The sequence below is a fragment of the Cetorhinus maximus genome, chromosome 20 (assembly GCF_964194155.1).
Source record: "Cetorhinus maximus chromosome 20, sCetMax3.hap1.1, whole genome shotgun sequence".
Lineage (NCBI taxonomy): Eukaryota > Metazoa > Chordata > Chondrichthyes > Lamniformes > Cetorhinidae > Cetorhinus > Cetorhinus maximus.
This window is the reverse complement of record NC_135898.1, coordinates 13,692,606-13,836,784: the sequence shown is the minus strand read 5'-3', so window position 1 is coordinate 13,836,784 and position 144,179 is coordinate 13,692,606. Positions and strand designations below refer to the sequence as shown.

At 43.6% G+C, this 144,179-nt stretch overlaps 3 protein-coding genes across 6 annotated transcripts; 1 reads left to right on the top strand and 2 right to left on the bottom strand.

Annotated features, from left to right (window-relative positions):
- The first annotated feature begins 41,536 nt into the window (after window positions 1-41,536).
- Window positions 41,537-107,016, top strand: LOC144694871 (inactive carboxypeptidase-like protein X2). 2 transcript variants are annotated; one of them, XM_078565533.1, is made up of 21 exons: window positions 41,537-42,407; window positions 43,848-44,222; window positions 44,289-44,336; window positions 53,912-53,971; window positions 58,879-58,986; window positions 61,084-61,158; window positions 65,879-65,992; window positions 67,234-67,314; window positions 73,370-73,444; window positions 77,389-77,498; window positions 89,681-89,829; window positions 91,893-91,977; window positions 92,935-93,079; window positions 93,892-93,974; window positions 94,812-94,935; window positions 96,032-96,228; window positions 96,785-96,964; window positions 99,606-99,963; window positions 102,830-102,969; window positions 103,567-103,666; window positions 104,742-107,016. In XM_078565533.1, exons 1-21 carry the CDS (start codon window positions 42,164-42,166, stop codon window positions 105,041-105,043), a joined length of 3,153 nt encoding a protein of 1,050 aa, XP_078421659.1. In that variant the 5' UTR covers window positions 41,537-42,163; the 3' UTR covers window positions 105,044-107,016. The 2 variants fall into 2 exon arrangements, with proteins under 2 accessions (XP_078421659.1, XP_078421658.1); XM_078565532.1 differs by having other exon boundaries at window positions 43,848-44,336.
- A 5,990-nt stretch (window positions 107,017-113,006) lies between these two features.
- pold2 (polymerase (DNA directed), delta 2, regulatory subunit) lies at window positions 113,007-127,173 on the bottom strand. 2 transcript variants are annotated; one of them, XM_078565530.1, is made up of 10 exons: window positions 126,250-127,173; window positions 122,602-122,723; window positions 121,625-121,748; window positions 120,366-120,480; window positions 119,676-119,874; window positions 118,422-118,502; window positions 117,244-117,401; window positions 116,913-117,040; window positions 116,537-116,638; window positions 113,007-114,003 (listed from the first exon to the last, which is right to left on the bottom strand). In XM_078565530.1, the coding sequence occupies exons 1-10, from the start codon at window positions 126,473-126,475 to the stop codon at window positions 113,846-113,848; spliced, it is 1,413 nt and encodes a 470-aa protein (XP_078421656.1). In that variant the 5' UTR covers window positions 126,476-127,173; the 3' UTR covers window positions 113,007-113,845. The 2 variants fall into 2 exon arrangements, with proteins under 2 accessions (XP_078421656.1, XP_078421657.1); XM_078565531.1 differs by lacking the exon at window positions 116,537-116,638 and having other exon boundaries at window positions 126,250-126,584.
- A 1,939-nt stretch (window positions 127,174-129,112) lies between these two features.
- myl7 (myosin, light chain 7, regulatory) lies at window positions 129,113-141,442 on the bottom strand. Of its 2 annotated transcripts, none has more exons than XM_078565528.1 (7): window positions 141,360-141,442; window positions 138,334-138,441; window positions 134,799-134,874; window positions 134,393-134,497; window positions 133,633-133,711; window positions 131,323-131,371; window positions 129,113-129,914 (listed from the first exon to the last, which is right to left on the bottom strand). In XM_078565528.1, exons 1-7 carry the CDS (start codon window positions 141,405-141,407, stop codon window positions 129,810-129,812), a joined length of 570 nt encoding a protein of 189 aa, XP_078421654.1. In that variant the 5' UTR covers window positions 141,408-141,442; the 3' UTR covers window positions 129,113-129,809. The 2 variants fall into 2 exon arrangements, with proteins under 2 accessions (XP_078421654.1, XP_078421655.1); XM_078565529.1 differs by lacking the exon at window positions 141,360-141,442 and adding an exon at window positions 138,527-138,568.
- Between the last annotated feature and the right edge of the window lie 2,737 nt (window positions 141,443-144,179).

Below are 144,179 nucleotides of genomic sequence, written 5' to 3'. Positions count from 1 at the left end.
TCTGATGCTCTAGTTTCAAAACTGAACCATGAAGGCCCATTTAATTAATTCACTGTCATTCACTAAAGAATATGTTCAGTTGCAAATTGCACGCACATTACTCAACGGACCAGACACCTAACTTGCAGCAAGGTGATTTTGAAGAACTCCTGAGATTGCAAAGTCTCTGAAAGTATTCTGGTGTGTTTTTAGAGGTATTGCGAGCTCCTTGGCAGGCAGTGTTGCTGCATCCTCAGAGGGAGGGTAAAGGAGTAGGTGATCTATCCACACAAAGGCTGAAACAGGGATGGGGACTGCAGCTACAGTGCAGTCTGCAGAATGAGAAGGAAATGAAGCAGAGGCTGTGGAGAGGGCAAGCTCTGCACAATGCCCTCTGAATTGGAGCTAGACTCCTCAATACTCCTTGACAGTGACAGGAAACTGTCTGGCAGGCCAGTCAATACACACAGCATCTCAGTGTGAATGCCCATAGTCGTTCTCCTGTATGCAGTCCCATCTGAGTCTGAGTCCTTTGCAGCAGAACTCATCTGCGAGCTCATCCTCGGAGGAGCTGGCACACAAACCATCCTTCCACCCAAGCATGGCTGCAGTTCACTCATACAGATCTTAACTCTATACTGCCCAAAGTTAGCACCGGTAACTGAACTGCTGGCTGTGAGTATTAGATCAGTGACAGAGTATCTTCATCAGTACTGTGCTGTTGTTCTCTCCTTCCTCCTCCTAAGGCTGCTGTGGCTGGGCAGGCAGGTGGAGGGGGAGGTTGGGGTGAGGAAAGAGGGGTCGGATAGAAAGCAAAATGGTGATACCATCTGCAGCTGGCTCATCATAGCAGGATGAGGGTAAGCTGGGAGTTCGGAAGGGACATAAGGCAGGAACAAACCGTTATCCTCCACGTTCTCATCAACAACAAATACTAGAGGCCCTGTTGCAGCCAGCCTCATAATGCGGATAGCTGTCTCCTCTATAGGGTGTATGCTGTGCAATGGCATGAATGATACTGGCCATTCACTGTCAACAACTGGCAGGGATGGGTTTACAGGGCAAGCAGAGTGATCTAAACTAAGGTCTAGAAATGGGCAAAGCAAACATCATATGGATGCAGGACAGGAACGGTAAACTGGCACTGACCTAAGTTATAAACAGTGCATCACGGCAGTGTAAGTTCAGAGGGGTAGCAAGATATGTCACGGGTATGAAGAACAAAAGCTGGCATGTGGCAGTATGACTGATAGTGGAAAACAAAAACAGAATTACCTGGAAAAACTCAGCAGGTCTGGCAGCATCAGCGGAGAAGAAAAGAGTTGACGTTTCGAATCCTCATGACCCTTCAGCAGAACTGAGTAAAGTTAGGAGAGGGGTGAAATATAAGCTGGTTTGGTGGGGGGGGGGAGAGAAGTAGGGGGGTGGGGGGGTGGCTGTAGGGACAAGCAAGCAGTGATAGGAGCAGATAATCAAAATATGTCACAGACAAAAGGAACAAGGTGGATAGTGGACTGATAGGTTGACGTGGGGAAAGCAGTGAAACCACAGTGTCCATAAATTCACTCGCCATCAGTAAATTACTGAAGTTTTCACCATTCTCCGGGTATTCTTTTCCCTCGTTCCTCTCATATTTCTCTGATTTGTTGACAATTCCTATTATTACAGACAAACTACCTGCTAAGCAATGAATTCTACGTAAACAGGTTAGATGATCAAATTCCTCTTACTTCATAAACTATTTTCAATCCAGTTAGTAATCTATTCATTGATAATACAAAGTCACCGTATAGTCATGTTTACACTCAGAAGGCTCACTCAGTGCTTGAAGATTTCCTCAGCTGCAAACAGCACTCGCTCAGCTCTGGCATCACAAAGTCTAGGGGCTGCACTTCTTTCCCTCTGTATTTTGAGGGCTTCCTTTTTTTTTGGTTTTGGGGTGGGGGTGGTTCAATTTTCACAGTTTGCACGTTAGAGTCAAACTGTTCTGCCCTACAGTTTCAACAGAGGAATATTTGAAGGGAGCTGCATGTGTCTTGAGAGTCTAGCAGAAGAGTCCTCACAACAGCTTTAGTGATTTGTCTGCCCCATGAGGTGCTACAGCATTACAGGGGCTGACAAATTTCCATTTCCTGGACAGGAGGCTATATGCTGTGAGACATCCGATTAAGCCCCAGTTTGTGTGAGTGTTCTTGTTCAAGTTTGACTTGGCCTGGTTATTATAATCTCTCCCAGATGGTTACAGTTATCTCATCATAGCTAATGACCCAAAGGAATTTATTAAAATCTAATATTAACTGAACATAAAATACATGAAGGTGTGTGAAACAGTGTTACAGACAAGTGTTTTTGCACAGTAAAAAGGGTAAAGAATTGGAGCAATTCATTGAGAATTCACCACTGGTGCCTTTAGGGCCCACACAACTCTATCCAGTACAACGTTTTTCTTTGGAGTAGAACCGTGTATAATATCCAATGTTACTCTGAGAGTACAATCTCCATCTGTATCGCATCCAATGTTACCCTGGGACTACAATTCCCTCCTGTACTGTATCCAGTATTATCCTGGGAGGACAATCCCTTCGCATAGCGTCCAATAATACTCATGGCGTACAATTAATTACTTCACTGCATGCAGTGTTATGCTTGCGACATAACCTTCCTTTACACTTCAACATGACTTTGTAAATGTTTCTTCATAGATCTGCTGCTATCCAGTATTTTATTTGCCCAATCATAGTACAGCCATGTGTACAAATTGGACAGCTTGCTACATGAGACATTGGGCAGGATTTTGAGGTCGTCAGGCAGGTGCAATGGGCGGGCCCGGGAGCAGTAGGGAAACAGTCTGCCACCCGCGATTGGCCCTGGACCATGATTTCACGCTGGTGGGCCAAGGCCCACCCAGCATGAAACACAGCTCCGCACTGGTCGGGAAGGGCCAAGTGGGGCGGGGGCCTGCAGGCCGCCGGGTCCAAGGGTGACCCAGCAGCCGGTTTAAAAGCAGCCCACGCAGGCCCTGGAAGGCTGCCATGGAAGGACGTCTCCTCTGTGTTCTATGGAGTCAAGTGCGGCTGGGCATGGCAGGCGGGAGGGCAGGTTGGGCGGGCACTCGAGCCTCGCATTTCCGATGAGTGCCTTGCCGTCCTCCTGGAGGAGGTGGCGGCCAGGAGGGACACCCTTGTCCCCAGAGATGGGAGGAGGAGGCCACCGCACCTCACCAAGAGGACATGGGTGGCAGCAATGGTGAGCAGCCATGATGTGATGCGGCGCACATGGGAGCAATGCCAGAAGTGCTTCAATGACCTGCTGCGCTCAGGAAAGGTGAGTACCATGTTGGCATGGGTCAGTGTGCAGAAGTGTTAAGGTGTGGCTGACCCCCCATGGATCTCAGGGGTGCTAGAGTCTGACTGCCAAATATCAATGACGTGGGAGCTGGCCTAGGGGGTAAGCCCTGGCTGCTTGGACTGAGTGCCTTGCGGCTCGAGGGCTATGACTTGGATGTGCCCTGGGATCTGTTCCTCAGCTGGGGTTGGCCAGGCTGCACTGGTGCTGCAGGTAGAGAGTGGACTAATCAACGCTTCTCTGATCTTTAAGGAGAAGACAAGCGATAACCAGGCAGAGAGGGAATGTAGAGGCGGAGGCCAACCTCCTGTTGGTCAGCAGGTTTGAGCAAGATGTCCTGGAGCTCGAGAGCTGGCACACTCCCCATGCAACCGGGCAAGGAGAGGCAAGGGTGCCAGACAAAGGTAAGAGTGCAGTGCACGGAGATGAGAATTTCAGATTGTGCAACAATTCTAGTGTAGTGTCTTAATTGATGTGAGCCTCGAATCTGGAGCCCCTATTGATCATTGGAAGATGATGGCACCGTGATGCAGATCTCCATTGTCTCACCAGGGTACCTGGCATGCACAGTGACAGTGTGATAACTTTAATGAATGACATGTCCTTGTTCTCCCTTTTAGATTCGCCAGCAGGCGTTCAGTCTCCAGACCACAAAGTGCCACCCCTGACTCCAGAGGACCACCGAGCTTCTATTGCTCCTGCATCACACTCACTCTCTGAAGCAAGCACCAACGCAGATACCAGAACCTTGGTGGGCATTAGTTCAGCGGCTAGTATCTCAGTGCACATTGGTGACAGCACTTCACACACGCTTGAGGTGCAGGTGGAGGCAGAGAGTGGGTAGACTGCTGGCAGTCGGAGGACTGCTGGGGACCAGGACAATGCTCAGTCCAAGATGATAAGCCTCTGAAGTCATTCATTAGGCGACAGATGCTGGATGTCCAGGTGGATGTGCGGGAGGATCTGGCGGAGATCCAAGAGGGTATGCGTCCCATGGTCTCCGTTATGGAGGAATCCATGCAGAGCATTAGCACTGCGTTGACCCTCATGGCCGAGTGGTGACTCTCATGGAGAGGCAGCTCCAGGAACAGAATCAGGGGTTCCTGAGGTTGCGCTCAGACCTCGTCACATAGACACTGAGCTCACGTAGTCAGTCCCAGTGTGGGAGATGGATGAGGCACCCAGTATCCCAGCTAGGTGCCCGTCCATCAATGGCAAGCAGGGAGCTCCAGAGTGACCTCATGTTGGTGCACAAGCTGCCTGTCATCCCTGTGGGGTCCTCTCAGGGCGCTCTGGATGATGGCGGCAGCTCCTCCACCCCTCTGCTAGTGACCGTGGCATCTGATGAGGCTGTGGTGACTGGGGAGATACCAGCCATGCCACTGGCCGCTCCCTCCCAGGGGCCAGTATAGGCTCCACTGGCCAGAAAATGACCGCCAAGGTCAACAAGGCCAACAAGACAGCAGTCAGCAGACTGCCTCAAATGCCAGTGCCAGCGAGGGGGCACACCAAGATGTAGCACTCGCAAACATAAGTTAAAGGCACCATGAGCACAAGAGGGACAGGTCACGGGTGATTTTAGGTTCATTAATATTTACTTTATCTCTACTGGTCAGGAAATGAAGACCTGAGAAGTTTATGTAAATAATTTGGAATTGTCAAAATGAGGTAAATTTTGTTTTTGTCGTAATATCCTGAGTATGCTTCACCTTTTTATTTTATTAGTGTAGGGTATGCCAGTATGTAATGCTGGACGTAAGTCTAAGTATTGCACAGGCACTGAGTGTTCTTTGTGTTCAAATGAAAGGGTCCTTTCAGAGCTGCGGGATGGAGATGGCAGCCCTGGAATGTGGATGAATCTGATCTTTGGTAGCCTAGCTGAAGGAGCGTTGGATCAAGGCATCCCTGGTGTCCCTGCCTCCCTGGAGGTTACCGAGGTCTGCCTCCATGCCATCAGCGTTCTCCTCACCGTGCTCCTCTTCTGAATCACTACTGGAATCTTCATCTGTAGCCTGTGCAGCTGTGTCAAGATCCTCTTTCTTCAGTGGGTCCCCCCTTGCCAGTGCCAGATTGTAGAGAGTGCAGCATGCAACCACTTTCAGTGACACCCGCTCTGGGGGCTATTGTGGTCCACCCCCTGATCAGAAGTGCATCTTGAGAAGACCTATGGTCCTCTCCACCACTGCTCTTGTGGAGGCATGACTTGTATTGTAACGCTTCCCTGCCTCTGTTCTTGGGTGGCGGACAGGCGTCATGAGCCGCCTCTTCAATAGATAGCCCTCGTCACCCAGCAGCTTTCCATCCAGTCGGGCTGGAGCACTGAAGAGCCCTGGCACCTGGGAGTGTCTCAGGACATAAGAGTCATGGGAGCTGCCAGTATATCTTGCACAGACTTGCAGAATCTGTATCCTGTGGTCACACGCTATCTGCACGTTCATAGAGTGGAATCCCTTCCTGTTGACGAAGACACCCGGCTGCCCCACTGGCACCTTGATAGCCACATGTGTGCAATCAATGGCAACCTGGACGTGGGGAAATCCATCAATCACTGCAAAGCCTCTGGCTCGCTCAGCCTGGCTGGCCTCCTCCATATGGTAAAGGATAAAGGTCAGTACCCACCTGAATAGAGCTTTTGTCACCAGCTTGACGCAACTGTGGACAGCTGATTGGGACACTCCACATAGGCCCCCACTGAGCCCTGGAAAGAGCCAGAGGCATAGAAGTTGAGGGCCACTGTGTCCTTCGGAGTCACGAGTCTGGAGTGTCCACCCACACAGTCAGAGATGATCTCAGTCCAGTCATCTGACAAATGGAGGTCATGGTTTCCCTTGAGAGGCGGAGCCTCCTTCAGGATTGCACCTCAGACAGATTGAGGTAGCTGCACCGCTGCCAATAAACCCTGGCAGCAGGATAGTGGCATCTTCTGCAGCCTCTTCTGTTTTGGACTTCCTGCTGGCATCCCTGTGCCTGTGCCCCTTGTACCAATGCCTCTCATTCCACAGGTTGCTCCCCTGGAAGCTGCACTGGGACACCTGGCCTCCTCTCCCTCTCCCTCAGAGGAGGTGCCACCAGCGGAGACTACAATCCCCATTTCCAGGGTAACAGAAGGCTGACTAATACCTGGAAGGGTCCACACAGTCTGAATCCTCCAGGGCCTTGAAGATACCAAGGAGTCCTGAAGTGAAGCCGTAAAGCATTGAATGAAGCCCCAAATAGAGATGGATCTTATGAAGTACCAAGAAGTCACCAGCAGCAAACTATCTGCAAAACTCCTCACTACTCACACTGCCAATGCTGCTGACCCTTTTTATCCCACTCTTGGATGAGGTTTTTGAAAATATGGGCTGGCCGCCCGTTCTGCCTGTGCGACAAGTGCAAAATCACACAGGTAATGAAAAATAACCATCAATTTGACTGTTAATTAATGGCGGATGCAGCTGTGGCACCGGCACATGCTCACTGAGCGAAATATTGCGCAAGTGCACGACACTCACCCGATGTCATCGCTCGCTATTTTATGCCTGATCAGGTCTGGCGTGCGCCCGCTTGCGGGACGTAAAATTCTTCCCACTGTTTCATCTGAATAATGGGTTACACTGTGACCACAAGAACAGTTCAGAGGCTAGGAACTCTGCAGTGAGTAACTCACCTCCTGACTCCCCAAAGCCTGTCCACCATCTACAAGGCACAAGTCAGGAGTGTGATGGCATACTCCCCATTTGCCTGGATGCGTGCAACTCCAACAACACTCAAAAGGCTTGACACCTGGACAAAGCAGCCTGCTTGACTGGCACTCCATCCACCACCTTCAACATTCACTCCATCCACCACTGATACACAGATGCAGCAGTGCGTACCATCTACAAGGTGCTCTGCAGCAACTCACCAAGGCTCCTTCGATAGCACCTTCCAAGCCCGTGACCTTGACCACCTAGAAGAACAAGGGACAGAAGATGCATGGGAACACCACCACCACATTCAAGCTCCTCTCCAAGCCAAACACCATCCTGACTTGGAACTTTATCACCATTCCTTCACTGTTGCTGGATTAAAATCCTGGAACTTCCTTCTGAACAGCACTGTGGGTGTTCCTGCAACACATGGACTGCAGCAGTTCAAAAAGACGGTTCACCACCACCTTCTCAAGGGCAACTAGGGATGGGCAATAAATTATGGCTTAGCCAGTGATGGCTACAACCTGTGAATGAATAAATTTTTAAAAATCAACCATGGCAGCTAGTGGAATTTAAATTCAATTAATAATTCTGAAATTGAAAACCCGTCTCAGTAATGGTGACCATGACACTATCTTTGATTGCTGTAAAAACCCATCTAATTCAATAATGTCTTTTAGGGAAGGAAATCTGCCATCCTTACCTGGTCTGGCCTACATGTGACTCAGACCCACAGCAATGTGGTTGATTCTTAATTGCCCTCTGAATGGCTTATCAAGTCACTCAGTTCAAGGCAATTAGGGATCGCCTTGTGTGATGCCCATATCCCATGAACAAATAAATTTTTTAAATTGTAAGGATAAATGGGCAGCTATATTTTTTAATAACAATGTTCGAGAAGTAAATGTTGACCAAGACATCAGAACTTCCCTGTTGTTGGAACATCGTGGGCAGGATTTTTAGATTAATGTGCGGGCACAATCGGCGGGCTCAAGAGCAGCCCGGGAACAGATTGCTGCCCGAGATCAGCCCCACACTGTGATTTCATGCTGGCTGGCCAATTAACGGCCAGCCAGCATGAAGCGTGCGCTGACTTGCTCAGCGTTGCTAGGGTGGGGGCAGGAGGAGGGCGAGCACTGGAGGCAGCATAGGCATGGGGGAGCACAGAATAAAAGCTCCCTGAAGGCAGAGAGCTGCCTCAGGGAGCTGAAGAATTAAATGCAATAAAAACAATTTTAAAATCCATAAAAAGTGCCCACACATCAGAATCACTCCCTGAACATAAACAAGATGAAAATTCTGTCCATATATGCTTTTTTAAATTTAATAACAGAAACTTCATCCCACCCATGGGTGAGGTTTCCTGAAAAATGCAAAGGCTGCCTGGCTGATTCGCCCGCCTGCCAACCATAACGTTGGAAGAGCAGTGAAAAATCTCCGTTAATTACAACTTTAATGGTCTTAATAGGCCTCTTAATTGTCGGCGGGCGCATTTTCGACTCTTGTATGGGCCCACTGACCGAAATATCGCATGAGTGCGCAAAGACGTTGGGGCGCTCGCACAACGTCATCACGCGTTATTTCACGCTTGAGCGGGTGGGGCACGTGCCCCCACGCCGAGTGAAAATTTCTGTCCCTTATATCTAATTGAGAGGACATATGAGGCATGAGTTTACGTTGTATCTGAAAGAAGGAATCTCCAAAAGTGCACCACTCCCTGAGCAATGCACTGAAGTGTCAGTGCAGATTATGTGTTCAAGGTTCCTCAGTGAAGTCTCGACCTCCTGACTCAAAGGCAAGAGTGTTACTACTGGCTGTTGATACTTTACTTTTGATCTTGCCTCTGTGAAGTACTGAGAAACATTTTTCTACATTAAACTGCCATATAAATGCCAGGAGATGTTGACATTGCTTTATCATAGAATTTAGTTCGCAATGTGATGGCTTCAACTCCATGGGTTACTATCACTCTAGTCCTATTGTCATCTGCTGGGATGAGATTTATCAGTTCTTTGCTCACATCCCTGTATGGGGAGGTTTATTTACCCCAGGGAAGGAAAATGAGCAGTGACAAAATTCTCTCAGCTCTGCTGGTGGACAACACTGATTACAGGTTGATAAGGCTGCCAGAATACAAGAACTTCCCAATCTTGCTCATAGCAGTTAATCAGCTGTGGATTCTCAGAATGCCCAAGATAGTATTCCATCAGTGGCACTAGAGTTTGGATTCACAATCCCATCAATCTGCTGGAATCTGCAGTCAGGATCCTATTGGTCTTGCTGGAATTTTATTCCATCAGTCGTACTAGATTTCAGGTTTCTATTAATTCTGTTGGTGAGGGCCACTGAGTACAGGATTTAAAAACTGTGAAGTGGCAGGAATCTGAGTCTTATTGTTAAATGTAAATTGGTATGACAAGTTGGAGAGAACTCTCAAGATTTATAATCTGTTTTATGCCTAGAAGGTTAATTGAGAATTAACGACTAACTCTATCCCAATGTAAAGTCAATTTTAAGAAGTAATTTGCCAAATAGTGAAGAGATGAAAGTCTGTTAGACAAACTTGTTTTCTCAATGATTCTGAACTGCAGCCAAGGAAGGCTGTCACTTTCAAAATAACAAGAGACAGATGGATGGGGGCCATCTGCAAGGCACTTCACTCTGATGCTATCATTGCTCAGGATCTTAACGGACTCTAGGGAATCGTTATGGAAGTTTTCTTAAACACTATCACCCACATAATTATGACTGTTCTTATTATACAGATATCAACAATTATCATATTGCTTAACCCTGTCAACCCAGAAGTATGTGGGACAGCTTTTAAAATTGACACAAAATTGATAACAACAATTCCATGGGGTGTTTCCAAAGTAATGCGGTGGAAGTGAAGAATGTAGTCCTAGAACCCTCAAAAAATGCAAACTCACGCCGACAAACACACCCCCCACCCCCCCCGTCTTCATCCATCCACTGATTCCCAGTTACCCCCCCCCCCCACCCCACCGTCTTCATCCATCCACTGATTCCCAGTTGCTACTGTTGCCATTAGAGCCAAACTTTGGAGTGCTAACCAAGACGGCAGTGCCAGCGAATCTACAGTTATTTTCACAAAATAACAATGGTCGAACAGGTCAACATTTCTGAAAGCCTTCAAAACATTCTAAATTCAAAGATTACTACATGTTTAATTATCATTTCCAATTTGAATTCAATTCTTCTTCCCTCTGTAAAGAATGATCCTTTATTGCTGTTTGTGCCTTTTTGCCCCTCTGTAACAGGGATTCATGTTGTTGATGCACTTCTAACAGAAATTTGTTCAGTTTAGTTAAACTGCCTGGCCTGTTTCCCAATAGCATCCTGTGGTTAACTGCTTGACCTGTCACTCAGTTTCATCCCACTGTAGGTGACTGATGGCCCAGTCCCTCATTGTCCACCTTGTACAACTGCCTGGCTTGTCCCTCAGTAGCCACTCTTGGCCTGTCCCTTCCTTGTTAACTAATTCAGAAGCCAGATGGTGAAGTAGGAAACCAGACACCAATCTGTTTACTTAACATTAGATTTATTTACAGAATGCAACATTACATGTCTGCCCCCTCCCTAACCAACACTGTGTCCCAGAAGTCTCTCTTTATATGTGCTCAAGATACTTAATCAATCAATACACTCCACCTGTATAGCCTTAATAATACAATGAACATGCCATTAACATCAGTGCTTGCCATGAATAACTGTCTAGCCTGTCCCTCAGCGCTCCTGTCAGTAACTGCCTGGTCTGCAGAAAGAAATCTACATATTGTTATGGTTCCTTCGCACGCACGTCTGGTTTAAAGTCACCACAACCTATTCTTGGGATACTGTCATGCATCTTTCTCTTTTTTATGTCTTTTCTTTGCACATTATCAACCTCAACTGATATCTAAAAATAAATTAGGCTTTTTCCTATAATACGCAGCAGTCCCTCAGGTTAGGCTGGGAACACTATGTGACTTTGTTACCTATCTGATGTCATATATAAGGGTCCCCTTGAGCCTGCTGGGATGGTGCCTGATTCAACCAGATCTGTGAGGAAGTTTCATGCCTTTTCTTTACTAATCCTTTGAAGATTGCAAATAGATGTACACATGGATTGTGTATCTCAAGCCGGCCCAAAAGATAATTTCCTTTCCTTTGGCATAATATCACAAAGTCCAAATCTTAAAAACATGGAGCTGGATTTTCAGGTCGTCGGGCAGGCTGGGAAATGGCCCACCCCCAGTGATCGGCCCCCAACCGCGATTTCACGCTGGCTGGCCAATTAAAAGCCAGCCAGCCGTGAAACGCGTGCTGAAATGCTCAGCGCTGCTGGGATGGGGTGCGGGAGGAGTGTGAGCGCAAAAGTCTGCGCATGCAAAGGGAGTGCGCACTGAAAGCTCTCTGAAGGCAGGGAACTGCCTCAGGAAGCTGAAGGTTTTTAAACCACTGAATAAAATTTTTTAAAATCCGGAAAAAATGTACACACAGTGGACTCTCACCTTAACATGTATAATTGAAAAATTCTGCCCAAAATTTTTTATTTTTTTAAAATTTAATTACGGAAACCTCATCCCACCCGTGGATGAAGTTTCCTAAAAAATCCAAAGGCCACCTGGCTGATTCGCTTGCCCGCCAACCATAAGGTTGGACAGGCAGCAAAAAATTGCTTTAAACTAATTGATTAATGACCTTAAGAGGCCTCTTAATTGTTGGTGGGCGCGCTGCCGACTCTCGCATGCAGCCGCCGACCGACATATTGTGAGCGCGCGATGTGTCAGGACGCTCACCTGATGTCATCGTGCGCTATTTACACCTGATTGAGTCACGCACTCACCCACCCGCAGGACGTAAAATCCTGCCCATGAGGAAGCCACAGCAGATTTCTCGATTCGCAACATTGTATGAATGAAAAAGAAAATCATTGCTCTTTGTACAATCTGCACTCAAACACTGAAAAATGCTTCCATATTTTCAAAGAAGCAACTTTACATGCTCTAGCTTTTCAGGGTACTGTCATAAGCCTTTTTTTCAAGGTTAGACACTAGAGCAGGAATACTGCTGGTGTTCCTTTGATATTTAGTCAGGGTCCAAGATATTGTTCCCATTTCAAAAGGATTCCTGAATTTTATTTGAAATTTGAAATACAGGAAGAGGTTTCTTAAAAAGGTCCTACATGATTCTAGCCTGATATACATGTCCTTCAAATTGTCAGTTGTGCCGCTCGATTAGTAGCCTCTCGTCTCTGAGTCAGAAGATGGTCAGTTCAAGTCGCACTCCAAGACTTGAGTACAAAAATCAAGTCTGACACTCTAGTGGAATACTGAGAGATTCTAACTATTGGAGGTGCTGTCTTTCAGATGAGACGTTACCAGATGATCCCATCTGCCCTCTCAGGTGAATGGAAAAGATCTCATGGTACTATTTGAAAGAGGAGCTCTCTCTGGTGTCCAGGCCAATAATTACCGTAGATGTCAGCATATAAGTCAACCTTTTAAGCCTCAAAAAAAGATCCCTCCAAAAATTACCACATAAAAATGAATGGCGGCAAGTGTGTCAGTCGTTGCTATTTTGAAATGTCATCAGCATCCAACATCTTTGCAGCAGCCCATATTGTTTGCTCGAACCCTTGCGGCCAGTTATGAGGTGTCGGTAAAGAAAACGTGCATTTGAGGGGTGAAAGATTGAGGCTGATTATTAATGTGAGGACAGCATGTCATGGCTGAAAAGGGGGGACTGACTTATACACTGAGTATTTTCAAAAACATGATATTTGGGGCTGGAAAAATGGAATTGTCTTATTCGCCGGGTCGACTTATATGCCCCAATTAATGGTATTCCTCAATCAGCATCACAAAAACAGATTACCTGGTCATTAACTCATTGCTATTTGTGGGAGCTTGCTGTGCACAAATTGGCCCACTGTTTCCTACATAACAATAATGCTACAGATGGAATTTTTCATTTTTGAGAGTAACTGCAGTTCCCTGCACTCAAAGGGTTACACTGCTCAGGGATCTCATGGTCAGCTTTCGTGATGCGTTTTCCACTGGACGGAGTGGTGGGAATTCATACTAGATTTCGCGCCAGAAGCTGATTAATTATGCATCGGTGAGTAGCTGTCCGAATTACATGGCGGAGTGACCTCACCTTTACCTAATGGGGTCAAAGGTCCAGGTGCCATAGTTAAACGCCACCTGAATACACGCATTCACTTTCTCAGCTGTGTGGAGGAAACGTCTCGATATGGCTGCATCCAGGAAAAAAGCTGCACCAATGTTCAGCAATGGCTCCCTTGAGGCTCTCATCCATGGAGTCTGCCAGCAACGGAATGTGTTGTATCCAAGGAATGGCTCCAAGAGGCCCGTCAGCATACCTCACTGGCCTGGGAGGCAATTGTAAGAGAAGTCAGCTCGTCGGGCACCTGCCCGAGAAACACGATCCAGTGTAGGAAGAGGATGAATGATCTCATCCACTCCTCCAGGCTAAGTAAACCTTCAATTCACTCCAATCTCACACTCTCGAAATGGTATCATGCACTCAAAGGGTTACACTGCTCGGGGATCTCACACAATATTAGCGGAGGACACATCAGCACTGATTGTTTCACGGATACTTAAACATCACCATCATCTCATCTATCATGCTGCACAAACTCCATCCTCAGTGCTTATTGGGGAGGGCTCTGCACACACAGCAGGTATGATTGCTTCCCAATCTCTGCTCCAACCCTTCTCATTAAATTCCATCCATTTGTCTTTATGCATGCCAATATTGCCCATAACAAGAGGGAGAGATCCCAGACTGGAGGAAGGACAGCTGACATATAGGAGCTCTCCAAATTCAAGGAGGATGCCACTGAGTTGGCAGGGGAGGACAAAGGTCACCCCTGTGTGGAAGGTGAAACCAGCCTCTCCCAGCAAACCAGTATGGATGAGACTTCCGTGAGTTGATCACATCCTGACATTCTCAGTGAGTGACATGCAATGTTGTATTCAGCCTGTTCATGAAATAAATCTATCTCCTCTCTCTTACAGCCAGCAGCAGGTCCAGACAGACCAGCATAGCCCCAACCCCCAGCCAGCCTCAGAGGAGGATGATGAGGATCCATTTGAAGAACACCCTTCACTGTGTTCACCTGCACCTTCCACCAGCAAATAGGCACGTAGCCCGATGGATCATGATTCTGGATTAGGTCCGGGGTCACTTTCTGGAGAACACCTCACTGACACGTCTCCACAGCAGTCGGAGGCAGTGACAGCCCAGGTCTCCGGCACTCAGAAGACATCTAGAGTTCAGGCACCCGCTGAGTCTGAGTCAGATAATGAGCACCTGGAAACAGCCATGCCACAAATGCTGGAAATGCAATGACAGGCCTCGGTCCTCTAGAGATCCCCTGCCAAAATCATCAAGGGCAACAGTGCGTCAGCAAGCTGCCTCCACCTCTACTACGAATAACGGGGGTGCACCATGACGTAGTGGTAGGGTTGGAAAAATTAAGAAACTTTGGCATCATTTCTGGGTCATGGGTGTTAAATCACTGTTTATATCATGCACCTTTGTAAATACATTTTCTGTTCATGAGAATGGTCTCACAATTTGAAAGTGTCGTGCATGTTCATCTATGTGTCCTCTTATTGCAAGGATGTGCCATGCTCCCACTGAGTAATTGCCTCCCTTTGTGAGCCTCACATTCATCTGATATGCAGCTGACTCATGGTAGTTACTCTACCCTAGTGTTATGTCAGGGAGATGTGTCAAACTCTTCACTGGAAGTCAGACCTGGCACAAAGGAAGATGGTTGTGGTGGTTGGAGGTCAATCATCTCAATTCCAGGACATCACTGCAGGACTTCCTCAGGGTAGTGTCCTAGGCCCAACCATCTTCAGCTGCTTCATCAATGATATTTCTTCCATTATGAGGTCAGAAGTGGGGATATTTGCTGATGATTGCACAATGTTCAGCACCATTCATGACTCCTCAGATACTGAAGCAGTCCATGTCCAAATGCAGCGTGACCTGGACAATATCCAGGCTTGGGCTGACAAGTGGAAAGTAACATTCTTGCCACACATGTGCCAGGCAATGACCATATCCAACAAGAGAAAATTTAACCATCACCCCTTGACATTTAATGGCATTACCATTACTGAATCCCCCACTATCAACATCCTGGGGTTAACATTGACCAGAAACTGAACTGGACTAGCCACATAAATACTGTGGCTACAAGAGAGGTCAGAGACTAGGAATCCTGAGGCGAGTAACTGACCTCCTGGCTCACCAAAGCCTGTCCACCGTCCACAAGGCACAAGTCAGGAGTGTGATGGAACACTCTCTACTTGCCTGGAAGAGTGCAGCTGCAACAACGCTCAAGAAGCTTGACACCATCCAGGACAAAGCAGCCTGCTTGGTTCGTAACCATTCCACAAACATTCACTCCCTCCACCGCTGGCAGCAGTGTGTACCATCTACAAGATGCACTGAAGAAACTAAGCAGAAACTCACCAAGGCTCCTTAGGCAGCATCTTCCAAAACCGAAGGACAAGGGCAGCAGATACATGGGAGCACCAACAACTAGAGGTTCCCCTCCAAGCTAATCACCATCCTGACTTGGAAATATAAAGTCGTTCCTTCACTGTCGTTGGGTCAAAATCCATGAACTCCCTCCCTAAAAGCATTGTAGGTGTGCCTACATCACAGGGACTACAGCGGTTCAAGAAGTTAGCTCACCAAAAACTTCTCAAGGGCAATTGGGATGGGCAATAAATGCTGGCCTAGTCAGTGACATCCACACCCCCATGAATGAATTTTTTAAAAATTGCGTCTTCTCAAGGAAATTTCCTCTTTTCTCTCAGCTCTGACTCTATTTCAATATTGAGGCTCTAAGCAGTTTGATGGTGCCCCCTGAAAGAGTCCCTTAGTCCAGCCATGGCCTCATCCCACACCGCCTCAGACCCTTGCTGTGCAGACACTTTTCCAGTTTCAATTTCAAACTGCACAACAACTTTGGGAATTCAAGATGGTGGTGCTCCATTTTTATTTTGAGACCAGCTTCACCCTCCCCTTGTCAGTGTTCAGGTCTCTCTAATCTTCCTGGAACCTCACAATGTTCAGGGAGAGCTCCCTCTGGTTATTCTCCAGCCTCCCCAAGTAATCCTGGATCCCATTGCAATTGTGCTGGACATTCCAGCCCTCTGACCTGAACCCATCACTGTTGACGTCCCCATGCCCCATGTGGGCCTCACCTCTCCCCACCTCAGGGAGCCTTCGAGGCTGTGTGCACTGTCACATACAGAGGAGAACCCGCCCCACCCCCCGACCCTTTGGGAGAGTGTCAAATACCTCCTCTTTATTATGTTTTCCTCATTTTATCAAGCCAGGCAACCCCATTCCCACTGACTGTAAGACAATGACCATACCCTACACACCAAGCTGTGCCTTATCCTAATTGAGCAGACAGGCCTTGCCCCTCCTTGGAATGGGACTACGACATGCATGCCAGGCATAGCCCTGTAGTATGGCCTGCAAAACTCCGGGACTGCCTTTAATCTCTCACCCTGACTATGAGGTCCACAAAGCCCCAGGAATGCCTTTAATCTCTCACTCCGACCTCTTGCCCCCTGACCAGGGACTATGGCTGTCTTTCAATGTGCTCTCCCATTCCTCTTAACTGATGACAACACAATCTCTCTCCCTCCAACTTCTATGGGTCTCTGTGCAACCCGCACCCCCTCCCACAGCATCTTCCCCCCCCACACTCTCCAACCCCACTATATCCCATTGTTGCCCCATATCTCCATCCTCTTTCCCCCGCAACCTCTCCAAACCACCATAGCTCATTGTCCCTCATGTCACTGTCTTCCCTCCCACTCCCAACCCCATCATAGCCCACTGTCCCCCATGTCTCCGTCTTCCTTCCTCCTGTAGGTTAGGCCTATACTCATTAGAGTTTAGAAGAATGAGAGGCGACCTTATTGAAACATATAAGATTCTTAGGGGGCTTGACAGGGTAGATGCTGAGAGGTTGTTTCCCCTTGTGGGAGAGTCTAGGACCAGAGGGCATAATCTCAGAGTAAAGGAATGCCCATTTAAAACAGAGATGAGGAGGAATTTCTTCTTTCAGAGGATGGAAAATCTGTAGAATTCTTTGCAGCAGAGGGCTGTAGAGGCTGAGTCGTTGAGTATATTCAAGGCTGAGAGAGTCAGATTTTTAATCAGTAAGGGAATCAAGGGTTATGGGGAAAAGGCAGGAAAGTGGAGTTGAGGATTATCAGATCAGCCATGATCTCATTGAATGGCAGAGCAGACTTGATGGGCTGAATGGCCTTATGGTCTTATGGCATGGAGCATAAAAGTAGAGGGCATTGTTGAGACCACACCTGGAGTATTCTGTACAATTTTAGTCTCCTTACTTAAGAGGGATATAACTCCATTGGAAACAGTTCAGAGAAGGTTCACTAGGCTGATTCCTGGGATGAAGCAGTTGTCTTAGGAGGAAAGGTTGAGCAGGTACAACCTATACTCATTAAAATTTAGTAAGTGGAGTTGAGGATTATCAAATCAGTCATGATCTCATTGAGTGGCGGAGCAGACTCAATGGGCTGAATGGCTTACTTCTGCTCCTACGTCTTATGGTCTTATGATTCAGGCTGGTCTAATTTCCTGCTGACATTACACAAGATTGGGAAGGGGAACGTGATTCCAGCAAGTTATTTTAGTATTCATGATGTGGTAATGGATGGAAATAGCTTTCCCAACATGAGTCAGCGGGAAACCCAAACTGCCATCAGCCCGCCATGTAAGTGGTGAGGGGAAAATTCTGAACTCTGAATTCTGATTTCCCGCCAACGGTAATCCGATTTTTGGCCTCTCTCTGATTTGTCCGCTCCCGCCCACCACGAAACCCGCCACTGGCAAAACCGGAATATTCCACCCTACATTTCAAAAGTACTTCTTTGGCTGTGGCATATCCATGGTCATGAAAAAAGATATATAAATGCAAGTCTTTCTTTCTCCCACACAATTGTCTTGCCCTCCCTCCCCTATTCAATCTTTCTTCTTCTTATCCTGGGGAGGAGGAACTGACAAAGTATCTGTTTGCTGTTGTATCAGTCTTGGTTCAGTGTTCACAGTCTTATCTTTAAGTCAAAATGTTATAGGTTCAAGGCACTCTCCAAGACTTGACCATATAATGTAGTCTGAGCTTGCAATGTGGCATAAAGGGAGTGCTGCTTTGTTCTAAATGCTGTCTTTCAGATCAAAACCAAAACTTCACCTTCCATCTCAAATAGATGTAAAATAGCTCATTGCAAATTTTTGGGAAAGAATAGGAAAGTTCTCATGATGTTCAGGCCAATGTTTATCCCCCAACTAATACCACAAAAAAACAGATTTTGTTTATCTCAAATCGATTTGTGGGACCTTGTTGTGCACAAACTGGCTGTTTTGTTGATTTGTATTACAACAATGATAACACTTCTCTGTGAAGCACTCTGGGACGTTCTGAGGATGTGAAAAATGCTATATATTTGCAAATTTTTCTTTCTTTCATATCAAATCAGTCCCTCCCCTTTCCCTACCCTACCTTCATCTGCCTTCACATTCCCTCTTGGGGATTTCAGATTTTTGAATATTTAATATCCCCCCACAACACCCCACTCGCCCATCTAGATTAAAATTATCCTCATTGTTTGTAAACCACAACATAAGCTGGCAAAAGAGAATGTAAACTGACTAGAACACGTGAGAACCCTCACAAGTTCTGCCTTATGTTTTGCAGACTTTAATGAAAAGAGATGACAAAAATATTATACAAATGTTGGTCTCACCAAATTTAATGGAAAGCGTGTGTAGATATGTACGTTACACAACAACGTCAGCTTCAGAACCTGTGAAAGCCCATGACTAACACAATCTGAACTCATTATTACCCACAAAATACAACTCATACCAGAGGTTTGTGAGATATGGCCCACAAAAACTACAACAACCACTTGCATTCCTCCAAAATTCTTAATACACCAGAAGATGTTTCAAACTCCTGAATGTTACCAGAACAAAACAGTGGATGCCAAGAAAGAGAAAAATGGAAAGGATTCAGTTGAGCGGAACCAAAAGAACTTCAAGGAAAAGATTTGCTGAGGTTTATTTTTCTTTTTAAACAATGTTTTTCAATCATACAAAATGGAATGCCCTGATGACATATAGGATGTGGTTAGAATATGAAGTATTCTGCCTCAAAAATTTTCTGAAGAATAGTGACTAAGCTCTTTAAAAGGGAGTTAGCTAGTTTCTTGAAAAAGACAAATAATAACTGTGGGAGCAAGCAGGAGAGTGGGATTAGATGGTGACACAGGTTTGTAGGATGAATGGCAAGAACACAAGAACACGAGAGATAGGAGCAGGAGTAGACTGTACAGCCCATTGAGCCTGCTCCACTATTCAATACAATCATGGCTGCTTTTGGGCTTCAACTGCACTTTCCCTTCCACTCTCCATATCCCTTGATTCCATGAGACACCAAAAATCTGCCTATCCCAGCCTTAAATATAGTCAACGATTGAGCATTCACAACCCTCTGGGGTAGTGAATTCCAAAAGCTTGCAACTCTTTAAGTGAACAAATTCTCCTTATCTCAGTCCTAAATGATTGACCCCTTCACCTGAGAGTGTGCACCCCCATCCCAATCCTGTGCTCTAGATTCCGCAGCCAGTGTAGAACAACCTCTCAGCATCTACCCTGTCAAACCCCTTCAGAGTCTTGCAAGTTTCAGTGAGATCACCTCTCATTCTTCTCAACTCCAGAGAATATAAGCCCAATTTACTCCACCTCTCATCATAGGGCAACCTTCTCATCCCAGGGACCAAACAACTGAACATTCACTGTCCTGCCTCCAATGCAAGTATCTCTTTCCTTAAATATGGAGACAACACTATACACTGTACTCCAGATGTATTCTATATCTGCACTGTGACTTTTATAATTCTATGAGACACATAAAAATACTAGAAATATAGATAGTGGGCGGAATTATCTCAAATTTGCACTAAATGCGGTAGCGGATGGATAAAACGATATTTTACCTGCCAGCCACAATGGCGGGTTTTCACGCCTCAGCCAGTCAGGAGCCAGACATTCTCAGAGGTTATGTGAAGATTTATAGAGTGTCCTCACTAAATATTGTCATCATCCTCCTGCAATCGAGCAACTATTAGGGCCCCCACTGTGTCTCCATGGCAGGAGCATTCTCACAGAAGGTATTTGCACTGCCATAAGCCAGACTGGAGTCAAATGTTCACAAATGCAATGTGAGGAACTATGAGGTCACCTCACTGCATGTTGTCATCATCCTCCTCCACAAATATAGCAACAATGAGAGCCTCCTGAGTGCACCTGCATCATCTAGCCAATGTGAGGGCCTCATCGCCACCATCATCGCCTCCGAGGACCTCTTAAGCTTCAGCCCTGTTGGCGTCCTCATCGCTGGAGGAGACATGCAGCTCCTCCATCTCCTCCTCAGCCAGCTCGTCTCCCCATTGGAGCACCAGGTTGTAAAGCCAGCAGACGATGACGATGCATGACACCCTCTGCAGGCTGTATTGCAGGGCTCTACCAGCCCAGTCCAGGCACCAGAACCTCATCTTTAGCATCCCAATGGTCTAAACCACCAAGGTACGAGCTGCAGCATGAGCCTCATTGTACCGTCGCTCTGCTGCAGTCTGAGGCCGTCGCATGGGTGTCATGAGCCACAGCCTCTCCGGGTAGCCCTTGTCCATGAGGAGCCATCCCTGCAGCTTCTGTGGGCCCTGTAAGACTCCAGGGATCTGTGACTGAGTGAGGATGTAGGCATTGTGCACACTCCCTGGAAACCTTCCACACACCTGGAGGATGCGTTTCTGGTCGCACACCAGCTGTACATTCAGCGAACGTAAGCCCTTGTGGTTGATGTAGTCCACTGTGTGTTGCAATGGAGATCTGAGTGCCACATGAATGCAGTCCATCGCACCCTGCACCTATGGGAAACCCGAGAACTAGGAAAATCCAATTGCTCTTGTATCCTGGCTCTCCTGATCTCGGGCAAAATGCACAAAGTTGTGTGCCTTCACAAAGATGGCATCCGTGACCTCATGGATGCATTTGTGGGTGGAGGCTTGAGGGGTCCCACAGAGGTCGCCTGTGGAGCCCTGAAAGGAGCCACTGGCATAGAAATTGAACGCTGTGGTCACCTTCACAGCCACTGGCAGTGGGTGCCCTCCATGTTCCCGTGGCACCAAATCCTGCAATAACTGGCAGATGTGAGCGACCTGTTCGCTAGACATTTGCAGTCTTCAGTGACACTGGTTCTTGGTCATTTGCAGGAATGAAAGGCGGTGTCTATAGACCCTGGGTGTCGCTAGGCGCTGGCCTGTGATGGCTCGCTGTGGTTCTTGGGCAGCGTGTGCGGGAGCCCCAGCTGCCCCTTCTTCCTGAAGTTACTGCTCCTGCCTCTGTGCAGCCAGGACCCTCAGTTGCTCTCTCCTCTGTCTTCATGTTCTGTAGGCCATCAGACATGCAGCTAGTTCACCAGGGTCCATGATCCTGATGTATTCCTCCTGCCGGATGAAAGAGAGAGAGAGAGACACCTGGTTAGCATGGGTGTTCTAAAAACCTGCCCTGGTTAAGTGTGACGGCCCCTTAATGCTTCCCGGAGAGTGCTGGCTACTATTTGGATGGCCAGAGATCAGGGTGCTGTGTGGCTGTCCTGTTAGCTTGAACCATGGGGGACACTGGTCCAATATGGGATGCTGACATTGCAAGGGGCTGTGAATGCCTCCAGCAGTGACTGCTACATGGCCAGCTTTAGTGAGGAGATTGTACAATGTGTGCAGTCCAACTGCTCTGCATCTACTAAAGTGCTCATGAATTTGCAGTCTGTGCCAGTTGAGGAGGAGCTCTGGAGAACTTGGTGGCAATTTGATGTCTCTGCGTTGCTTGAGTGGGCAGATAAGCTAGGAGCCTGACTCTAATCATGTCAATGTGGATGTGCCTGAACTGTCTCAGTTGCAGAGGAATGGTCACTTTCTACAGGGTTTCCGAATGCATGACCACTTCCCTCATCCACCCTACCCCCACAATCCTGAATGCTTGTGCGCTATATTCAAAGGCAGGGCTACCTTTGCCCCCCACCCTGCCACCAATCGCCTCAGAGGCAGGCTGCATTTCCCCCCCCCCCCCCCCCCCACTTCTCCTCACCCTCACAGGTCGCCTCAAAGGCAAGGCAAGGCTGCACTTGGTCTCTGCTCCCCCTCACCCTCAAAAGTCGCCTCTGAGGTAAGGTGGAACTTAACCTTGACCCCCCCTCCCCCGGCACCCCTGAAGACTGCAAAGCAACAGGCGGCTCTGGTGAGCTCTGCAGAACATTGCTGTGCACTCACCTCAGTTTACCCAAAGTGTAGGCTGGCCTTTGTGCTGTTGTGAAACACGTCAGCATGCTTTCCTGTCAACATGGATGGACGATTGAGACGGGGTGCAAGAGCCTGGTGGGATGGCCTGATAATGATATGCTGATGTATTACAATGAGGTTCCCGATGACCAATGGTGGGAAACGCAGCCCACTGTTGGCGGGCTGAGCGGACAATCACGACCTGCCTTCTTGCCGTCATGAAACCGATCACGTCATATTGCCCCTCACACCACCTATCACGCCCTTCGTCAGCGAGCATGGAAAATTCCAACCAGTATCTTTAAAATAGAATAAAGTCAACAGGTTGGAATTATACAAGAACAATGTAAAACAGTCCATTTCCAATCAGAAAATAGTGAGAAGGAACACAATATTGTTTCCAACACCTTCAAGCCAATGTTTAATCATCAGGAGGATGCATCAACAAAGCTCCAAAGACCCCATCAACACAAATCTCAAGATCTTTTTCCCTCCCAAAAGATAAATAACTCCTGTTAATCCATATATCAATACAGTGGGTATTCCAGTTTACTATGGGGAGTTGGTGGTGTATTGGTAATGTCATTGGACTAGTAATCCAGAGGCCCAGGCTAATGGTCTGGGGACAGGGGTTCAAATGCCACCATGGCAGATGATCGAATTTAAATTCAATTAATAAAATCTGGAATCAAAAGCCAGCCTCAGTAATGGTGACCATGAAATCATCATCAGTTGTTGTCAAAACCTATTTGATTCACTTAATGTCCCTTAGGGAAGGAAATCTGCCATCCTTACCTCGTCTGGCCCACATGTGACTCCAGATCCATAGCAATGTGGTTGACTCTTAACTGCCCTCTCAGTTCCAGGGCAATTAGGGATGGGCAACAAATATTGGCCTTGCCAGTGAAGCCCACATCCCATGAACGAACAAAAATATTAAAAAAAAATCCTCCAGGATGGTGTGTTCTCATTGAATTATGGAAGAGAGTTCACTGATTCCCAAGCAAGAAACATTCATTAAACATGTTGCAACCAAGAGGAGAATAAAACCAGCCTTTGGGATTTCTTAAGGATGTAGCAGTATGCCCTCTTTTGAATGGTGGCTGCAGTTTTAACTGTTGAGATGGCTGGAACCTGGATCAGCAGTCTGAATGATGCAAGACTAAAAATTCTTCTGACACCTATATTATCGGGAAGGAATAAAATTAAATTGCTGTTGGTGTTATCTTCATGACAGCACTTAGTTTGGACACTGTGAAAAAAATGACAGTGGCCATCGCCCAAGCAGTATTGCTGCAACCATTAAGATCAAGACAAACAATGTGAGGAAAGAGCAGGAAGAATGGAATTCATAAAAATTACATTTCCATTGCAATCTTTTGATGCACAGCACTGTTCCAGACCGGTGGGACATGGATGCAAAAAAGAGCAAGATCATCCAAACGTTCCTTTTTTTAGAATTTGAGATGTGGATGTCTTTAAAATTGTTTTGTTACAGGATTAGTTCCTCTGAGTTGGGGGTAGAATCCATATTCCTTTTACTTCTGCAAATTGTGAACAGAGACGTTGATACTTTTGCATGCATTTTAAAGCAAACTTAAAACCTTTAGGTTTGGTTAATGAGCAAACCATTGCATCTTTTAGTATTTGTGCACCCAGAGAGGCACAGGTTAAGCAATATCTGCTGCAATGATTTTTCATTTGTGAGAATGGATGTTATTTTAAAAATATTTTGGGCAATATTGTGTTATTCTATGAAGAACGCTGAGTGTCTGTGTGTGTGTGATTTAATTGAGAGGTTGATATGAGTCAAGCTTCCTGGGTGTTTGGAAACATGAAAAGGTTAAAGGTGTTAAGTTTGAAGTACAAGTAAATAGGTTAGGTCTAACATTTGCATTTTTAGATAAGTTGGGAGGTTGTTGAATTTCAAAGGAGAGTCAGAGGTAACAAAGAAAATGTTTGCACCTTGCAAGAGTCCATAGGTAAATACTAGTGGGGATATTATATTTTTATTGGCCCAAAAACAAGATGGAAACTTGGGAAGGGTTTGAGAAGGGTGTGAGAACGATGGGATTGAGATGAAAGCGAAAAAGGTGTATCAGAGTTACATTGGATAGTTGTTGAGGTAGAGAGAGCTAGAGATAGCTATTGAGCTGGATAGCTGTCGAGCCATTAAGCTCGAGGCAGCTGGAGATGTTTCAGATGTTGAAAAGTCTTGGGCTACAGCAGGCAGTTTGATTCCAAAGTGAATTCCATAGCAAAGTGGAAGGGGGACAGGCCATGTGGTACACCTTTATTGAAGCTACAGCAGTCTGCCTTGTGTGATATTACTGGATTCCATATTTAAATATCTCTGCGGGAGTGTTGCCTGGAAAGTGTTTACTGTGGGCTTTACCAAATAGTTTTGGGGAGAATATTGTGTGAGGCTAACATTAATTGTGTAACTGTAATCTTGTGTGCTTAAGTTTTCTCTTTTTTTGTTAATAAAACTTTTACTTTTAATTTTTTTAAAAACCTGGAAGTGTTACAGGAACTCATACGACTGAGATTGATATGCCTTCTTCTCGTTATTAGAATACGAAAAATAGGTTGTGGTCTGTAAGCCAAGTTTCCCTCTGGGATTTGGTTTACGCAGCAATTAACACTGGCTGTGATCATAAAAAATTTGGGGGCTCTTCTAGGATTACTAAAATTCCTTGATTGGGTTGGAGTTTGTGAATCCAAGGGAAAAGAGTACAATGAGAATGCTGAACTCATGCGTTTTGTGTTGAGTGGTTGGACTGCAAGATGGCTTTAGCAATTGCTACGACTTTTCTGGGAGTGGAAAATGTATCTGGAATATTTGAAGTCTCTCACTAAAACTCATTTGAAACAATTAGCAGAGGAAGTGCAGGTGGAGATAAGAGCAGAATGTCATAAGGCTGATATGGTTAAAGTACTTGCCCAGCATTTAAAGTTGGAGGAAGGGATACCTGAGACTCATGTATCACAACTGGAGGTAGTGAGACTTCAGTTGCAAATACTAAGACTAAAAGTGGAAATCAGTACTTACTGACAATCATGGGTGTGTCCACCAGATTTCCAGAAGCAATACCTTTAAGAAAAATTACAGCAAAGATGATTGTAGAAGACGTAACTAAATTCTTCACAAGGAATGAATTACCAAAAGAAATACAGTCAGATCAGGGATCAAATTTCATGTCACAGCTGTTTAAGGAAGTAATGAAAAGCCGAGGAATAAAGCAGTTTAGGTCGTCAGCCTATCACCTTGAATCACAAGGTGCCTTCGAAAAGTGGCATCAGACTTTAAAGACCATGATTATAGTATATAGTCAAGACTATCCATATTATTGGGATCGAGGGATTCCATTCTCATTATTTGCTATTAGGGACGCTCCTACTGAGTCAACAGTGTTTAGTCCTTTCGAGTTAATTTATGGTCATGAAGTGAGGGGACCACTCAAATGGATTCAGAAGAAATTAATGAATCAGAGTTCTGGAACAAATCTCCTGATTATGTGACAGATTTCAGAGAGAGATTGAGTAAGGCGTGTGTATTAGCTAAAGAACAATTAAAGATATCTCAACAAGTGATGAAGGCAAAGGCAGACAATAAGGCAAAGGCTCATAATTTTGTGGCGGGAGAGAAAGTGTTAGTATTGTGGCCACTGTCAGGCTAACTGCTGAAGACAAGGTTTAGTAGACCTTACCAGTTTGATAAGAGATTGAGTGAAGTAAACTATGTAATAAGTTCCCCAGGTAGAATGAAGAGGCAGCGAGTGTGCCATGTAGATATACTAAAATAAATATTTCGACAGGGAGAATAGATAGGAGGAGGTATTGGTAGTTGTAAATAAAGAAACTGAGTTAGGAATTAAGGGTTATGAAATTGATCTTCCTCTTATTAAATTGGACAATGAAGGAATGCTTAAAAATCTAGATGGAAATTGGATTACCTTCCAGAAAAGTGTCAGAGTGACTTAAAAGAGCTTTTGCAGTCACACAAAGCAGTTTGAGTAAATAAACTGGGGAAAACAGATTCAGCTGCACATGATGTTGATGTGAGGAATTCAGGTTCAATAAGGCAACACCCATTTCAATTAAATCCAGTAAAATTAGCTCAAGTGCAAAAAGAAATTGAATTCATGCTTCAAAATGGCATCAAAGAACCCAGTCACAATAATTGGAGTTCACCTATTGTAATGGTGCCGAAACCAAATGGATCACAAAGACTATGGCCTGAAATTTACCATTTGCGGGTGTGCATGATTGGTGGGCCCAGGCCACCAACCGCGATTGGCCCTCGACCGCGATTTCACGCTGACTGGCCAGTTAAGGCCCACCCAGTATGAAATACGTGTTCCCATTGGTCAGGAAGGGCTGGATGGAGGTGGGGTCCTGTCCAGCACCAGGTCAGATGGTGACCCGGCAGGCGGTTTAAAAATGGCAGGGGAGCTCCTTGAAGGCTACCAGGGAGGAATCGTATATTTTACATTCTGAAGCTATGGCCTCACTATGGGTCACACCAGGCAGGAGGGCAGGTCAGGTGGACACTCGGCCCCTCGTATTTTGGATGGTGCTTTTGGAGGAGGTGGCTGCCAGGAGGGCCACGCTTGTTCCCAGATATGGAAGGAGGAGGTCACTGCACCAGACAAAAAAAGCTTAGGAGGAGGTGGCAGCCAAAGTCAGCAGCCATGACTTTGTGCAGCGCACATGGGTGCAATGTCGCAAAAGGTTCAACAATCTGCTTCTCTCGGGATGGGTGGGGTACCAAGTTGGCATGGATGAGTGTGTTGAAGTGTTAAGGGCTGGCCATCCCCCCATGGAGCTCAATGGTATTAGAGTCACCAAGTGTCAACTGTCAATGATGCCGGAGCTGACCAAGGGGGTGAGCCCCGGCTGCTTGGACTGGGTGCCTTGCAGCTCAGGGTCATGACTCAGATTTGCCCCACAAGGTGTTCCTCAGGTATGGGGTTCACCAGGCTGCAATGGTGCTGCAGGTAGAGTGGACTAATCAATGCTCCTCTCTACTTTCACGAGAAGACAAGCCACAACCACATTGAGAGGTCACGGACAGGCAGAGGCCCCCAAAACCTCCAAATATTGACCAGGTTTGAGCAGGACACCTTGGACAGGAGAGCTGCCACGCACCTCATTCAGCTAGCCATGGAGAGGCTGGGGTATCAGACAAAGGTAAGGGTGCAGTGCACAGAGGTGAGAGTTTCGGATGGTGCAAACATTCTTGTGTAGTCTCTTAATTGATGGGAGCCTCAAAACTGGAATCCCCCACTGATCATTGAAAGATGATGGCACCATGATGCAGATCTCCATTGTCTCACCAGGGTGCCTGGCATGCACAGTGGCAGTGTGATGACTTAAACTAATGACATGTCGTTGTTCTTCCTTAGATTCCCCAACAGGCACACATTCACAGAACCCTGAGGAGCCACTCCTGATGCCAGAGGACCGCCAGGATTCAGCTGCACACACCCGAATTCTGAACCAGGCACCAGCGCAGATACCAGCTCCTCAGTGGGCGTTAGATCTTCAGCTAGAATGTCGGTGCACAGCAGTGAGGGCACTTCACACTCACTTGAGGTGCAGACGGAGGCAGAGAGTGCCCAGGGCACCAGCAGTCAGAGGACTGCTGGTGACCAGGACGATGCTGATTCGAAGGCAGATGACGAGTCTCTGGAGTCATCCATTAGACAGCAGATGCTGGATGTCCAGCGGGATGTGCAGAAGGATCTAGTGGAGATCCATGAGCATATGCGTGCCATGGTCTCTGTTGTGGAGGAGTCCATGTGGAGCATAAGCACAACGTTGACTCTCATGGCCAAGCACACTGCCTCTTCCTTTGAGAGAGTGGCGACTCTCATGGAGAAGCAGCTCCAGGGACAGAATCAGGGGTTCCTGAGGTTGTGATCGGACCTGCAAGCCCTCACACAGGCAATGACCTCAGGTAGTCAGCCCCACTGTGGGTGATGGATGAGACACCCAGTATGCCAGCCCGGTGCCCATCCATCAATGGTGAGCAGGGAGGTCCAGAGCACCTCACGTTGGCACACAAGCTGCTTGTCGTCTCTGCAGGCCCCTCTCAGGGTGCTCTGGATGATGGCAGCAGCTCCTCCACCCCTCTGCCAGTGACCAAGGCATCTGATGAGGCTGCGATGGCTGGGGAGATGCCAGCCATGGCACTGACCACTTCATCCCAGGCGGGGCCAGCACAGGCCAAGGTCATCAAGGCCAACAAGACAGCAGAGTCAGCAGGCTGCATCCAATGCCGGTGCCAGCGACGGGGGGAGGCACCAAGACGCAGCATTCGTAAACATAACTTTAAGCCACCTTGAGCACAAGAGGGACTGGTCACAGGTGATCTTCTGCTCTGTATTGTTTTGTTTATGTTTGTTGGTGTGGAAATGAACACCAGAGATGGTAATGTTAATTTGTTTTGAGTGTGAAAATTACATAGGGCGGGATTTTCCCTTCGTTGGGCAGGCGTGGCGGGTAGGCCCGGGAACAGCCACGAAACTGACCTCCGCCTGCGATTGGTCTTCGACCACGATTTCATGCCAGCGGGCCAATTAGTGCTCACCCAGCATGAAACGCGGCTCCACACTGGCCGGGAAGGGCCGAGCAGGGGCGGGGGCCTGTAGGCTGCCGGGCCCAATGGCAACCCGGTCGGGTGGGCACTCAGCCTTCCGCTTTTCTGATGAGTGCTTTGCCGTCCTCCTGGAGGAGGTGGCTGCCAGGAGGGACACCCTTGTCCCCAGGGATGGGAGGAGGTGGCCACTGCACCTCACTAAGAGGGCATGGGAGGAGGTGGCAGCCATGATGTGCTGCAGTGCACGTGGGTGCAGTGCCGGAAGCACTTCAATGACCTGCTGCGCTCAGGAAGGGTGAGTACCATGTTGGCTTGGGTCAGTGGGAAGACGTATTATGGTCTGGCCGGCCTCTCATGGACCTCAGCGGTTCTAGAGTCTGAGTGCCAACTGTCAATCATGCCAGAGCTGGCCAAGAGCGTGAGCCCTGGCTGCTTGGACCGAGTGCTGTGCAGCTCGAGGGCCATGACTTGGAAGTGCTCTGCCAGGTGCTCCTTAGCTGGGGTTGGCCAGGCTCCAACGGCACTGTCAGGTACTCTGGCGAGACAATGGAGATCTGCATCATAGTGCCATTGTCTTCCAATGATCAATGGGGGCTCCAGGTTTGAGGCTCACGTCAATGAAGAGACTACACAAAATGGTTGCACAAGCTAAAAGAGAGTGGACTAATCAACGCTCCTCTGTTGTTTCAGGAGAAGAACAGCCCACAACAAAATAGAAAGGTCGCGGGCCTGCAGAGGCCTCATAAGCCTCCCAATCCTCTCAAGATACGAGCAAGATGCCCTGGAGGTCGAGAGCCAGCACACCCCACGCAACCGGGCATGGAGAGGTGGGGGTGTCAGTCGAAGGTAAGACTGCAGTGCACAGAGGTGAAACTTTCAGCTTGTGCAACCATTCTAGTGTAGTCTCTTCATTGATGTGAGCCTCGAACCTGGAGCCCCCATTGATCATTGGAAGACAATGGCACGGTGATGCAGATCTCCATTGTCTCACCAGGGTACCTGGCATGCATAGTGACAGTGCGATGACTTTAGCTAATGACATGTCCTTGTTCTCCCTTTTAGGTTCGCCAGTGGACGTTCGCTCTCCGGACCCTGAAGGGCTACCCCTGACAGCGGAGGACCACTGGGCATCATTGGCACCTGTGTCACACACGCTCTCTGAAGCAGGCACCAGCACAGATACCAGCACCTCGGTGGGCATAGAGCAGCAGTTAGTATCTCGGTGCACATTCGTGAGGGCACTTCACAATCGCTTGATGTACAGGCGGAGGCAGAGAGTGCCCAGGGCACCGGCAGCCAGAGGACTGCTGGGGACCAGGGTGATGCTCAGTCGAAGGCTGATGATGAGCCTCTGGAGTCATCCATTAGGCGGCAGATGCTGGATGTCCACTGGGATGTGAGCGAGGAATTGGCAGAGAACCATGAGGTGCCATGGTCTCTGTTGCGGAGGAGTCCATGCGGAGCATCAGCATTATATCGACCGTCATGGTCAAGCACAATGCCTCCTCCATCAAGAGATTGGTGACTCTCATGGAGAGGCTGCTCCAGGGACAGAATCAGGGGTTCCTGGGGTTGCACTCAGATGTGCAAGCCCTCACACAAGCACTGACCTCAGGTGGTCAGTGTCAGAGGGGGAGATGGATGAGGCACCCAGTATCCCAGCTAGATGCCCGTCCATCAATGGTGTGCAGAGAGGTCCACAGTGACCTCACGTTAGTGCACGAGCTTCCTGTCATCTCTGTCAGCTCCTCTCAGGGCGCTCTGGATGACAGTAGCAGCTCCTCTGCCCCTCCGCCAGTGACCGTGGCATCCAATGAGGCTGCAGCAACTGGGGAGATGCCAGCCATGCCACTGACCACTCCATCCCAGGCAGGGCCAGCACAGGCTCCACTGGCCACAGGGTGACTGCCAAGGTCATCAAGGCCAACAAGACAGCAGGGTTAGCAGGCTGTCTCCAATGCTGGTGCCAGTGAGGGGGAGCACCTGGATGTAGCACTCACAAACCTAAGTTAAAGGCACCATGAGCACAAGAGGGACAGGTCACGGGTGCTTTTATGTTCATTTTTGTTTATTTTATGTATGTAGGTCTGTTGTTGAATACCAGAACCATTTCTGTTAAGATTTTTGAACTGTCAGAATGACATAGATTGTGTTTTTGTCGTCATTGCCTGAGTATGCTTCACCTTTTCATTTTATTGTTTGCAAGGAACGTCAGTATGTGATGCTGGACGTAGGTGGCTCTGAACCTTATTGCACAGATGCTGAGTATTCTTTGTGTTTAAATGAAAGGGTCCTTTCAGACATGCAAGGTGAGGTGGTAGCCCTGGCATGTGGTTGAAGCTGATCTTTGATAACCTAGCTGAAGGAGCGTTGGATCAAGGTGTCCCAGCACCTGGGAGTGTCTCAGGATATAAGTGTCATGGGAGCTGCCAGGGTACCTTGCACAGACTTGCAGAATCTGCATCCTGTGGTCACACACTATCTGCACGTTCATAGAGTGGAATCCCTTCCTGTTGACGAAGGTACCCAGCTGACACATTGGTGCCTTGACGGCCATATGTGTGCAATCGATTGTACCCTGGAAGCAGGGGAACCCAGCAATCACTGCAAACTCTCTGGCTCGCTCAGCCTGGCTGGCTTCATCCGTACAGAAATGAATAAATATCATTACACACCTGAACAGAGCTTCCGTCACCAGCTTGATGCAAATGTGGACACTCCACAAAGATCCCCCACTGAGCCCTGAAAAGAGCTGGAGACATAGAAGTTGTGACCTTCAGAGCCACTAGCATGGGGTTTCCACCCACACAGTTGGAGGTGATCTCAGGCCCAATCATATCACAAATGGAGGACACAGTCTCCCTGAAGAGGCGGAACCTCCTTTCGCATTGCACCTCGGACATATTGAGGTAGCTGCATCGCTGCCTGTAAACCCTAGCAACAGGATAGTGGTGTCTTCTGCGGCCCCGGAAGGGTCCACACGGTCAAAATACTCCGGGGTCCTTAGAGACCAATGAGTCTTGAAATGAAGCCTGGAAATGCTAAGACTGACTCAAAACTGAGATGAAGCTGTCAAATTCAAATAAGCAACCAGCAGCAAACTATCTCTTGGACTCCTTACTGCTGACAATGGCAATGCTGCTGACCCTTTTTATCCCGCCCTTAGATGAGGATTTGCAAAGTGTGGGCTGCCCGCCTGTCCATTTAACCCATGCAATGAGCGCGAAATTGCGTGGGCAACATAAAATCTGGATCAATTGGGTTTTTAATGGCCTTAACTGGCCTTTTAATTGATGGCAGGCGTGGCTACAACACCCGCGTGCACCCACCAACCTGAAGATTGCGCGCCTGCGGGATGATGTCCAGACGCTCGCCCAATGTTTTCTCATGTGATTTTATGTCTGATCGAGTGGGGCATGCACTCACTTTCGGAGGTGTAAAATTCTGCCCTATGTATTGATTACCAAAAAGTGAATGCAGTAACAAAAGCTGATTCATATGTTATTCCACGACTGGAGGATTGTATTGGGAAAGTGGGACAGTCAACTTTTATCACAGAAATTGACTTGCTGCAAGGATATTGGCAAGTACCCTCATCGGAAAGGGTGAAAGTGATAGCGGCTTCTGTGATGCCAGATGGTCTATACCAATGCAAAGTAATGCCTTTTGGTATGATAAATGCTCCAGCAACATTTCAGAGACTAACAAACAAAGTGACCGAAGGACTGAGCAATTGTGCTTTTTATATTGATGACTTAATAGTATTCAGTCAAATGTGGTAGAAACATTGACAACATTTGAAGGAATTGTTTGATTGACTGCAGGAAGCCAGTTTGGTTGTGAATTTGGATAAAAGTGAATTTGCAAAAGCGCAAGTTATATATTTAGGCCACACTGTTGGACATGGTCAAGTGGCCCCACGAGATGCAAAAATAAAAGCTGTTGTGGGATTCCCAGTGCCTACAGCGAAATGGGAAGTTTTGAAATTTCTAGACATGAGTGGATTTTATCGGATGTTTGTGCCACACTTCAGCAGTGCAGTTGCTCTGCTGACTGAATTGTTAAAAGGAACAGAAAATTCCAATGTACACAGGAGTGATGGGATGCATTTGACAGCTTGAAAGCTGTACTCACAACTACACCTGTTCTATCAGCCCCTGTTTATACGAAGCAGTTTAAGTTGGTTATTGATGACAGTAATTTTGGTATTGGTGCTGTATGGCTACAAGAAGATGGACCAGGAACTGGGAAGCAAGTAGGATATTTCTCACAGAAGTTAAACGTACAGCATAAGATACTCAATGATGGAGAAAGAGACTTTAAGTTTGCTGTTAGCTTTGCAGAATTTTGAAGTGTATGTTACAAACAATTCTTCAGAGAGTTGTGTGAAGTTTCTGGACAAGTTTCAAAACAGAAACACAAGACTGTTTCAGTGGAATTTATTACTGCAACCATTCAATTTACGAATTATACATGAGGCTGGACAAGAAAATTTGATTGCAGATGCGTTGCCAAGAGTTTAAAATTCAAAAGAACCTGGATATTGGCAAATGGAGAATGGACTGGAATGAGCTCCATTTTCACAAAGGACCTGTGAAATATTTTCATGGTTAATGCATGTACACAAGAGTGTAATAGTTTTGTTTGCATAATTAAATGTAATAAAGAATAAGAAATGGGTTGAAAAATGAAACCATCTTTTTGGAATTATGATGGTTCATTTTTTTGCTAAGGAGGGAGATGTGAGAATGGATGTTTATTTTTAATATTTTGGGGAATATTATGTTATTCTGTAAAGAAGGCTGGGTGTCTGTGTGTGTGTGTATGATTTAATTAAGCTGGGCAAGAGGTTGACATGAGTCAAGCTGCCTGGATGTTCAGAAACATGAAAAGGTAAAAGGTGTTAAGTTTGAGGTATAAGTAAATAGGTTAGATCTAACATTTGCATTTTTAGATAAGTTGGGAGGATGTTGAATTTCAAAAGAGAGTCAGAGGTAAAAGGAAAAATGTTTATACCTTGCAGGAGTCCATAGGTAAATACTAGTGGGGATATTAAATTTTTATTGACCCAAAAGCAAAGACAAGATGGAACCATGAAAGACCTTATAATTGGAAGGGTTCGAGTTCCAAAGGGGTGTGAGAACAATGAGACTGAGATGAAAGGGAAAAAAGGTATATTAGAGATACTGTGGATAGCTGTTGAGGTAGAGAGAGCTAGAGATTACTATTGAGCTGGATAGCTGTCAAGCCATAAAGCTGGAAATGGTTGAGATAGCTGGAGATGTTTGAACTGTTGACAGGTCTTGTGCTGCAGCAAGCAGTTTGGTTCTGAAGTGAATTCCATAGCAAAGTGGAAGAGGGTACAGGCCATTTGGTATACCTTTATTAAAGCTACAGCAGTCTGCCTTGTGTGATATTACTGGATTCCATATTTAAATGGCTGCAGTTGTTGGAGGTCAGTCACCTCAGCTCCAGAACATCACTGCAGGAGTTCTTTATGGTAGTGTCCTCAGCCCAACCATCTTCAGCTGCTTCATCAATGACCTTCCTTCCAACGTAAGGTCACAAATGGGGATGTTTGCCGATGATTACATGATGTTCAACACCATTCGCGACTTCTCAGACACTGAAACGGTCCATGTCCAAATGCACAAGACCTGGACAATATCCAGGCTTGGGCTGACAAATGGCAAGTAACATTCACGCTGCACAGGACCATCTCCAACAAGAGAGAATCTAACCATCGCCCCTTGATGTTCAATGGCATTATCATCCCTGAATCCCCCATTATCAGCATTCTGGGGACGACATTGACCAGAAACTGAACTGGACTAGTCATATAAATACTGTGGCTACAAGAGCAGGTCAGAGACTAGGAATCCTGTGGGGAGCAACTCACCTCCTGTCTCTCCAAAGCCTGTCCACCATTTACAAGGCACAAGTCAGGAATGTGATGCAATACTCCCACTTACCTGGATTAATGCAGCTCCAACAACACTCAAGAAGCTTGTCACCATCCAGGACAAAGCAGCCCGCTTGATTGTCACCACATCCACAAATGTTCATTCCCTCAACCACTAACGCACAGTAGCAGCAGTATATACCATCTACAAGATGCACTGCAGTAATTCACCAAGGCTCCTTAGATTGCACCTTCCCAACCCATGACCATTACCATCTAGAAGGACAAGGGTAGCAGATGCATGGGAACACCACCACCTGCCAATTCCCCACTAAGCGACACATCCTCTTGACTTGAAAATATATCACCATTCCTTCACTGTCGCTGGGTCAAAATCCTGGAACTCCTTTCCTAACAGCGCTATGGGTATACCTACACCACATGGGCTGCAGCAGTTCAAGAAGGCAGCCCACCACCACCTTCACAAGGGCAACCAAGGATGGCAATAAATGCTGGCCCAGCCAGTGAAGCCCACATCCCATGAATGAATAAAAACATATATATACCTATACGGGAGTGTTGCCTGGAAAGCGTTTACTTGTGAGTTTGACCAAGTAGAGGGTTTTGGGGCAATCTTTTGTAAGACTAACCTTAATTGAGTAACTGTAATCTTGTGTGCTTAAGTTTTCTTTTTTTTGTTAATAAAGCATTAACTATTAATTTTTTAAAAAGCCAAAAGTGTTTCTGGACCTCTTGCTGCTGAGATTGGTATGTTTTCTTCTCATTATTAGAATAACAAAAAAAAGATTGTGGCCTGTAACCAAGTTTCCTTCTAGAATTTGGTTTGCACAGCAATTAACACCACTGTCGTCATAACACTTCACTGTTTGCTTTTTTCTTTTAATGAACCACAGCCCCAAAACATCCCAGCCATAATGCTGAAGGTCCATGACTTAGAACTAGCTGGGTTTCCAGCCAAGATTTTCCAGGACAACTACAACACTGGCATTTACCAGACAATGTGGAAAATTATCAAAAAATGCAGGACAAATCTAATCTGCTTAAGTCCCTGCTCTCAATCACCAGAATTATGATGGAAGGAGTCACCATCAGTGTTATAAATCGACACTTAGGCCCCAGAAACCTGCTCATTGATGCTCAGTTTGGGTTCCACTAGGACCATGGCTCCAGGTTTCATTACGGCCTTGATCCAAAAATTATCAGGAGAGTTGAATTCCAGAAGGGAAAGTGACTGCCCATCACAGCAGGGCAGCATTTGACCAAGTACGGAACCAAGGAATCCTAACAAAACTGAAGCCAGTGAGAATCAGAGAGTAAATTTTTCAGTGGGTGGAAACATTTCGAGCACAAAGAGGCCAATCATCTCGTTCTCATGATATTGTTACAGGAGGGTAGTGTCCTCAGTCCAACCATCTACAGGTGCTTCATCATGACCTTCCCTCCAATGTAAGATAATTAATGGGGATGTTCACTGATCATTTCACAATGTTCAATACCATTTATAGCTCCTCAGATACTTGAAGTGGTCTGTGCCTGCATACATCTGGATAACAACCATGCTTGGCTTGATAAGTAACAAGTAACATTCACACCACGAAAGGCAATGATCATCTCCAACAAGAGGTAATCCAAATATCTCCCCATAACATTCTCATTGCTAAACCCCCAGAACAACTTCCTAGGATTACCATTGACCAGAAACTCAACTGAACCAGCCACACAGTCTCAAGCCACTGTCTGCAAGGACCCAGAGCTGAAAGAAACTCATTTTGAATTCGACTGTCCAGAAGGTGCTTTGCTAGAGGTCTGTTTAAATCTGTGTTTTACTGTTGCCTTAACAGAGGTGTAACTGAGAGTCAGATTAATTAGGGGATTGTTTTAGAAGTTATTATCGTAATAATTTGTACACATATGTAAGTGCAATCTTGTAATTAATAAATGTTTAATTTAATTTTATAAAAACCTCTTGAGATTCGGTGGTCTTATTATAACTGAATTCAAAGCCTGCATCTCGAAACATACAAACTGCAAAAAATTGATTGTGACAGTTGTTCCAAATTTCCCCCTGGGATTTGAACAACTCAGCATTTACCATTGGCTGTGTCATATTAATTGGTTGACGGCACAAATAGAAATAAATGAATATGACTTGATAGCTATTACAGAGATGTGGTTGCAGGATGGCCAAGACTGGGAACTTAATATTAAAGGGCATTCAACGTTCTAGAAAAATAGGCAAAAAGGAAAAGGAGGTGGGGTAGCTTTGTTAATAAAGAAAGGTAGTGACTGGTGATATAGGTGCAATAGATTGTGATGAGGAATCAAGTTCAGTGGTAATAAGGAATAGCAAGGGCAAGAAGTCACAGGTGGGGATCGTCTATAGGCCTCTGAAGAGTTGCCTCACTGTAGGGCAAAGTATAAATCAGGAAATAATGGAGGCGTGTAAGAAGGGTGCTACAATTGTCATGGGTGATTTTAATCTGCATATTAACTGGACAAGTCAGATTTGCAGGGGTAACATGGAAGAAGAATTTATAGAGTGCATCAGGGTTTGTTTCTTAGAGCAATACATTGCAGAATCTACCCCGGAACAGGCTATTTTAGATCTAGCAATGTGTAATAAGGTGGGATTAATAAGAGGCATCGTAGTTAAGGGTCCTCTAGGGGGTAGCGATCACAACGTGGTAGAATTTCAAATTTAGTTTGAGAGCGAGCAACTCAGGTCTCAAGCCAGTGTCCTCAACTTAAATAAGGGCAATTACAGAGGTATGAAGAAAGAGTTGTCTAAAGCGGGCTGGGAAAATAGACTAAGGGGAAGGACAGGGGATGAGCAGTGGCAGACATTTAAGCAGATATTTCTTAACGCTCAGCAAAAATGTATCCCGGTTAAAAAGGACTTGATGAGAAGGATGAACCACCTGTGGTTAACAAAGGTGGTCTAGGAGAGTAGCCAATCAAAAACTAAGGCATAGAAAGTGGCGAAAACTAGTGGTAGGCCAGAGGATTGGGAATTTTTTAGGAACCAGAAGCAGATGACTAAAAAGCTAATAAAGAGGGAGAAAATTGATAACGAAAGTAAATTGGCAAGGAATATAAAAACAAACAGCAAGAGCTCCTATGGGTACATAAAAAGAGAGTGGCTAAAGTGAGCATGGGACCCTTGGAGGATGCGACTGAAGAATTGATAACAGGGAACAAGGAAATGGCGCATAATTTAAATCAATATTTTGCATCGGTCTTCACGATGGAGGACAATATAAACATCCTGAAGATATCAGATAAGCAAGGAGCTAATGGGAGGAAAGATCTTGTAACAGTCTCTATCACGGGGGACAAAGTATTTGACAAACTAATGGGACTAAAGGCAGACAAGTCACCAGGACCTAATGGCCTGCATCCAAGGGTTTTAAAGGAAGTGGCTGCAGAGATAGTGGAGGTATTGGTCGAAATATTCCAGAACTCACTGGATTCTGCGAGAGCCCCAGTGGATTGGAAAACTGCTAATGTGACGCCCCTGTTCAAGAAGGGTGGGAGACAAAAAGCAGGAAACTATAGGCCAGTCAGCCTAACATCTGTCATTGGGAAAATGCTAGAGTCCGTTATTAAGGAAGAAATAGACATTCAGAAAAGCATAACGCAATCAAACAGAGTCAACATGGTTTTGTGAGAGAGAAATCATGTTTGACAAATTTGTTAGAGTTCTTTGAGGATATAACAAGCAGAGTTGAGAAAGGGGAACTGGCAGATGTAGCGCTTTTGGATTTCCAGAAGGCATTCGATAAGGTACTACATAAAAGGTTATTGCACAAGATAGGAGCTTATGGTACTGGGGGTAATGTATTAGCATGGATTGAGGATTGGTTAATGCACAGGAGGCAGAGACTCAGGATTAATGGGTCTTTTTCTGGTTGGAAAGATGTAACTAGTGGAGTGTCATAAGGATTAGTCCTGGAGCCTCAATTATTTACTATCTATATTAATGACTTGGAGGAGGGGGCAGAGTGTAATGTATCCAGATTTGCTGACAAAACAAAAATAGGTGGAAGGGTATGTTGTGATGAGGAAATAAGGAATCTGTAAAGGGACATAGATAGGTTGAGTGAGTGGGCAAAAACTTGGCAGATGGAGTTTAATGTAGGAAAGTGTGAGGTCATGAACTTTGGTAGGAAGAATCAAAAGGCAGACTATTATTTACAAGGACAGAGACTTCAAAAAAGTGTAGCACAGGGGATCTGGGTGTCCGTACGCATGAAACACAAAAAGTTAGCATGCAGGTGCAGCAAGTAATTAAGAAGGCAAATGGAATTTTGGCCTGTATTGCTAGTGGATTGGAGTTTAAAAATAGAGAAGTCTTGTTACAACTGTACAGGGTGTTGGTGAGGCCGCATCTGGAATACTGTGTATAGTTTTGGTCCCTGTATTTAAGAAAGGATATACTGACATTGGGGGCATTTCAAAAGAGATTCATTAGGCTGATTCCTGGGATGAAGGGATTGACTTATCAAGAATGGCTAAACAGATTAGGCCTTTATTCATTAGAGTTTAGACGAATGAGGGGTGATCTTACTGAAACATACAAGCTCTGAGGGGGCTTGAGAGGGTAGACGTTGAGAAGATGTTTCCACTAGTGGGGGTATCTTGAACTAGGGGGCATAGTTACAGAGTAAGGGGACACTCATTTAAAACTGAGATGCGTAGGAATTTCTTCTCTCAGAGGTTGGTGAATGTCTGGAATTCTCTACCACAGACAGTTGTGGAGGCTAGATCACTGAAAGTACTTATAGAGGAGGTAGATAAATTTTTGAAATATTGGGGAGTTAAAGGCTATGAGGAGCTGGCACGAAAGAGGAGTTGAGGCCTGGGGCAAATCAGCCATGATCTTATTGAATGGTGGGGCAAGCTTGAGGGGCCAAATGGCCTACTCCTGTTCATATTTCTTATGTTCTTATGTTCAAATGCTGAGGCTACTAGAATATCTGAGAGTCTTGATATTCTGTGGCAAGTGGCTCACCTCTGATTCCCTAAAGCATACCCTCCACCTACAACTCAGGATTATGACGGAATACTCTCCAGTTGCCTAAATGGGGACAGCACACACAACACCCAGCAGCTCACCACCTTTCAGAATAAAACAGTTCACAAGTATAGCATTCAATCCATTGGCTTAAATGTCCACTTTCTCTACCACATGCATACCATAGCTGCAGTGTGTACTGTCCCCAAGATGCACTGCAGAAAGTCACCAAAGTTTCTTTGACAGCGCCTCCCAAACTACACTACAGTGAAGGACAAGAGTAATTGGTGAATGAGAAACACCACTGCCTCCAAGTTTTCCTCTAAGTCACACAACATCCTCGCTTAGGCATATATCACCATTCCTTCATTGTTACTGAATCAAAATCCTGGAACTCCCAAGCTTACAGTCTTGTCGGAGTGCCTTTACTACGTGAACCACAGCAGTTCAAGAAATAGGCCTCACCACCGCCTTTCCAAGACAACTAAGGATGACCAATAAAATGCTGGCCTGCCCATGATGTCCATATTTCAAGGATGAACAATAATATTAAAAATTGTAGTTTATAGCTGAATTTGCATGGTCTGCTAAGTAATTTATTTTTCCGCTTTATGAAGCTTAGAAGAATTCAATTAGCTAATTACAGTCAGTAGGGTTTCTGCTCAACACCTGGAAAACACAGCATCATCAGATATTGTGTGTATAACGTCACACTGATTTATCAGGAGTGAAGGTTTTCTTATACGAGTCATAATTCACAGTGGGAAGCCCTCGAAATGGAGCAATGGATTAATTCCTCCGATCCCTTTGTGAAGCTCCACATCTCAGCCATACATTCCTGAAGCTCCAGAGGAGAGATGAGGCTCTTTTTTATCATGGAAAAATGAAGGGTGGTAGAAGTTTGGACCTTTTGTCCACAAATGTCAATTAATGCTAGACCCATTGTTAAATTCAAAACTGAGATTGATATATTTTGTTAACCAAAAGATTAACAAAAGGATACAGGGGGAAAGGCAGGCATATGGGGTTAGGTTGGAGATCAGCTACGATCTCAGTGAATGGCAGGACAGGCTTAAAGGGCTAAATGGCCTACTTTTGTTAAAATGTTCCTAAAATCAGGGTGTGTGTAACTGGCAAACCACTGTTGCATTCTTCAAAGACACTGCGTTCGGAAATGCAATTAAGTTTGGAGAAACAAGAGGTGAACAATGTCTGGTGAGAAATGTCTTTAAAATGTCAAGAGAGAAGTGGCTTAAAAAGAGCTGAGAGCTTTGTTATTCCAACAAGTATGAAGTGCACCAGTTTCCAACCAAAGGAGAGTTTTCAACAGACAACACTTGGTGTTTAGAACACTGGTCGTTGCTCCTTTGTGTCTTGATGCAGAAATCACAGAAGGTTACATCATACCTTTAATGATTAATTCTCAACAATGTTTTCTGGTGCCTGGGATATCTTCAAGTGACTTACTTGCTGTTTTGCTAATTTAATTTGCTTCCTGATTTATGTTGGCTGTTGAATTGGGAGAATCTGTGCCAAGCATTTTTTTCGCTCTCTTTTTGCAATTCAGACTGTGTGTGTGTGTGTATTGACCGGGGGGTGGGGGGGGGGGGGGGCTTTAATTTCCTTCCTTGTTTATGACAAAAAAGTACAGCTGCCAAACCCATTCAGCCAGCAGAGGAGAGAGGCAGGCAGGCGAGGAGCGTGGAGGGGACATTTCGAAGCGGCCACAACTCAGCATCAAAGAGGGGAAGTCCAGTGATTACCCGGGAACTCTGGTCTGCAGACTCCATCCAATCTCAATGCAAAAACCTTCCTGCACTATTCAAGGGAGTTTTATTGCCGCCGATTAATCGTGTTCACCGGGGCCGAAAATTAACCCTTCAGTAACTTATGTATATAAAGGATATACAACGTGGCAAGGATTTGATAAAACTTGTGATTTTCTAACATATCGGGTTGTGTCTAAATTGTGGCTCAGTGTCCGTGTTGATCTGTCCCTGGTTTGGGAGTATTGGTGCCGGCTTCGCTTCTGCTCATGCTGCACTGAACTTTTGCTTGCTCTGGCTGGGCTTGCCTCGTTACCCGCTGTCTCGCTGCTGTACCGGTGGGATTCTCTGTACTGCTTGTCGCTTTGGATTGTCTTTAACTGTTTGTAGCTTTGTCAAGTCTTGTCTGCACCCAGCCGAGATGATAAGGTGCGGTGCCTGCTCTCTGACAGCCCTAACCCTCCTTCTGGCTCTCAACAATGCTGGTTTCACTCAGTCCCTGCTCACCCATCTTAGCCCTGACGACTCTCAAATCCAAGTCAGATCCACCCAAGGGAAAGAGAAGACAGCAGGCGCTATGCTGGCTCCTGATACCATCCCTCCTGAAGGAACAGAGGATGGAGCAGAACCCACAGGACCCTCAGCTTCCAAAGAAACGTCTCCTGGTAAGTGTCAATTTTCAGTCCAGTTAAGATGTGAAGAACATAAATTCTGCTGCAGATAATGACTAAACCTGACCTGGCCCAGGTACTTGGGATCCTGGGATATCCCATACAAAGACACATTCCAAGTATGAAGAAATAAAACTAATGTGTCCTGATAAAACGTTTCTTAAAAAAGGATTGAGAAAGTCATTTCCAAAAATATCAGATTACAACCTGAATGTGCATTCTAAGTGAAACAAGTATGACGCTATCTATATTGCAGAATCAGAAAGAAGCCACTGCACTGAGATAAGATGACTGCTCTACTGGCAAAATATTAAAGGCAATCCGGAAGACAGATATTTGAACTGTCTGTCTTCCAGATTGCCTTTAATACTTTGCCAGTAGAGCAGTCATCTTATCTCAGCGCAGTGGCTTCTTTCTGTTTCTGCAATACAGATAGCGTCATACTTGTTTCACTTAGAATGCACATTCAGGTTGTAATCTGATATTTTTGGAAATGACTTTCCCAATCCTTTTTTAAGAAACTTTTTACCAGGACTTCAGGTCTTTTCCATTGCCCTGGTGAGATATGCGGCTGGGATTTAGGAATAAAGTGTGTAGCATTAGAATTCAGTCATCTTGCCCTTAAACAACTGGGATGAGAACCTGTGTCTGAAATAGGATCTGATCAAGACAGAACCCTGGGTTCATTTAAGAAATATCTGTGCTGGAAGGAGGTGGAGTTGGTATCCTGGAAGGGTGAGGTGAAATGAGCTGAAGCATCACCTTCATCTAAATGTCTTGTGAACTATGATTTCTGAACAATGGGTATGAGAATTTAATATAAATGGGAGCAGATGAAATGCCATCACTCAACATGTCATAAAATATGTCGTGTGCCCAAAATTTGACACAATATGGTATCTACATATTGGTAAAAGTATCAACAAATATAAAACTGTTCTTGTTTGATGGGGATCAGCAGTGGGGAAGGAGATGGATCTCTGTATCCCTTTTTAACTTCTGGGAATTTATGTTAAAATTTATGTCTCAATTCTCCGTATGATTGTAAAACTCTTGTTTCCCCTCTGAGGTCCCTCAGCATTTCGGGATACATGGCATCAGACACAATAACTTTTGTGCTCCACCATTTTTCAGTGCTGCTCTCCAATCCAGTTATCTCCATTTTCTCCTCCTGTCCCTTTTCAGTCCCATAACCTGTGCCACAATCTTCTGAGAAAACCAAAGTGTTTATTTTGTGTCTCCATTATAATTTCATCCTCCATAAGATTTCTTTGTTCAACTTAACTGGTCCCTGTATTTTATTTAACTATTCTTTCACTATTCTTTGGTTTGGAAAATGACATTCCAATTTAGGTTATGTACCAATCTTTTTTATCTCTGCTCTTAGCTTTTTTTTTGTTTCCCTCAGTACTTCATATTCTTCTCTTTCAACAGTGAGATTCAGGAAATCCACAGGAAAGACAAAAGACCCAGAGGAAACCCTTCCACAAGCAAGAAAGAGACGTGGAGAATTGGATAATCTGCCTATAGTAACAGCTGACAAAATGGCAAAACCAACAGGAACACCCAAAAAGGCCAAGAAAGAGAAAAAGCCCAAAGGAAAGGCTCCAAAGCCCAAGAAAGAGAAAAAACCCAAAGAGAAGCCTCCAAAGCCCAAGAAAGAGAAAAAACCCAAAGATAAAAAGGCAAAACCGAAAAAAGAGAAAAAACCGAAAGAAAAGCAGCCAAAATCTAAGAAAGAAAAGAAACCCAAAACACCAGTTGAAAAACTTGAGGTACCCGAGGAGGAGGAAGAGAAGCCTCAGCAACCTTTGGAGGAAGAGGAAGAGAAGCCTCAGCAACCTTTCCAGGAAGAGGAGGAGAAGGCCCAGCAACCTTTCCAGGAAGAGGAGGAGAAGGCCCAGCCAGTGGAAGAATACAAGGGTATGTATAAAATAGTCTGTTCACAACAGATAAGGGTTCCACCTTGGGCATTTTCTTCAATAAGATTACAGCAAAGAGTGTTCCAACTCTACAATTTCTCCACTGCTTTAATGCAGCTATCCACACTTCTATGGCTCCAACTTATTGACACTGGACGATGGTTCATCAAACAGGGCTGATCTGTGGAATATAAATTGGAGGTTTCACTCTTGCCCAGTTACTTTGCTGACATCAACACTCACACAAATATATGCAGTTCCAAAAAATTCTAATTTGTTCAACTGAAAATAAACCAATTCCTTTTTTAAATTAGTCTTATAGTCCAGCTCTAAATTTCCACTTGATCGTCAGCTGCCATAATGTGGAGGAAGAATCTGCCAGTGAAAACTGGGAACTTTGGAGGCAGGCCAGATGATCACTTGTGGAGTCCTGTTCCACTTGTTTTAAAACATTTCTGTGGCCAATTAATGTCAAAAGACAAAATATGTACTTTGAAACCCTTTTTTCTTTATATTTCCCATGAAAAATAACCCAAACTACCCTGACAACAGAAAAACTTGGAAACTTTGAGGAGATAATTACAGAAGCACCCCACTATTCTTGGTTCTTTAATTTCATTAACATGGTGCAGTCATTAAAATTAATCATGTGAAACTAATACCATATTATGGTATTTATATAGTATCTTTTTTGATCTCAGGACATCCTAAATAGCCAGTGAAGCACTTTTGTAGTGCAGCCACTGTTGTAATCTGAAAAACATCACAGTCAATTTGCACACAGCACGGTCTCATAAACAATAATGTGATAATGGCCAAATAATCTGTCGAGTGAAGTTGATTGAGGACTAAATATTGGCCAGGATACTGAATTATGAAGTAATTTCACAGATAATTTATGAAATAATTTCAGTCCTGCATCCAATGAGAAGCAGCCAATCCAAAGTGGCTTCAGTGTAATTAAACAAGTTTACAGGACAGCCTTTTGAGACTGCTTGAAGAGCTTTAATGCAGCTGGTTTACAAAGTTCCTGTAATTTGATACCTGATCTGGCACAGCTTCAGCTTTCTGGAGTTTTCCTCTCTTTCATGAAGCAAATGATCCCCCCATCTTCATGTCTTGCACCACCAGGGATACTTTGAATTTGTAAGGAGGATGGAAAGTTTAAGGGAATTACTTTTTATTTAATTACAATATTTTCAAACCATCTTTGTTTAAAAAATATGATGTTTTAAGCAATCCCACCATTTTGGGACTTATCCTTGCTGCTTGGTCACTGTATTACATCACTGACATCTGGAGCAACTCCTTTAACTGCAATGGGATTCCTGACTTTGGCTCAATTTGAGATCGGACCTGCAGTTGTAGGGTCCCAGGGAAGCATGCAACAGGCTGGTACTCTGCACATTCCACACCTGCTTGTTAGATTCTCCCACGGTTGGGTAACTCTAGGTTGGTTCTTTGGCCAGTCAAAAAGTGTGAATCCTGTTGCAGTAAATGGAACTTCTCCCAAAACCTGCCCTTCAGTGTGGCCCAGAATACCTCAGCAGGAAGGAGATACCTGACTTGGAGAGGCAAAAGCAAAATTCTGCAGATGTTGGATATCTGGAATAAAAACAGAAAATGCTGGAAATACTCAGCAGGTCAGGCAGAATCTGTGGAGGGAGAAACAGAGTTAACGGGTGGAATTTTCTAGCTCCTTCTCAGTGGGAGCGAGGCTAGGAAATGTGGCGGGCCATTCAAACGGCCGTTCTCTTTGGCGGGACCGAAAAATCCTGCCGGCGGGACGGGCTGGAAAATTCCAGCCAACATTTCAGGTCAATGACCGTTCATCAGAACTGCTAGAAGTTAGATATGCAACAGGTTGGAGACGTTTTGTTCAAATAAAGCTTTTGAAATTTTTGGAGAGATTACTTTTACTTTTGTAAAAGAAATGGTTCCACAGGTATCAAGCGCTCTCTGGTAACTCCCCACTGTGGGCATTCATCGCATTCTTGATAATATGTCATAGGATATTCAACTACGTATGGCAACACGATTTCCACACACATGCACTTTCTAGCAGGAATCATCATATGATGATCAGGAGTTGGATCCCTCCTTTAACCAATGGCTCTGCATAACTGTAGCACCCCTACTGTTGCCTGGACATGAGATCCACCAAATGGGCTATATGGCTTGTATAGCTTATCTAATCACTGAGCCATCAGGGAAGCATTCAATTCCCTTACACTCAAGTTGTGTAGCAACGTAATGGTGGACAGTGGCAAACAGTGCCCTGACAGAATGGGATTCTTATTTGATCAGCTGCACTTATGAAGTCTGCATTTCAGCTATAATGTTGTCCATGATGAAAAATCAGAGACAGAGCCTTCGGCGGGTTGCTTTTGCATTTTTAGTGAAACTGTGTAATGGCACAGGTGGAGGTCAGGGAAAGGTAGCATGTCCCATCCACAGCTAGACATGTGCAGGTAGTAAAAGGAGAGAAAGGTAAATTAAATAACTTAGTGTTCTGTTCACCAGCTCAGTTGGATCACATCTTATCAGCCATCCCTATTTTTCACAGTGCATCATCTTTGATTGTCTATATATTGTTCCTTCCTGCAGATCTTTAATTGGCAAACTGTTTCTTCTGATGCTCTGAGTCTTGTTCCATTCTAGAATAATGTTTCAGGCTTTTCAACTCTGTGTGTTGACATTTTTTTGCCCTTTTCTGTTCTTCCCTCTCAAGGCCTCACAGCATGCCAAGGGTCAAGCTGCATCATTCTGCCTTCACTTACATCCTGCACTCTGATGAATTACAGCATTACACTGACATTCTTACAACTGAGCTTTGCTGCTCATGGCAACAGTAAGAATACAAAAATAATTGCAGTGCAGTGTACACATTGTGGTAGCAAGGTTTGATATGTTAGCTAGAAATCACCCCTTGTGTACAGCATTCCGATAAACGCACATAAGCTGAGAATCACTCTCAAAACTAATCTACTTCAGATTTCCAAAGATTTAATATTTCTCAACTGTATTCAGATACAGTTCTATATACCAAAGTTCATTGAATGCACGTACAATTCAAATTGAACTGTTTGTTTATATGAGATTAGAAACGTTGAAATGGGATCATGAGCATTTCAGGAGTCACAGATGGTGGGTTGCTCAGACTCTGAAAGAGCACTCACAACTGAAATGTGAGGTGTGGAACAGTCTTCAAACGTGGTAGAAATCACAGAAACATGTGCATGGATGAGAGAGAAGTGGGCTGGACACAGCACTGGAAATGAGGGAATATATCTCAGGATATCATGGGTTTTTTGATTAGCATCAGATGTTTTATAATTTTGTTCATAATAGTTCATGCAGGGAGCACAACTCCTCAAGATAGTTACAATTTCTGGTAAGCTTTGAAGTAAAAAGCACAAACTTTAGTTCAGGACTAATTACAGTATAGACTGCGCTACATATATAGGGCGGAATTTTTCAGATTTGCACTAATTGCGGTAATGGACGAGTAAAGCGACGTTTTACCCGCTGGCCGCAATGGTGGGTTTTCACGCCGTATCATCCCAAATCCGCCTCATTATTGATGCACTCCTGGGAAACACACCATTTCCACAGCAGGCGTGGTCTCATTCGCCTGCTGGCCATCAACCCTCCACCGCAACATGCCGGGCGCCGTGTGTAAAGTCAAGCCACAAGCACAGCGCTCATTGCTTCCAGCTCACCACTGCTGGCATGGAATCATGGCCAGCAAAGGAAAAAAGACCACACAGGCCAGGCATACTTCTCATTTGGCCTGGCAGGCATCTTGTTTACTCTTTCTCCATCTCTATCCATGCAGGACAAGCTGGCACACAACAAGAGAGAGAGGTTGCAGACTGGTGGCGGAATGCCCGAAATCAAGGTCCTCATGGACTTTGAAAACAGAGCCATCCAGCTGGCTGGCCACAATATGGACCGGTCCTGTGCTGACGGTGAGGTCAGCGCTGCTCTACCAAGTGAGGATCCAGCAGTGCAACATCCATCAGACAACCATGCCATGAGTGATGTGTTCTATTTCACAGGCCACTGCCATGCACTAAGCATCTCTCCTTGCTTTCGCAGGCACATCTGCCAAACAGCCAATAGATCCATGACCCTGGGCCTCCAACCAAGCCCCGAAGAAACTTCTAGAGAGGAATCTGGAGGCCCCCTCCCTGAAGTTTTGTCACAGCACTCACCCACACCCTCTACCAGTGCAGAGATGCACACCTCAGTGGGATCTAGCTTTAGAGTAGCCCCAGAATCTCAATCTGGTGAGCACATCGCACTGTCTGATCCACACCAGGCGGCGGCAGGGACTTCCCAGGTGTCTGGCACTCAGAGGACTGCTAGACGCCAGAACGTTGCTGAGTATGAGTCAGATGACAAACCTCTGGACTCAGTCATGTCACAGTTGCTGGAGCTGCAAAGGCAAGCTCGGGAATATCAGGAAGGAATGTCCACTGCACTCCTCAGATTGTAAGGCATGATGGAGGAGTCCATCTACTTTCAGGCTGAGGTGATAGTGCCAGCATGCCAATGCACCAAGGTCAATACTGGTAGGGTGCTGGCTGCCATGGAGACCTTGGTCTAGGACTTTGCTCCTGCACTGCTGCGCGGGCTCAACTCCATCACTGCTGCCATAGTTGGCCTCCAACAGTGTGTATGTGAGAGGGGTGCCAGGCAGCTCGATCTCACTCCAACTACCCCTGCTCCCCAAGGAGTCAACCTGGGGCCCCCGGGCACACATAGGGAGGAGGATCAACAGGTGCACACTCCGGACCCATCTATCCAGGTGACGCTGAGAGTGTCTGGCCCATCTAACTCCTCTCTTCCTGTGACCTCAGCAGCTGCAGCTCCACAGGCCAAGGAGGGTGCCACTGCCACACAGCATGACCCCGAAAGCAGGCTGGGACCCTCCAAGTCTCAGCCCTCCAGAGGACACCCACCAAAGTCATCACAGACAGGGTGTTGCAGCCAGCAGGCTGCCTCCACCTCCACTGTGGATGTCCGGGGAGCAACAAGACGTAGCGGCAGGGTTAGGAAAGTTAAGGAAAATTAGTTGCAAAGCCTGGGCATGGGTGTTAATCACTTGTACATTCTGTTCAATATTGTCAATAAACTCCCAAGAATGTCTTCCTGCCTATGGCTCCTTGTTCTGATGAGCAGTGTTCTTGTCACTCAGATGTTAAACCTTTCTGCACAAGACAAAGGCAGGTGTCTCAGTCCAGGGCCTCTTCCCTGCGCTCTGTGCAGCCTTCGGACCAAAGTGATGGCCCGGCCTCACACTTCCTGGGAACATTACTGATGCCTGCACCTTGGCAGTGCTTGTCACTGCTGCCAGAATGTAGTGGGCAGGCGCCACAGAGTTCTCTCATTCTCTCGATGTGCTCTCAGCGCCTTTAAGGAGGGCCTGGCCCCAATCTCTTCAGCATCTGTGACCACTGATGCTGTGCTCCAGCTCCTGAAGGGCTCAGGTGCTGAAGGTGGACAAAGCATCAGATGCTTCTAAAGTTTCATGGCTGCGTCTCTATACCCTGATCACAGAGCGCAAGTGAGCTGCCCTCGACAAGACAGGAGTCAGACATTCTCAGAGGCTATGTGAAGACTTATGGAGTGTCCTCACTGCATGTTGTCATCATCCTCCTGCAACCGAGCGACTATTAGGGCCTGCACTGCAAATGCATGACAGGAGCATTCTCACAGAGGGTATTCACGCTGCCATAAGCCAGACTGGAGTCAAACGTTTACAAATGCGATGTGAGGATCTATGGGGTCACCTCACTGCAAGTTGTCATCATCCTCCATGAATCTAGCAGCCATGAGGGCGTGCTGAGTGCACCTGCCTCGGTTAGCCAATGTGAGGGCCTCATCCCCATCGTCGTCGCCTCCGAGTACCTCCTCAGCCTCATCCCCATTGGCGTCCTCTTCATTGGAGGAGACATGCAGCTCCTCCATAATCAATGTTACTTAGGGAATTCGGGAATGTTCTTTTGGGTTTAAGGTTGAAAATACTTTTTTGTGTTTTACAAGTTTCTTGGAAGGAGCATGCACTATCTACTCCAGCCCTAATCCTGATGCTTCAGTGACGCTCTAGAGCAAGCATAGAGTAATGCATGTAGAAAGTTTGCCTGTACCATTAGACACAACTAATCCAACACCCTCTTGAATGAATCAGGAGGCGTGTGATGTGTTATTTGCGCAACTGGCATTGCAGGGCTCCACCAGACCTCATCTTCAGCATCTCGATGGTCTAGTCCACCAAGTTGCGAGCTGCAACATGAGCCTCATTTTACTGTCGCTCTGCTGCTGTCTGAGGCCAACGCATAGTTGCCATCAGCCAAGGCCTCTGCGCATCACCCTTGTGCCGGAGGAGCCACCCCTGCAGCTTCTGTGGACCCTGGACCCTGCACGCCAGTTGCACAGTCAGTGAGTGGAATCCCTTGCGGTTAATGTAGTCCACCGTGTGTAGTGACGGAGAACTGAGTGCCACATGGGTACAGTCAATCGCACCCTGCACCTATGGGAATCCCGAGATCCGGGAGAATCCAATGGCCCTTGCATCCTGGCTGTTACAGTCCAAGGCGAAATGCACAAAGTTGTGTGCCCTTGAGAAGATGGCATCTGTGACCTCGTGGATGCATTTGTGGATGGCGGCTTGAGATATCCCACAGAGGTCACCTGTGGAGCCCTGAAAGGAGCCACTGGCATAAAAATTGAGCACCACGGTCACTTTCACAGCCACTGGCAGTGGATGCCCTCCATGTCCCCTTGGTGCCAAGTCCTGCAGTAAGTGGCAAATGTGAGCGACCAGGTCTCTAAACATTTTCAGTCATCAGCAACACTGGTTCTCTGTCGTCTGCAGGAATGACAGGTGGCGTCCATAGACCCTGGGTGTCGCTAAGCACCGACCAGCCACGGCTCGCTGTTGCTCCTCCGGGTCACTGTGCGCGGGAGCCCCAGCTGCCCCTTCTTCCCGAGGTTGCTGCTCCTGCCTTTGCGCAGCCAGGAGCCTCAGTCACTCTCTCCTCCATCTTCTCTGGTCTCTGTAGGCCATTAGGCATACAGCTAGGTCACCAGGATCCATGCTCCTGATGTAGTCTTCCTGCAAAGGGAGAGTGGTTAGCATGAGTGTACTTAGTACCTTTCCTGGCCCTGTGTGATGGCCCCTTAATGCTTCCCAGAGAGTGCTGGCCACCCCCCAGATGGCCACAGATGAGTGTGCTGCATGGCTGCCCTGTCAGCCTGCAACAGGGGGAGACTGCTCGTAACCAGAATGCTGAGATTGCAAGGGGCTGTAAGTGCCTTCAGCAGTGACTGATACATGGCCAGCATTGGCAAGGAGAATGTATAACATGTGCAGCCCAACAGCTCCACAGTCCAGTAAAGCGGTCGTGGATTCACAGTCTGTACTGGGGGAGGGGGTGGGGCAGGGTAAGGTCTGGAGCACTTGGTGGCACTTTGGTGCCACCCCATTGCATGCATGGGCAGACAGCCTAGGAGCCTGACCCCTATGACTGTGGCTGCCCCTGAACTGTCTCAGTTGCAGAGGAATGGTCAATTTATACAGGTGTCCCTGCTACGTGGCCACTTCCCTCACCTACCCTGCCCCCACCTCAATTTCTTGTGCGTGGGGTCCAACACCAGGGCAGCAGTTGCCCCCACCCCCACCACCCTCCCGACAACAGTGGCCTCTGGTGGCTGGGCAGCAGTTGCCCCTGGACACCACATCCCCCCTGCCCCATGACAATAGTCACCTCCAAGGTTGGGCAGCAGTTGCCCCTGGACACCCCCCCTTTGATAACAGTTGCCTCAGTGGCAGGGCGGCACTTCACCCTGCACCCCATCCTCCCTCCCCCCGCCCCAGCACCCCTGAAGCCTGCAAAGCAACAGGCGACCCTGGCGAGCTTTGCAGAACGATGCTGTTCACTCACCTCCTGTTCCCCCAAAGTGAAGGCTTCCAAGTGCATGTCGCCTGTATGCTGCTGTGAAATATGTCAACAGGCTTTCCCGGTCCAAGAGCCTGGCAGGATGCCGTTTCATGATATAATTTTTAATGATGTATTACAATGAGCTCCCCAAAGACCATTGGCGGGAAACACGGCCCGCCATTGGTGGGCTGAGCGGACAATCCCGACCTGCCTTCCTGCCGTCGTGAAACCGATTAGGCCATATTGTCCGTGCACGCTACCTATCATGCCCGCTACCAGCGGGCACGGAAAATTCTGCCCATAGACAAATTTAGAAAGGAACACAGATTTATAAAGGAACAGAAATTGATAAAGGAACACAAAAGAGCACAATAGATGAAGGAGTAGAGATTTATAAAGGAACATAATTTTTGAAGGAGTACAGAGACAGCTTCCCTTTACATAAAGCTGCTTGTGCAGTATCGACTCATCTTTACTTGACTCTCTCCCTATACTAAAACACCTCACCTTTACTTAATACCGCGCCACGACAAAATGGTTCAGGTTAGAATCTCATCTTGCTGTACAAACTATGAATATGAACTCTACAATTCCATGATTAAAATCCTTGCAGCTCCAACCTCCATAAGATTGTTCCCTGTTGTTATCAGGCCAGAAAACTGAAGTCCTGACCTATTTTGTAATGAGTAATACTTTTGCTATATTTGATGTAAATGAGAAATACTGCACAATGAAAGTCCCTTTAAATTAATTTAGATCTTAATTCTTGTGCATCCCTGATTTTAATTGCATCACCATTGGCAACCCAGGTCCTGAGTTTTGGAAATCTCTCCCTAAAATCTCTGCTTCTTTCGCTCACTTTCCTCCTTTAAGACATTCTTTTATATCAACCTCTTTGACTAAACTTCTGTTATCTGCTATACTATCTCCTTATATGGCTCAGTGCCAAATTTTGTTCAATAACTCATGTGAAGTACCTTGGAACATTTCATTATGTTAACGGAGCCTAATAAATGAAATTTATTGTTATTGTTCAGAGACACAAACAAAATGGGCCGAGTGGCCTCCCTCTGTGCTATGGTATTGTAAACTTCTGAAGATCTGGCAATGACCAATCAAGAAAGATCTGCTCTTTAGCTTTTCCTCTTGTGAAAAAACAAAGTGAAAAATATGGAGATAAAAAAAATGTCTTGTGAATTAAGCTTCCTCCCTATGGTATGTCTTTCTGCATTCTTAACAGAACTGAACTTTAATAAGCAAAAGAGATGGTGATGATACTTTGATTCTTGCTGTGCCAGCAAAAGAACTTGCAGGCTTTGTTTTTATTCAAAGTAAACCGCTGCTGACAAAGGGGGAAAAGAATTTATGCCCGATATAAGGTGAGAGTTTTAGCTGTGAGGCTCAGTAATTATCACGTTTCCTTGGTACTGTTGGCACCAAACACTTGAGCTCAAAGTGCCTCAGTGGTTTCTTCAGGTGAGAAACAGACACAAAGAGCCAAATAACCTCTGTGATATATAATTCTACAAATCTATGTGAATGACTGCCCTTTTAGTTTTAAATTTAAGGTGGAAAAAGAGTATAAATGTGTTTTTTTTTTCAATTTTTCGTTATTTCTGATTTACAGAAGTTCCAACTGAGCCTGTCACAGAAATGCTGGAAGAAATTGTCACAGGCCTGGAAATATGTAAGTATAATCAGGATCAAATGAAGCACAGTGTTTACAACTGGGGTAGTTACTTGTAGATTCAGTACAGGTCCAGCACTAACCCTAATGTTGCCAAACAAAATTCCTGTGCTTACTGTCACAAGACAAAAGGAAAGCAAGTGGCCAGTCCTAGGCTGCGGCCAGTAAAATACAGCTGTTCTGAAATCTGTCGTATTAGTCCCTTGATATTGTTGGTTTGACCTACCAAGCCAGTGATCGTGCTCCTCTGTTTGCTGCTGATAAATCAGATCAAAGGCTGAATCAATCATTTCTTTGGTACAACCTTGTCAATCAACAGATTTTCAATGCTTACGAAATACACATAAGTAGAAGGGAATGGAAAAAGCAGAAATAGGACCACTTTTTATTTAAAGTGATGTTAATGTCTCCGCAGCATAATTTTTTGGCTCTTTACATCCCTTCCACCCCTGCAGAGTAACCATATATACTTGAGTAAAAGTCAAGTTTCTAAGACTAAATTTTTAGCCAAAAAGTAGGGGGTTGCCTTCCGCACGAGTAATATTTTCGAGGGGCTGAAATCCACCCTCTCCCATCGTCTCAATATCACAAAGTTGCCAGGCCAGATACTGTTCCCTGCCCTCAAAAGAAGCACAAAAGGAATCAAAGGTATTTTTATCACATGTTGACTTGTGCAGACATGAGGAGCTGAAGAGCCATCTTCAATGGTGTGCTATTCTATGATTCTACCAGTGAGTTGGTTTGCACCAGAGCGAGTTTGACTTCAGCGGCAAGGGAGTGGTAAGCACAAAGAGTTTGGAATTTTTGGCTAAAAGCTGGGGGTTCGGCTTATACACAAAACATATGAAAAGTGAATGGTCTTTTATGGCCAAAAGTCGATTTTTACATGAGATCAACATTACTCAAGTATATGTATGATATATTGGCATTTGGTGGGGTACAATTCTACTTGTTGGCACTTATTAGTACCTGCCCCACATGGCCAAGACAGTAGCCAGGGTTTTCCGCTTCCGTTTGTGGTGGGCATCATAGCGGGCGGGAGCAGAAAATATCGGGGGATCACAAAAATCGGTTTCACGTAATCGTAACCAGTTTGTAATCATCCACTCCACCTGTCAATGGCAGGCCGTGTTTCCTGCCACCGCACATCAGGAACATCGATCTTGTATAAAAGTCAACTTTTGGCCTTAAAAGACCATTTATTTTTCATTTTGTGCATAAGTCGAACCCCCAGCTTTTAGCCAAAAATTCTAAACTCTTTGTGTTTGCCACTCCCTTTCTGCTGAAGTCAAACTTGCTCTGGTGCAAACCAACTCATTGATAGGATCATAGAATAGCACACCATTGAAGATGGCTCTTCAGCTCCTCATGTCTGCACGGCTCTTCAGCTCTTCATGTCTGCACACGTCAACATGCGATAAAAATACTTTTGACTCCTTTTGTGCTACTTTTGAGAGCAGGGAACAGTCTCTGACCTGGTAACTTTGTCACACCGAGACAAAGGGAAAGGGTGGATCAAAACTATTAGCATCTCATTATTAGCCTTGCTCGCCGGAATCATCCCCCCATGCTGGATCATGAGCTCACGTTGGCGTGATTGCATGCCGACATGTTTCACAATGATACATACGTGATGTGCACCTGGCGACCTGCACTTCGCTCGGGGCTTCAAGGTTCATTTACCTACCTTGCTTCGGGCAGCACTTACAGTCATCAGTGCCAGGCTTCGCAGTCAGCACCAAATCACTTTTAGGGAGGCTCATGGGCAGGTCTCTACCTACCAAACCAGCGGTAAGGCAGGGGTGGCTTTTCAACGGCTGCAGGACTAGGGCTTGCTTGGGGAAGTGGGGGTTTCCTAGGGCATGTGTCGGGGCACATGTTGATCTGTGCAAGTGGCCTCAAGATGGTGAGGGCTGAGGAGGCAGTCTCCGGAGGAGATGAGACCAGATGGAGATGTGAGGGTGTGTGTGAAAGAGTGAGTGGTGATATCCCTTGAGTTGGCAATGAGTGAGGTGCCAGTAATGTGTGATGGCCTTGTAAGTTTTTTTTTATTCATTCACAGAATGTGGGTGTCACTGGCTAGGCCAGCATATATTTGATCATCCCTAATTGCCCTTGAGGAGGCGGTGGTGAGCTGCCTTCTTGAACCGCTGCAATCCATGTGGTGTAGATACACTCACAGTGCTGTTAGGGAAGGTGTTCCAGAATTCTGACCCAGCAACAGTGAAGGAATGACAATATATTTCCAAGTCAGGATGGTGAGTGGTTTGGAGGGGAACTTCCAATTGGTGATGTTGCCACATGTCTGCTGCCCTTGTCCTTCCAGATGGTAGTGGTCGTGCATTTGGAATGTACTGTCTAAGGATACTTGGTGAGTTCCTGCAGTGCATCTTTGTAGATAGTACATACTGCTGCTACTGTGCACTGGTGGTGGAGGGAATGACTATTTGTAGATGGGGTGCCAATCAAGCGGGCTGCTTTATCCTAGATGTGTTAAGCTTCTTGAGTGTTGTGGGAGTTGCACTCATCCAGGTAAGTGGGGAGTATTCCATCACATTCCTGACTTTTGGCTTGTAGATGGTGGACAGGCTTTGGGGAGTTAGAAGGTGAATTACTCGCCACAGAATTCCTTGCTTCTGACCTGATCTTGGTAGCCACAGTATTTATATGGCTCGTCCAGTTCAGTTTCTGCTCAATGGTAACCCCCAGGATGTTGATAATGGGGGATTCAACGATGGTAATGCCATTGAATACCAAGGGGCAATGGTCAGATTCTCTCTTGTTGGAGATGGTCATTGCCTGGCACTTGTGTGGCACGAGTGTTACTTGCCACTTGTCAGCCCAAGCCTGGATATTGCCCAGGTCTTGCTGCATTTGGACATGGACTGCTCCAGTATCTGAGGATTCGCAAATAGTGCTGAACATTGTGCAATCAGTGAATGTCCCCACTTCTGATCTTATGATGGAAGGAAGGTTATTGATGAAGCAGCTGAAGATGGTTGGGCAGAGGACACTACCCTGAGGAACTACTGCAGTGATGTTCTGGAACTGAGATGATTGACCTTCTACAATCACAACCATCTTCCTTTGTGCTAGGGTATGAATCCAACCAGTGGAGAGTTTTCCACCTGATCCTACTGACTCCAGTTTTGCTAGGGCTCCTTGATGCCACACTCCGTCAAATGCTACCTTGGTGTCAAGTGCAGTCACTCTCACCTCACCTCTAGAGTTCAGTTCTTTTGTCCATGTTTGAACCAAGGCTGTAATGAGGTCAGGAGCTGAGTAGCACTGGTGGAATCCAAACTGAGCATCAGTGAGCAGGTTATTGCTAAGCAAGTGCTGCTTGATAGCACTGTTGATGACCCCTTCACTTTACGGAGTGTGTGTGAGTGATAAGATGGTTGCCTTACACTGACGGCACGGATGAGGTCATGCATATTCTTTGTGCATTAGATGGCCAACCTCTTCTGTGCAGTGTTGGCACTGACCACCACTGCCACTGCCTCTCAGGCCGGAGTGGTGAGATTTTTGGGCCTTCTGTTGCCAGGGCAAGGTAGAGGATATCACAGTGGGCCTCTAAAAGGCATTCCGGTGACAGAATTCTTCTTAGCTTTCGAGGTTCATGTCTTCACTGGAGCAGTCCTGGGCTGCAAGCATTGAGAATTGTGTGCACGGCTGCAGTTTAGATATGGCACCCAGAGTGAGCAACTGTGAGGTAATGGTGTGGCGGGCGATTTACAGGCCGCCCACCAGCAACACAGCGTGTTTCCAGTGGCTGCATAATTAATGAGGCAGGAAGCACACGCCAAAACCCGCCTTGCAGCTGGTGGGAAAAATGAATTTTTTCATGCCTGCCTCTGCATTTTGTGCAATTCAGGGAAAATTCCAGCAGTGAATGCAGACAGATTATATGACAGTAAGAGAAATTGCCACTGAGTCTGAGCCTGTCCTTATATTACCATCCACAGAGTGGAGTGCACAACCGAGCTTTCGGTGGGGAGCTCAGCTCTTTGACTGTTCTTTGTAGGGTTAGCATTATAGCGATATTGCTGACATTTCCGTTTCTTCGCACAGTATCTTGTTTCAGCGTCACTGCATGTAAGGTGAAAGTCTTTTTTTAAAAATGGCCAGGCTGGAGCAGCTAGAATTCACTGAAGTTGCTGGCAGCCTCAGGGTTAACTCTCTCAGTGTAAGAGAATGACATACAAAAGTGTAATTTTCAGAAAATACCAAATGTAATGAATCTGCACTGAAGAATTACCCAATGACAATGTTCCAACACTTAGCTCAGATGTTTGTCAGTTCGTGCATTTTGCTCTTTGCATCAGATCGCACATGTGAAATAGAATCAATGTTACTATTTTTCAGGTTTCTGAAAGGCACCCTCTCTAACAGTGTTCATACTGAGAGTTCCAATATCTCATGGTCCCATTTCAAATTGGAATGAATGCCTCACCCCCTCACCATTACCAATGGGGAAAAGGAAACAAAACATCATTGGAAAGATCTATTTAAATTCAGATCTGAACAGGTTCCAGCTCCCTTTATGTAATCCTTTGGGTTGTTCCATATATTAAAGGAAGTCAATTGAATGCAGATGTAGCAACCAGACTGAGAACTCACAGAAAGACCTGAAGTTGACATTCTAAAAGGGAAAGGAGGAAACCCTGGAGACTCCTAGTGGGAAGGAAACAGATGGGCCAGTATTTACCGGTTTAAGATACGAGTTATTAGGCACATGACATCAGAGAATATAAAGGTCAATTCAAGTCTTGCCTGAATCTTGTTGTTTGCCTGGGGACCTGAGAGATTGGAATTCCTGAGTACTACCATGTAAATGAATGATCTCTGTAATGTGAAGGCAGAACTTAGGGGAAAACAACTAAAATCTGCTTTTCTTTTCCCAGTTGATTATGACCTGTGGCCAACTGAAGCCCCAACCAAGCCATTCAGTGCATATCCTTTTGTTGAATATGACACTGAGGAAAAGGAAATTACTGAAGAGGAGAAAATAGGTAGGTTCATTACATTGTTCCTATTATTCAGAACAAGATGATTGAGAGAATATCAGCTGGACACCTGTGGATGGAGTCTTTCAGCTGGAGTCAGGCACCACAATACTCTAACGTTCTAAGTACCTTAGGTGGAATAGGAGCAGGGTGTCCATTCATCACAATGCTAAGAGCACAGGGTCCTCAGCTTCTCTTCCCTCACTTATCCATCGGAGAGAAGGAATTGATCGAATGATTATGTGTGGCAATATCAGAAAGCTGAGCCATCCCACCCTCTCATTACAAGTGTGCTTTGATGAACCAAAAGACCTTTTTCTTAGACAAAAACAAAAATTGCTGGAAAAACTCAACAGGCCTGACAGCATCAGTGGAGAGAAAAACAGAGTTCACGTTTCAAGTCTGTATGACTCTTCTTCAGAACTAAAGAGAGGAAAAATGAGGTGAAATATATACCGGTGAAGGGGGGTGGGACAGATGAAGCTGGATAGTAGGCCAGCAATAGGTGGAGGCAAAGGAGAGATTGCTAAAGATGTCATAAACAAAAGGTTGAAGGGGTGTTGATGGTGGTGATACTGGCTAAAGAAGGTGCTGATGGTGACATTAAGAGTAGAAAGCAGGATGAGCAAATGACAGATGACCCTAGTGGGGGTGGGGTGGGTGGAGGGGACAGTGTGGGAGAAAAGATCAAAATGGTCTAAAAGGTGGGGATAAAACAATAAATGGAAATAAATTTTAAAAATAATAATAAAAATAGGTGGGAAAAAATATATAAAAATTTTAAAATAAATATTTCGAAAAAGGGGATCAACAAGGGGTGAGGACGGAGGAGAGAGTTCATGATCCGAAGTTGTTGAACTCAGTGTTAAGTCCGGAAGGCTGTAAAGTGCCTAAACTGAAGATGAGGTGCTGTTCCTCCAGTTTGCGTTGAGCTTCACCTTTTTCTTAGTCCTTCCCTTTCGTCCAGTAGTTATCACTGAGAAACATGGCGCGGTTATAGAAAGATAGCTAGAGAATGGGAGAAAACTAACGAGAAATGAGATACTACAAACATTGTACATCTAATTAATTAGGGCAAAGATTCTCAAACTGAAGTTTGCAAAATAATGTAGAAATGCTTATGTGAGCGGCCAGAGACAGGCTTGGGTGTGAGTCAACAGACGGGAGTGGAGTGTGGCTGCCACATGTGCAACAGAGAGTGGCCTGACTATTTCACAGAGGAGGGCAGCCTGCATGAAAGAATATTGAGAACAGCATGAAGATTGCTATATCTGTATGTAATCTGCAAGTAAAAAATATCTGTAAGGAAATGTCTGTTTACTTAAAAGTATTATCAAAACTCTGTTTACATGCAGCACTTCCATATTGTGAGTAATTCATTGTATTATTAATTGAGAATGGGGGTGTGATTACTTACTCATTTGAAAAGGGGTCCTTGAAGCAAAAACGTATGAGAACCACTGAATTAGGGCATTGAAAAGAAAAGAGGGTTAAATTCAACTTTGGCACGAGAACAAAACAGATGGCAGTAAATCAGTCGCCATTATAAATCTGATTCCAGTGGAATGGAAAATTGGAAGGGGTACAAATGGGCAGTCGCCTCACTACTACCCGTATATGAATTTCATCCCCGATTGAATGAGAACCATTATGAAATGCACACAAGATGTGATGTGACTCTGCAACTCAATATTACTCTCCAAAGGCAGAAGCAGAGCTGAAATTAAAGCATTCGTAGGAAGAAATTAACAATAAATTCAAGCTGACGACAGGCATGAGCTCAAAGGAATATACTTATCATCATTTTGGCAATTGGAGCCCTCTGCATTCTAGGATCTAGCTTATAAAGTACATTATTGAAATGGAAAATTTTGCACGTCTATGGGAGAAGAGAGAGGAGTGGGACTAATTCAATAGTTCTTTCTAAGTGTTGGCACAGACATGAAGGGCTGAATAGCCATTTTCTGTGCTGTGTGAGACTATTTCTGAAATTTCTTGGTGAGTTTCAGGCCCTCTTCATCTTGCTGTGCTCCGTGTACTTCAGTTAATTCCATTCTTGGATGTGAAGTATTCAATTCTGATGTTTCTTTCTTCCTTTTACAGCTGAACCTACAGAAATTCCAACTGAGTCGTATGGAGAGAATTATGATTATGGAATAGATGAAGACCTGGACGAATGTGTGTTTAAAACATTTTTTTTCCCCTGGAAAAGCAAAGAAAGTGCAGAGCTACGAAATGGAAACTTCTGTACTCATTAGTAGTTAGTCTAATGACACTGGATACAAGTCAAGTGTAACATTAACTCATTGTTGAGTGGACATAGTGTCTCCTTGAGATCAGAGCTTTCATCGGAGGGGTTAATCAAAATCCAAGAAAAAAAATAGCAGGAAGTGATTTTGCAAAAACAGTCTCATTTATAGTGTCTGAACATCAGCCAGCACTGGTATACAAGTTCCAGAAAACCTCCTACAGGATGAATCATCCTTTGTGTTCCAAAATCAGATACTTAAAAAAATAACATTATTGGTCTTTAACAGTTTGAGGGTAGCCATCTTTTGATCAACAGAGGCAGTATTTCAAAGAAATTTAAGAGACATAGCCTCTGCAGCTCATTCCAGCTTCAAAGTCTTGCTTGATGTGTATATTTATTCTTGGTTCTCAGAAAATTAGTGGATACAGTATAAATATTTTAACTGAAACTAAATGTTTAGATTTTTAAATATGAAAACATAGGAAGTAGTTATAAAGAAGAGCCAGAACAACTGAGACATTTTCTACTGAAACAGAAATGGTTAAGAGAGATTTTTAAAAAGCTTTCCAAATTATGAACCGTTATAGGGGCTAAACAGTGAAAGTTTTCATTGGTTAGAGAATCAGGAACAAAAGAGCATAGGCTGAGGATAATCACTGGAAGAATGGAGCATTCTCAAGAATTGAGACAGAGGCCATAACACGTGGGAGTATGATATCATAGATATGACTGGAACTTGGCTAAAAGGGCAGGAGTGGCAGCTCAACAATTCTGGCTATGGAGTATTCAGACGAGACAGAGAGGGGGATAGAAGAGGGGGGGGTGTCGCAATATTGATCAAGGAATCAATTATAGCAGTGAGGAGGGATGATATCCTGGAAGGATCATCAAATGAGGCCATATGGGCAGAAGTAAAAATGCAAATGGGGCAAACATGCTGTTGGGTGTGTACTATAGGCCCCCAAACAGTCAGGGAGAGACAGAGGATCAAATATGTAATCAAATTTCAGAGAAGTGTAAGAATAATAGGGCAGTAATAGTAGGGGATTTTAACTATCCAAATATTAACTGGGATAGTTTTAGTGTGCAAGGTAGAGAGGGAGCAAAATTCTTAAATTGTACCCAGGAGAATTTTTTTAGCCAGTACGTAGAAAGCCCAACAAGGGAGGGGGCAGTTCTGGACCTAATATTCGGAAATGAGCCCAGGCAAGTGGAAGGCGTGTCAGTAGGGGGGCATTTTGGAGATAGTGACCAAAACTCAGTTATATTTAGGATAGTTATGGAAAAGGATAAGGTTGGGCCAGGAATAAAAGTTCTAAACTGGGGAAAGGCTAATTTTACTAAGATCAGATACGATTTGGCCCAAGTGGACTGGGAGCAGCTACTTGCAGATAAAACTGTGACGCAGCAATGGGAGGTATTCAAGGAGGAAATAGCAAGAGTACAGGGCAAATATGTTCCTGTAAAGACAAAGGGGGGACCAAGTCCGGAGATCCCTGGATGTCAAGGGACATAAAGGTTAGGATTAAGGAAAAAAGAAAAGCTTATGGGGTTTTTTAAGTATATAAAGAGCAAGAGAATAACGAGGGAAAGTGTAGGGCCAATTAGGGACCATAGATATGATCTGTGTGTGGAGCTGGAAGAAATGGGTGCAGTCCTCAATGACCACTTCGCGTCGGTCTTAACAATGGAAAAGGATGACGCAGGTATAGATATCAGGGTGGAGGACTGTGAAATAATAGAGGAAATTAACATAGAGACAAAGGATGTACTAGTGGGTTTAGCGGCCTTAAAAGTAGATAAATCTGCAGGCCCGGATGAGATGTAACCCAAGCTATTGAGGGAGGCAAGGCAAGAGATATCAGGGGCCCAGGCAGTAATTTTCAAATCCTCTCTGGCCACAAGTGAGAAGCCAGAGGACTGGAGGACTGCTAACGTTGTCCCATTATTAAAAAAGGGAGGAAGGGATGGACCAGGAAATTACAGGCCAGTCAGTCTAACCTCAGTGGTGGGAAAGTTACTAGAAAGAATTCTGAGGGACAGAATGTATCTGCACTTGGAGAGACACGGATTAATCAGGGATAGTCATCATGGATTTGTTAAGGGAAGATCGTGTTTGACAAATTTGATCAAATTTTTTGAGGAGGTAACCAGGACTGTTGATGAGGGTAATGCATTTGATGTGGTCCACATGGACTTTAGCAAGGCTTTTGTTAAGGTTCCTCATGGCAGACTGGTCAAAAAAGTCAGAGCCCATGGGGTCCAATGCAAAGTGGCACATTGGATCCAAAATTGACTGAGAAGCAGGAAACAAAGGGTTAGTAGAGGGATGTCTTTGTGACTGGAAGTCCATTTCCAATAAGGTTCCACAGGGCTCAGTGCTGGGGCCCTTGCTGTTTGTGGTGTACATAAATGATTTGGACTTAAATGTAGTGGGTAAGATCAAGAAGTTTGCGGATGACTAAAATTGGTTGGGTGGTAAATAGTGAGGAGGATAGCCGTAAACTGCAGGAGGATGTCAATGGACTGGTCAGGTGGGCAGATCAGTGGCAAATGAAATTCAACCTGGAAAAGTGTGAGGTAATGCACTTGGGGAAGACTAACAAGGCAAGGGATTACACTCTGAATGGTAGGACCCTGGAAAGTGCTGAAGATCAGAGGGACCTTGGTGTGCATATCCAGATCCCTGAACGTAGCAGAGCAGGTAGATAAGGTGGTTAAGAAGGGGTACTTGCCTTTATTAGCCGAGGCATAGAATACAAGGGCAGGAAGGTTATGCTGGAACTGTATAAAAATGCTGGTTAGGCCACAACATGAGTTCTATGTGCAGTTCTGGTCACCACATTATAGGAAGGATGTGACTGCACTGGAGAGGCTGTAGAAGAGATTTACCAGGATGCTGCCTGGGCTGGAGTGTCTGAGCTATGAGGAAAGATTGGATAGGCTGAGGTTGTTTTCCTTGGAGCAGCGAAGGTTGAGAGGAGACCTGATAGAGGTCTATAAGATTATGAGGGAAACAGATAGGGTGGATAGGAAGGTACTTTTTCCATTAGTAGAAGGGTCAATAACCAGAGGGCATAGATTTAAGTTAAGAGGTAGAAGACTAAGAGGGGAGTTGAGGAGAAAGTTTTTCACCCAGAGGGTGGTGGGAGTCTGGAACTCACTGCATGAAAGGGTGGTTGAGTCAGAAACTCTTGTAACATTTAACAAGTATTTAGATATTCACTTGTGTTGCCATAGCCTCCAGGGCTATGGGCCAAACACTGGAAAATGGGATTAGTGTAGTCAGATCTTTGTTGACCAACATGGACATGATGGGCCAAATGGCCCCCTTCTGTGCTGTAAACATCTATGATTCTAACATCATTTGAAAGGAATTGGTTAAATACTTGAAAAAGAAATGATAGAGGAGGGAAATGGGCTTCAGGGAGAGTGATCCAGTCTACTGGCACAGTTGTGAGGAGTCAAATGACCTCCTTTCTGTGCTCTAAATTCTAAGACTCTATGAAAATAGGAATATATTGAAGTACTGTACAACTAAGGATTGAGTACTAAATTCAGAAGGAATGTCCACATATAGCAACATTTCAAGAGAAAGATTTGTGTTCACGTTGCGCATTTCACAACCTGTCCTTCCAAAGTGCTCTTAAGTACTTTTCAAGTTTAGTTACTGATGGCATTTAAGAAACATAATAACCAATTTGCACACAGCAAGCTCCCACAAATAACAATGAAATAATGACCAAACTGTCTGTTTCAGGTGTTGGTTGAAAGATAAATGTTGGGCAGGACAACAGAAGAACACCCATGCTTTTCAATCTTGTGTCAGCATAGATTTTGTGCTCCAGCCTCTGGAGTGGGACATGAGCCCATAACCTTCTGATTCATAACAAACCAATCCTTTTGCTCCTGATGTTAACCACAGAGGTGATGGTATATTATAGTTCACTCAAGTAGTCCAGGTTGCTGTGCAAACTTGCACATTTTACACGCAGTTTGTAGTCTGGAGGTATGTATAGTGATGGTAGAGGCTCCAACGTTCTTTCCGCCACATGGCTGACCAAGAATCTCTCCTGCTGCTACTGCCTGCCATTGATGTGTGTTGGAAGTATTTGTAGGTTGATAGTCAATATATTTGGCCATGCTGTGAACACACCTTCCTTGGCCATGAAGTCCAGGGTTGGAACTTGAAATGGAGCTCAGGGACGTGACCCAATGCACCACAAGAGCTCCTAATCACAGAGTAAGATCCCCTAATTAGCTACGAGGCTAACTGAGAAAAGGCTGATGTTCTCAACTAATTTGCTAGTTGAGGAAATCCCAAATAAAATACCTTTTTGTCCACTGCTTATCCAAAGCAATGAGTTCTCATATTAGAATATTAGTATGTCATCATTCCCCTGTGAAATAGTGGAGTCTAATATAGCCCCACTGGGGAAATTCAAAGATTCTTACATTTGAAATACTCCATACTTAATTTCTAGTCTATCTTTTAATGTAACTAATGTTGCCCTGGTTAAGTGTAATGTGGTTTCTTTTATTTAGCTGAGTAACAGCTATGATTTTTTTCCATAAGCTTTGAAAATCAGCATGTGACAAATGGAAAGCGAAGGCCCCCTTTGAACCAAATTCTGCTTTTTGTTACAGACGGGTGGAGCAGACCAGAGAGAAAACCAAAGAAACCACATGATCCAACACTTGAGAAGGAGCTAGAGTTTGAGTTGGAGATTGAAGAAGTTGAACCAGATGAATATGGAGAATGTAAGTAACCTCCTGTGTGTCTATCAGTTCTGACACTGCTTCAGTGACCATACGCGCTATATACACTTCATAACACTGCAGTTGCACAGCTGATTGAAGACTGCCAAAGAAATCCCACTATCTGGACCAGATCATATTAATCTGCTAACTGAAAATGCTTCACCCTGATCTTCTCGTTGGATATACTTTACTACATCTGTCAATCAGACAAGTTCCATCTCACTCTGCTGAGCTGGGAAATTGGCACAATAGAATATAGCAACTTCGATACTGCAGTCAAAGAAGGACTAAAAGTAATGAGTTTACACACTGATCTTTCATATCTGACACCTGAATTCCTAGGCTATGTTGATAAGATGAAAGTAGGATTGTGGTAAAGATCCTACACGAAGTGAGTTTGCAGTCTTCCACTTGCCTTTGGCATTCACAATTCCAAAACAATGCACAAAAGAACCACAAAATCAAAATTACTCAGCATCCTTACTCAATGGAAGTAGTTTTGATTTTGCTTGATAGCATGAAATGGATGATGGTCAATCAGCAGCTTATTCTACACATTTCCTAATTTTTATTTCCATAGAAGTCAACAGGCTTCTGATTTGCTGTTGCCCACCTTGGCATAAATACTGCAAGTGTGACAATGCACCAAAAGCTTCCAGCAAACAGTAACCTTAAATGGAGCAGAGCCTTACAAGAGGTTATTTAATATAAATGATTTAAAAGTCATGGTGAATAAAGAATCTGGTTAACTAAGGAGAATGACTAAAATAAAAACTGAAAATTCTGAACATACACAGTTGGTCAGTCAGCAACGGAAAGAGAAATAGCAAATTAACATTTTGGTGGGATCTTCCATCAGTACATCACACTGAAGGGTCTCCATCCAAATAGTGTTATTTTTCTTCCAGACGCTGAATCACCTGCTTTGCTTTTCCAACATTTTCTCTTTTTATTTCGGATTTTCAACCTTCAGTTGTCTCATTTCTATGAAGTGAGCCTCTCCTAGTTTATTCACACAGCAATTTTACTTTGCAGTTAGTAAACTCAAACATTCAGAACTGAATGGAGAGGTGTCCATTGCCTATAAGAAGAAAATGTAACAGTCCTATTCTCAGTACAAATTGTAGAGCTATAAACAGCATTGAATGGAACTGGAGTATATCACCTTTGATCCAGCAGTGTAATCCTGGCTGTGACAAATATAGATTAATTCAGCATAAAATGGATTCTGTATTTTTCAGTGCAACCTAAAGAGCCCAAACCTGATGAAATATACGACTATGAAGATATATGGGAGGAATATCCTTGGAATGAAGATAACTGTATGTATTTTTTATGACAATGATGTGTACTTTTGCTTTCTGCCTGTGTTATAATCATGGAACCCTTGTTTGTGCCAAATGTCATAGAAACATAGAAACTAGGAGCAGGAGTAGGCCATTTGGCCCTTTGAGCCTGCTCTGCCATTCATTATGATCATGGCTGATCATCCAACTCAACAGCCTGCTCCCGCTTTCTCCCCATACTCTTTGATCCCTTTTGCCCCAACAGCTATATCTAACTCCTTCTTGAAAACATACAATGTTTTGGTCTCAACTACTTTCTGTGGTAATGAATTCCACGGGCTCACCACTCTCTGGGTGAAGAAATTTCTCCTCATCTCAGTCCCAAATGGTCTACCCCATATCCTCAGACTGTGACCCCCAGTTCTGGACTCCCCCAACATCGGGAACTTCCTTCCTGAATCTACCCTATCTAGTCCTGTTAGAATTTTATAGGTTTCTATGAGATCCCCCCTCATTCTTCTGAACTCCAGCGAACATAATCCTAATCGACTCAATCTCTCCTCATATGTCAGTCCCGCCATCCCAGGAATCAGTGCATTCCCTCTATAGCAAGTGCATCCTTCCTCAGATAAGGAGACCAAAACTGCACACAATATTCCAGGTGTGGTCTCACCAAGGCCCTGTACAATTGCAGCAAGACGTCCCTGCTCCTGTATTCAAATCCTCTGGCTGTTAAATGACAACATTTCATTTCATTTTCCTAACCTCAGCATTTTCAAACACTCTGACAACATTGATGATCTTTCTGATTTCTTCAATTCTCAGTAAAAGTTGAACACAAGGTGGTGACAGCATGATTACTGCCTGTTACTGCTCCCATACACCAGGCATTAAAGCCAACAAAGATGCTTCTGCCTGTGCTGCGTTTCACCATAAACTCAAATCAAAATCATTCATTTCTTACATGGTTAAATGCTGACATGGAGTCATATCTAGTTCAGTCCCTCTGTTGGCTTTAAACTCCTCTGACTGGCTTCTGAAATAGTCAGTCTCAGATATTTCATTCAACATCTTGAAGGTATGCTGAAACAAAAGCCATTGGAGAACTACATCGCTCATAACTAAATTAGATCAACATGTATTCACAGGCTATCAACTACATGGAATATTTCTCCATATAAATAGATATGCCAATGCAATAAATTTTAAAGACAGCTTTCAGTCTGTCTGTAGCTGAAATGTCAAATTAGCCAAGAACCAGGAATTCAGGTGCGCCACAAGTATATACTTGGTTAGTCGCTCCCATAAGTGATCTTGTCAATTGCTTCCTATTTTGTGCCATATGGTAGCAAGATCTGGAAGTGCAACAATGAAGGTCTCTTGTGATATGGACTGGATCCTGTATCTTGTTACACGTGTTGCTCTGATTTTCCTGAAGGTTGACCAAGAGGCATAAGGCACAATACCATTGTTTGGTTCATAAATTGCTCTAACCCTCCACTATAGGTAAAACAGATACAACACCAATCCCAATGAGAGACATTTAATAGTCAGTAGAAAAATTCTGTTTGTGTACTACTACAAAAATAAAACAAAAGCTGGTTTTGGTGAAGTGCCTATCTCAATTTAAAGGTATAATTTCTCCAGACACCAGTTTACTCCCTTTGTAGCATTTTATATCTTGATTCTCATTTAATGCATTTATTTTGAATTTTAAAAACCATCCTCTATGGCAACAGAAGTTTTTCAGAACCAAGCTATTGCAGAGTATCTATCTGGATAATCAAACGCTACCGATGAATTACCTCCCCATTGTTTGGGTCTCAGGGAAACAACATCCCAACTCCTTTATCCATAAAGTATCTGGCTGCCTTGAAAATCCACACTCTTTTAGGCAAGGTTTTACTAAAGAAAACACATCTTAACATAGCTCAGGTCAAGACCTTACATGGAAAAAGTGACCAAAGGATTCAAAATTGTGACAAAGACGTCTGAGCAGAAAGGTGTCCAGAAATATTTCTAAGGCATAACATAGCTGAAGTGTCCCTTTTGCAACTGAGACTGTAATATAGTTTCCAGATGATTGCAGAAACAGCTAACGGTAACCAAGGTACTGGCCTTGTTTATTTACTATGGCCAGTGATAAAGAAATCAAATTGAACAAAGGCAAAACTATGAAGGTCCCCAACAGGACAGAGGAGAAGGGAGCAGGCTAGTCTTATGCACAATCCAGTTGCTGCACCAACGCAGCACTGATGGAGGTCTAGCCACACGCCTACCCATTTGGACAAACGAGGTGTGTGGCTTTCAACAATCAATGGGGAGTTAAAAGAAAAATAACTCCCCAGTCCAACATAAAATGAGTTCACATTATGAATAGTAACAGACAAATATCTTGGAACAATAGTGTAATCTTGAACAATAATGGAATTATGGACAGGGAGTGCGGTGGCGAGAGGGATAGTGCAGTGAAGAGAAGAAGGTCTGCATCCTTTGTCCACAGGAACATTTACACTGAATTCCAAATGCATCTTCTGTAAGGCGCTCTTCTCATAACGCTTTCTCACATCAATTCCTTCCAATGTTTCCAACTTCAGTGAATGCAATGGCATTATTTCAATCCCATATCACTGCAAATTTTGCACCATTAAGTACTGTCACTGTTAAAACCAAAGTTAGTGCCTGATTTTAATCAGCACTATAGCATGACTTCCTATGACATTAAAGAAACAACCCCTTAATTATGTAAAAATTTCTTAAATTAAGGAACCTAAGTAAAGCGTCAAAGCCTCAGGACTAACACTTCTTGATTGACCTCTTTCCCACTCTTGATTACATCAACCTTAGGTTTCAAAATATTGCAACAGGAGAAAATTACTGTAGCACTAAGAAATCCTCCTGGTTTGAGGATCTGAGAAAGAATGAGTTAGTCTGGGAAACAATGCAATAAGTTTTGTTTCAATGCAATGAATATGGGGTGCGAATGAAGAGAGAATGGAAGGAGGAGGAACATTCATTATGATTTATTTGGGGTTAAACCAGAAAAATAGAATGGAAGCATCGTAGTTGTATCAATAAAATGACAGACAATAAGGTTAAGAAACAGAGAGGGTAATTAAAGTTTGGAAGTGACGTAAGGATAGCCCGATAGATAACAAGCTTTTTCTTCTATGCAAGAGTCTGAGACAGGTGGAAGAAGATTCATCCCATATATGGGAGCAGTATATAAGTTTTGAACAAATTTTTATGGAGAGCTCTACTTTACAGAAGGGGAGGAGAAGTATGACATGGGCCTGAAACACGCTGGCTGGCCAATTAATGGGCAGCTAGCGTGAAACACGTACTGAGAAACACTCGGCACTTCTGGAGAGCAGCGGGAAGGTGGTGGGCGCTGAGAAAAGTGAGGCTGCAGGTAGGCGCTTTTAACGTGTTCCCTGAAGCTGCTGTGGAGCTGCCTCAGGGAGCTGCAGACCTGTCCAAATTAAATGAGAAGAAAAAAAATTCAGCAGACAGTGTCTATGCAGCACATTCAAGCACCTGGCAGCAGGACTCAAAAAACCTCAGTCACCAGACATCTTTTTTCATTATATTTCACCCTGGACATTTTAGCCCGCCTTGGATCAAGATTGTAGCAAAATTGCCCATCCCCCAACCGTAAAAGTGATGGGCCACGTAAAGTCGCTTTCAATTGACTTCTTAATGGGCATAATTGCCCATTTAATTGTTGGCGGGCACGCTTCCAACTGCTGTGCACGCCTGCCGAGCAAAATATCACGCGAGTGCACGAAGACGTCGGGATACGTGCCCGACATTTTCTTGCGTGATTTCATGCTCTGTCAAATAACGTAAAATTCTGGCCATGAAGATGAAAATGAGTTCTCGAGCTGCAGCATTAGAATTAGAGGAGATATAGAAATTTCATTTGAATTCAGAGGGAGGAGTGAGCCAAGAATGTCTATTTATAAAGAAGAACAGTGGTGGAGCTACCAAAAGACAAAGGTGGTGGCTACCAACTGGACATGCCAGATCCAGCATGAAAGTGTGTCTTCAAAGAACTGAACAAATCCAAATTTCCACTGTCCCATCAAGGGGCATGAAGGAGATAAAGCTATTATGATTCAAGTCCATCACAGTGCAGACACATTCATGGTTCAGTGCACTGAAAGAGGGCGATGAGTTCAGAGTGCAAAGATAAGGAACAGATTACAGTAGAAAAAAATGAATGGTCAAGACCACAGGTATAGAGAAGGAGCAGACTGGAAGAGAGGACAAAGCTGTGCAGAATCACTGAGTTGTGTTTAAAAAAATAAGATGATGATTACTTGCAGCATACATAGAACTATCTGAAAGAATCTTCAACGAGCCTGAAAATAGCATTGTTGGGCAACTGCATGATGGTAACTCTTTAAGAATTATACAGTAACAGATCTTGTCAAAGGCTTTAGAGATGATGACAAAGCATCACTCAAGAGTTCAAGAGCAGAGTTCCATAGCTCATGGGCTAGACTATAAGACCACCAATGGATGGCCATGAGGAAAGTTTTACCAGAAATCATGAACCTACATGAACAAGGATAACTTCAAATTAACAACAATTTCTATGACTTTAGAAAGAACTTTATGTAAGCATAAAGGAATCAGATTACTTTGGGACAAGGTATGATAAGTAAATTTCCAAGAAATAAATAAGTAAGACTGAATGAGTAGAAAAGGGTAGAAAAGGCTGCAGGTACAAAGCTTCAGCCCAACAGGTGACATGTCATCCGGACTAGAAGTCTTATTACAGTCCAGAAAGTTGGGGATCTGATACAGGGCAACTAGGGATGGGCAATAAATGCTGGCCTAGCCAGCAAAGCCCACATCCCCGAATGAATTTTTTAAAATGACAAACATAAAAAATTGATAGAGCAATGTGGAGCAGTAGAGAATGGTTCTTGCCCAGATCATCAAGTGTAGAGTTAGAAAGGAAAAATAAGTCAAAAATGTCAGCTTCCTTTTCAAGGGGGCTGACAACTGAACCAAAAGAATTGATGAGGATAGAAAGGAGAACTCATGTTTCAAGAGACAGTTTTAGCAAATTATCTGAAGAAAGTGGCCAGTGGAGAGGGATAGGAAGGCAATAGTTGACATTTCTGTCAATGGACTTACTTTAGCAGTGATTGGATTTACAGACTTTATTAGCAGAGATAGAGTGCACGCCAATGACAATAAGCAGCCTTCTAAATCACAGCTCAGATGTGGGAATTTATTGCTCTAATGATGGCTTTACTGAACTCATCTTCCTAGAGTAATACCTTCAGTGACTCAGGTCAGAATCATTCCATCATCTTTGTTACAGTTTCACCCACTGACTCCATCAAGAGAACAGACACTGCAGAGGATTCAAAGCAATATTATAAGCAAATTGCAATGTTTGAGAGAATTAATTTAAAAGGTGTATTGGACATTGAATACCTAGAGGGTTAAATGTGCTATAAATTGAATACCTATAATAAGGGAGTCCACAGCTGCTCCCACCAGGTATGGGACTAAACCATACAGAATAGGGGATCCAAGATATGATCGTTGATCCAGCAAAATTTGGCACAGTACATTTGTCCTCAACACCGCTCAGCTTGAGAGGAAAGATATTAGTTAGGATTTCCATTCCTGATCACTATTCATTCACACTATTCATACCAGAAAGCATGCATGTGTGAATATCAAATGAGGACAGAATCACACTATCCTGTGCTCACCTCCATCAAATTGGATGCCAACATTCGCCTTCAAGGCTCAGAACCAAAGAATGGCTACTTTGGTGAAATTCTTCTGGGCCATAGGTGCCCACAGAACCACGCAAAATGCCAACAACTGTCATTGTCTTCAACAGGGAAGAAAATTGGAAAAGAAAGGTGTGTTGAGTACTCAGAGATTAAAGGTCTGGACATGGAATTAGGGTTAGAATATGGACTAGACAGTTTCGGCTGAGGGTTACAATGTGGACTGACACTCACAATTCAAATGGTTATGAAAAGTACTGTACACTTGTATTCAGAGGATTAGGTGTGCGTAAGAAGAATGTAGTGACATATTGTTCTATATTTTGCAGTGAAACCTAAGAAACCTACTAAGAAGATTCCAGAAGAGATAGACCCAGATGGATATTTGCCACCATTGGGAAAAAGTGAGTGAAATTTTTTTGAGGAATTGATTGTTTTGACTTGATTGTTAGTGTTTCTCCCCGCTCATTTTTCAGTTCAAATTGTTCTCTATTCAGCTCAGTGGTACAGTCTGGCTACACTCACTGCTGGTCTAGCCAGATGTGTTTAAATTTCTTAAACAGTGTCAAGAGAGTTGAATGGAGTGAAATCAGGAAGCATTTTTTTTCATATAGAAGATAATCGTGATAACCTGCAACTCATTTCTCCAAAAGGCTATGGATCCTGGGACAATAAAAAATTTCAAAACTTAGACTTTTTGAAACTCAGCCATATGTTCATAGTAGGCTCAGCTGCAATAGCAGCCCTTGGGAAATGTCAACAATGAACGCTATTGAAACTGCAAGGATGGATGTTAATAGTTTTTTCTAAGCTACACCAGATGACCTATCCATCAAAGCAGTCCAGCAGCATGTGCTTTTTTTACTCTAATTGATAGATGCAGCCCAGTTTTTTTGTTTGTAAAGGGCTGGGGTTTTAAATAACTTCGGATTATGACATTTAAACAAACCTTATCCACCCTTCAAGAGTGTTTATGTCTCCTTCATAAATTCATGACTCCTACACTGCAGGTTAAGGCTCTTGGAACAGCAAAAATGGTGTCTGTTTAAATTGAGCACTATTTTCAAATGGTCCTGCTGAGTTCAGTTTCCCTGCCTGTATGATTCACACTCCGTGCCCTTCTATCAGCAAAAATGCTATTGGCTGGAAATGGTTCTGGGACTTCCGCATCCTGGTCCCGTCTGCCATCTTCAAAGGTCTCCGGAGTTGTCCTAACTCTGTAAAATCTGGTCTGCAGTCTGACTCTCTAGTCAGCCGTTAGAAATTCTGCAGGATTCGACACCTATAGCATTTAATCTCAGTTAATAAAGTAGTGCAGACACAAATTGTTATATTTAATTGATTGCTCTTATAACATTTCCAGAAGAAAACCCTGCCATGGAGTCATACTGTCTCCAAGTCAAGTCTAAGTCCCAGATCTGTATACCCTTTCTTCGAAGAATGCCATTGATGTGGTGTGTAAAGCAGCAGTCCAAATTTGCACAGTTCTTACATAACATGACTTGTGTTCCCTCGGGCATTGTATGTTTATGATGACCTCTTCTAATTCTGATCAGATTTGGTCCATCAACACCGTTATGGCATTAATCTCACCCAAAGTCAATATTTATTGAGGTTTTAGAAACTGTTGTGCTATTGTTGGCACAAATGCCTACCTCTAAATTGAACTGCCACACCAGCAAATCTAAGCCAAAGTCAGACCAGACCTAATACAGTACAGATGTACCTACAAGAAGTGCATGGATGTAATAGCAGGGATTTTAACTCTTGCATTGATATAGACTGGCCTGCGGTGGCAGGATTGTCCCACACTCCCCTTCACTGGGCCTGGTAGCTCCTGGATGCTGACTCAGTTGAGGGGCCAGGGTGGGGGCGGGGGTGGTTGCTGGTGGTCCTAGCAATAGAAAAATAAAATTCCAACCAGACATTTCATATGCATTTTGAACCAGTGTCAAAAAATTAACTGCAACTGAGAAAATGAAAACCCAACGCACTTTAGATTACTGCAGTCTGCATAGGGTTAACCATTTGAAGGCTTTAAATTTTGTGTAGCCGAACATTATCCCCTTCCTGCATTTATATAAATTATACTTGTTTTCTTTCATACAAATAGGCACATAACATGGCGCAATGGTAGCATCCCTACCTCTGGGTTCAACTGGGTTCAAGTCCCACTCCAGAACTTGATGGCCAAGGAAGGTGCATTCATAATGTGGCAACACAGGTTGATTATCAGCCTGTAAATCCTTCTGATATGCCTGATGGCAAGCAGGAGACTTTCCTGGTCAGCCATACTGCATAAGGCAATGGCAAACCACTGCAATATTTTCCCAAACATAATCATAAAGTCCATGGTTGCCAACACCCCATTAGGCCATGGTACCTCAAGGAGGAGGAAGCACATAACAAATACAAGTAACAAAATGCTGCCCACTTTAAGGCATCGCCACATATCACACTCTCAAATGATATACAGTACTCATGGCTGCAGCTTAGCATGAAATACATCTACAAAAATCTATTCTTTTACAAGATCTATGCATAGCTTCTTAAAGAATCTAATCAAAATTTGTGACAAAAAAATGACAAATTATTAACAAATATGGATAAAATAAATGCACACTGATGATATCAATACCAGCAATCAAAATAGCTGTAGTTTTGTGATACAAATACTACAAGGCCCTTTTCAAGGTGGTGAGACTCTGTCCAAGGATATCCGCACTTCTTCGGGCACCATGTTTTGCAATGTCGGTGCATGGCTCTCCAACTTTCATGGTCTTTGATAACAGCCAACATCTTGGTGTTGTTCTCAAATCTTGTACCTGTTCTGCTTCTTAAGCTGTCGGTATATTTCCTCATTTTCCTCCTTCTTGCTCTGCTGCCCTCAATTTCACCAGTTGCAACCAGGTGTCTCCTAAGTACGTGCCCAAGGGATTGTAATTGAAATTAAGTCTGGAACTAAGCATCAGACCCTCAGTTTAACTTGTCAATGACTAGTGAGGTGTTGCAGTTTCCCCTGAGATGCTTAATATCTGCTCCTGAAGGTAAATTCAATGCTGGAATGACCTGTCCCTTGAACCAATGATGGCAACCAACTCAGAAAGCTACCAGGATATCTGGGTTGCAGTCCAAGCTCTACTGCTAGTTATTGCAACAGAATAACAATCCAGTCTCCTCTTACTAGTTGTTGTCCCTGAATAGCCGTTTAATTCTATAGCTACAGTTACTGCCCCTGAAGGGCAAACCGGTTCTGTGTTGCTAGTTATATACCCTGAATATCAATCAAATACTGTATTTCTAGAGATCGCAAATAGCATTTTATCTTTATTGCTAGTTATTACCCCTAATTAGCAATGTGGTATTATTGCTCGATTGCTACAGTTATTTCTGCTGAATATCACTCCCACCCTATCACCACAGTTGTTTCCAGTTTCCTGTTTTTAACATCTGGATTTTACTAGACAATTCTTCTGCTGGTTACTTGGCCAAGAACAAAAATTGTGTTGGTAATGGTTTCAAGATCAATAGACTTGGCTCGCTGGAGGATACACTGCATTCATTAGTTACATAAAGAATTTAAAAGATATTTTTTAGTACTGTTTAACCAACGTAATATGTTAGATGCTAATTTTAGAACTAACATGAATAAACAATTTATTAAAGTGCCCCACTTACAGACTTGTGTTGCTCTCATGTTTAGGTTAAATTACTTAATAATTAAACTGTTTCTTATATGCTTTATTCATATAAGTTTTGATTTCAAGTTCTGGACAGGCATATCTTTGCAGGCGCTAGACTGCTATGATGTAGTCAGCATGAGTGGGCACTAGATTGTCCTAACTAAGCAAGTACATGGAGGTACTAGATCATCCTGATTGAGCATGAATATGTAGATACTAGACTCCTGACAAACCATGTGTATGCAGGTGCTAATGTGCCCATGTATAGTTTTGATGTACACCTTCGATGCGACATATAAATGTGTAAGCACTGAATCATATACCCATTGCCAAGCTACAAGAGCTTTTCACTGCAAGTCATCTCTTGAATTTGGTTAAATTTGTTTGGAATATTGGTTGGGCTACCAGATATTTCTGTTATGACTTAAATAAAGATTGAATTTGGAAATATTTCATAATCTTTTTAATGGCTAGACTGATTAAAAGGAGACTAATTAAGTGAAACCTCAGCATTTGCAATCTTACAAGAGCCATTTCTGTGTTCACACATCACCAAACAGAGAATTCTACTGTTAGAAAATGTCCTGTACCAATAATACACATTTGTAGGAAAATCCAATTCTCCCATCTTTAGTCCATCAACTAACTCCATCTCTCATTTACAGAATGCCCTCCTTTGGGTCTCGAGTCCCATGAAATTACTGATGAACAATTAACAGCATCTTCCTTTCTGCGACATGGACTTGGCCCTCATCGTATTCGACTTAACATGCAGGTGAGGGGTCTCTGGTTTGTGGCACACATCCACTTTGACACACAATCATAATTCCTTTCTATTGCCATTAAAGGTTGTATGTTTTTTATTTTCCTCCAAAAACTAACACCACAGCATAACTTATAAGAAACAAGGTGACATAGTAGCTACAGCAAAGCATCGTGCATCCCGAGGCTTGAGAGCAGATCCAGACACTGCTAATCATCAACAGTTCAACCTTTCAACCAAACTCACCCGTGAGCCCAGCAAACCTAATAAAATCGGTATTATGTATATCAATGGAGCAACGGGCAAAATTACAGAACAAGGATAACATTCACCAAAGCCACCTGTCCAACTATCCTTCATCTCACAACATTCAATTAACATCCTCAATGCTGCTCTGAGGCTTTCACACTGCATTGGGCCAGAGAGTGCTCACAGAGACCATAAACACAAAGATAGACAACTTCCCATCCAAGCTGGAAAATATCATAGCTATACATTCAGTGCAAGTTTATCAATCATGGGGACTGCAAGGGCCATGTGCCAGCTCCCACGTGGAGGACTTGAAGTAGAAATATAAGAACAAAGCTCTTGCACCTGAGATTCAGCATTATCCTGTATCCTACCAGTTTCACACATGCTGACATTATTGTTGTTTCACAATAATTGGAGCTGAAATTGGATATTCGTAGGGATGTAAAACAGACGGCATTATCCGTAATCATCAGTATAGTCACTGTTGCAATGTAGGAAGTACAGCAGCCAATGTGTGCATTATAGGCTTCCATAAACAGCAATGCAATAATGACAAAATAATCTGTTTTAACGACATTAATTGAAGAATAAATATTGGCCAGAACACCAGGCATAAGCTCCCCACCATATTCTTCTTTGATACAGTGCCAGGAATCTTTTATATTTGTGGGGAAAGGGGTCTTGGTTTAAAGCCTCATCTAAAAGACAGCACTTCCAACAGTGCATCAGTGAAGTGGCAACCTAGATTTTTGTGCTCAAGTCTCTGGAGTGGGATTTGACTCAGAGGTGAGAATGCTAACCCCTCAACCACATTTGCCCCTAATTTACGCCTTTCAACGTCATTCTTTCATGTTCCATAATCTGCAGTTGTGTTGCGCATATAGCCTCCATTTATTCTCGGCTGGGGACAGTGACAGCAGTGCAGTCTAGAAGTGATAAATCCCAGTACAAAATAGTTTACATAAAGGGACTGGAATGTTATTTTTGCCTTCTGAATGCAGATGATGTCATCATTATCACATCTCCAACTAACTGCTGATATGTATTCTAGATATAAGTATTTTTAATTCTCTGGCATAGTTTTAATCCAGAACATTCTTTCCAGCAATCAAGCTGATGTCAACAGAGTACAGTAAATTCTCTCTAAAACGTCAGGAACCCTGTACCAAAACGATTCAACAGTAGAGAACAAAGAACAAAGAAAAGTACAGCACAGGAACAGGCCCTTCGGCCCTCCAAGCCTGTGCCGATCATATTGCCCGTCAACTAAAACATTTTTTACTTCCGGGGTCCGTATCCCTCTATTCCCATCCTATTCATGTATTTGTCAAGCTGCCTCTTAAACACCACTATCGTACCTGCTTCCACCACCTCCTCTGGCAGCGAATTCCAGACACTCACTACCCTCTGCGTAAAAAACTTGCCCCGCACATCTCCTCTATAGTTTTCTGCTCTCACCTTAAATCTATGTCCCCTAGTAATTGACTCTTCCACCCTGGGAAAAAGATTCTGACTATCTACTCTGTCCATGCCACTCATAATTTTGTAAACTTCTATCAAGTCGCCCCTCAATCTCTGTTGCTCTAGTGAGAACAATCCAAGTTTCTCCAACCTCTCCTCATAGCTAATAACCTCCAGACCAGGCAGCATCCTGGTAAACCTCCTCTGCACCCTCTTCAATGCCTCCATATCCTTCTGGTAATGTGGCGACCAGAATTGCACGCAATATTCCAAGTGCGGCCTAACCAAGGTTCTATACAGCTGCAGCATGACTTCCCAACTTTTATACTCAATACCCCTGCCAATGAAGGCAAGCATGCCATATGCCTTCCTGACTACCTTATCCACCTGCGTTGCCACTTTCAGTGACCTGTGGACCTGTACACCCAGATCCCTCTGCCTGTCAATGCACTTAAGGGTTCTGCCATTTACTGTAATTCCTGCCTGTATTAGACCTTTCAAAATGCATTATCTCGCATTTGTCCGGATTAAACTCCATCTGCCATTTCTCTGCCCAAGTCTCCAACCGATCTTATATCCCGTTGTATCCTTTGACAATCCTCTTCACTATCTGCAACTCCTCCAACTTAGTGTCATCTGCAAATTTACTAATTAGCCCAGTTACATTTTCCTCCAAATCATTTGTGTATACTACAAACAGCAAAGGTCCCAGCACTGATCCCTGTGGAACTCCACTAGTCACAGCTCTCCATTCAGAAAAGCACCCTTCCACTGCTACCCTCTGTCTTCTATGACCAAGCCAATTCTGTATCCATCTTACCAGCTCACCTCTGATCCCATGCGACTTTACCATCTGTACCAGTCTGCCATGAGGGACCTTGTCAAAGGCCTTACTGAAATCCATGTATATAACATCCACTGCCCTTCCATCGTCGATCATCTTTGTCACTTACTCGAAAAACTCAATCAAGTTATGAGATACGACCTCCGCTTCACAAAACCATGCTGCCTCTCACTAATATGCCCATTTGCTTCCAAATGGTAGTAAATCCTGACACAAAGAATCTTCTCCAATAATTTCCCTACCACTGACGTAAGGTTCACTGGCCTGTAATTTCCTGGATTATCCCTGCTACCCTTCTTAAACAATGGAACAACATTGGCCATTCTCCAGTCCTCTGGGACCTCACCCGTAGCCAATGAGGATACAAAGATTTCTGTCAAGGCCCTAGCAATCTCCTCCCTTGCCTCCCTCAGTACTCTGGGGTAGATCCCATCTGGCCCTGGGGACTTATCCACCTTAATATTCTTCAAGACGCCTAACACCTCTTTTTTGATCTCAACATGATCCAGGCTATCTACACACTCTTCCCTAAACAAATCGACCGCTAAGTTCTTCTCTTTGGTGAATACTGATGAGAAGTATTCATTTAGTATCTCTCCCATTTCTTTTGGCTCCACACACAGATTCCCACCTCTGTCCCTGAGTTGGCCTACCCTTTCCTTGGCTACCCTCTTGCTTTTTACATATGTATAAAAAGCCTTGGGATTTTCCTTAATCCTGGTTGCCAGTGACTTTTCATGACCCCTTTTAGCCCTCCTGACTCCTTGCTTAAGTTTCTTCCTACTTTCTTTATATTCTCCACGGGCTTCATCTGTTCCTAGCCTTTACGAATGCTTCCCTTTTCTTTTTGACTAATCTCACAATATCCTTCGTTATGCAAGGTTCCTGAAACTTGCCATGCTTGTCCTTCATCCTAGCAGAAACATGCCGGTCCTGAATTCTTATCAACTGACGTTTGAAAGCCCCCCACATGTCAGTTGTTGATTTGCCCTCAAACATCCGCCTCCAGTCTAGATTCCTCAGTTCCTGCCTAATATTGTTATAATTTGCCTTCCCCCAGTTAAGCACCTTAACCCGAGGACTCCTGTTATCCTTATCCACCAGTACCTTGAAACTTACTGAATTATGGTCACTTTTCCTAAAATGCTCCCCTACTGAAACTTTGACCACCTGGCCGGGTTCATTCCCTAATACTAGGTCCAGTAAGTTTGGATATCTACATATTGTCTCAGGAAGCCCTCCTGGATGCACCTTACAAATTCTGCACCATCCAAACCCCTAGCACTAAGTGATTCCCAGTCAATATAGGGAAAGTTAAAATCACCCACCACAACAACCCTATTGCTTTTACATCTTTCCAAAATCTGCCTACATAACTGTTCCTCAATCTCCCGCCGGCAATTGGGAGGCCTACAGTAAACTCCCAACATTGTGACTGCACCCTTCCTATTCCGGAGCTCTATCCATATTGCCTCGCTGCATGAGCCCACCGAGGTGTCCTCCTGTCGTACAGCTGTGATATTCCCCTTAACCAGCAGTGCAACTCCCCCACCTCTTCTACATCCCTCTCTATCCTGCCTGAAACATCTAAATCCTGGAATGTTTATCTGCCAATCCTGTCCATCCTTCAATCAAGTCTCTGTAATAGAAATAACATCATAAACCCTGGAAATTTACAGCACATCAGGAAGGCTGCTCCAATACCCATTACCTTCCCTATTTAACTGCAATGCATTAGGCTACCTGCAAGCAATCTTGGGAGGGACGGGTTATCAATTTCACGATGTAATTGCTCAATTACAGTAATAGTAACATAGGTTGAAACAACTGTTGGCCATGGGTTTCCTGGAACATGCTAGTGAAAGCAAAGCAAAAACACAGAAGCAATTTAGGAAGCTGAAGACATGACAGGGAAATATGCCAATAGTACTGAAATTTCAGCTGCTTATTGCTTGACTGTGTAAAAGGCTTTGTTCACAGTAGTTGTGCTGAGTGGTAACTTTCAAAACTCCAGAGGTTACTTTTACAACTTTAAAGGCGTGGACATCTGATCTGTACTTTGGAGCTCTGATGTGTCAGATCTATATGGGCACTGCTTATGCTGTTTACTCTGAACCTCAGATCAGGACCAAGGTGACCAGCAGCGCAACATCACCAGATGGAGCACCAACAGAGGGATCAGTGCCAGCAGGAGTAGGAGCAGCAATAGCCTGCTCCTCACAGACTTGCTCCCCCCACAGCAAGAGAGGAGATGAGCAGAAGTGCAGCTTTCATGAAGCCATACACACAATACAAGGTGTACAGAGAGGATAAACTTACTTGAAGTGCTGGAACACCAATGTCTCAGGAGGCTCAGGTCTCAGGTCAGGGGGTGGCTGACATTTGCAGCATGCTGAAGCAAGGCCTGTTGTCACTGAATCTTGTAGCCAAACTTTACCAGTGGCTGTCAAAGTTACCACCTCCCTCAACTTCTTTGCCTCTGATTCTTTTTCAGTTTATGCCAAAAACATGTGCAGGATCTTGCAGTTGGCATCCCACAAATGCATTTGGTTTGTTTCCCACCAATGAAGCCAGTCAGGGTGAGTGGGCGGATGCTTAAGTTGTGGCTCTATCTGGCCTCTCACAGGTGCAGAGCATCATCAATTGCATGCATGTGGCAACTGAGGCACCTCCAGATCACCCGGGAGTATTTGTCAATGACAAGGGCTTCCATTCCATCAATGTACATAAAGATGTTTATGCAGGTGTGCAAAAGTCCTGGGCAGCAGCTCTGATGTTTCTTCCTGTAACAGATCACCCTCCTGAATTGCTTTGCACCTTGAAGCAGACTTACCGGTTGGCTCCTTGCAGACAAGGGATACCCACTTAAGTCATGGTTGATGACACATATGAGGAATCCGACCAGTGAGGTTCAGGAGTAACAATGAAAGCCACATGATAACCAGAAGTGTCACAGAGCAGGCCATTGGCTGAACATATGCTTTAGGTGCCTGAGACAAAGCTGGAGGTGTTCTTTAGCATGCACCAGCCAGGATCTCTGTAGTGTGCTGAACAGTACACAGTGATGAAGCTTGGACCTGCAGGAAGAAGGTGGCACAGAGAACTAAGACTCTTCACAGTCCTGAGGAGGAGGTGTGTTATGGTCAAACCACCATCAGATACACACACTGCTGCTTGACTCACTTAGGTTCCACCAGTCCATTCATGTGACAGCAACAAGCAAAACTCATTGTCCGTCCCCTTCCCTTCAACACAAAGCACTCATTCAAACAACCAAGCATCCCCATTGTTCAGTGCCAATTCTTGTTTACCGCTCATCACGAGTAAAAGCCACTTCCACCACCATCCCTCTCATGGCCCACCCATTCTTCCCTGCTGTCAATGGGGCAGTTATACTCCATGGACAAAGAAATAATCTCAAAGGCCTGCAATATCACCCCACTCATGGTTGAGATGGACTCCTCCAAACATTCTACAAGGCTGCCCAGTGCAACTGGGATGCCTGTCAGGAAATGGCTCATTTTATGCTTCTGCTCCAGAAATATCACCTTCATCAACAGCTTTCTAGGGTTCAACACCCACATCCAGCTCAGTAGAATTTGTAACATCTTGCGTTCTTCAACATGACTGTTGTTCCTGTCTCCAGCATCTGCCCTTGCTCACTTGTGATATGTGAGTCACCAGGTGAAAACTCAACTATCTTACTTAATGGTCTGACTGAAGTGTGAGCATCTTAGCTGGTGCTTTGTCTGCAGGAGTCCTGTGGTGATACACCCTCAGATTGAGTCACCTCCTATGAGAAGTCATCATTTTCCTTGTGCACCAACTTCTACGATGCTTGAAGGCTCTATGGGTGATTAAAGATATGAATTAGAATTCAAGGTCAGTCTTAAATGATCATTGCGCACTTGCTGATGCACGAAGTCAATTTGAGTGAGTGTTGTGTGCCATGTGCCTGTCTGGTATTTACTTCTGTCATCAGGTAACTGGGAGGTCTCATCTCCTATGGCCAAGCACGCCAAGAGACTCCATTGATGTCTAGCACTCTTCATCTGCAGCTATCAATTGTGAGATGGCTGGGAGTTCACCTCTGGATCTCCACATCTCTCTCATGTTCTTTGCTCTCTTCTGCAAGGCAGGAAAGGTAAGACCTACAAATAAGTATAAGGGCTGTTAAGTGAATTTGTTGAATGGATGAATATAGAGCATTTGTTGAGGTGCCTATGAGAGAGAGGCATGATATTACATAAAGATGTGAGTGTCACTGGTGGATGGACAGGTGGGGATTTGAGCAACTGCATAGACAGAGAGAAATGGGTGCACTTGCAGGGTAAGTTGGTGTGAGCAGTGATGTGCTTGTGTAGGTTTGAGAAGGTAGTTAGGAGGATGTAATTGAATGTGCCACTGCACTCAACTTTCCTGCTCTGCTTAGGTCTTTAAATTGCTTTCAGCATTGAATCCATGAGGATGGCACCACAGTCCTGCTGCTCTGTTAGCTCCAGCTGCATCTTCTTGGCACTGGTAGACTTCTTCCTCCCATCAGTAGGGCGCAGTATCTCCCTGTAGACTATTACAGCCCCCAGCATCACATTCATGGAAGCATCACAAAACAAGTTGCAGCCTTTTAATATGTGTACTCCATGCTGTCAATTTGTTGTGTTCTGCTCCCAACTTCAAAAACCATCAAATTTAATGTTTGCAGCATCCCTTAAAATACTGGAGTTGAAATCAACTCGTGGGTCATAAGCATGCCTGCTTGAGCTCATTGATTGAGAATCCTGCAAATACCACTGTAATACAGTGGCTGGGTTAAAAAAACACTGACTTCTGCACTTAACTCCAGGTTTCCCACCTAGTATTGGACACCTCACTCCCCGCACGTCAGGTACTTAAATTCGAAACCAATGTCATCAAGGTATCATAGCACTATCTACAACATCTGAACCCTATTAAAATTTCTGCCAAGGTATTTTGCCAGACAACAAAATCAATTTAATAGACACGAATCAGAGAAAATGACAGAAAACAGTAGAGGACAGATTTTCCTTTATGGGTGGAAGTCACACCTGCATTAATTGAATATGCTTGAATATATTCAAGGCTGACTTAGGCAGGTTTTTACTGACAAGGGAGTCAAGGGTTATGGGGGGGTGGGCAGGAAAGTGGAGTTAAGGCCACAATCAAATCAGCCATGATCTTATTGAATGGTGGAGCAGGCTTGAGGGGCTGAATGGCCTACTCCTGCTCCTATTTCTTACATCCTTATGCATGACTAAATATTATTCGGGGCATGGTCACAATCACAATTCATTGAACCTCCACAAACGCATGACATAAGGCAATATAATACAGTGACAGGGCTGGCAAATCTGATGGCTTTATTTTCAAGCCAGTTTGGTACATATCAATAACAAACCACTTCTCATATTGAGCTGTCAAAAAAACACATGTATTTTATTCCAAGTAGATATCTTGAGTATAACATCACCAGAAACCTCCTTTGTCTTAGCCCATTATGTGGCCACAGCATAAGAAAACTGAACTCTAACTTTTCCTACCAATTCCTGATCAGCTCAGGAGTGACAAAACAGAATTGAAGGATAAAAATTTCCTCTGCCAACTGTAACACCATCGACTTGATACATCCATCTTAGTGGATCTTAGCTACTTAAAAATAAAAATTCCAAGGCAAAGGTGAGAAACAAACAAATCACCGTCAGGGGAATGCTAAGAAAGAGACATTTCCTATAATCCAGGCATCCATTGAAACGCGTATGTCTAAGGAAGAGACATATAGCATTCCCTAATATACCAGGGTAATTTGATCCAGCACAGTCTGAATTATTACACCCCTGACTGTAACAATCTCAATCAAATGAAAGAGCGGCATGCCCCCAGGACCTGATAATCTACATCCCAGAGTACTTAAGGAAGTGGCCCTAGAAATAGTGGATGCATTGGTGGTCATCTTCCTATAGAGTTCTATAGGCTCTGGAACAGTTCCTACAGATTGGAGGGTAGCTAATGTAACCCCACTATTTAAAAAGGGAGGCAGAGAGAAAACAGGGAATTATAGACCAGTCAGCCTGACGTCGGTAGTGGAGAAAATTCTAGAGTCCATTATAAAACATTTAATAGCTGAGCACATGGAAAACAGTGGCAGAATCGGACAGAGTCAACATGGATTTATGAAAGGGAAATCATGTTTGACAAATCTACTGGAATTTTTTGAGGATGTAACTAGTAGAGTTGATGAGGGGGAGCCAGTGGATGTAGTTTATTTGGACTTTCAGAAGGCTTTTGACAAAGTCCTGCATAAGAGATTGGCATGTAAAATTAAAGCGCATGGGATTGGGGGTACTGTATTGAGATGGAGAGAAAACTGGTTGGCAGACAGGAAACAAAGAGCAGGAATAAATGGGTCTTTTTCTGAATGGCAGGCAGTGACTAGTGGGGTACCGCAGGGATTGGTGCTGGGACCCCAGCTATTCACAATATATATTAATGATTTAGATGAGGGAATTAAATGTAATACCTCCAAATTTGCAGATGACACAAAGATGGGTGGGAGGGTAAGCTGTGAGGAGAATGCAGAGATGCTTCAGTGTGATTTGGACAAGCTGAGTGAGTGGGCAAATGCATGGCAGATGCAGTATAATGTGGATAAATGTGAGGTTATCCATTTTGGTAGCAAAAACAGGAAGGCAGATTATTATCTGAATGGCTATAAATTGAGAGAGGGGAATGTGCAACGAGACCTGGGTGTCCTTGTACACCAGTTGCTGAAGGTAAGCATGCAGATGCAGCAGGCGGTAAAGAAGGCAAATGGTATGTTGGCCTTCATAGCCAGAGGATTTGAGTACAGGAACAGGGATGTCTTGCTGCAATTGTATAGGGCCTTGGTGAGACCACACCTGGAATATTGTGTGCAGTTTTGGTCTCCTTATCTGAGGAAGGATGTACTTGCTATAGAGGGAGTGCAGCGAAGGTTTACCAGACTGATTCCTGGGATGGCGGGACTGACATATGAGGAGACATTGAGTCGATTAGGATTATATTCGCAGGAGTTCAGAAGAATGAGGGGGGATCTTATAAAAATTTATAAAGTTCTAACAGGACTAGACAGGATAGATACAGGAAGGATGTTCCCGATGGTGGGGGAGTCCAGAGCCAGGGGTCACAGTCTGAGGATATGGGGTGGACCATTTGGGACTGAGATGAGGAGAAATTTCTTCACCCAGAGAGTGGTGAGCCTGTGGAATTCGTTACCACAGAAAGTAGCTGAGACCAAAACATTGTATGTTTTCAAGAAGGAGTTAGATATAGCTCTTGGGGCAAAAGGGATCAAAGGGTATGGGGAGAAAGCGGGAGCAGGCTATTGAATTGGATGATCAGCCATGATCATAATGAATGGCGGAGCAGGCTCGAAGGGCTGATTGGCCTACTCCTGCTCCTAGTTTCTATGTTTCTATGCTTATGCTGGTTTCATTACTTTCATCATAGCTGTGCTCTTTGAATATCAGAGAACAATCTCAATGATTTTTATGTGACTCATTGTGGATCAGCTGGTTGTGTTCAGAGTTGTCAAAAGCAACCTGACCTTTTGCAGTAATAAACTATGTTACACAACTATGAGAAAATACTCTATGAGAAAATAATTTATCCTTATAAGGACAAATCTCATGAACTTATCCAACAGCCTTTAATTTCAGCAAATGCTTGTCTCTGATGTCTAGCATAAAATTAATTAATTCCAGCAAACTCACTGAATGCTGAAATCCACATCCGTTGAGGATGAGTGAGAAGTTTGTGTCTGATAAGCCAGTTCTGGACATTTTGCTTCAAAATTTTCACATGCTGCACATGAATAGAACCATGGAATTATAAAGACGCAGAAAAACTGCCTAGAATATGAACTAGCCTCCGTGAAGACATATACAAAGGGTGGGATTTTCTGGTCCCACCAATCATCAGGATTGTCCGGTCCCACTGAAAGTCAATAGACTTCTGGCTAGGCCGCTGCGACCCTGCAGCGGGTCCCGCCACAACAGGGTGTACAAGATTATGAGGGGCATGGACAGAGTGGATAGAGAGCAGCTGTTCCCCTTAGTTGAAGGGTCAGTCACAAGGTAAGTTCAAGGTGAGGGCCAGGAGGTTTAGTGGGGGATGTGAGGAAAAACTTTTTTACCTAGTGGGTGGTGATGGTCTGGAATGCACTGCCTAGGAGGGTGGTGGAGGCGGGTAGCCTCACATCCTTAAAAAGTACCTGAATGAGCACTTGGCACGTCATAACACTCAAGGCTATGGGCCAAGTGCTGGTAAATGGGATTAGGTAGGTAGGTCAGGTGTTTCTCATGTGTCGGTGCACATGAAGGGCCTCTTCTGCACTGTGATTCTGAGGGCCGGAAAATCCCAGCCTAAGTATTTGTTTAAGGGCTGCCATTTCTTTATTCCTCGTTTTAATTTTACCTGTCTCTAGCTCTAATGAGCCCATATTTGCTTTTATAATTTCTTCCTATTATCATGAGGCTATGCCTTTTTATTTTTGAAAATATGATTTTTTAACTTGCAACTGACTTGAAATTTTGTAATTTGAACTGAGACAGAGCAAGCTACTTAAAAATAAAAATTCCAAGGTGAAGATGAGAAACAAACGAATCACCGTCAGGGGAGTGCTAAGAAAGAGACATTTCCTATAACCCAGGCATCCATTGAAACGCGTAACTGTCTAAGGAAGAGACATTAAAAGTGCAGAATACTGGATATTGAAACAATGACTACCACAGACAGGTACACCCAAAACCTTTTGGAAATAGACAATAGGTAAAGTATTTTCAGACAAGGCTGCCCATGCAGCCACCTCGAGAGTGACTACAAATGACACAAGTGATGTCAAGAAAGTCTTCAGCAGAGGAAACAGGCTGAAGGCTGTTCTCTCTCACACTCTCTCTTTCGGAATAAGAATGTCGCCCGGTTCGAGAAGCCAACTCTACCAGAAACCTACCAGCAAACTGAGATCTCATAATAATTGTAACATCTTCTACATCTGACTGCATCCAAGAAACCAGCTAACTCAAATCGGCAGCAGTGTTTAAAATCTATGCCTCAAGAACAACCAAAGGACACTTAACCGTATATTCTTTCACCTTTTTATGGGACTCTAACTCCCCTTATTTCCGATACGTGTTTGTGTGTGTGTGGGTTTGTGTGTGGGCCCAAATGACAGCATGAGGGCCAAATGCTTGACCTGTTTTAATTATTTTTCTTGGGTATGGTGGTTAATAAATTTGCTCTTTCTTTGACTCAAGAAAACCTTGTTTGATTGGTTCCTCATTGCTCACAGCATAAATAGTTAAATATATGTTGATTTGGAAAAGGCATATACTTGTGAAAAAGCAACTTAAACCTTTATTGTTACCAACCAAGGAGGTTGAATAGAGGAGAGCCAGTTCACCCCTTCTTACCTGGTCGTAACATGATTTACATACCTTTAGAAATGCTTACTATGTGTTTTTATGGATGTTGTTAGTCTACTCTCACATTCTCTTTTCCCTTTCCTTATCAATTTCTTGGTCCTCCTTTAGTGAAATGTAAAATCCTTCCAATCCACAATGAAATTGCTTCTGACATTTCCCAGGCAGGTGCTGAGGATGAGGACGAAGAGGATTATTTTGATGGGGCCTGGTGCGCTCATACAGAGGACCAGTCACAGTGGATTGAAGTGGATGCCAGAAAACTGATTGAATTCAGTGGAGTGATCACCCAGGGCCGGGATTCATTGTTGCAGTATGTTGATGAACCACTCCTCCTGTTTTCTGATGATTAAGTTTATCGTCTCATTGTCTATCCTACAGCTCTAATGATTGTTGCATTTTTGTATCGGTGAAACAAAATGATTCTGGGTATGAGACATACAATTTTACAGGAACATGTTTTCTAAATTATGTAAGTATTGACAAGAAAATTGCTGGTGGAGAGTCATGCTGAAAAACTTAATCTTAAGAGAATGTTAATCTGAAAGTTCAAGGTAGTTTCCATGACTTCAGAAAGTACTAGTGTGAAGGAAATAAGCAGTAGTTGTAAAGGTATTTGGGATCACCTTTCTTAGGAATAGAATTGGCAAATCTCCAAGAAAAAGTAAAGGTGTAATAGAGAGTGATGAGAACGTCTAGTCCAGAACTGAGTTTGGAGGCATGTATCTTGAGGACAATAGGAAGGATAGATACCATGAAGAGGACAGGACTTTGATAATCCATCACCTTTAAAGTTTTGATCTATCCTTGATTGTCAGTATGGTTTTAGGCACAGCCATTCTACTGGTGACCTTCTTGTTTGTACTATGTACCTTTGCTCCAATTGTTAGGCAGTAGTCACATTAACATTCTACAATTTCAAACAAATTACTAATATTTGAGCTTTCATCTAAGCTCTGTTCAAGGCTATCCAATTTCTGTCAAATCACATACTTTATATGATGGCTGATAGTTCACCATCTATAAGTTCCTTCAGGGCTCTGTCCTCACTACTCTTCTATCCCTTATTCACATCAGATCACTCACTCATCATCCAGTCCTATATGACCTTGTGTTTATGATTTCATTTTTCATTAGTTTCCTTTCAATTTTATGGCCTCAAAGCCCAAAACCAATGCAATGGCCGAATCATACATATTTGATGTAAATTGTCTTCTAAAGAACAATTGCATTTTTGTGTTTTTAATACTTTAAACACAGTTTTTTCATACCCTTCGCAAGTCTAATCATCAATTAGCACATTGTAATTTTGATTGTGCTTCCCTGTGACATCTCCCACTGAGAAGGACGACAGCAGCAATATCACGGTAGAACCATCACCTCTGAATTCCTCTCAAGTCATACACCATCTAATTATTGCCACTGGGTCAATATCTATAAATTCTTCCCAAACACTATTGTAGCTGCACCTATCAGTACATGGATTGCAGTGGTTGGTAAAAAAAGACCATTACACATTCTCAGGGGAGTGACATTTGGCATAAATGAAGCCTTGACAATATTGCTCACACCCTGAAAACAAAATGAATGTAATTTTCCAATTGTTGACATTTGTGGCCTCACTACCTCTCCTGATCTCAAATGGGATTTATATATTTTCTCCATTGCTAATTGTCAACCAGGAGTTTGGTTTACTCTTTTGTGCCAAATACTTCTTTTCCAATAATTCTTAACTTAGGTACAAGTCAGTCCAAAGCTTCAGTAGTTGAAGAGGTTCTTAACATCTGTCTTTCAATGTTGCTACAGCAAAGTGTTGTCATCGAATAGACATTTCTTTTTTTGCTTCCAGCTTCCAATCTCTCTTTCCTCAATGTAACTTGTCAGTTTCTATTTCATCAATAAAATTACAGCCATGACTCCAAAATTTTCTCTGCTGTTCCTAAGCTCGAAACATGTATGTCCAGTTTTCCTACATAGTTTCCTCCTTTCTGTATTCCCAAAGCTAAACTCATCAGAATGTCTCCTAAACTCCTTTCATCAGGTCATCAAAGTTATGACTCTTTCATTTCTCTTTCTTGACAATCTTCAGACTTCTAAAACCCAAGTTTAGCATTAACTAATCACTACTTCCTGATTAATTCATCTTCCTTTCAACCTAGATTATTTCTTGTGTTTTTGACCTTTTTTATTTATCCTGGTTTCCTATGTAGAGAAACATATGCTTCACCTTTCATTGTCAATTGTGTGTTCTTCAAAAATACCTAACAGTGAAATCATGTTAAACCAAATTCGTACCATCATTCATTATTAAGAATTTGAAAACCAGTGATCACACAAATCTCTTTGGAACTAACAACCAAATCTCTTTATTGACAGCAATGACTGGGTGAACTCATTCTATGTGCAGTTCAGCAATGACAGCCGTACATGGATGACGTACACAGATGGATATTATGATTGGGTATGTGTCTCAAAACTGATAGACATAACTGAAAATGCATCACACAGTGATAGATGTGACTGGGTACATAATCACACACTGATTGAGATGAACGGATACATACCACATACAATGACCAATGTGATTAAGTACGTTTCGAGCATGCTGAATGGGCATCACACACCAATGAACAGCAGTTACTGGATATATTCAATGCATGGGTATCACCTGCTGACAGATCTTACGAGCTATGCATCAGGCAAGTTGACAGCCATGACTGACTGTGTATCCAGAAGTTGAAAGATAATAATTATGTACCACATCAATAAGGACTATGATTGGGTGTGTGCCATAGAAGATGACAGATATAATAGGTTAATTATCACACAAGATAACTTTAAGACTGACTCGCTGACATGTGTGGTTGGTTCATGGATGAATTTTACATCTAGCTATTTTTCCTATCGCTGGAACATACATGACAAGAAACTGCTACAACAGTTCACGTGGCTTTAAATAATATATAAAACAAGTTTACAGGACTTACCAAAGATTTTGCTGAATGTGGAACAAAGCCATATGGGGATCAAGAGAATTACAGGTTCAATCTCCAATCTGGGTAGCCAGGGCAAGAAATTGAGAACAGACAGGATCAGATTTGTCACTCCTGCACAGTCACAAACCATATGGCCTCACAAATGAAAATAGAAAAATAGCCCAAGTACCTGACCCCAGGACTAATAGAGTTTCTGACTGGAATAATCTGTGCCTGGGTATATCCGTCGAAGCCCCTGGGCACATGTGTGTTCATGGGTGCCTAACAGACCTAAGACCGGAATGCTGACAGATCCTGAAGGATACAGATATTTGTATAAGTGATATTTCCTCACAGCATTATCAATAAAAAGAAAGAATATTTAGAATACAATAGCTATGGCTGTTAACAGGGAGCTTACTGATGCTTTCCCATTTCTGCAGCTATTTTATGGGAATGTGGATACTGAAACACCCATTCTGAATGAATTCCCAGAAACGGTTGTTGCTCGCTACATCCGAATTAATCCACAAAGCTGGAATGGAAGCCTGTGCATGAGAATGGAGGTGCTCGGCTGTCCAGTGTCAGGTAATAACTTTCTATTACGCAAAGAGCAAAACCTGTCCATCTGCAATGTCATGTGTGCACTTCAGCATTTGGATACAAGTGATGCATGTATGTGTTTTGCCTGTGTACTATAGGAAATACATACTGTATGTGAGCATTTACTGTGTGTCCTATATACTATACACAATATATATGTTTGTGTTGTAAAACGCATAATGATAAACGTGTCAATGTTTATTCTCTACCCTGTACATGTCACCTACATAGTCCAGTGTCAGCATCTGTTAATATGTAAGTTCACTATTGTTCTATTATAACACTCTGGCCATTGTACATTTGCTTTTAAAGTAAGATTTTATCCTTCAAACAGTTCTAACTCAGAGGCTGCAATGCCAGTTTGGATCCTCAAAATTATCTCATCTTCATTTCCACAGGAAGCTAGATAAGCACATGAGGGAGAAAGGATCGGAATGGTATACTGATGGGTTTAGATGAATTAGGGGAGGAAGCTCAAGTGGAGCATAAACACCACATAAAGAAGATGGGCCAACTGGTTTGTTTCTATGCTTTAGACCGGATGTTGATGTCTCTGTTTCAATAGCCTCTTGGGGAAAGCATTCCATGTGAAGACACTTCTTGTAATCTCCCACTTGTTTCTTCCAATGATAATTTTCACCTATCCACATTAGCAATTCGTCAACGAACAAAACAATGTTTCATTATTTTGCCTCTCAGTATCCTTCCTGAATTTTGTAAATGGGGTATACTGATCAACTGATCACGACTCTCATACAAAACTTAAAACCATAAAACTTGCTATGCCTCTCTCACAGCCTCCAATCAATATGAACCCAATGAACTGACTTTAGAGGATGGTCTCGACTTCAGGCATCACAACTACAAGGATATGCGGCAGGTATGGCCAGACCAATGTGTATCAGGTTTTGGGCACGTAAAGTCATATTCCAGTTCACTGGGAGCAAGAGCTCATTTGCAACAGTGAACCTTGGTTCTCATGGGAAATATCTTCAACACAACATGCTATTTCGCCTTAATATGCATTATACATATTTGTTCACTTTTTAAATTGTCTATATTCCCTATTTACTTCTTACTTTTCTCCTCAGTTTTCTGCACTCACTAATTTGGTATTGCTAGCAAATATTGACAATAACCCCTCAATGTCTATGCTTAAATACGTGATTTTTGTGAGTAATGGTATTGGACAGTGTGTAGGCTCCATTATAGAATAACATGATTTCTCACTGCATGCACAGGTCAAGCAATGCCAGTGATTAGAAGAATGCTATGTTAATTATTTTTTCTAAAAGAGCAGGATAAATATCTATATAATGTTGGAAACTAAGGTTAGAATTATTGAGTCGGTCAAGTAGCCTTGTGGTACAAGATGAGCAACTGCAGCCAAGGAAATATTATCCATGTAATGCAGCATCCTAGTGTAATATTACATCGTTATCTTCTGCTTTTTCCTTGATAGTTTTCCACAGTCACGGCATATTTAACAGCATGTTATCCTCTCAAGGGTTTACCCTGTCGGTTCTTTACTCAATAATGCAGTCAAATAATCAGATATCAGAGACAATACAAATCAGTTTGATGGAAAGTGGGCAAAATTACGAACTTTCGTTCCATTCATTCAATCTCTAACTTTCACACTGACCTATGCCTTGCTGAGTACATAAGTATTTCATTTTGACAAGTGAAAAAATTTAACACTTTAATTATCTCTCAGCTGATGAAGGTTGTGAATGAGCAGTGCCCAAATATTACCAGGATTTATAACATTGGAAAAAGTTCTCAAGGACTGAAGATCTATGCCATGGAGTTGTCAGATAACCCAGGAGAGCATGAACCTGGTAATATTCCTCAGTGTGTCTCTGTTATACTCTTCCAAATCCAAATTAAGGTAATAAATCCCATTGATTTCTGCATGTTGCAGGAACAGTTTAAGGGCAATTTAATCATTACTGGTGTCTACTTCTGCCCTCAGATAACAGTGACTAATGTCGCAGTTAGTGATTTTCACTGTCTTGGTTGAACTCAGCTCCCAGGCTGACCAGTGAGGGTTTTTAAGCCCTTTTTCACAAACATTGAACCAAATTTTAAAAGAAACTTTGAAAATCTATTTATATCTTCTTTGAAAGTTTCCCAACATTAATTGCTGGCATTCTGTTAATCTGTCATTCCATGTCTCTTCTCCACCACTCCAGATTTGATAACTCATTGACTGGGTCTTTGTGCTGGGCTTGTTGGCTCCAGATCTTAGCTCTCTTTATTTCTGATTTTGGTCATTCATCAGTAGGTTAGTTTACCAGGGAAGTCTTGACTGACGAGAGGAAAATCATATCTTAATCCTGTTTATCCTAGGCCCATTTGTGCCCATTTCTTAGGTGCCTAAAATATGGTTAGCTGTTTTTCAAAGTACATTGTGTACATTCATTCAACACGTTTTTGTTGTGTCATTTTTTATTCCAAAATTATATTAGCATTTTAGAACCCTCCAGCTGCTCGCCATTTTCTCATATGGGAGCTAAATATCTTTACTATTGTTTAATTTCTTGGAAAAAAGTGTCATGTCCTTTTCATGATACTGACCATTTCCTTACTCCCTCGGGTTACAAGTGATCCACCTTGTGAAAAAGTTGAAATGTGTGAGTAGTAGGCAAGGACCAAGTTAGACTTGACTGTGATGAGCATGATATTAAAAGTGCCTCCAACAATTGACTGTTCGATTCACATATAAAAAGTAGCCATTAGGAGGATCTGTCGATTCTGCTGAAACTACAGTCAAGCATAAATTGTCACTACAATCAGAGGAGGAATGAAAATAAAGTCATCCAATTAATTTGAGACTAAAATTCTTTTGGCTGCAATCATTACCTCTGAGATTAGTTACAATTCTAACACTGTCTTCATGCTTACACCTAATTGTGATAAACTGATGTTTTGCAGGGGAGCCCGAGTTTCATTACACGGCTGGGATGCATGGGAACGAAGTTTTAGGCCGGGAGTTACTACTGCTACTAATGCAATTCCTGTGTAAGGAATACACCTATGGAAACCCCCGGATCACACGTATAATCGATAGCACAAGAATACATCTTGTACCCTCTCTCAATCCAGATGGTTACGAACTGGCTTATGAAATAGTGAGCACCTGATTGGAAATACAGTCCAAGAGTCTTTCAGTCAGAAAATGTACTATTGGTTTATTAAATGTGTATTGGTCAACATCTTCTGAAATGTTCCCATGGTAGTGAATGCTAGCCTTGTTGGAAATGACTCTCAATGTAAATTGATAACATGCTAGTTTCATCTTTCATGCATGGTGTCCTCAGCATTGTTATCAGTATCCTTTCACACATGTAGTCATGTACAATTGCTAAAGTGAAAATTAGTTTGGTGAAATGGACATTTTGCCTCTTTAAACTGAATAATGATGTCACAGCTCTTGGTCTGGCAATGTTGTAGAACTTCCCAGTCTTAAGTGTAGCTTCAGAAAGGGTTGGTGTGATATTTCCATTCCTTTTTGAGTAAGTTCTAAACTTAACATAAATTTGTTGCAATTTTAATGAGACCAGATTGGCAGTATCCAAAATGCGAATAAAAAGACATCATTTTGGTGCAAAACCAACAGTTGTTGGTCTCAAAGATTGGAAGAAATCACAAGGAAGAAAATAATCAAGTATTTTAACTCTGCCACAGGGTTCAGAAGTAAGCAGCTGGGCACTAGGGTACTGGACAGAAGAAGGATATGACCTCAGTGACAACTTTCCAGACCTGACCTCAATGATCTGGGGTGCAAAAGGCCAAAGAGGAAGTATTCGAAGAGTCAACAATCACCACCTTCCGATACCAGAGGAATACCAATCAGAAGAAGGCGCGGTGAGCAAGCAGCAGTAACATGCCAACTGTGCAGAATGTTTGTTGCAAAAGGGTCTGTTTTGTCTGAATCCTGTTTATTTAGTCGACAACTTGGATGAAAAAAATTGCAAGACATCTAAAATGGTCTGGGTGGGCTCAGAAAGCTATGATCTGGTCTGGTTGAGCTCGAGAGTGAAGGGAGACTCCAATACCAAAACAAAGTACTGCAGGTGCTGTAAATCTGTTTAAATAAACAGAAAATGTCAAAGGCAGCAATTATGGGGAGAGAAACGGAGTTAATGTTTCACTTTCTGCCCCCTGGCTTTCTGTAAGCATCCTATTTCATTCTCCCAGTTTCTCCATCTCCATCTCATCTGTTCTGATGACACAGAATTGTCCCGAGCAGTGTTTCTGATATGTCTTCCTTTCTCCTCAACCAAAAATGCTCTCGACTGTGTCTGTCCCATTTCCTATCCTTCTGGCTTCACCTTTGCCCTCCAACCCAGAACCATAATAGGACTCCCCTTCCACAAGAATTGCCCTCACCTTCTAGCCACCAGCCTCAACGTCCAACATCCTCTGCCCTTTCCACTACCGGAGTGCGACAGCGCCACTAACACTTTCTCCCCTCCCCTTTCAGCATTCGGACTGAACATCAAGTTCAGCAATTTCAGACTATAACCACTGCTTCCACTTCTTTGAACAGCAGATCTGTTTTTTTCATTCATTCATGGGACATGGGCATCGCTGGCTAGGCCAGCATTTATTGCCCATACTAATTGCCCTTGAGAAGGTAGTGGTGATGTTGCCACTCACAGCTCACAAGATTCAGGTTTTGTTTTTTTAATTGTCCCATTACCACCCCCTTTTGTCTTGCACAAATATCCCTTTTGAAAATACAAGGAGGGCATTCCAAGTCAGCAATTCGTCCAAAATGCAATCATCTGCGATATCCTGTCCTCTTTGCAGCAGAACCTTCCAGGCACAGATTAGCCTTAGCAATCACCCACTGGGACCCATCATATACTCCAGATGATGAACATGATCATCTTTGCCTCGAAGGATGAACAGGATGATCCCTTTTGTCAATTAATCACTCCTGCCTTCCACCCTATCACACACCTTCCCTTTTTTTCACCTTCTCCTCCCCCATCTTTACTTGCCTCCCTACTTGCTTAAAATATTTCCAATCATTTTCTAATCCTAGAGGAGAATTTTCTTTATGTCAGGCAGGCCAGTCGGGAGCGGGCGCGGGCAGGCGCGGAGCCGATCGCCGCCCGCGATCAGCTGCATGCCGCCATTTTACGTGGGCAGGCCAATTAAGGCCTGTCCAGTGTGACGCATGGCCGATAGCGCTCAGCGTTACCAGTGCGGGCGAGGAGAGAAGGGAGAGTCGGGGCCTGCACTCATTCGTGCAAAAGAGTACAGAAATCTCCCTGAGGCACGGAGCTGCCTCAGGGAGATGAAGTACATAAGAAAAGTTCAGAAATAATAAAGTTAAAAATTATTTAGATATGTCTCCTCATGTGACAGTGTCACATGAGCTGGGACATATTTATGAATTGTCCAAAAATTATTTATTTATTTAATAAAACCTTCAGGAAACCTCATCCCGTCTGTGGATGAGTCTGAAAAACGTGAAGGCCACTTGGGGTCTTCGCCTGCCACCAACCTTAAGGTTGGACGGGCAGCGTTGACAAGTACTTTAATTGGGCTTCTAATGGTCTTAATAGGCTGTTGACAGTTCGGCAAGCGCACAGCCGCTTCCAGTGTGTGCCCGCTGAACGTAATATCTGAATGACGCACGCTGAAGTCGGGATGCACGCCCGACATCACCGCGTGTCATTCTCATGTTAAAATTCTGGCCCTAGTGAAAGATCATCAACCTGAAACATCAACTGTGCGGGTCTGTGTCTCGATCTCTCTCTCTCTCCACACAGATGACCTGTTGAGTATTTCCAGCATTTTCTGTTTATATTTGAGGAAATCTCTGAGTAGATTCAGAGGGTGACTGACCTCAAAGAATGCAGAGTGTGGGCACAGGATGACTCATGGATTTACTGTGGGTAACCCACCAAAAGATAAGTAAACTGAAGAACGAGAAGTTTAATTTCACACTGTTAAAACACATACAGTTTGTGTACAAAAACAAAAATACCTGGAAAAACTCAGCAGGTCTGACAGCATCTGCGGAGAGGGATACAGTTTGACATTTCGAGTCCGTATGACCCTTCACCAGAACTAAGACATATAGAAATGAGATGAAATATAAGCTGGTAGAGGGGGTGGGACAGGAGAGCTCGATAGAGGGCCAGTGATAGGTGGAGGCCAAGAAGAAACTGCCAAAGATGTCATAGGCAAAAGGACAAAGGGGTGTTGATGGTGGTGATATTATCTAAAAGATGTGCTAATGGGGACATTAAGGGAAGCAAGCTAGTGGCAGATGGCCCGAGTGCAGGTGGGGTGGGGGGAAGGGATTGAAATGGGCTAAAAGGTGGAGATGAAACAATAGATCGAAATAAATTTAAAAATAGGAGGGAAAAGAAAAAAATATAGTGTAAAAAAAATTATAAATTATTGGAAAAGGGGGGATCGGAAAGGGGGTGGGGATGGAGGAGAGTTTGTGTACAACCTTTTCACTCACAGACTTCTATTTTTTCAGGTTGCTGTAGAAACGCGAGCTATTATAACATGGTTAGAAAAAATCCCCTTTGTGCTTGGAGCTAATTTCCTTGGAGGTGAACAAGTGGTGACATTTCCATACAACATGGGCAGACCTCAGGAGGAAGAGGAAGAGATGATGCGAAGGCCTCAGAGGGGGGAGGATTATGAGGAAGATGAAGGTGAAAAGTCACGTTATATGGAAACACCAGATGACACAATATTCCAGTGGCTGGCTATCTCTTATGCTTCTGCACATCTTACTATGACAGAAACATATCGAGGCAAATGTCACACTGACGATTTCACTAATGGTTTTGGAATCATCAATGGTGGCGCATGGCATCCATCTATTGGTAGTAAGTATGAATTACAGCACCATGCACACACAAGAACATAATCCACGATGTCACAGGGATAGAGTTGTGAATATAAGCACTAATGCAGTGTAAGCACTCCTCTGTGGACAGCGTATACTCCTTTCTAGAGAATGAAGAGAGAAATTCTATAATACATTTAATCCATGTACTTGATGCTATCAGCCAGAATAAAGAGGGAGACATTGCAAATATTATTTATTTCATGTAAATTAGGTTGGATTGACAGCAAAACAAGCACTTCGTCTTTTCAAAAATTCCCATTAGTTTCTTGCCAAAATGCTTGGGCTTTAATAATAACAGTCAATGCTCTCAAAGCATGACATAAAATAACTTCTAATCATATTCACATATTATCCCCCATGATAAGTTGAAAACCTTGGCCAGAATTACAGAGTGTTCCAGACAACTAAACAGATACAAAGCGTTAAATAAAAGATAGGAGAAAAGGTAACATCTACAAGGCACAAGTCAGGAGTATAATGGAATACTCCCCACTTGGCTGGATGAATGCAGCTCCCCCAACTCTCAGAAGCTTGACACCAGGACAAAGCAGCCTGTTTGATTGGCACCATATCCACAAAGAGTCACTCCCTCCACCGCCGACACACAATAACAGCAGTGTGTACTATCTACAAGGTGCACTCCAGGAATTCACCAAATCTCCTTAGACAGCACCTTCCAAATCCACGACCACTGCCATCTAGAAGGACAAGGGCAGCAGATAAATAGGAACACCACCACCTGGAAGTTCCCCTCCAAGTCACTCACCATCCTGACTTGGAAATATATCGCAGTTTCTTCACTGTCACTGGGTCAAAATCCTCGAATTCCCTCCCTAACAGGACAGTGGATGTACCTACACCACATGAACTGCAGCGGTTCAAGAAGGCAACTCAACACCACCTTCTCATGGGCAACTAGGGATGTGCATTAAATGCTGACCCAGCTAGCAAAGCCCACATCCCGTGAATGAATAAAAAAGACCCACCAGGACCTCTGCTTCTGGTTACACTGGGCCACCATCCAGCAATTGGAGAGTAAGTGGCATTAGCAGAGGTTATGAAGACGCCTTGATCCATCAGCTCTCCTCTCTATTGCAGCACATGGCTGAGAGGGTAAAAAACATAAAACTATGACAAAAAATGTGAAATTTTTCAAAAAAATAATTTTAAAATGACCATTTCTTAAAAGGGCGAACAATTTCAGCTTTTGGAATAGAATTTCCCAAATCGGTTTAAACAAATAATCCCAAACTAAACATATTTAATCTAGTTTCCAAACTTTATATTTTGTAACAATTAGGAAAAGCTAAGGAAGATTTCACAATGTATATTTCTTGGTACCTTATCATGTCACAATCCTATTTTAACACATTCACTGAAACAGATGTTATAAACAGTAATTATCTTCACCATCAGTGTCCAGCAACTTTGGGATCAGCCTTTATTCCATATTCACAGTTTGTCACATGTGGTTCAATGGGTCTAACACTCACTACTAAATTACAAAGTTCTGAGTTCAAATCCCACTCCTAGGTTTAACTACCAAAACTCAAGCCTGACAGTGCAGTACTGTAGGAAAATTACACTGTCAGAGGAACTGTTTTTTTGGATGATATGTTAAACCAAGGCCTCATCTGCCTGCTTGGGCAAATGTAAAAGATCCCATTGCATGATTTTGAAGAACAGCAGGGAAGTTATTCCTTGTATTCTGACCGATATTTATCCCTCAAACAACATCCTAAAAAAAACAAATATCTGATCATTATCACATTGCAGTTCGTGGGCATTTGCTGTGTGAAAATTGGCTGCTGCATTTCCTCTGTTACATCGGTGACTACATTGCAAAAAGTAAAGCTCTTTCAGACATCCAGTGGTCATGAAAAGTCTTTCTATTTTTCGATAGAATCACGTATTTTCTGCTTAGTTAGTGGCAGGTGACAATAAGTGATCAGAGTTGTGCTCAGCTAAGTTACAGAAGCCGAGGGACTGCGATCATCTTCCACAGAGCATGAGAGATTTGGTCCCATGCTGTAGGTTCGTCCACATTGCTGGAATAATGGTGTGCTCGCCCTCTGCTGGCTAGAATGCTAACATAAAATAAATGTAACCATCCAGAAACCACTTCTCAGCAGAACCACAGCACAAACTGGCAATCTCACTCTGGAAAGCTATCACACCCTGAATAAAGCGCAACATTTCTCAGAGAATATTTAGTGTAAAAGTTATGAAAGGCCATTTAGAGTATCCGCTGCTCTTAAGAAAATTTACTAAGGAGGATTAAACTGAATTATAAAAAAGCTTGAAGAGTACAACCTAGAAGTAAGGTGCTGTTTCAGGATTCAGCGGTGAAAGGATCGATCATTTCATCTTATTGAAAGATATAAGATTGTCAGGGAGCTTGACAGGGTAGATGCTGAGAGAATGTTCTTTTTCTCTCAGAGGGTGGTTAATCTTTGGCATTCTCTCCCTCAGAGAGGAGTGGAGGCTGGGCCATAGAATATGTTCAGGGCTGAGTTAGATAGATTTTTGATCAAGGGAGTGAAGGATTAGTGGGGCACGCAGGAAAGTGGAGTTAAGGCCACAATGAGATCCGCCATGATCTAATCGAATGGCAGAGTGCGTTCAAGGGGCTGAAATGCCTACTCTTGCTCCTATTTCTTATTCATTATTTCTCTCATCTTTACTCCATTCCATTTTAAAGTGTTGTAATAATAGGTGCCACAATGCCTGTAAAGATTTTGCTCTACTGATGATAGAGAAAATCTTGAAAGCTCTTTGAGGGAGGTGTGTTGTTTCAGTGAGAGTACTCTGTAGGCTCCTGATGAGTGTCATCTTCTCCACAGCTATAAATGATTTCAGCTACCTGCACACCAACTGCTTCCAGCTCTCCATTTATGTCGGGTGTGACAAATTCCCTCATGAGAGTGAGTTGACCAAGGAATGGCAGAACAACCAGGAGGCACTACTCTATTTTATGGAACAGGTATTGGACTACCACACATTGTACAAGTGCAATTTCTGACAAAAGTTAACCTTCAAGTCTAGAGTGAACTCACTTGGATGAGATAGTGGGCAAAAGGCAGCACCCGTAGAACTATGGAGAGGAAAGGGTGATAAAAGGTTTGGGTCACCCATTCAAAGAGAAAAACGGAGTAAGGTATTGTTTCCATTGGGAAAGAAGGTCAAGGGGAAAATTAATTAATAGTTTTTTAAATAATGAAAGAATCAATCATTCATGCCAAATTAAGACAATGGGATCAACTGGAGGGTGCAATTATGAGGAAAATAATCCATAAACTAAAAATGTACAAAGTAATTTCTTGTTTAGAATTATTAACTACTTGAGCAGTATTCTGTCATGTGCAATACAACACAATTGGAGCATTCAAAAGAGCTCAAGTTCTGGTTCAGAATGGTGAATTTACAGGCAAAATTTAAAATGGTCAGTTTTGGGCCTGATGACAGTGTATGGGTTGGTTATCTCATTAACAAGTTCTTGGATGCAGAATCTGAAAACCAGGAATGTTACTGCAAAGCATGTTGAATATAAGTTCCTTTAGCTCAGAGTATTTTGTTTCAGATACATCGTGGAATCAAAGGATTTGTGCGAGATTTGGATGGAAATGCAATTGCAAATGCCACAGTGTCAGTTGAAGGAATAAACCATGACATGCTAACAGGTAATATAATCCCATCTTCAGAATTCCAACAGATGCAATTTATCTCCAAAAGTTAATTTTGTCAAGGAAAAGAGCAAGGCCCACTGTACAGGGCAGAGAAAGTTGGATCCTGCATTAGATTACAATATTTTTGCCCATGAGCCATAGATGCAGGAAGAGTCTTGTCTTGTAAAGAGACAGTATTCAAGTCTTGAACAGACTGAAATTTTACAGTTGAATCCCTTAACCTCATTTCACCCATTGAAATGGTAATTTGCAGATTTTTTAACTCATTCTTGGCATTTATTGCCCATCACTAATTGTCCTTGAGAAAGTGGTGGTGACTCACCTTCTTGAACTTCTGCAGTCCATGTGATGAAGCACCTACTGTGGTGTATGGTAGGGAGCTCCAGGATTTTGCTCCAGCGGCAGTGAAACAATGGCAATATAGTTCCAAGTCAGGATGGCGCGTAACGTGAAGGGGAACTTGGTGGTGTTCCCATGCACCTGCTGTTCTTGTCTTTTAGGTGGTAGAAGTCACAGGTTTTGTAGGTCTGTTGAAGGAACATTGCTGAGTTGCTGCGGTTCTTTGTGTAAATGGTACACAGTGCTGCCACTATCTGCTGGTGGTGGAGGGGTTGCCAATTGAGCTGGAACTGCATTCAGCCAAGCAAGTGGAGAGTATTCCATCACATTCTTGACTTGGGCTTTGTAGATGGTAGACAAGCTTTGGGGAATCAGGAGTTGAGTTACTCGCTGCAGAATTCCCAGCTTCTGACCTGTCCTTGTTGCCACTTTATTTACGTGGTAAATATTGTCAAATTTTGGGAATTGGGGGAGGAAGGCTCACAGGATTAGGGAACTAGTCAGAATACTAAAGTTCTCAAGTATTTAGCGGCTGATCTTGATGAGTGTCTCACTCTTTTCATGTTTGATTATAGTGAGGAAATTGATAAATATTTTAATAAAAGCAAAATAATAAACAGTTCCGATGAAAGGTCACTGACCTGAACTGAACTGCTTCATCCTCCACAGATACCGCCTGACTGTATCCAGCAATTCCTGTGATTAATATTTTACTTATTTCTTTTTCTAGCAAATGATGGGGACTACTGGCGAATACTGAACCCTGGTGACTATCGAGTGACCGTGAAAGCACAGGGTTATGCGCCCAGTACACGAGTATGTCATGTGGGATATGAGAATGAGGCCACACAGTGCAACTTTAATTTGCGCAAATCCAATTGGCATAGAATTCAGCAAATCATGGAAGAATATGGTCGCAAGCCCATCAATGTGCTCCTGACGCGAGGAAGGCGAGTAAAGAAGATCCGCAAGATTCGGGTGCGTGCAGGACAGCGGATGCACCGCCAAAACCAGACTCGGACTTCAGAATAGAGTACTCACTTACTTGTAGATTCATGGATTTAATTAGACGAATTTGGATAAATGTCTTTTCATTTAAAAGCTAAGATGTGTCACAGAAGGACTGTTAATTGTAAAAACCATGCTTGTCAAAATCAGTGTATGTAACAGTCATATCAATATTGTGAATTTCTGTCCAATCTTTCAGCTTCGTTAAGGTTTGCATGGTGTCTGCGAATGGGTTTTTGCGTCTTAGGACAAACATTTCATTTTGGGAAGATACTAACTAATTAGCACTCATTTAATCCAACCTGCAAACATTAGCAGTCTTAGTCATCACACAGAACCTACACATAATGATGCTGATGCAATGTTTTCTGGTTTCATTGGAGAGGGGAATAGAAAAAGAATACATCTCAAGATACAGATCAACAGTGGTCCATCAAGATGAAAGAGTGTTGCCTGGGTCTCTAGACCCCGTTTTCTGTGCAATCCAGTTGTTGCGGACATTGGAACCAAAGCATACATAGGCAACCAACTACTCAGGCACAGGTACAGTGGAACCACAATCTGCACTGGCTTCCCTTATATATTAACAAATACTTCAAGTTGGGGCTCCAGAAAGATTATTCCACCAGAACAAGCAAGGCTATTTTCTGGAGAGCAAGCTCTAACCTGGTATAGATTTTTAAATAAATTTGCTTGATGAAGGGAATAAGGCTGTTCAGAGCAGAAATTTAAAAAATCATGCCCAATCCTTACACTATTTATCTAAATCCTGCACTATTTATCTGAAATCAATCATGGGCTCCACAATGTTTCAAAGCACCAGAGCTTAAAACCCATGGACCCAGGGCACAACAAGGCTAATTGCTTTAGATTCCAGCTCGAGTCAAATGGTACATTTAAAGATTGCAATAGTCGCTGCACTGCTACAGCCTACAAAGCTGATTGCTGTCAATCAAACTAGGAATTTCTTAACCAGGTTTACAAACTATTGTCTCTCTGAATATACAGGTATTATCCCAACACTGACATATCTGCAGAATGTATACCAGGGTTCAAGAGATACCTGTGGGCCACCATTGAGCAGTCTAGCCCCTAGATGTACCCAGCACACTGAGGATATGCAGTAAATGAGATGCTTGATGCGTGGACATCTAATCAAGAATAGAGTTCCTTCTAAAACACTAATCAGATTACAAAACAAAACTGGCTACAAGAAGCCTCACAGCAGCAAAAGCACGTGGAAGCATTTCAGTTTGTTCTGGTGAAGAATTTAGAAGATGCTCATTCTCATCATCCTGTATTAGTATCCTGTCAATAGAGATTATACATGAACCCTGGCATGGATTACTAATCTATCTTTGCACCAGATGAAGAAGAATTGTATATCCAACAAAGTTTTCAATTTTCCAACAATGACAAGAGTTTTAAGGTTATGGTGAAACATACATACATTACAAAGTACCATTCAAGTTTGTGGGCCAACTACGAGTATGTACAGAGTGGAGAAAACTCCAGAGTAATCTTCTGTAGGTGAAAATACAAATATCAGTTCAAATCTGAATGTATACTGCGTGGGTTCTGCTCTGTTCACTTCTTTAGCAATTTCAGCTTTGCATAACTCGCAATAGATTTTCAATACTGGTTATTGAAAAGCAGATGTTTGGAAGAGTGTGTATTGATTTGAGAGTGAAGTGGAGCTCCACTCAACGATTAGTGGTGGGAGCTATAAAACCAGGAACAGATAAGAGAGGGGTTAAACTTACTTTGTGGAATTTTTGGTAAAAAGCAAATTTGCTTTGTGGGAGAGCTATGTAATATTGCATCCATACTTGTTTTCTCATGCAAATGTTATATAGTATAAAACATTTATTTTGAAAGAATTGGCAGTACAATTTTCTAAAGGGTTGTTATGCCCTTTCTGTGACTAGAGTTCCTTTATGTCTTAAGATATATTCGCACAACTTATTTTTACAGAATAAAAAATAGCAAATAATGAAGTGCCATTTTTAATTGGAGTTTAATTTTGATGGCTGCAGCTTTTACACATTTCTAAATCAGAATGCTGTTCAAACAAGGGGCTGGACAGAACAATGAGTTAGGCACAAAAACAAAAATAGCTGGAAAAACTCAGCAGGTCTGACAGTAAGTGTGGAGAGGAAGACAGAGTTAACGTTTTGAGTCCGTATGACTCTTCATCAGAACGAAAGAGAAATAGAAATTAGGTGAAATAAAAGCTGTTTAAGGGGGGTGGGACAGGTGGAGCTGGATAGGGGGCCAGTGACAGGTGGAGGCAAAGGAGAGATTGCTAAAGATGTCAAAGACAAAATGACAAAGGGGTGTTGGCGGTGGTGATGTTAGCTAAAGGATGTGCTGATGGTGACATTAAGGGCAGAAAGCAGGATGAGCAAGTGACAGATGGATCTAGTGGGGGTAGGGTGAGGGGAAGGGATCGAAATAGGCTAAAAGGTGGAGATAAAACAATGGGTGGAAATCAATTTAAAATTAATAATAGAAATAGGTGGGAAAAGAAAAATATAATAATTATGGAAAAAAGGGGGTGGGGATAGAGGAGAGAGTTCATGATCTGAAGTTGTTGAACTCAATGTTAAGTCCGGAAGGCTGTAAAGTGCCAAATTGGAAGATGAGGTGCTGTTCCTCCAGTTTGCATTGAGCTTCACTGGAACATTACAGCAGGCCAAGGACAGACATGTGGGCATGAGAGCAGGGTAGTGTGTTGAAATGGCAAGCGACGGGTAGGTCTGGGTCATGTTTGTTAACAGACCGAAGGTGTTCTGCAAAGCGGTCACCCAGTCTGCGTTTGGTCTCTCCAATGTAGAGGAGACTGCATTGGGAGCAGCAAATGCAGTAGACTAAATTGAGGGAAGTGCAAGTGAAGTGCTGCTTCACTTGAAAAGAGTGTTTGGGCCCTTGGATGGTGAGGAGGGGGGAAGTAAAGGGGCAGGTGTTGCACCTTCTGCGGTTGCATGGGAAGGTGCTGTGGGAGGTGGTTGAGGTGTAGGGGGTGATGGAGGAGTGGACCAGGGTATCCCGGAGGGAACAGTCCCCACGGAATGCCGACAGGGGGGGTGAAGGGAAGATGTGTTTGGTGGTGGCATCATGCTGGAGTTGGCGGAAATGATCCTTTGAATGCGGAGGCTGGTGGGGTGATAAGAGAGGACAAGGGGACCCAATCATGGTTCTGTGAGGGAGACGAATGTGTGAGGGAGGATGCGCGGGAGATGGGCCAGACACGGTTGAGGGCCCTGTCAACCACCGTGGGTGGAAAACCTCTGTTAAGGAGGAAGGAAGACATGTCAGATGAACTGTTTTGGAAAGTAGCATCATTGGAACATATGCGACAGAGGCAAAGGAACTGAGAGAATGGGATGGAGTCCTTACAGGAAGCGGGGTGTGAGGAGCTCTAGTCGAGGTAGCTGTGGGAGTCGGTAGGCTTGTAATGAATAGTGGTAGACAGTCTATCACCAGAAATTGAGACAGAGAGGTCAAGGAAGGGAAGGGAAGTGTCATTGATGGACCACGTGAAAATGATGGAGGGGTGGAAATTGTAAGCAAAATTAATAAATTTTTCCAGGTCCAGATGAGAGCATGAAGTGGCACCAAAGCAGTCATCGATGTACCTGAAAACGAGTTGTGGGAGAGGGCCGGAGTAGGACTGGAACAAGGAATGTTCCATAAAGGCATAACTGGGGTCCATGTGGGTACCCATAGCCACACCTTTTATTTGGAGGAAGTGAGACAAGTTTAAGGAGAAATTGTTCAGTGAGAGAACAAGTTCAGCCAGACGGGGGAGAGTGGTGGATGGGGATTGTTCGGGCCTCTGTTCGAGGAAGAAATGGAGCGCCCTCAGACCATCCAGGTGGGGGATGGAGATATAGAGGGATTGGACGTCCATGGTGAAGAGAAGGCAGTTGGGGCCAGGGAACTGGAAATTGTTGAAATGATGTAGGCCGTCAGAGGAATCGCGGATGTAAGTGGGTAGAGACTGGACAAGAGGAGAGAGAATGGAGTCAAGATAGCAAGAAATGAGTTCCGTGGGGCAGGACTAGGCTGACATGATCAGTCTGCCAGGACAGTCGTTTGTGGATTTTGGATAGGAGGTAGAAGCGGGCCGTCTGAGGTTGGGAGACTATGAGGTTGGAAGCTGTGGAGGGATCTCCAGAGATGAGGTCAGTGACAGTCCTGGAAAAAATGGCTTTATGTTCAGTGGTGGGGTCATGGTCCAGGGGGAGGTAGGAAGAAGTGTCTGCAAGCTGGTGCTCAGCCTCTGCAAGGTAGAGGTCAGTGCGCCAGACAAAAACAGCACCACCCTTGTCATCAGGTTTGATGACAAAGTCAGGGTCGGATCTGAGAGAACGGAGTGCAGCAAGTTCAGAAAGAGACAGGTTAGAATGGGTGAGGGGGGCAGAGAAATTGAGACGAATGATGTCACGCCGACAGTTCTCAATGAAAAGATCAAGAGCAGGTAAGAATCCAGGGGGAGGGGTCCAGGTGGACGGAGAATATTTGAGGCGGGTAAAAGGATCCGTTGAATGGGGGAGGACTCCTGCCCAAAGAAGTGAGTACAGAGTTGAAGGCGGCGGAAGAAGAGTTCAGCATCATGCCGAGCCCGGAATTCATTGAGGTGAGGGCGTAAGGGTATGAAACTGAATCTTTTGCTGAGCACTGAATGTTCAGCATTAGAGAGCGGAAGGTCAGGGGGTATGGTGAATACACGGCCGGGGCTGGGATTAGAAGACGGGATGGAGTCAGAGGGACGGGCAGGGGTGGAGGGTCCTGGATGGGCGTTGGTGTCGATAAGTTGTTCCAGCCCCCCCTTAAACAGCTTATATTTCATCTCATTTCTATTTCTCTTTAGCTCTAATGAAGAGTCATACGGACTCAAAATGTTAACTCTGTCTTCCTCTCCACAGATACTGTCAGATCTGCTGAGTTTTTCCAGCTTTTCTTTGTTTTTGTTTCAGATTTCCAGCATCCACAGTACTTTGCTTTTATTTTAATGAGTTAGGCATCATCGTTTCACTTCTCATCCAACATCTGCTGGCCATTACCCTTTGCACGCTGACCAACGTTGCGCTCAATTTTAGAATTTTCATCCTTGTGGAATCCATCCGTGGTCTCACCCCTCCCGATACGTACAACCTCCTCCATCTTCATAACTCTTCCAGTTCTCTGTATTCCTCTAATTCTGGCATTTTGTGTGTTCTTGATTTTAATCGCTCCATCACTGATGATTGTGCAGTCAGATGCCTTCTTCTGGAATTTTAAAAAATTTGATCATGGGGTGTGGGCAGCATTGGCTAGGCCAGCATTTATTGCCCATCCTAATTGCCCTTGTTCAGAGGGCATTTAACAGCCAACCACATTGCTGTGGGTCTGGAGTCACATCTCTGCCAGATCAGGTAAGGACAGATTTCTTTCCCTAAAGGACATTAGTAAACCAAATGGGTTTTTACAATTGTCAATGGTTTCGTAGTCATCATCAGATTGTTAATTCTAGATTTTTATTGAATTAAAATTTCACCATCTGCCATGGTGGGATTCAAACCTGGATCGCCAGAGCATTCCTTTGGGACTCTGGAATGCCAGTCGATTGACAATATGCCACTGCCTCCCCTAAACCTCCCTCAGCCTCTGTACCTCATTCTCGTTCTTTCAGACATTCCTTAAAACTATCTCTTTGGCCAAGATTTTGATCGTCTGTCCTAATATCTCAATTTGTGGCTAAATGTCAAATATTGTGTTACGACCCCCACATGGACTGGTAACTTTTGTAAAGCGCTATAAATTTCCCAGTGACAGATGGAAAGAATCACACAAGATTTCACATTTTAAGACTACTATAACAAATTAAAATCAACATTACTTAATAGGCAACTAACATATCAAACTACAGAAAAGATACTCCCCCATTAATTAACATAACCGAGACACTTTACAGCCTTTTTTGTTTTATTACACACTCTTAGCAGATATGCAGCCTTGTAGTTTCAAGTTCAAACCCCTCCTGACTTCTCCAGCAAACTCACTTCTCCCTGTCACATAATTGCAAGTCTTCTAATGACCTTTGAAAGTCACTTCATTCAGTCTTCTGAGTTTCTGACTTTCAGCAGAGGCCAACTCTGGAAACTCCTTGGTTCTTAAATCTCCGTACGTCCAGTTTCTTTGAACGGAAAATCAATTCCCCTTGCCAATTTGAGCAGTGATTAACAAACAAAAAGCCTTTTCCTCTGCTTTACACAGCAGCAGCCATGTCTGTGTCTACGTATCTGTCCAGAAAAACCTGTTGCCTCTTTCTCAAGGCACCGTTACAAGTATGAAGCTGGATCAGTCTCTTTAATTTAGGGTAAAATAGAGAAATGAAGGGAGTTATGTGACCTGCTCTGAACTTGTTTTATTAACAGGATGTTGACATTACTGCCTAGACCAGCATTTAATGTTCATCTCAATTGTCCTCGAGAAGGTGGTGGTGAGCTGCCTTCTTGTAGTGCTGCAGTCCATGTGGTGTAGGTACACCCACAGTGCTGTTAGGGAGAGTACCAGGATTTTGACCCAAAGACACTGAAGGAACAGCAATATATTTCCAAGTCAGGATGGAGTGCTGGTGTTCCCATGTGTCTGTTACCTTTGTCCTTCTAGATGGTAACAGCCGTGGATTTGGAAGGTGCTGTCTAAGGAGCCTTGGTGAGATCATGCAGTGCATCTTACTGATGGTGCACACTGTGCATCAGTGGCGAAAGAAGTGAATGTTATGGATAGGATGCCAATCAAGCATACTGCTTTGTCCTGGATGGTGTCAAGCTTCTTGAGTGCTGTTAAGAGTTGCTCTATATGCAAAGCCTTTCACTGGGCATTAAACAAGTGGTGCAGTGGATCCATCCATGTTTAGAGAAAATAGAAGATGCACTTCTGGCCAAAATATGGCTCAGACATTCTACATACAGGTGCAAAAGAGGGAGCCGCAGCATGAGTGATTTCAAGTGTTATTTGATATTCAATTAAACATCATAGTCACCAGCTAATCAAGACAAGACTGCTGAAAATGTCAAGCTTGCACAGAACCAATCACCTGCAACAAATGGCAAAATGCAATACCATAGGCTTCATTAGCCAAAATAAGATCAGCAGTGCTTAGACAGGGGAACAACTCCTGCTTTAATTCCAAGTACAGCAGAGGCAAAATGGCAACAAGTAACCTGCCCTGGCGCAAATAAAACTCAACAAACAAATGGATATGGGGAACTATGTTGTGGCACTGACTTTTCAACAGTCCAGCTGTACGCCAGAACCTGCATTTATTTACTGTTAAAAAAGTAAAGATGCTGTCAAACTACAGGTTGTTGCTTGACTACTTTACACCTTCTGTCATCTGAATTCTTACCTTTGGTCCAAACTCTCCACTTTCTATCTTGCAGCCAGTCATTTCTCTCACTTGTCCCAACTCCACATGCTCTGACCTTATTCATGTTATTATTAGTGCCTTATCAAAGACATTTTGGAAGTATAGATATAGTACATTTACTTCATTGCCTTTTATATACTTTCTCTTCTTTCATCAAAGAATTTATCTTGCTGCTGAGATGTTTTATTAATACCTTCAGCTTGACCTCAGGAGGATCTAATTATTCCACCATAAACTGGGTGGCCAAAAAAAATCCAAGTAATTGATAAACAATGCTGTTAATCTAATTTATGAAAGGTGCAGTCATATATTACCAGGTATTCCAAGCTTACAAGTGGCCCATCAAAATCCAACTAATTCAAGGGATAGCTAAATGCCGAGGACATTTAGTATGAAACCTAATGCTAAAAGGAATTTGGAACTTCTTAGGCTTACAAATGGCACCTCTCCACAGTTAAGTGAACCGCAGCCTATTGCACTAAAGTCCTACTAGCCGTTCCCTAAGATGAGATGGGTGGATTTCAAAAAATTGTAGACTGTGCAGGATCAGAGGAAAAGGCAAGCCTGAAGGGTAGAATAGCAAACTGTATTTCTTCAGGAATAATTTCGGTCCTATCGAAGAGCATTTTGTTTAATTGTACATCCAGTATACAGAAAAGGATCAACATTTACAATAGTTAAAAAGAATTCCGTCAAATGCTTTACGCCATAAAAGTTGTTATAAAAAAATCCAGATATGGGGTACGTAGCCCCCACCAAACAGACACTGCTTCTTATTCTAGATCATCCTGTGCTGAAATCTAAGCATTTACAGCAATTTCGCAGCAGTGTTCCTCTTCAGATGGTACTGGTGAAGGAAAGGGTTGTGCTTCTAACTTTCATCAAAACAGTGAAACATGATGAGACACAAAAAACCCCATGCAAAATAAAAACACATCAAAGAGTGCTGGCTGCCAGTACAGGATTTCATATTCTTCTTTCACTAACTAGTTTAAAATGGTTCATGCATCATATCCTTCAGGGATCAAGTCTGAGAATTTCAGCACATTGTTAACTAAACATGCCGTAAACCATCTAGTATTTTGGAAAACAAACCATTGAGACAAGGTTAAGGGGCTTGGTTTATAGTTTCAGTTAAACCTGAAAATATTAGCATCACGTGCATTACTTCAGTCTAGCCACTGGAGATGGAAAAAAACTCAAACGAAAATGATCATACAGCATGTTTCTCCCACATCACTGCCTTGAGCACCAACAGCAGCATCGTTGCATACGACGTACAGCACTCCATAGTTTGCTCACTCTGAAGTGCACCATGGGCACCTGCATATTGCTTGCTGCAACAGACAGAGGCGCAACAGGAAAAATGTCACAGGAAACCATTTAAAGTAAAAACGTCTGTGAGCTCAGTGACTGATATCCATCTCAACATCATCCTCCTCAGCAGAGAAAGCAGAGAAACTGACTGGTTGACACTCAAGAGTCCGCAGGTTCACCAGACAAGCCACCTGCGTTGCAGAAAATTCTGGGACAGCAACCAACAGCACCCGTTGTCCATCTACACCTGAGAACAGAGAGTATTTTCCGCAATTACTCCACAAATCTGAAAAAACTATACACAAGATTAAAGCGTAGCCCAAAAGGGCCAACTGCTTGTGTTGCTTTTTGTTTGACTTACTTCCTTCTCTAACCCCAGCAAAAAAAAGGGGCCAAACAAAAGGCATAAAAATTGCTTTCCAGCAACTTATGCTTTTTTCACTGATCGAAACAGAGGTTCCCTCCCTGCAGAAGGTCAAGATGACTGACAGACAAGATGGAACTTTGATGTAGCATTAAAACTGGTTACACGTTATTGATTTCATCAGATCATTACAGGCTTCAGTAGATCAATAATTTTCAAACACTTCTACATTCCTGTAACAGCTTCCTCAAATGGTGACCATTTTGAAAGTGAATTCCTCCATTGGCTACTCACAGCCTCAAGAACTTCAATAGCTATGGCTATTGAATGGTTCCCTACACAGACTGTATAGCTGATGTTCCAAAGAACCCATGAGCTCTTGTGTACTAAGCAATCCAAAAATACAGTAGAAAAGCAAAATAGTGTAGATGCTGGAGATCTGAAAATAAAAAACAATGTAAAAGACATCAAAAACAGGAAAAGGGAAGGAAATATACAGAGGAAGAGTAAATTAATGACCTGTGAAGTGCTTGGATAAAGAATTAGGAGTTGCTTACATGGTAGAAGTGATATCAGCAGGAGACGAAAAGGATGGACATAATGCAAGACGTGAGCATCATATATAAGACAAATAGCTCAGGGGGTAGAAAGGGAAGTATGAAAAATTGGCAACATAAAGCAGGCTCAAGCAGTCTGATGGTAGATAAAAACATGCAGACACCTGGGGCATAGACCTCCCACAATAATGTTTCAACAGGAGGACACCTACCACCAAGTGCAAACCTGCTTACTCCTCTTCTTGCATACGCAGATATGCTAGAACACCCATCTCACAAATTCAGAGGGTGCCATTTTTCAAAGTTCTATGCTGAAAGCAGTGGGTGGGCAAAAATTTGCCATTTAAAAGATCAAGATCAATCAAAACCAAATTATTTCTTTTAAGATTTCAGTTCATTTTTCCTAACTTCATGTATCATTCCTTCCATATTCCTAAAATAGTCTCTATAGCTGCAAACTAAACTTTACAGCAGTGCAGCAACACTCCTGTTGCCAACTTTCAAATCCAAACTGTTTAACAGTTACCTAATCTCTCATTTAGCGTCATGAACTGTATGCAAGTTAGTGAGTGGGTTTACTCCACTCTGTTCACTAGTTTCGCAAATCAAAAGAGAAATGAATTTTGATAATTTGAACGTAACAAGACACTTCCATCGTATGGTTAAGCTATTCTAGGTTTTCTGGATTTGGTGTTTTCAACTGCCTGATTGAGTCACTAAATCCATTAGAATATCACGTTCTACACTCATAAAGTCACTGTAGGCTCTGCAGATTGATATCTTAGTGTCAGAGTAAGCAGTTGGAGGTGACCACAGTGGTTTATTTTAGAATAGAGTGTGAATTGCACAGATACTGTTGTTTCTAAAGCAAATACAAAGAAAAGAATGTGAGCAATTCTTGGCAGCTACCTCACTTGTCTCCAGGGTAATCCAACTGGAAATACATCCATTCAATAATTCCAATTATTACACAGGTTCTCTAATATAGTTGTAAAGAATAGGGTTCAGGAACTTGACTTTAAGAATGACTATTGTTAGGAAATACGGTTAGTTTAAGTGATATGTGTATTTGGATGTGTTAGAAATAAGATATATATTTAAGTTTAATGTATGTTTTTCTATTTGTGGGTTAAAAAAAGTGAAACCTGGGATCTACTTTCATTATAGAGTGGAGACAGCAGGTCTAAGGCTTTGTTTGTGTGCCTGCATTCTAATGAGATTTTACCATTCTTGAAAAGGAAGGTAATCAAGCAAGGTAGAGGAAAAAAACTGCTCTTACCTAGCAACAGGAGACCCCATAGAGACATAGAAGTAGTTTCAGTTCAGTTTGGTTGCAGCTGGTCAGTGGGTTCCAAGAATGAAAGGATTTGCCAGCAGAAGCTGCATAAAAAGAGGGACAAATAGCAAGTCCCAAGTTGGGAGCAGTGGCCAACAGAAGCAGGGCGGGGGAGGGAACTGCAGAGGAAGCAGGTTTCCCCAAAGAACAGAATAAGAAAGTCCCCAAAACCAGGGAGTGGAACAGGAAAGCTCCCAAGAGGACAGTTAAGTTAAAGGGAATATTCCTGGCCTCAGTGCTTCTCTAATATGACAGAAATCTATTTATGTTCTAACATCTTGGCGTCAAAATATTACATCCCTAAATATCTCCATAGTGTTACTAACATAAAACATCAGCACACAGAATAAATTTACTGCTTCAAATTATTTATATTTCAGCAGTCCTTCCAACCCTGCATTTAGATTTTCAACTAAAACATTCTTCTCTATCTCCTGCCAAAACAGAAATCATGCTTCTGCAGTTTGACAGTGAACATTACTATTCCTTGAGCCATCTCTCTCGTAATAAAGCAGGTCCTCACCTTTGACAATTTTTGATTTGAATGTTGGCGCATTGCCACTGAAGTAAACATGCGGACACTCTTCAAAAATGAATGGATCATTCATGTAAAACGGGTAACATCCTAGAAATAAATAAAATTAAGATATTTTCTTATCTGCAACACTGCTAACTCAGAGCATGAAAGAACAAATATGACAAGGATATAGAGGACATTAATGTTGTGAGAAAATGCAGGTCAGATCGATATCATATATATTAGCCAAGAGTAGATGCCAACTTCTTTTAAAAGCCGCCTTCCGGCATAAAACTGGAGGAGGAATTTTCTTTAAAAAAATGCCGAAGGGTTAGGGTGCAACACATAAATAAATGGAGGTGGAAAACTATGAGATATTTACCAAGTGTGTCAGGTGCAGTAGGACTCATGTGGCCAATCTGTAAAGTCCACTCTAAGATCTCAAGGTGATCTTCCATACTGCTATAACAGAAAATGTCCTTCACATTCTGCCCAGCTGTTCCCAGGAACCTAAAGGCAAGGATTCCAAATTTAGGCCTCCATAGTTGGATTCATAAAATATACCACCAGGTTTTTTTGTTTCTGTTTCTAGAATTGAGACTTTAACTTTATATCCCATAAAAAGGATACAACAGCCATTTTGCAAAAATCCTTAACAGTATTTAATCTCAAACAACCCCATTGTTACACACCCTCTTTCCCTATATCCATACCTAACTCCATCAATGTCTGCCTGATAAGGGTTGGTGACAAGCTGCATTGTGGGGTAGGTAATAGACTGTGGAAACATACAGTGGTGGAGTGGCTGCTGTGGCAAGGCGTAATTCGTCGGATCAAATTCTCCAGGCATGCAATCTACGGGAACCGAAGCCTGTAGTGAACAAAAAAAAAATACCGTTTCTGCCTTGAGTAACTAGTGATCTGTCAAGCTCAACACACTACAACAAACATATTTTTATTTCTGTCGGACTGCGAATTAAAATTACAATGGCTGCAGTTTTAAAGACACGTCTACTGGAACAGGATGAGATTATATATATATAATATATATACACAATGTTGCAAACCTGAGAACATAGTGTGCCATAAAAGGCAGGATGGTGCCAGGTTTTAATTGGCTCCTGGCCAGGCTGTGTGCGAAGCAGTGCAGCTGAACAGCTCTTAGCCTGAGAGGTACATGGTCTAAAACCTCTTTCTCCTGTGAATAAGGTTCCAGTAATTCTACGATAATAGCTAGCTGGCTTTTTTCCCTCTCATCCCTATAACCTGCTCTCTCTCTGAAAAACCCCTGTCAAGAGGAAACGGGGAAAATCACCATTAGGGACATGGAAAAGCAAGTGCTCAGCCAGTGAACACAAGGGCTGAAAGTGCTGGGAAGACCACCTCGTGTCATCAACAAAGAACTGAGAGGAATTCGGAAGACATCGATCAAAGTCAACTCACTGAATCCTGTACTCCAGAATTGGTGCTATTGAACTGTTTTATCCCACACTTAGAATTCATGTTTAGTGTGCCTTATGTATCTTGTATGTGTATGTCTTGGCATTTAAGAAGGGGTAGAGAGTTTATAGGTAATAGAGTTAGAAATTGGCAGTTCATATTTCTTCCTTTTGCCACTGGTTAAAGACAATTTGTTCAATAAACAGTTATATACTTAAGTTTACAAACCTGGTGCTCGTATTCTATTAACCCAAATTAACCAATTAGCTGGTTTGATCAAATATTTCACATTTGTCACGGCTCGGAGAACAGTGGGGCTTGACATTGCAGCACACTATCCCCAGTGAGTCATGACAACCCATTTTAAACAAAGCACTCAAAGGTCCACTATCCCCCACCAGATAGTCAATAGTTTTCTGCTGCTGTAAATGAAGCTAAGTCAAACACATACACTCAGCTGCACCAGGATCTCGTCTAACATTTTGATGGCTTCCACGCTAGCTGCCTGGGTCTTCTTCGTTAGATACTTGGCCTATAACACAAAATACTGGGTTACAAATTTATAATACCATCATGAGACAAGGAAATGTAAAAAAAAAATTACAAAAGCTGTGATGATTGGATCTGCCTGGTTCATGTCTCATTGCTCCTCTTCATACAGTCAAAGCAATAAAGCCATTCCAATATTTGACAACCAACACAAATATGAAACATTGTCACTTGGTTGTACAGAACCTAAGTATTGTTGAAGAAAAAAAAGACGGTGCTGTCGAAGCTTTTCGTCTTGCACTCATCAGGACAGGACCTCAGGAATGCCAAATCTCAAAGGGAGCAACTATTTATACTGCTTGAGAGGAGAGTGCTGCTTGGCTGGCAAGTAGAATCAGGTTGGTCGAGGTGTCGCCATGAAGAATGTACCAGGGAACAGTTAACTGCCAAGCATCTGCTTAAATTCAAACCAGCAAGTAGACTCTGATTGGTAAAGGCATTACCATGGGGGCTGAATCAGGGAGTGGCTATCCTTGAGACAACTGTTTAGTTAAAAAAGGAACACTATGTGAACCTGTTCCATGGCAATGCCTGTACCAATCAGCACCCTGTTCACAGAAATAGAAATTATTATTCCCTTGAAATTTGGTATTCTTGCAATTCTGTCCTGATGAGTGCAGGCCAAAAAGTTTTCACAGGCTGTTTCCATTTTTCCAGCAATACTCAAATTATGAGAGAATAAAAACAAGCAGGCTCAATGGGCTGTACGGCCTACTATCGCTCCAATTATTTCTGTTATATTCTTGTTATACCGGTGTTAATATTGCAATCTGATAACCAAATCAACCCAAGCCACACAATGCCTCAGATGCTAGCCAGCTGAAAATTTTCAGTAGTAGTTGAGGAATTGCAGCATTTAAGAGACAAATTAAGTTGTATTTTTCTCAATACCTCGAGATATTTTTGATACAATACTCTGAAAAATTACGTGAAATATCAGTCCTTCAAATTGACAAGTGCCAAGGGGAAAACAAATATACACTTTAATTTTGTGTGTTGATAAAGCTCTCTACAAAGTCTGCCTGTTTCTGACCATTTGTGAACTTTAAGGTCTGTATTGTTGATGTCCAAATTTGCAGGTTAAGAAATTTGCTTAATAATGCCATGTATTCATTTAGCAATATGGAGAATATTTGCTGAAACTCTAGCTGTTTACCTTGATGAACGAGTCTTTGTTCTGGGTATTCCGACTGAGAAGATTTCCCGCTAAAATCACACGGGAGATTTTAGCAGCACTGCTCTGCTCGCCCTCATCTCCCAATTGACCTGTCACCATGTCAACCAGAAGCTGCATGCCAAGAAGACTGTCTGCATTCTTTGCACCCAGGCCAAGACCAGAGGCTAATAAAACATACCTTCAAACAGCAAAATAATGCACAATTAACTCTCAGATTAGGTCAAAATTCTAACTACAGTTTCAAGGTTGTGAAGTGAAGCAAAGTAAAACAAATTAATTAGGCAAGTTGCTCAAAATGAAGTGTTTAAATTGGGAGGTTAGGCATAAAGGATAGTCAGGCAGAATCATTTCACTCAAACTTGTAGAGAAAATTACCAGAATAATGCTGAGGTAAATACTATACATTGAACAACTTAAGAGGATGAATTCCTGAAGGAAAGTAAGCAATGAGGGATATGGAGATACAGTTGATGTAAAAAGCTGAGTGTTGGGCTGAATGATCTTTTCTACTTTCACCTTGACTTGCTTTGGATTTCTCATGCTGAGAATGCAGGATTAGAAAACTATAGACATTTCCTGGTGCTGAATAACATAATTAACCAGCTGGCACCTGTTGAAATTAATCTATTCCTTTCTTGAAATCAGTGATGTAAAAGTGTTCCCTCTCACCTGTCAGTATCAGGTCCTGCCATTTGCCGCTGTGGTGGAAGGTCAGCAGTACAAAGCTCTTCTACAAAGAATTTTCCATCACCCTGCTCAGCACCAAGTAATGCAACAATTGCTCCTGGTAAACAAGACACAAGGAAAAGTTAGATTCAGGTTATCGGTTCTGAGACACAAAAAGTGTTATGGCTAACAATGGGGAGTCACAATAATAACCATAATTATTGCAACCAATTAAATAATCAGCAACTCTTTTGAGAGTGACAGGATTAACACAGCACAACATAAGTCTTCTAACAAAAAAATGAAGGTTTGCATAGTATTTAACAACACAAAATGCTCTAAATACGCCGCAGCATGTTTGGAGAGAAAAAAAATTAACATTTCAGGTTGACCATAGGTGTCTTACATTTAACAAGACTGTTTTAATCAACAAAGTGATTAAACTGAATTAGTACAAAGCAGAATACTCAAACCACGATAACCACGTCCAGAAAACAGAAACACACATCTGGTTACAAAGCTGTACCTTGAATTTTTCCATCTTCAGCAAACTGAAGGAATATTCATACACTATATTCAACACAAACCCTTCTGCTCTTAACAATTTAAACCATCTCCTGAGTTGTTGAACTTGGGCATTTTTTCCCTCTGAGATGCCCAAAAATAAAGTGGCCTTCCAGAGGATGAAATTGAATCTGTTTCCTCCTTGTTTTCTATTGTAGCTTCAAATGCCTCCAATGGCCCTCAAAGCAGGTAATTTCTCTCCAAGTTGACATTATTGTCACTCGACTACCAAAGTGCAGTCAACCTTTCCAAGGAAAAAGGTGCATACTCGCGGCCTTGTATCTCATCAATGGCAAATCAAACCCATAACCCTCCACCCTCATAAAGTACACATTTCTGCCCACTCCATTGTCAACTAGAATAACACTTAACCCTGACTCAGCTGAGGCAACAGGTGACATTTCATGTCAGAAGTTTTCCTTCATTTTTAGTTCTGCACAATCATCTAAACATTTCTAAACATAAACCTGCAATAATCACTGTGCAGCTGCTGCATAAATATTAGGGCAGATTACTCGACAATTTCCAATCAAATCCTGAAATCACACGAAGCAAAAATGAGAAATTTGGCCCGCAAGGGCTTTCAGATCCAAGCCTCCACATCACTATACTGGCTCAGAACTTAGCACTGCATCTCTAAAAGGAGAAGCCTTTCTCTGAATAGACTCACATTGTTTCAATGCTGTTTCCAGCCATACCTGTAACAAATTTCTGGACATTAATCTCTCCCTCCAATTTGATTCGTTGTAACTCATCCTCCAGAATAAGCTCATCTAGTTGATCTGTGTATTTCGTACGTGCTGGTTGAGGCAACAGGTTGTGCTTAAAACAAAAAGACAGGATTTAGTATTTTTGGAGACAGAATGAATCCTCCTAATTCAGTGCCACTGAGTTGTGACACATCATGATAAATGCCAACAAGCTGGGCCAGGTTCAAGTGCTGCTCCAATCAGCTTTCAATACGAAGCCACATAAAATATCGCAATTCTCAATATCAGAGAACCTCAGAGTCACACCTGAGGGGTTGAGTACAAGAAGCAAAATAACAAGCTGTGCATCTAACACCCCAGCTCCAGAGGTGAGCAGACATCAAATGAAGAAAAGGAGACAATACAAAAAAGGAAAACTGGACCCTTCCATTTTCTCTTCAGATAAAGTACTACCTCAGTGTAAAGCCACTTGATTGAGGTTCCTTCCCAAACTAAATTTCGTGCAGAGGCTTTTGACTGCAAGCTGAGTCCCATTAATTATTTCTCAGTTCAAAAAAACTCACCTTATTCCAGAAACATAGATAATAGAAAAACCTCTTCATTCACCTGATTAAGTCAAATCTAAACTTAGTCAGTAATAACTATATATCAGTGTCTGTATACTCAAAAATGACAGTTAAATGAATAGGACAAAGTTTCTAGTAGCCCATGTACCTGAACATCACCACAGTGGTCATGGCAGTGTACAAATTCCATTCCCATAAACAGCAATTCAAGAGAATTGACTGCAGAAAGGAACGGAGAGATGGTCTGATGCTCAGTAAAACAAAGTTTCCCTGGTCTCCTCTTGATGGCCAACTAAAAGGGGTATTGGCAAAGGTTCAGATGTATGATCAAGTAGATTTTCCAGAGTCATCCTCAAAGAGCTCAATATGATTTGTGTCCCCAAAAGACATGCCTCCTACCTCCTCACTGATTTCCCTCAGGATGGACGGTTTCAATTCCATGTGTTTGAAGAGGGTCCCAATCACACAACATTTCTCCCCTAACTGCAGCTCACACAGCCTCTTCAGTACCACATCTGCTCCTGTAAAACACAGCACAGAAGGATCAGTGCCTGCGAAACAGCAACTCTGCTTTTGAAAGATTTAATTTCAGATTATACTACTGTGCTTTTGAGGTTTCATTTCATCACGCTGTTCACAGGGCGCTAAGATCTGAACAGTTTCTATTCATTTTAAAGGAACATCAACAAAGGTCAAAGAGCACGGAGTTTCTCGCTACAGCTGAGAATAATTGGAGCTGCTTTGAAAAGCTATGATAATTTTAAGTCACTCATCAAAATCAGCAGCAGATTCAATCATTATATTATATATAAATGATTTCACTGGGGTTCAAGAAGATAGTGGCAGTAACAGGTTAAAATAATTGACAAATGTATAGCGTCAGCAGATTCTCACATTATTACACTATTATACAATCACTATATTTATGATATTGTATATCATTTCTGTACTTCTTAGGTCGTCCCTTGGGGACAAGGATGACTCGCTTTCGCTCTGGTTCGATGGGTTCTGAGATGGCTGTTAAGTCCAATGCACGATCTGAAGGCTCTGTCATAAATGGGGCAGGTAGGGCTCGAAGGGTTGGGTAGATGGGCTGCTTGGAGGCTTGTGCGCTCCCTCCAACGCCTCGACTTCACCTTTGCACGTGTCCAACACAGTCTCTCTCACTTGTGCTTGGTACCTTCCTGAATGAACCTCCTCCATTTTGGTCGGTCATGAGCCAGGATCTTCCACTGGTCGACAGGTACGTTCAAACTCTTTGCGGGCGTCTAGAGGACGCCCCTGATGGATTTCTTCTGCCCTCCTGGGAGTCTCCTGTGGCAGAGTTCACCGTGGAGCAATTTCAAGGTGATAGGTAACACTACTGTAACACCACATTCAGGAAAATTATGGCAGTGGCAGGTTCAAACAATGGACAAGTCTATAAGTGCAGCACATTTTCTATTTACCACTGCAATTATATCATTTGTTGCATACATTACAACACCATACATTACATGTTATATCACTGTGATTGAGGAAAACAATGGCAGTGATAGGTTCAAACAATGAGCAAGTCAATGAACTGAATGGCAGGCACTGGCCTCCCCCCCACCAACTCCAGCCCAGCACTCCCCAGCCCAGCACTCCCCCCCCACCCCCCTCCAGCCCAGCACTCACCACCCCCCCCCCACTCCAGCCCAGCACTCACCCCCGCCCCCCCCACTCCAGCCCAGCACTCACCCCCCCACCCCCCTCCAGCCCAGCACTCACTCCCCCACCCCCCTCCAGCCCAGCACTCACCCCCCCACCCCCCTCCAGCCCAGCACTCACCACCCCCCCCTACTCCAGCCCAGCACTCACCTCCCCCCCCCAACTCCAGCCCAGCACTCACCCCCCGCCCCACTCCAGCCCAGCACTCACCCCCCGCCCCCCTCCAGCACTCACCCCCCCACCCCCCTCCAGCACTCACCCCACCCCTCCAGCACTCACCCCACCCCTCCAGCACTCACCCCCCTCCCTCCCCCCCTCTCCAGCACCCACCCCCCTCCCTCCCCCCCCTCTCCAGCACTCACCCCCCTCCCTCCCCCCCCCTCCAGCACTCACCCCCCTCCCTCCCCCCCCCCCTCCAGCACTCACCCCCCTCCCTCCCCCACCTCTCCAGCACTCACCCCCCTCCCTCCCCCACCTCTCCAGCACTCACCCCCCTCCCTCCCCCCCCTCTCCAGCACTCACCCCCCTCCCTCCCCCCCCTCTCCAGCACTCACCCCCCTCCCTCCCCCCCCTCTCCAGCACTCACCCCCCTCCCTCCCCCCCCACTCCAGCACTCACTCTCCCCCCTCCCTCCAGCACTCTTCCCCCCTCCCTCCAGCACTCTCCCCCCTCCCTCACCCCCTCCCTCACTGCCTCCAGCACTCACCCCCTCCCTCCCTCCAGCACTCTCCCCCCCACCCCCCCTCCAGCACTCTCCCCCCCACCCCCCCTCCAGCACTCTCCCCCCCACCCCCCCTCCAGCACTCTCCCCCCCACCCCCCCTCCAGCACTCTCCCCCCCACCCCCCCTCCAGCACTCTCCCCCCCACCCCCCCTCCAGCACTCTCCCCCCCACCCCCCCTCCAGCACTCTCCCCCCCACCCCCCCTCCAGCACTCTCCCCCCCACCCCCCCTCCAGCACTCTCCCCCCCACCCCCCCTCCAGCACTCTCCCCCCCACCCCCCCTCCAGCACTCTCCCCCCCACCCCCCCTCCAGCACTCTCCCCCCCACCCCCCCTCCAGCACTCTCCCCCCCACCCCCCCTCCAGCACTCTCCCCCCCACCCCCCCCTCCAGCACTCTCCCCCCCACCCCCCCCTCCAGCACTCTCCCCCCCACCCCCCCCTCCAGCACTCTCCCCCCCACCCCCCCCTCCAGCACTCTCCCCCCCACCCCCCCCTCCAGCACTCTCCCCCCCACCCCCCCCTCCAGCACTCTCCCCCCCACCCCCCCCTCCAGCACTCTCCCCCCCACCCCCCCCTCCAGCACTCTCCCCCCCACCCCCCCCTCCAGCACTCTCCCCCCCACCCCCCCCTCCAGCACTCTCCCCCCCACCCCCCCCTCCAGCACTCTCCCCCCCACCCCCCCCTCCAGCACTCTCCCCCCCACCCCCCCCTCCAGCACTCTCCCCCCCACCCCCCCCTCCAGCACTCTCCCCCCCACCCCCCCTCTCCCCCCCACCCCCCCCTCCAGCACTCTCCCCCCCACCCCCCCTCCAGCACTCTCCCCCCCACCCCCCCTCCAGCACTCTCCCCCCCACCCCCCCTCCAGCACTCTCCCCCCCACCCCCCCTCCAGCACTCTCCCCCCCACCCCCCCTCCAGCACTCTCCCCCCCACCCCCCCTCCAGCACTCTCCCCCCCACCCCCCCTCCAGCACTCTCCCCCCCACCCCCCCTCCAGCACTCTCCCCCCCACCCCCCCTCCAGCACTCTCCCCCCCACCCCCCCTCCAGCACTCTCCCCCCCACCCCCCCTCCAGCACTCTCCCCCCCACCCCCCCTCCAGCACTCTCCCCCCCACCCCCCCTCCAGCACTCTCCCCCCCACCCCCCCTCCAGCACTCTCCCCCCCACCCCCCCTCCAGCACTCTCCCCCCCACCCCCCCCACCCCCCCTCTCCCCCCCACCCCCCCTCCAGCACTCTCCCCCCCACCCCCCCTCCAGCACTCTCCCCCCCACCCCCCCTCCAGCACTCTCCCCCCCACCCCCCCTCCAGCACTCTCCCCCCCACCCCCCCTCCAGCACTCTCCCCCCCACCCCCCCTCCAGCACTCTCCCCCCCACCCCCCCTCCAGCACTCTCCCCCCCACCCCCCCTCCAGCACTCTCCCCCCTCCCTCCAGCACTCACCCCCTCCCTCCCTCCAGCACTCACCCCCTCCCTCCCTCCAGCACTCACCCCCTCCCTCCCTCCAGCACTCACCCCCTCCCTCCCTCCAGCACTCACCCCCTCCCTCCCTCCAGCACTCACCCCCTCCCTCCCTCCAGCACTCACCCCCTCCCTCCCTCCAGCACTCACCCCCTCCCTCCCTCCAGCACTCACCCCACTTCTTTCTGGCTCTCTCCTCCAGCAGCGGTCGCATCTGCAGGAGGCGGGCAGCGTAGATGTGCGCGTACTGCCGCTGGAAGCTGCGCTCGCCCAGCCTGAAGCGGCCGGAGCGGTTGCTGTAGGAGGAGGTGGAGACCCGCTGGAAAGTCGGGCCCATCTGGGCCGGCAACGGGGCCGATAACAAAGTCGGCTCCTTCTGGGCCGCCCGCTCGGAAAACATAGCTTCGGGAAGAGGCGGAAATAAAAGTTTCTTTTTTTTTTAAATTCCCTCCTTGCAACTCTCAGGCGCCCGACTGACTTGCTTGTTTGCTTTTCAGTTGCGGTGAAGAGACGACAGCGTCGGCGCCTCCACTCGGACGCTTTTCCGTTGGGAGATTCCCGCCAAGCGACGCGCACGCGTCCGCCCGCACGTGACGGACCGCCGCCTCGCCTCTCGCGCGCGGGTGGCGCCATCTTGTTGCGGGGCACAACAAAGCAGACATCCGCCATGTCACGGGGGGGAGGGGGTGCAAATTCACCGAAAGCGCAAAAAAAGAGGCCATTCGGCCTATCGTGTCTGCCGCCGGCTTATCTCCGAATGAGCAATTCGTTTCGCGTTGTTCTTCCACCTTCCGTTTTATACCGTGATCTGAAAAGAAGGCGCTGGGTCTGCTGCTCACTCGGAGAGCCAGTGCACACCATTTGCGCCCTAACTATTCTGTGATTCTGCCTGTAACGCTGCACATTCTTCCTTTTCAGATAACACCCTAATTCCCTTAGGAGTGCTTCCATTCAACCTGCCACCACCGCGCTCTCGGGGAGTGAATTCCACAACTTGACCATGAGCGGAGTGAATAAGATATTTTTTCGCATATCACTTTTGCTTCTTTTGCCAATCAAGTTGAAATCTGTGCCCTCTTGTTCTGGTAAATCGTGGCTGACGTGAGAATTAACACAAGATCATGAAAGTTGCTGGATTGTTCATTAACCCCCAGGTAGCCCTTCAGTAAAGGATCCCCACCTCTGGGGATCCACATGACTCCCATGTGCACCTCCCCTCCCTTTATACATGACTCCAGCCACAGACTATGTACTCGAATTTTAAATTCTTCTGAAGTGATCCAGCAATTGAGGTGTAAAAGGAATCGCTCCCAGAAAGCAAGACCACCAACAGGGCAAAAAAAAAGTGAGCCACAAATGCAACTAACCATGTAGTGGTAATCCAGAGAGCTAGGATAATGCATGGACGAATAAATTTTTTAAAATAGTACACAAAGGAATTGTTCCGCCCTCATTTTCTACCTATTTGAAATAAAAACAGCATCACTGTGCTCTAAATGACCCAGTCTGCATAAAATGCCTCAATTTTAAAATTCCCAACCTTGTTTTCAAATCCTCCACAGCCTCATCTCTAATCTCCTCCAGTCCCACGCAACCCTCTCAGGTATACCTCCCTGTATTCCTCAATTCTGGCCTCTTGTGCGCCCTGTACTTCGTTCACCCCCATTATTGGTGGCTATACTTCCAGCTTCCTAGGCCCTCAGCTCCAAAATTCTCTCCCTTATCCTTTCTGCCTCTCTCTCCTAGGCAGCATGTTAAAAACCACCTCTTTGACTAAACTTTTGGTCAGCTGACACTCGGTGTCAAATTTTGTCAGCTAACACCATGTTCAGTATGTTCAAGATGCTATATAAATGCAAGATTTTGTTATTGTTATCTCACTTCTTTGCTTATTGATGTATTAAATTGAGTAAATGAAGAGTTGGTGACAATAAAAAATTCTGCAGGCTGGATTAAAGCCACAGAGATAAAAACAAAAAGCTAAAAGCTACTGCGGATGCTGGAAATCCAAAACAAAAACAGAATTACCTGGAAAAACTCAGCAGGTCTGGCAGCATCGGTGGAGAAGAAATCAGTTGACGTTTCGAGTCCTCACGACCTTTGGGTCGTGAGGACTCGAAACGTCAACTGATTTCTTCTCCACCGATGCTGCCAGACCTGCTGAGTTTTTCCAGGTAATTCAGGATTAAAGCCACCCCTGAATCCCCAATGAATCTGGCTATCCCTATACTTCATACCTTCAGTTCAGCGTGAGGTTGAACTTGCACCCTCATGAGTGCTGGGGAATAGGCAAAACCTCACGCTGAACTCATGTTAATTCATCTCACTTTTAAAATTAATAATGCCGTTGTGCAAAATCCAAAATGTTAAAAGCAACCCACTGTATCAACACTATGTCAGTTGTGACATCTATTCCTTCCCTTTTGCCATGAGCAATTTCTTGAAGCATTGCACTGTGGTAGCAGTAGCATGAGGACTTTTTATCTCATCCAGTGAATGTGGACTGATGCATGTGGAGTAAAGTTTTAAAATGAAATCATGTAGTTTTTGAGGCTGAAACAAGCATTCTTGTCACATCAGCAGTTGTCTAGACATTCAAGCAATTGGAGAAGACTCCGCCCAACCATAACTATCAAAGGCAGATATGGCAACTGACCCAAGGTTTGCAAAAAGCTGACACAAGCACGAAAAAGTGGAACCTCAAGAAGAGCCTTGGCATATGAGCTTTGTAACTTTAGCAGTATATGTACATAACATCCCTTCACTTGGCAGAAAAATGTTCTACTAGAAAAATCATAAGGGCTGAGCAAATTATTCAAGCGTAACCAGATCATCTCAATAACTCTCAGCAGTCATTCTCCACATTAATTTTGGTGGAATTTCAGTGGTGGAATTCCATGTCATTCTACATAATAAAGATACCATTTAGCACTGTTCCGAGGGTGGGGACCACAGGGAGTGGAGAATCACGTGCCCAAGACCAAACAAACAAAAGCATTTGCACACATGGAGACAATTGCATTAACTAGATAGAAGATGCTGAGATGAATTGATTTTATTTCTGAATCTCTCTGTGGAATTACAGTTACACCACACCTTTCCATAAATATAAGTGGAGAAACAGCCTGAGGGACCTGAAACTGAAAAATGAGTATAAGTTGTTACTGAAGTAAGATTGACTGATCACAACTAAGCAAGTAGATCTGCTTGCCCAATGGTAGAGTGTTTATTCAGCCAGTCATTGAGTCACATAGAAGAGGAAGACTTCAATCGCAGCCTGTGCTAAGTAGCATTCGCTGTGTTGGGTTCGGAAGGGAAAGATCAGACACGTTCCTGCTCCTCATTACTATCCAGTGTCTTCCCATGATGTGTGCATGTGTGTGGACAGGTTTACTCCTCAGTAACAGAATATCCAGTCAGCACCCACGCTGACTCATGAATCATGGACAAAAACCAAGAAATATTGAGTCGATAAAGCACATTGCAGTGAGGAGCCAACATCTTCAGGAGAAGAGGGAAAGGGGACAAAATGGTATGAAAAAAATGATTAATGGCAGCCGTCGTCTAGAAAACAGTGAGCTTGACAATTTGACATAAGCAGATCTCATTAACTTGACATCTAAGGCTAAGTTGTCCATATTGAGAACCATGTTTAATTTCATGCGGAATCAAACAATCATTATCTCTGATGTTTTCGTTGATGACAGCAAATCCCTACATAAACTGCTTTCAAACTATGCCTCTTCCTTCTCATCTCCGTGTGTGATGATGTAACAGAGTGACTTATAATCAATGTTTCCTGCAACATCAATGGGAGTCACAGCAAACATCTGCTGTACCTGTGGGGAGAAAGGGACAACAGGAACAGATATTATTCAAGCTGACATGGTCACAGACATTTGGAGAAAATGATTTATTCAGTTTTACAAGCTCTTTACTATACTATATTTCTTTTGATGAAATAGAGTGAATAAATATCAGTCCCATCAAACCATTAAAGAGTCACAGACTCTGTGCTTTCCAACCCCACTCCCTTTGTCTCTTTCCATATCAATAACTTCTGAATTCCCAACACTCCCAGGAACCCTATCGATGAAGGTTCACTCCTCACTGGTTAGAGAAAGGTCACGATTGGCAAACTACTCATTGAAGGTTCTGTTCATGCTGCTAAGAGGACCACCCAGAATCACAGAATGCTTACAGCACAAAGGAGGCTATTTGGCCCATCGTGTCTGCACTGGGTCTCTGAAGGAGCAATTTACCTAGTGCCACTCCCTGGCCTTCTTAAATAGCCCTGCATATTCTTCCTTTTCAGATAATATCCAATTCCCTCTTAAATGCCTCGATTGAACCTGCCTCCATCACACTCTGAGGCACTGCGTTCCGGATCCCAGCCACTTGCTGTGTGAAAAGCTTTTCCTCATGTCTCCACTGCTTCTTTTGCCATTACCTTAAATCAATGCCCTCTAATTCTCAATCTTCCCAAATTTGGGAAGTTTTTCCCTATCAACCCTTCATGATTTCGTATACCTCTATGAAATCTCCTCTCAGCCCTCTCTTCTCGAAGGAAAATAGTCCCAACCTCTCCAATCTATTGATGTAGCTGAAGTTCCTCATCCCTGGAACCATTTTGTGAATCTTTTCTGCACTCTCTCAAATGCCTTCACATCCTTCCTAAAGTGTGGTCCCCAGAACTTGATACTCCAGTTGAGGCTGACCCAGTGTTCTATACAAGTTTAACAATCTTCTTGCTTTTGCATTCTATCAAACCCACTGAAGGTTCAGTTCCTACTGATTAGAGAACCATCCATTGATGGTTCATTATTCCTGGGCAAAGCATGAAACAGTATTGCTGGACAAAGCTCCACTAGGTGAGTGGTCAGTCACCATAGATAGAACTCAGCACTGTGAATGGTCAGTTGCCCAGGCAAAGAGTTTATTGAACTTATTTCAGAGAACTTAGTTATCCCAGGAGAGAATTTTACTCAGTGAAGTACCAATCATCTTGGATACAGCCATATTCAGTAAAAAAACTTACATCACCCAGGATGCAACCCCATCCCGTGGACAGTTAATATTCTCTGGACATAATCCTGTTTGCTGATGGATTTAGTTCCACCCCAGATACAATTCCTATGGGTTTGGTCTGGTTCCACCCAAGTCCAACTGGAAAAGCTTGTTTAATCTCATATATGATACAGTTTTAGGAGTAAATACGTTATTTGTCTTTTGAGTGTAAAACCTCACCTCATCTGCACTGAATTTATCAGCCTGTGTCATCAGTAGTCTCTTAAACCTATGAAAGCAATTAAAAAGATACAAACTGTTAAGATGTGGCTGAGCAGAATTTTAATGCTTTTGCCAAATTGAATCGTGAATGGATTCAACTTGATGCTATGACTTATCCTCAATTAGTTCAACTGCACTAAATTCAATCAGCCTTAACTTGCTCCTCTGTTGGTGATCAATGAAAGAAAGAACTTGTGTTAAAAAAACACCTTTCATGCCTTCAGAAAAATGCATCAAGTGTGTGTGCCACATGGGTTTTTAAGACAATCTAGTAGTAGCATGGTCACCAATGTCAATGTCTTACCAATTAAATTGTTAATGTTTGTTAATCTCAATTACATTGTTAATGTTTGTTAATCTCAATTACATTGTTAATGTTTGTTAATCTCAATTACATTGTTAATGTTTGTTAATCTCAATTACATTGTTAAGGGAACACATTTGATGTAGCTGAAGGTATTTGAACACATAATTAGGGGATAGTGGGGACACTGGGTGAGGAGTGTTGATCCTGGACAAAGTTAATAAACGCTTTCAGCAAAGAAAGGCTGTATCTTAGTTTATAGTTCACCAACTGGTGTGAATCCAGTTAACAACCAATACCCATACTAGCTTTTAATTTATAATTTAAAAAAATTATCTGAACTTAAATTTCCTGTTATGATGTAACTCAAGTCTCTAGATAATCAGTCTAGGCCTCTGGATTACTAGTTCAGTAATATAACTATTATGCTACCATATTTCAAAGCACTTGCATCCCAAACCATGACATAAGCAAACGTAATCCTGAACCCTGTTGGGGAATTGAGAAATGGCAGAGAAGCTAAATGATTACTTTGTGTCTGTTTTCACTGAGGAAGATACAGGAAATCTCCCAGATTTAGAGATCCAAGGGACTAGGGAGAATGAAGAGTTGAAGGAAATTAATATCAGTGAAAAGGTTGTTTTGGAGAAATTAATGGGACTGAAAGTTGATAAGTCCCTGGGACCTGATATTCTGCATCCCTGCGTGTCGAAAGAGGTTGTTATAGAGATAGTGAATGCATTGGTGATCATTTTCCAAAATTCGATAAATTCTGGAATGGTTCCTGAAGATTGGAAGGGAGCAAATGTCACCCCACTATTTAAAAAGGAGGGAGAGAGAAAACAGGGAACTACAGACCTGTTAGCCTAACATCAGCAGTAGGGAAAATGCTAGAATCTATTATAAAGGATGTGATAAATGGATACTTGGATAATCAAGATCTGATTAGGCATAGTCAGCATAGATTTGCAAATAGGAAATCATGTTTGACGAACTTATTGGAGTTTTTGAGGATGTTACTAAAAATTTGATAAAGGAGAGTTGATGGACGCGGTATACTTGGATTTTTAGAAGGCTTTTGATAAAGTCCCCCACAGGAGGTTGCTTAGCAAAATAAAAGCACATGGGATAGGAGGCAATATACTAGCATGGATTAAGGATTGGCAAACAGGCAGTAAACAGAGTAGGAATAAACGGGTTATTCTTGCATTGGTAGGCTGTGACTAGTAGGATACCGCAAGGACCAGTACTTGGGCCCCAGCTGTTCACAATATACATCAATGATTTGAATGTGGGGACCAAATGTAATATTTCCAAGTTCGCGGATGATACAAAGCTAGGCGGGAATGTGTGTTGTGAGGAAGATGTAAAGAGGGACAAAATTTCAAAATAAGGGGGAAGCCATTTAGGACCGAGATGAGGAGAAATTTCTTTACTCAGAGGGTTGTGAATCTTTGAATTCTCTATCCCAGAGGGCCGTGGCAGCTCAGTCATTGTGTATGTTTAAGGTAGAGATTGATAAAATTTCTGATTAACAATAACGTAAAGGGTTTTTGGGATAGTGTGGGTAAAAGGCGTTCAATCAGTCATGATTGTATTGAATGGCGGAGCAGGCTCAACAGGCTGAACGGCCTTCTCCTGCTCCTATGTTGCTATGACCCTGTCCCCACACAAGTCAGTGCCTTCACCAGAAGAAGGAGAAGGTGTGAGAAAACATTTTTAAAGTAAGGCAATCAAGTGCATAGCCTCCAGAAAAATAAGCAACTCTGACAATTGGTTTAAGGACACACTATCAGTAAGTATCCTGTGTGAAGATGCTCTGATAATCAACACTCTATTTCAAAGATTCAGATTTTTCAAAAAGAAGCTATCAGCTGAAATACTAAAAGCACATCCTCATCCTCATGTAAGGCTTTTAGGTGGGTTTTATCTCAGCTCACTGTTTCAATGGCTTTGTTACTCACTCATCCTTGTTGACATGCCCTGTTCCTTGGGGATCAAACAATTTGAAGGCGTTCAAAATGGATTCTTCTGGGTCAGTGCCTGCAGTAGAGATAAAATAAGCAGCAAACTGATTGTTCTGGCTCACAACAACATTTGGGTTTGAACAGCTGTTGTATGGTGTGACATTGAAAAAGAAAGAAAGACTTGCATTTGCACACCAAAGGACATGCTCAAAATACTTTAGAGCCAATGAAGTGCTTTTCAAGTGTAGTCACTGCAATGTAGGAAAGTGACAGCCAATTTTCACAAAGCAAGGTCCCACAAACCATGATGTAATAATGACCAGATTATCTGTTTTATTGATGCTGGCTGAAGGGCAAATATTGGTTAAATCACAAGTGAGAACTCCCCTGCTCTTCTGAATCATGCCATGGAATCTTTTAGGTCCACTTGAGAGAGCACGGGGTCTTGTTTCATCTGAAAGATGACACCTCCGAAAGTGCAGCTTCCTCAATACCGCATTCGAGTGTCAGCCTAGATTTTGTGCTCAAGTGCCTGGACTGGGACTCAAACCCACAACCTTCTGACTCAGAGGCAAGAGCACCTATCAACTATGGGCCTAGCGGCAGCAATGCCTCCATCACCACCATATAAGCAGATACAAAACAAGCAGTAAGAAATCCTTCCAGTATTATAAGAGGAAGACAGTTCTAAGAATTGAGATCCATTAAGTATGGTTGGTGAGTGATCAACTGTTGTAAGATTGTTCCCTGTTCTTACCGTTCAGTTTTTCTCCAAAAAGACTAAGGAACACTGTGAAGTTCATGGGCCCCTTTCCCTCTTTCAACATCTCCTCCAATTCTTCATCCTTTGTATTCAGTTTACCTACAAATATATTTATACAGATTAATATTCATACAATCTACCTATTTCTATATGTTTTTAAAATGGCCGGGTGTATTTCTCTAGCAATCTTATTTGTCTATAGGGCCAGAACCCAGTTAGTATAAGAACCAGTCATATAAGTATCATAGGCCAATTCCAACACTCCTGTTCCAGCCAGCCTTTCCAGTCCAATCGTTGAATGCCGGACATAGCTGTTCTCAGTAAATGCTTTGATACTGAAATTACTGGATTGCCAGTCTCTGGAGATTACCAGCAAGAACTGACAGACCTGTTCACTTACCCAGCTGCATAAAGGTCTCCTTCAGGTCCTGTTTACTAATGATCCCATCACGGTTCTGATCGATGCAGCCGAAGGCCTGTGAATCCATAGCAGAGGTTTAATCAGTAATTGCATTGGCATTGCTAGTTTGGTGTTCTTCATCACTCATAGGATTAACTTCTCAATACAGTCTACACTGCAGAGAAATCTGTTACTCATGCGTGTGCATGTGCCTCCAAAACTAATTCTTCTGTAAATGCACATTAATGCTGATTAAACAGGTTGTCCAAACTCTTCCACTGTGAATCATCTTTATCCTTGTAACTTCTGGCTTCACCTTTGTTATGCTCATCATGGGGAACTGTGGCCCCAAAATTAACTCCAAGACAATTTTTGGCTGGTGGGTTTTATGTCAACCAGGCGAGAAAGCCTAACTACTGTCCATTTTGTTTGGGAAGTCCGCAAAGAACATGTGAATGACGTCTGATTGTTAAAATTGGCCATTACTGCCTGCTGCCACCCCCAGATAAGAACTAATTTGCATGCTGTTTGTCAACTTCCCAACCAAAACAGCCAGGTTGTCAGCGAGAAGCAGCTACCTGGCCATGAAAATCACTCTGGTCAGAGGCCACAGCCAGGAACCAGAGGGAACGGGTCCCAGACATGGATACATTGGGGTGGGAATCCTGGAGCAGTGAAGACCCATGGTTTCCTTGTGGAGTCCTGATAGTTGCATGATACAATAGTAATGCAGTGGCTGACTACAGCAGAGCCAAACGTAACATGAGGAAGATCCCACTGGTGCTTTGGGAAACATAAGTTCAAAGTCACCTGTTGGTCCTAGGCATGCTACACTTACTCATGTCGCAAATTAATTATATATTGTACCCCAAAGTGTTATTTTCTGAAATAAATTTATCTAATGTGTTATCATGAATGGTAGTTACTTTCACCATTTCCCGAGAGAGTTCCATACATTTGCCTATCGCTCACTGAAATAGTGGCTCCAATATTTGCAGGGAGATGAGGACTGGTCGGGGAGTGGGCTGTATAATAGTCAGAAAATCATTCAGCATCTGATTACCATTTTTAATCATTTTCCAGCTGCAGCCAGCCAGGCTGATAGGCTATCAGGTGGGTAGGCCTGCGGCAGTAGGCCCCAGGCCAGGAAGCATGGAGGAGGGAGGGAAAGATCAAGGGTTGGGGTACATGGGTGGGAGGGGTGGTCCCAGGTAGAAGATCACAGAAAACCTGAAGTGATCAGAGGAGGAGGAAAGATTGCGAAGGGGCTAGAGAGACTGGGGAGAGAAGGGGATGCTGTTCAGAAGGAGATAGATTGCAAGTCAGGGAGGACATCTGGAAGGCATTGGATCATGGACACAGGGATGTGATTGAGAAGGAGGGTGCAGGGTGAGTACCCACTACCTCCTCACTTCCACCTAATTAATTCCAGGGAGGGAAGGCTCATTGATGGCCTTCCTCCCAGGACACTAATTGAGGCCCCTAAGTGGGCAATTAATACCCATTTAAGGGACCCATCCCACGGGGCACTTGCCATAGGGGAGGCTGACAGGAAACCCTGTTGAACTACTTGCAGCCTCCCAGTTGGGTCTCTTGTTCAAAGGTCCCTCTCAATCTCAGAGCTCTACAATCTCTCACCATTTAGATAATATGCTTCTCTTTTATTCCTCCTGCAAAAATGGATAGTTCCACATTTTACTCCATTTACCAGATCTTTCCCCACTCGTTTAAGCTATCTATATCTTTTTATAGCCTCCTTATGTCCTCTTCACAACTTACTTTCCTACCTATCTTTGTGTCATCAGCAAATTTGGCAACCATCTGTCCATCCCTTCATCCAAGTCATTTATATAAATTGTAAACAGTTGAGGTCCCAGCACAGATCCCTGTGGCAGATCACTCGTCACATCTTGCCAACCTGAAAAAGATTCATTTATGCCTACTCTCTGCTTCTTGTTAGCCAGCCAATCTTCTATCCATGCCAATATGTTACCATGAGCTTTTATTTTCCTCAATAGCCTTTGATGTGGCGCTTTATCAAATGCCTTCTGGAAATCCAAGTACAGTACATCCACCAGTTCCCCTTTATCCACAGCACATGTCACTTCCTCAAAGAACAATAAGTTGATTAAACATGTTTTCCCTTTTACAAAACCAATGTTGACTCTGCCTGATTACCTTGAACTTATCCAAGTGCCCTGTTATAGCTTCTTTAATAATAACTTCTAACATTTTCCTGATGACAGATGTTAAGCTAACTGGCCTTTTCTGTCTCCTTCCCTATTTGAATAACGGAGTTATATTTCCTTTCTTCCAATCTAATGGGACCTTTCCTGAATGTCGGGAGTTTCATAAAATTAAAACCAATACATCAACTATCTCACTAGCCATTCATTTTAAGACCCAAGGATGAAGTCTATCAGGACCCGAGCACTTGTCAGCCCTCAGCTCCAACAATTTACTCAGTACCACTTCTCTGGTGATTGTAATTTTCCTGAGTTCCTCCCTACCTTCCATTTCCTGATTTACAGCTGCCTCTGGGATGTTACTTGTATCCTCGATAATGAAGACTGATGCAAAATACCTGTTCAATTCATCTGCCATTTCCTTGTTTCCCATTATCAACTTTCTAGACTCACTTTCTATAAGACCAATGCTCACTTTGTTAATCCATTTATTTTTAAAATATTTATAGAAACTCTTACCATCTGTTTTTATATTTCTGGCTATCTTTCTCTCGTGCTCTAATTTTTGCCTCCTTATTAATCCTTCAGTCATCCTTGCTGTTCCTTGTTTTCTGTCCTATCTTCTGGCCTTCCACCTATCTTTGCACAATTATATACTTTTTCTTTAAGTTCGATACTATCTTTAACCTTTCTACTTAACCACAGACGCTGTGTCCGTCCCTTGGACTTTTTAAGACAGAGGTAATTTTGACTTTAGACAAGAGTGCAAATTTTTGCTTAAACACCTATTAAACACCTCTTCTAAGTGACTTCACTGAGAATAAAGATTGGCAAAGGTGTTTAATTGGTGTCTGAACCAATATTGTGTTGTCTCAAACCAAAATTACCCACAATCAGTTTAACAGTTGTTAATGCAGACAACAAGCATTAGTATTTTATTTTGGTTTGTTAAGCACAAATTAGGGGTAAACATGAAAATTGGCAACATACAGATGTCAAGAAAGGAGCAAGAACAAAGCAGAAAGATTGAGGGAAATTGGACATGGCAGACCCGAAATTTTAGCTTAGTACGTGTTATGTGACACAAAATTTTAGCTTAGTACGTGTTACGTCTTTTGGTTCCCATAAGTTAGAAATAATCACATTTTAGACTCAAAATGCTGCAGCTTCATTGAGTGTATTTCTTGCTGCTCTCCATGTGGCTGGTTGAATGATACATTGTTACTTGGCCCATGACTGCAGTGCGACAGTGAATGTGGTGCCCCAGGATATATATTCACATAACAATTAGTTCCTAGCTCTTTACCAATGATATAACAATATAATATAACAGTACGTGGACTCTTTACCTCCTTGAACTCCTGAATTTGGGATTGTTCAAACATGGAGAAGACGTTGGATGAGCTTCGTTGGTTCTGTTTGGATGAACCTTTCCCTCTAGCTGCTTTCCTGCTTGCCTAAAAAACAAAAAAAAGCAATGTGACAGGAGCCACTGCATCATAAAGCAGCAAACCACAAGTCTATGTATCCTGTTACACTCACATTGTCAAGAAATATGATACAAATCATCGGGAAGCTCATTGTTTCATGAAAAGAAAAATCAGAATATATTATTAAAAGAGCTAATGGCTAGCTAAAAGATAAAGATCAGTTCCATCTGCTGCTGTCTCAATTTAAATAAAACTTGAATCAAGAAAATACCATCTAGCACATCCGACTCTCTTCTTCCTCACCCATATACAATTCACTTGACCACAAACTAGCCACCTATTAAAGTCTTGAGAAAAAATCTGCAGAGACACACTAAGAACACTTATCCCTCCACTTTTCCACATTATAACCTTGGTTTACTGTCCGCCATAACCAATGACCCCTTACTTGTACTACAGGTGCCAACATGTTCTTTGCAATCTACAATGCACAAAAAATATGCACACTATTCCAAATCTGTCCTCACCAGTGACCTTCAGTAAGTTACAGTAACTTTTTCAACTTATAGTTAAAAATCCCTCATGATGTCAGCTATATTCGATGAGCATTGTTGTTAACGGCTTCACATTGACTGACAAATTTCACAAAAGATCAATAATGATATTTCTTTAGGTGTTGGATACCCTTTCATTGCATATACATCTGTTGTTTTCTGTCTCAATATACATTACATTACACTTACGTCCAAACAGAACCAACAAAGCTCGTCCAAATTCCTTGCCTTGTTTGAACAGTTGATCTACCCATCTGGTTAGTTTGTTCAGGTGTCTTCAAATGTTGTTTAAATCTCTTTTATCTGTCAACTGCTCACAGAACTTAGTATAATTATCAAGCATCAAGCATTCCTTTCTTTCATTCACTAATGATTGTTGTTAGCACACCTGCATTTTTCCATTACCAATGTATAATCATTGTCAATAACTGTAACGCACTGTCAGTCTTTGTTACCCTTGAAAAAACTCTGCCAACCCACTCTTATCCTGTCTGTCAATCATGACCACTTCTTTGTATTATATAAGATAACAAACAATCTTAGCAGTATTGAAAACAGCTGACATTCTCAAACCTGACATCATCCAAAGCCCTGCATCAGATTTCTATTTGATATTCATCCCCAGGCACCTATTTTTGTATAGTATTAATGTACCTCCAATGGATTTCTTTTCTGGACAACTTTCTGTCTGCCTCTCAAACACGTTCTATTCTGCTTGGTGGAAATATACTGTTAATATTGTATGTGAAGAAGTTCTCAATAGCCATGAGAGTCAGAATATACATGTTTCAATATTCAAGAATATTAACATTAATCCCACATTTTTGTTCTTAAGAATCACATAAAATATATATTTCAGTTTATTAAGGTAAAAAATAAGGGATTACAATCTGTACAAATGCAAATAATCCAACTCTTGAGCTGATCAAACAATTATCACAACTTGCATTTATATAGCACCCTTAATATAGTAAAATGTCGCAAGATGCTTCAAAGGAGCATTATCAGACAAAGTTTGACATCGGGCCACATAGGATAGACAGCCGAATACTGGGTTTCAGAGGTAGGTTTTAAGAAGCATATTAAAGAAGGAAATGTAGAGAAATGGAGAGGCTTAGGGCAGAAATTCCAGAGCCTCAGACCCAGACAGCCTGATGGCACGCACCATTGGGTATGCACAAGGGGCCAGAATTAGAGGAGCACAGTAATCTCCAAAGGTTGTAGGAGGCATATGTGCTTTGGAAAGGGAGTGAATAATGACACCATGCAGCACACAGACATTGCTGTTGACGTAATTTCGACACCACAAGGATTTGGTGCAATCTGCACTTCTCTTCACTGGTGCCAGCAGTGTTTAGACGAGTCGACAGACGAACAGGGACAATTCAGGCATATCAGAGATTTAATAACAGATTTGAAGGCAGCAAATCTCATCCTCTCTTCCCACTGGAGGCTCTGGAGAGTTGAATAACTAAGCTTAAAGCAATAAGAGAAAGCATTTAAAAATTTAGATTATGTCAGTTAAAATTAAAGAATTACTGTGCACTGAGGAAGCCTGACACAAACAAGACTCAGTAATGATTGTCCAATTTCAGGCACACTTGAGAAGGCTGGAAAGCACATAATCAATACATTGTTAATAGTGATCAATGAAACACTGTCATTCCAGTGGATCAATGAACTCACCACAAAGGGATGCTCACAGCAAATATTTGAAATAATAGTGTCCATTAAATTTCCAGGTAATTTACGGAAAACTAGTTATCACTAGATTTGTAGCGATGACTTCAAAATTTCTAATGCTTCAATGTGAACATTGTTATACTTTAACAATAGAGCAGGTACTGGCAGCCAATCCCGAGGCAGAAAAAACCCAAGTTAAATCATATGCAAAATGAAGAGATTAATTTTTTTTTAAAAAAGTGGTCCTCTGGAGTAATTAAGCTCAGATATCTCATTGTTCCAATGCTCTGTCCAAACTGCTTTTACAATTTATGACATAATCCAAACTGATAAATAGCTGTCATATAACCATTCCCATTTAAATTCCTTCCTGCATCTAAATCTAGTGGCAAATAATACATGTAAAAATATGAACTAATTTAGAACTCATCATCGATGCTAAATTATTCAGCTTATTCAACTTTTAATCTATATGCTTCAGTGAAGATCAAGTTGAGTTAATCAAAGTTGAAGGGTGTGAGTTGCACCTTCGTGGAAAAACCACATCAGTACAAAAAAGTAGCAGACATAAATTGTCAAGGAAAGACAAGGTAGTAAACGATCTCTTTCAAAAGATGCAACCTTGTTTGACCTTGACAATTTGTACCACACTAAGAAAACCATGGATGAACAGAGGCATCGAGTAGAACAAAATATTTTATCACTTACCATTTTACGTTGCTGGTGTTGGATACAAATGTCAGTTGACCAGGTCATATCCAGTCTATATAGTCCCCTTTATCTCTTTTATTCCTATAAATGGACACATGCTGACGGATAAACCTTACATGGAAATATGCAAGCCAGCGTCCAACTGTCACAGGACTGTGATAAAACAAATTCCATCTCTACAGCCCAGATAGTGTAAGGATGGCTGAACATTCCAAAGCAACTTAACCCTTTAAGGAAACATAATTCATTTTAAGCACTATTCGCATGGAGCAGCTATTCAGTTGGGCCCCATTTAGAAAGAGTCATAGAAAAGTTACAGCACAGAAGGAGGCCATTCGGCCCATCTTGTCCATGCCAGCCCGAGGACTCCCAGGTGCCCTTTCTAATCCCAGTTTCCTGCAGCTTACAGCACTTAAGGTGCAGATTCAGGTACTTTTTAAGAGTTTAGTGTTTCTGCCTCTACCACCAACTTGGGCAGTGAATTCCAGACACCCACTACCCTCTGCGTAAAAAAGTTCTTCCTCACATCCCCCCTACACCTTCTGCCACTTATCTTGAATGTGTGTCCCACGGGGATTGGGAAAATTTTATAATTGAAGATAACTAAGTTGATGAAGAAAGAGTAAAGAAATTGAGTAAACTAACAAGAAACATGAAAACAGATTGTAAAAACTTCTGTAGCGATGTAAAAAAGAGATTTAATAAAGCAAATGTGGGTCCTTTAGAGGCAGAGTCAGGAGAAATTATAATGGAGAATACTTTGTGTCTGTCTTCACAGTAGAAGACACAAAAACATTCTGAAAACATCGGGGAACCAAGGATCAGGAACTTGGGAAATCAGTATTAGTAAAGAAATGGTACTGAAGAAATTAATAGGACTTAAAGTTAATAAATCCACTGCATCTAATGGCCTGCATCTTATTAAATGGTGAAGCAGGCTCAAATGGCCGAATTTCCTACTCCTGTTCCAATTTCTGGTGTTATATTAATTATATTTGTTTTCTTTCCCTTTTTACAGAATGCACAGATATATGCTTCGTAAGTGTTAGGGCAAAAATGCCGGGAGTCCTTTGTTCAGCAAAATATGGCTACTTTGTTTCCTCACAAATATGACAGCAACATACGTCCTTTCCTGGAGAGAAATTCCATTTTACGTGACTCTGTATTCAAGTATAACACGCCATTTGGTTTTAAAGCACACCAGAATAGTTTTAACCATTTACATAGCGAGGAACCATTTAGTTGTCCCAGAGTTAAACCAAACTAGTTCTTTGCGCCATTGGTGTAAATCTCAGCTCTTTTGAGATCTTTCCTGTCCTGCAGGGTGTAGTGATGAATGACAGTATGAAAGCACAAAAGGAACAACTAGTTTCAATCTTCCTCCCAGATTAACCCAGGTGCTTATGAGTCAGGTTTGAGGGTTCAAGCCATGCTTCCGGCCAGAAAGACAAAATATAAGTTGGAAGTCCAATGCAGAAATGAAGGAATGCTGCATTGTTGGAGGTGTCACCTTTTGGATGAGATGTTAAACCTAAGTCCTCACTGTCTGCTCAGGTGAACATTAAAGATCCTTTGGCACTGCTTCAGAAATCTACATTCTTCCCCCTCACCCTCCCAACCAACATAAATAGTTATTTTGAAATTACTCTGCAGGTTCAAATTCCCAAGAGAGAATTGTGATAAAGCTCAGAACTTCAATAATATTTATTACAAAGAGTATCTTTATTTATCTGCTAGATTTTCAAAACCATTTTTTATTCTGTACTCCTGGAAATGAGTATAGCACTTCAATTCTTGCTGCATTGCTAGCTGTAGTAGATGTTTTCATAGGTAGCATTTCAGCCCATATTCAAAAGAGCACAAATTCAGTGGTATGAAGGGCAAGGTTAGGAAAAGGAAGGAATTCTTTACAGAGAGGAACATCAACAGCTGAAATGAGGGGTGAGGAAGAACGGTTGGGATCAGGACATGGCTCATTTAAGAATGGGCTTGATGCTGTAACAGAAGATTGAACAGTTAATATTCTAAATCACTGCTCCTGTATCGAGAACATAGTTTAGAGACATAGGGAATGGCTGGACAACAAAAGACTAAGAACTAGGAAGTATGCCTATGATCATCCTGGTAGTTACATGAAACAAGATCTGAAGTCGTTGACTGATAATGACAATCAATCTCTATCAATTATTACAATAGACCCAGGCGCGATGCAAAAAGAATCCGAAGCACTGTTTCCTGCTTTATTATAAATTTGTTGCTGATAGTGTAATAAACAATGAACTTAAAGTAACTTTCTCTTATTATACAAGAGACTTGTCGATAACCTTTTTCAGTGTTCAACCAGATGAGAGATTCTGCACCCCCCTGGTGGTTGCACCATTATTCTTGTAGTGCAGAATGGTAACTGAAGACAAACCAGATTAACCATAAAATACAAAATTTCCATCACAGGAAGAAATTGAATCAGACAAAAAAAACTTTGTTGATGTGAGTATTTATTCTTCATTTTCAACAAAGTAACATTAATTTTATTTTACTCACCATCTATCTGCAGTCAATTCGTACAGTATTCCTAGATATCAATCATAGGATGTCTAAAAGGTATCATGAATTACACAATAATTACATTGTTTGGCTGTCATCGCACAGAGTGATGCAAGTGTTACAGTACAAACAAAATGCAAGGAATGTTCTCACTTGCATTCGTCTGAGATTTGTAGTTACATATGGTTTGCATAATGAAGTATTAGAATTAAGAATGAAACTGAATTTTGGTCAGGTTGACATTGTACACTGTACATTAATGAGGCATCGATG

Excerpts from the sequence above, each read along its gene's own strand:
- LOC144694871 (XM_078565532.1), top strand. The coding sequence starts at position 42,164 with ATGATAAGGTGCGGTGCCTGCTCTCTGACAGCCCTAACCCTCCTTCTG. Across the intron at positions 53,972-58,878 it reads TGTCACAGGCCTGGAAATAT|TTGATTATGACCTGTGGCCA; the intron begins GTAAGTATAATC and ends TTCTTTTCCCAG. Across the intron at positions 94,936-96,031 it reads CCCAGGAGAGCATGAACCTG|GGGAGCCCGAGTTTCATTAC; the intron begins GTAATATTCCTC and ends GATGTTTTGCAG.
- pold2 (XM_078565530.1), bottom strand. The coding sequence starts at position 126,475 with ATGTTTTCCGAGCGGGCGGCCCAGAAGGAGCCGACTTTGTTATCGGCC. Across the intron at positions 122,724-126,249 it reads GAGAGCCAGAAAGAAGTGGG|GAGCAGATGTGGTACTGAAG; the intron begins GTGAGTGCTGGA and ends TGTGTTTTACAG. Across the intron at positions 121,749-122,601 it reads TGAGGGAAATCAGTGAGGAG|CACAACCTGTTGCCTCAACC; the intron begins GTAGGAGGCATG and ends TTTTGTTTTAAG.
- myl7 (XM_078565528.1), bottom strand. The coding sequence starts at position 141,407 with ATGACCTGGTCAACTGACATTTGTATCCAACACCAGCAACGTAAAATG. Across the intron at positions 138,442-141,359 it reads AACACCAGCAACGTAAAATG|GCAAGCAGGAAAGCAGCTAG; the intron begins GTAAGTGATAAA and ends TTTGTTTTTTAG. Across the intron at positions 134,875-138,333 it reads AAATTCAGGAGTTCAAGGAG|GCCTTCGGCTGCATCGATCA; the intron begins GTAAAGAGTCCA and ends ATGGATTCACAG.